This window comes from Mesocricetus auratus, unplaced genomic scaffold (genome assembly GCF_017639785.1).
Source record: "Mesocricetus auratus isolate SY011 unplaced genomic scaffold, BCM_Maur_2.0 Super-Scaffold_100024, whole genome shotgun sequence".
Taxonomy (NCBI): Eukaryota; Metazoa; Chordata; class Mammalia; order Rodentia; family Cricetidae; genus Mesocricetus; species Mesocricetus auratus.
Genome location: NW_024429205.1, coordinates 29,076,031 through 29,213,946, shown reverse-complemented (window position 1 = coordinate 29,213,946; position 137,916 = coordinate 29,076,031). Strand labels below are relative to the sequence as shown.

The following is a 137,916-nucleotide window of genomic DNA, read 5'->3' as shown; positions in this document are numbered from 1 at the left end:
CATTCCAACTGTAAAATAGTAATGGAAATCCAATGGCCATTTCAGGGTTGTTTCTTCTTCGCACCCGATGCTCACTCAGGGCACAGGGACTCAGGGCACAGGGACAAGGCAATCATCTTTTACTTAAATTCTTCTGGGTGTGTGTCAGTGTATATGTTTGTTGTGTGTGTGTGTGTGTGTGTGTGTGTGTGTAGGTCAGAGGTTCGGAGGTGTTTATGCTATCTGCATATATGATACAAGGTCTTTCCTGAGCTGGGAACACCCTGACTGCTTAGATTGACTAGCTAGCAAGTGCCAGGGCCCCACCTGTCTCTCACCCTCAGGACTAGGATGGCAGATGCCTGTCTCTCACCCTCAGGACTAGGATGGCAGGTGCCTGTCTCTCACCCTCAGGACTAGGATGGCAGGTGCCTGTCTCTCACCCTCAGGACTAGGATGGCAGGTGCCTGTCTCTCACCCTCAGGACTAGGATGGCAGGTGCCTGTCTCTCACCCTCAGGACTAGGATGGCAGGTGCCTGTCTCTCACCCTCAGGACTAGGATGGCAGGTGCCTGTCTCTCACCCTCAGGACTAGGATGGCAGGTGCCTGTCTCTCACCCTCAGGACTAGGATGGCAGATGCCTGCACCCAGCTTTGAGTGGGCTCTGGGCATCTCTTAGGCTTATGGGACAAGCACTTTACTGACTGAAGCGGCTCTTCAGCCCTAACTCAGCATCTTTTACTTTTCAGGTATTTATTTTTATTTTTCAGTCATGTGTACATCTGCGTGGGGAGTATGTGAGCTGTCTTTGGAGTTCAGAAGAGGGCACTGGATCCCCTGGAGCTAGAGTTACAGGCTGTTGTGAATGGAACCATGAGGGTGCTGGGAACCAGCATGTGGTCCTAATAACGGAGCCCTCTCTCTAGTCCCCGTCATTTTCTTGATTATTGATTGATAGTTATAAGGTCTCCCTACAGACCTTTCTGATAATACAGACTTGGTGTTTCCCATGGTTACATAAGTTATGACAGAGGCCTCTCAGACATCCTGGCTCTTTCACATACCATTGGGTCCTAGGGAATTTTAAATTTCCTTGTCAAAAACGAAACAAAACAAAAAGCAAAGCTTATTTCCAGAATAGTCCAACAGAGCTGTAATGATAAAGAAACTGACTAAAATTCCTACGAATTTTCAAGTTTTTATTTTTAAAAAACATAAGGCTAGAATAGCCCCTAAAGATCTCAGACAACAAGAATAATAAAGAACAAAGCCCAGTGTGTGTGTTTGGAGAGAAGACTTGGCGGGTATCTTATGCTGAAGGCCTGTGAATTCAAACACCCACTTCCTGGCTTCACTGGATAGTGGGACATAGATGATGCCAGCCACAGTGGAAAGATATAAAAACATCTCTGGAATAACAGAAATCCTAGCAGCCATGTGGGGCCAGTCAGTCTTTCTCTCTAGTGTCAACTTTCTGGGAGTGGCCAACACCCAAAGGCCTGCTTTCTCCTACTTGGCTCGACAGAGTGTTACTGAAGTTTGGGAGCAAAAGTTGCAGCCTAGGAAGCCTGGACGGACTAGGCTTGGCTTCGGATTCCAATGTGCTACGTGAAAGGATAAGGAATGTTGAGAGTCAGAGAAAAGAGATGTAATCAATGTGGCCATGTTGAGAATAATGGATAAAGGGGCCCAGTGACCCCAAGTTGCTTTAAAGTACTAACGAAATCGCTGAGGTTTTTATAGGAAAAAGGGAAACAGGAGGGGCTGGGGGTACGTTCAGTAGACAGGTGGGAACGGTGGTCTGGCTGACTGTTATCTCTCTCCTAGTTCTGTAAGGACTTTGGCTATCACTTGAAGGGAACAGTTTAACCCCCAAAAAGTGATTCCACCTGCTCCAGGACACAGCCTCACCGTCATGGGTGACATCATGTTTGGAGGTGTTCCATTCTGCCGTTTGACAGGATCCTTTGTCATGAAGATGGTAATTGGTCCCTTCTGTAATTCCTGGGATTCAAGGTAACTTCAGGGGAGGTGACTCAAGGAGAAATTTTTTTTTGTTCTGTTTCTTTTTTTTTTTCCATTTTAAATTTAGATAAGAAACAAGGTTGCTACACGAGTCAGTTCCAGGTCCCTCTCCCTTTCCCTCCCCTCTCAAGGAGAAATTTTTAAAAGTGAAGCTGGAGAGGAACAAAGTAGAAGTGGTCAGGCCAATGGCCACACCCTCTTTCAATTGGTCACATTAACCCCTGAAGTCCCAGGACTCCTATGTGGGATGCACAGACATGAGTCAGAAAAGCAATGATTCACATAAGGTTAAAATACGTGTATTTACTGATTTCACAGAGTTCAAGAAATGCTCTTAGTTTTCTGTTTGCTCTCTGACTCCCGCTGAGGTATTTGCGGCCTGCCTAAATCACACCTCAAGTTTTCCTGTCTGGCCTGTTCTCTCCCCTTTCACCCGCAATCACTTGCTGTCTCCATCAAATGCTAAGGTAGCTGTGCCGTTTCTTCATGCTTCAGCTCTCCAAAAAACTCAAAAGATACGGCCTCCACTGCAGCCCGCATCTCAGGAGAGAAGAATACTGCATGGGCATCTCGTTCTTCTGGCCTGGGTGGTCCAGCATACTTACTGCAATCTCAGATGGAGCGAGGCCCTTATCCCTGATGGTACCATCTAATCAGTGGGCATCACTGAAGAGCACAGGGCCAATTCAATATCACCACTCTCCTATATCACTTTTTCTTCATATTCTCTTTCCCCTGAGTCAAGCTGGGGAGACAAGGGATGTGACAGTTTAACCCCTGAAGTCAAGCACAGAGGAAATGAGACCAGGCCAGGATGGAAACAACGGCAGCAGAAGGTAAGGGTTAGCGACGCTCTGATGGTCCTTCCCAGCATTCATCATCCCATCTGCTCCTCTCAACAGCCCGAGGAGAAAGTCAGCAGACATCATGCCCACCCATTGTATGGATTAGAAAGCAACCGCCAGTCTGCAGTGGGTACCGTGTGGGCCCTCAGACTGGCTGCGGAAGCAAGCACACGGTTGCTGGGAATCGCTCAAAACTCAGCTGTCTTTTGTTCCTCCTTCCGAGATCATCCTGTTGTGTCACATACAAGTCCTGTAATTCATCATTGCCCGGAAAATAAGATCTTAGCGCCACCCCAAACCCACCACTCCTTTATACATAGATAGATAGATAGATAGATAGATAGATAGATAGATAGATAGATAGATGACAGATAGGTAGGTAGGTAGATAGTATTTCAGTTCTGATTGCTGGTGGAAGCTTAGCATCCCTGGCTCTGCACGAGTCTTGTGGCTGACCTTTCAGAGTCCCTGGAACACAGAGCTAATGGATTCAACAAATAAGGCATAAAATAAACAGAAGGAGAAAGAAGGAGCAAGCCCCACATAGGCAGACATACTCCCCTTCCTCTTGATTTCTTTAAAATGCCTATGGCGGAGCATCTCAGCCAATCCAAGAGAAGAGAGTGAGAGATTCCCACTTTGACCTTGGGGTAGACATCTTTTCTCCTCTTTCTCTGTGCTAAAGTACAGACATATCAGTCGTGATGGAAACGTGGGTTTTACTCTGCATTGCTTGACAGCTGCATTCTCTTTGGTGCAATCCCTATTAAACTTGTCTCTCCATATCAATAATAAGGAGCATCTTTCATAGCTACAAATGATCCCACTTGATTGAGATCTCTAATTTATTGCTCTTATGGCTGAATATTTATGTGCTAAAGTAGCTGCTTTTCTTACTTCCATGCAAAGGATCTGACAAAGTTGATGGGAGATGTCCTTCTGCATGCTGTGAATATACGTTTCTCTTATAGGCTGATGAATAAAATGGACAGACAGTATGTAGCCAGGCAGGAGGTATAGTTGGGGCTATCAGACTAGGAAAAGGCTGGAATGAGGAAGGCAGAGAATGGGTCTTGAGTGAGACACCATGTGGCTACTGGGAAGGTAGAACATCGGGGCATTAACCAGTAAGCTAAGACTATGTAGAGACACATAGATTAATAGAAACAGGTTAATAACTAAGAGAGAGGTAGCCAGTAAGAAGCCTTAGCCATTGGTCAAACAGTTTATAATTGATATAAGTCTCTATGTGTTTATTTGGGACTGAAGGGTGATGGGACTGGGCTAGACAGAAACTTATGTACACACAAAGTCACCTTAAGGAAGGAGGGGTTTATTTGTCCACCATGGCAGGGAAGTCCTGGTGCTAGGGGTGTGGGGCAGCCAGTCAATCACATCGTGACCACAGTTAGGATGCAGAGATGAACGTGGCTGCTCAGCTCACTTTCTTCTTTTTATTCAGTCTGAGGCCTCTGCCCGTCAATGGTGCATCCCTCCTTCAGGGTAGGTCCTCCCACTTCCATTAAACCTTTCTGAGAAAACCATATGTACATACCTCCAAGTGTGTTTCCATGGTGACTCTAAATTCGGTCAGGCTGACAGCAAAGATTAGCCATCCTGGGTACTTTACAGCTATTGATTATCAATAAATACTTTATTGAATATATTGTTTATATATCTTACACATGGTCAGTTCTCTGTAGGGTAAGGTCCTAGATAAGTCTACTGCATCAAATATACCACCTTCCAGAAAAGAGAAAACCACTTCGTTTCCATCTCGAGTTTCCCCCATTATAGCTGTCTCATTTTAAATGCATGATGCATTTAAATGGAGGCATTTACTCTTACCACACATATCTACAGTCTTCCTTAATGCTTACAACAATTCTTTTAAACCTTTTCATTTTGAATTAATTCTACTATAATTCTTGCCTCTTTTCACATGCTTAGTTGATTTCAAAATTTAACAAAAGAAAATTAGACACGATAGAGAACATTGTAGCTGCATGTGGGATTGAGATGAAGTGTTGATTTTATTGAAGTGAAAATCACTTACAGATGTCCCAGGGCAGCGTTCTGAGCATGCAGCATCAGCTCTCTCCGAGACCCCAAGAAAGTGAGACCTGCCTTTCCCCAGGTCTTTATCCCACACCTTGTAAGCACCTGTGACCACGCCCACTTGGGTATTTACCCCATAATTGTTATTCTAAGTATTTCTCTTGCCGGATTAAAGGTCTGGACTTCTTACCCCTATGCGGCTACATGGTGACTCCTGTGTTTTTCCTACCCAGAGTCCTCCTGGACTCCTAATCCCACCTATCTTGCTTCCCTATTGGCCAACAGTGCTTTATTGACATATACACAGGACTTCCCCATCACTATACCACACAAACACACACATATACCATACACAGATACACAGATACACACACCTCACATACTACACACACACACACACCACACCACACAAACACAAACACTACACCACACAAACACACACGTCTCACACACACACATACCACTTTTTCTCTGACTTCACCATGGTAGAGTCTACAGTGGATAACACTAATTGGTACCTCTCTTGAATCGCATTTTTCCCATGATACATGAGTTTCTAGTTAGTAATTGCCCCTTAAAGTCAATGCCAAAGCTGACAAAGAAAGTCCACTGAGAGTTTAGGGGTGGAGGGAGAGGAGGTTCAGGAGCAGAGCGCAGCTTCTGCTGAGCTCTTGTGAAGACCCATTGGCGAAAGGCAGTACAATGCCCAGGATCACCTGTGGAAGAGATCTCATGGTAATGGAAAGCTGGACTGCGAGGACGGGCTAATCTCCCCTCTGTAGTGACCCACTCTCAGGGAGCGAACAAGACTCCCTCCAGAATGACATTATCCTCTCGGGGGCAATACCCCAGGGATCTCAGTAACTCCCACAGACTTCTCCCTCCCTCTTAACAATTCCAGTACTTTTTAATTCTGCCACATAGAGGCCCAGGCTACCAACACAAACCTGTGGGAAACATGCTTGTGACATATCCAAACCCACAGATATAAACTAACCCAGAAAGGAGATGAGAAGGCAGCAATGGGTGTCCAGTAGTAACAGGGTGACACGACAGTCAGCACTGGGGTGGATGTGGGACACCTCCTTAGGAAGGAAGGACAGGAAATACGTGGCAAAGGTGGCGGTGGGGAGACCATGGAGGAATGTTCTAGACAAGCAAGGCCAGTTGGTGTGAGAAAGCCCTGTGATGTTTAAGGTGCTATGAGGGGACACAAGCTAGCTGGGGACCAGTTGCAGCGACGGCTGACCAGAGTCCGGGAGATGTGGGCCCAAATAAGAGGGCTATATTTTCTTAAAAACCCAGCAGAGACTCATCGCAAAGTTCCAAGCAACATGGTTGAAATTTCATTTTTAAAAGACTTGTCGTGGAAATTAAATCATATGAGATTATAAACAACTAGCTGGAGAATGGTCTCGTTTTTTATATGAAATCATACAGGACTCCAATAATAATGATGTAATGGTAAAAAGAATCAATCCCAAAGGAGCATACAACAGAGTGCTATAATCCCGCTCTCAAAACAATGGTAAATTACTTGTCAAGATCTCCGAGTGTTATAGTCTCATTGTGAAATCCCCTTTTTAAAATCTATTCGTTTCTGCTAAAGGTCTTTCTTTCTCTTTCTCTCTCTCTTTCTTTCTTTCTGTTTCCTGAGAAAAGAAAAATCGGATTTGTGCTTCTGAGAGAAAAAAAAGTTTGGCATGGGTTCTAAACAAACACAGTAAAACCATATTCTTTAATCTTCTTAGATTCATAAATGAGCTGTTTTGTGTTACTTAAGGAACGGCTTATTTTCTCAATTTTAAGTGAGTTTCTGAAACGTATCACATGCCACAGAGGGCATGTGGAAATTAGAAACTGTTATTGCTTTCACAGGGTCAACACACCAGCCTGTTTTTCCTTCACAATTTGCTGCTAATAAATGGTCAGAACCTAAGATAGTCTTTCCCCACCATGAATGAACATATAATTCCATCAGAGCCAAGACACTGCCTGACTTAATGCTGTGCCTGGTCCACAGTGTAATACATGATGGATGTGATAGGTTAGGAAATCTCTTGTGTTTCTGAAATTGTTCTCTCTGTACACTTGGATGTCCCTGTTGAATAAAAAAAGAAATATAAAGGAAGACAGGAGTGCTCCTAGGTATGGGGGGAGGAGAGGGTTTATTGTAGATAAAAGGGAGAGCATAATTAGAGGCGGGGACATCTGGGAGAGTCCAGAGTGACTTTGACCCTGAGCTGAGCCAGGACGAGGAGGGAGGGGAGGAGAAAGGGAAAGAGAGAGGGGAGAAGAGTTGCCTGGGCCAAGAAACTGGCCAAGAGAGCAGCACAGCCACAATGGCTGCTGCAGGGGGCCTAGAGGAGCTGGGGGAAAGGAATCAGAGTTCAGGGTGGGGGCCGGGTTTGCCAGCCAGGTGGACCCTCTAGTGGACAGAACTGAGGGATGCTGGAAGAACCTGGCTGCCAGCACTGGCTTTCATGTTAATGGGCACCTCAGTTAGCCATTTGCCCCAGTTTGAGACCCGACACCTGTAACCTCACTGGTCTGGAGCTGCTTTCAGCCGACACACATTGCCTAGCTATATTGAAAGGGAGCTATCCTCCAAGAAGTTGTTTCTTGGAGGGAACCACTGGTGGCAGAGCTTTTGCATGCAAGCAGGCTGAACCCACTTGTTCTGTGTGTTCTCGTGTTTGACTCATTCCCCGGCAGACACGAATTTTCAAGGCTAAGTTTTCCAGCACTCAGAGCCTTAATGAGGTGTTTGGTGTTTCTGTGACTTTCTGAGGTAAAGGTTCCCTCCTCCTCTTTATCTAAGTTCAAGGTGTCTATGGGAGATTAGGAGCTACCTATCTCTTAGGTAGTGACACCACAGGTTTGGTGTCACTTCTTCTGTGTCACCTAGATACACCTTGGCAGTGTTCCATTACTTGTGAAATTCTGCAAAGCTAATTTCCCCAGCCCTGCTAAGACTGACATTTATCTAATGCAGGTGAAGGGACACTTACTCACAGATTGTCAGAGTTGTGGAAATTGCTGTGGAGAATTCTAAGATCAGATAATTAGAAACCTTCCAGGCATGGGGGTGGGGGCAGGAGCTCCCCTCATCCCCTAAAATACTCCTCGGGACAAGTTTCCCTTTCCTGTGGGAAAGGAAAGCTATGCCCCCGCCCTCACGCCCTCATGTGTCGCTGACTCGTTCTCACGTGTGTCGCTGACTCTCCCAACCTTGTTCTGGTGTTTGCATCTGTCTGCTCTGGTCCCTCCACAAGGCGGAGTCCCCGCACTCAGGCCACACTCTCTGCGGGTCTTGGCGGTCTCCAGCTTCCCACTGCCATTATCCTCCACACTCGCCCCCTTACCCCCTAAAGCCAGCTTTGGTACATTCATTAACATTTTTGAAATGCCTTGAGACAAACAACCAAGACCGTACTCCAGAGCTGAGCCTTTCTCTTCCTTTAAGCTTGAATTGCCGTTGGCCGTGGAGGAAAGGGCAGTGCAGAGTTGCTTCTCCCTGAGACCTGAGGTGTCACACCCCCACACAACACGGCACCGTGTGCTCCCCCCCCACCCCACCCCCTCCGCACTGGTGGCAGTGGGCTTTTCGGACTTCGTACCTTCAAAGGTTATTGAACCCCTGTCCTCACTAGGCTCTCTTCCTTCTCACTCCTGACAGCCCTGCTCATCTCAGAAGCAAGACAGCACACACTTCGAATTCTCAGCTTAGTTACAGGCTTCCCCCTCCCAGTAAGTGACTCCAAGCCCCCTCTGTGCCTTGTGAGCCCGGGAGAAGGGAAACGCACAGTCCTCAGTTTTCTTGGCCACAGCATATGGACAACCACATAGGCTCTTGCTAAGTACCATTTATTGGTAAGAAAGTTCATGTTTCTTTAAGAAATGAAAAGGTCTTCCAAGGCCAGACTCTAATTGTCTCAATACCTCCTGGGGGGGGGGGGGGGGGTGACACGTTTACCAAGGTGATCAGTTTAATCCTTCCCTGAAGAAATGGTCAAAGTTAGCTATTGTGTCCTAACCGTTCCTGAGTGCTAGCATGCAGGAGCATCCTTGGAGAATGGAGCTGGCGTTCTGACCCTGTGTGGTGCACTTCTGTGCCAGCCCTGTGAATAAAGGAAGACAGAGGAGGCCACACAGAAAACTAGGCCTGAGGAGATGTACTGGAATCACGTGAGACAGAATGAGATTGGAGGCAGTCCTGGCGTTGAGATAGTTCTGCATGGAGGCGAGGGCAAGGGCAAGAGTTCCCCAGAAGAGGTTATCGAGTGGAAATACAGCCTCAGGCAGGTGTGGCGCCTGTGACAGTATTGTTGTGGGTGCAGAGGAAGTGACATAACCGGAAGTGTGAGGTGGGCTCAGAACACTGTTACTCAATCGGAGTACTATAGTCTTCCTTGCATCATGTCATTAGAGAAAATACTGTAAACTGAGAATCTTAAAGGAATTGCATGGATAGTGAAAGTCCTGGGAAATACTAGTAATAATACTGGTCACGATAATTTGATTACTACTTGCGAAACTGCAAATGACAGTATTGTAGGTGAGGACCAGCTCACCCATTTTGCAGATGAGCTCACGGAAGTGCAGAGAAGTCCCTTGTCTCAAATCCGAAGTCTGCCAGAGGCAAAGCCCTGTTGGGGTCCTGCACCTGACTGCTTAAGGTGACCGCCACTGAAGTATGTCTGCCTGCAACACCATGCCCTGTATCTCAGAGACCAGACGGGGAAGCTGTGGTTGGGGGTGTGACGTCCTCGCAGGGTGAGTTCAGGGATGCTGGGGCTGTACAGCCAACATTCTTTGCAGACCTTCTCGGTAAAAACAAAGCCAATTGTGAGTGATGGGGTACGTGACAGATGCATGAGACTGTGTTTAAAGCCTCTCCGATCAGGATCTGGCTAAGAGGCGCAGGGGCGGGGCTCTGTTGTGCCTCAGCTGTCGTCTGTCTGGCCGCACGCTAGCTAAACTTCACTCCGGGGCTTAACAGCAGTATGGTTCCAATCAGACATTTCTTGCCGGAGTAGAACAAATCACTTAGGTGATATGATGAAAAAAATAAATAAAAGGAGCAGTCTGAATGCTTGGAAAGCTTGGGAGGATTTAAATTATCTGCTGTCACTTCAGAGCGGCTCCCCCGTCCTCCACACCACCACCTGCAAATCGCCTGTGGGAGGGAGCTGCGGAGCCTTGCGTGCAAGCTCTGTCATAACCCAAGGCTTAACATAAACTTCAGGCTCTCGGGTCATTGGGAAAGAACAGGTATATCCGGTTAGGTCTTTTGTGCTTGTCTGCACGCAAATTAAAAAGCGCAAGCGCGTGCAAAGCTGAACTCCTTGGAGCCCCTGGTTCCGGAGAAGGGAGGATGCTTTGGAATGGAATTCACTCCCCTTTTGTTTTTCCATGGAGTGGAGGCTATAGAGCTTGTTTACAGGACATTTTTGCACCTCTGAGAGGCTGAGGTCAGAAGCGATGGGATGTGAAAGTGGGCCTTGTGCCAGCTAGCCCTGTCGGACAGCAGGGCTGCGGAGGACCAGGCTCAGAGCCTCGAAGGGGCACGGTTTTCATGGGGGAGGAGGCGGAGGTACCAAACTTCGGCTGGTGGCAACAGTGCCAAGTTAGCTTGGTCCTTACTGGTACACACAGATGGAAGTGGGTTGGGAAGGGAGCATGAGGACTCATGAACCTCGGGGAACCATGCCCTGAAGGCTGTGGTTGCCTCAGCTTCCCACTTGCCTGTCCCCGCTTAGTCTTGCTGTGTTTCTGGACCGTTCATCTCTGAGCCCTGCAGGTCGCCTACCTTAGCAGCAGGGTCCACTCTGTGCTCACGTTCCCTCCGTGGGAAGCTGTAACCCTGCTCGAGCTGCGGTAGCAGCCTTTTTTCTCAACAGAGACATGCACCTTTGCTCTTCCAATGGTGGCATTTCCACCGTCAGCAGTTTTCCCACTTAGCAAGGTCGAGCATCAGGAGAGTTCTTGGAACCTGATAGGTCTGAGGCCAAGTTCCAAGTCAACCACAATAGAGACTTGTGATTTTGATGGATAACTTCACATTTTCCTGCCTTGCTTTGTTTCTCCATAAAAGGGGGATTAGGATAATAACTATCTCCAGGAGTTCATTGGGAGGGATTAATAATAAAAGATTTATATCAAGTGCTTGGCTCACGGCCTGCCTCAAAGTGCTCAATTGGTGGTAGTGCTTAATATATTATTAGTAGTACATTGTTATTGTCAGCCTTGGTATTATTGGCATAAGTGCCTTCCAAGATACCACGGCAATTTTAGGCTTTGGCTAGATGCTTCCTGGCCCCAATCTGAGAGCACCCCTTCTTCTCCTGAGCTAAGCTTTCCCAGCCCACCTGCCCTCAGAACAACTTGAATTTGGGGATTAGATCTCTGTCTTCTTCCTAATCCTTCCTGGGCTTTGAGTCCATCATCCAGATGGGTGGTTGCCATGGGAAGGTGATATCTTCCTGGCCAGACCCCTGCTGGGATGACTCTGCAGGAGTCCAGTGGGGTTAAAATGCAAGTTAAGGTGCTGCCTGAGGGTACCCACACATGTCTTAGGGTCTTGTCTCAGAACACTAGTAGTTGGAGCATCACTCCTTTTGAAAACCACCACTGTTCCTGACAACTTTCTGTGTCACAGGAAAATCACACTCTTTGAGATGGTGGCCCCCAAAGTGTGGCCCAGGAACCCCAGTGTCTCTGAGGTCCTTTTGAGTGGCCCATTGGGTTGAAACTATGACCCTATGTTTTGCCTTTCTTACTCTTACCCCCAAGCTCCCCAGGGATCTCTATGATATTTGACATCACAACAGATTGGATACAGAAACACAAGAACCCAGATGTTTTCTGTTAAATTGGAATTAAAGAGATTTGTAGAAACACAAAGCAATGTCCTTCTGACTAAATATTTTGGTTTTGGAAAATATAATTATTTCCTTAAAAGATTTGTATTGCCATGTACTGTCTTTATTGTTTTTAATGAACTAATAAGTATTTTTAATTTTTTCAGCCTTCATTTCTAAAAGTCTAAATATTGATAGATATTACTCAAGATAAACAATAGTTCCTTGGGATCTATAGTAATTTTTCAGAGCATGAAAAATGTTAGAGAAATATTGAGCTAAGCTTTTGGCACTGTGGCCCATGAAGTCATGGTTTTGCTCATCTCCTCCTGAATAAAGCTGTCATCTCTAGGGACTGGAAGGGTGTGAATTTTATGATGATTTCAATATAATGGGTTTGAGTGTAGCAGATCTAGTTAGGAAGTCTTCATTTTAGTTCCATGCCAACTCTCTCATCTTCTAGCCACTGTTTTAAAGGAAGCTTTGTAATACTCACCCAAGATTTGTCTGGAAATTGAAGACATTAAGTTGTACCAGCAAAAGACTAAGGATACCCCACACTGGGAAAGGTCAGGGAGAGCTTGGCTCACATCTGTCACTGGAACAAAGAAGATTGTCTGTTGGGATGTTAGGCTCCTGTAGGGAGTCACCTCACCTGGACATGGAGGGCACCTGTATGGCCCAGGTCCTTAATAGACCCATCATAGTACGAAAGAAGCCTGTACATGGTTCAAGGCTGGTAGAGAGAGGCTTGTTAAGTCTTGGTGATGGACAGCAAGATGACTGCTTGCTTCCTGGTATGGTAATGGTGGCCTTTGGAGCCTGAAGACTTGAGTTCAAATGACATCCCCTGCTATGGTATGGCTGTGGATTGTTGTTGGGTCCCAGCCCCCAAGGATTTCTGTGCAATGCTTGTCAGCTGATAACCACAGGTACAGTCCTGGCTTACAGTCCCGGCCTTGCCCACCTGACATCAATATGTAGCACGAGGAAAATACAAGGTCTTACACCTGGGGTTTTTCCACTGTGCTGTAAGCCTGTATATACGCCTGCTCCCTCATTACAGAGAGAAAGAGAAAGCTCTTAGCACCTGCAATAAAGACATACATACATACACACACACCCCCACACACCCACCCACCCACCCACCCACCCCCCCCCCCACACACACATTCTCTGGCAATAAAGGCGGCAGATTCGTTCTCTTAGCACAAATGGTTGGATGTCTTGTCTTTCATTTCCCGATACCTCGGATTTGCTTGTGGCATGGGCGCCACAGACTGTCCCTTGAAAGTCACTCTCTCAAGACGTGGTTCCCAGGGTGGTGGTGAGGTAGAATCTTTAAGGGGTGGGACTTGGGGAAAGATAATTAGGTCATGATAACTCCAGTTTCACAGACAGATTAATGTCACCCCAAAGCAGTGAGCCAAGTCTCAGGAGAATGGATTTGTAGATCAAAGTTGCCCCAGCCAGCCAGCCTTCTACATGCAGCTAATCCCTTCTCTTCTTCTCTACCATGCTGTGGTGAAGTCAGGGCATCTTTGCCAGGGTGCTTCACCATGCTATTGGAATTCTCCAGAACTGTGTCAAACAAACCTTTTTACTTTGTAAGTTTGCCCACTTCCGTATATTTTGTGACAGCAACACAGAGTGGACTGATAGCCACCTTCACTTGCAATTCATATGACTCACGACAAAGAACCCCTTTATGCATGAAACAGGCTAACATGTCAATCTCTTGGGGGTGGTTAGGAGAAATATGAAGCGATATTTAAACACAGAATACAATGCCCATCACTTGGAGGCGGAGTGGGGGACTAGTCCCTTTCCTTTCTCCGTCTCCAACTACTTTTGTTGTCTGGGGGATGCTAAGAGAATAAATAGATGGACACAAGCTATACACCCCAACTTATGATTATGACACCGGAGAAGCAACTTCATCCTTGGGCAGAGGGGTCTGTATGTAGAACTCATAATGTTGGTGTGTGTATTCCTTATTAAATGGCATTCCTTGCTAAATGGTGTCTGGCTGAAGGAAACCCAGGCAATTACCCATGTATCCCGGCAGTAAAAAGAGTACAGAAATAGGTGCCCTGACAGTGTAGAGTCCCTTACATATCCTTGTGGAAGCTCGTACCCCAGAGACTCCACTGGAATGTGGCTGGTCCTCAGAGGAATCCAGGCGCAGGAACATCCTTGCTGCACAAGCATCCTGAAATAGGAGAGTGAGAAGCTAAATGCAGCAGCCATCCCCACGCAAGACACAGTGCCAGGCTGTCAAGTCTTGGATGCTAACAAACCCATCCCTCTTCTTGAATTTAAATTCCTAAAACATATGACCCACCAGGGATAGACTCAACAAAAGGAGAAAAAAAATTGGAGGTTAGTTGGTGCCAAAGTACAGACTGTTGCATATAATTTTTCCAGTTTGGACTGGGAAGACTTCTGGACACTTTCCTCCCTGGAATCTAGGAGGGAGAGCCAAAGGCTGCCATGTCCAGCCTTCTGCTATAGGCGCCTGTGGCAGGATCGTGGTATGACTGTCTATGGGTCACGTATCCCACATCTGAAGCCATGTGCATTTCTTCCCAGGCCTGGAAGAGAAGAAAGCAGATGTGATGCTGTAACGATAAACGGCACAGTTACTGAAAGTAAAACTAAGTATTTATTGTAGAAATTACTCACAAGATACCAAACAAGTAACCCAGATGAGCCCAGTAGTTTTCTGCTGCCGAACTGGAAGCAGAAATCTGGAAAAGAGACCAAGACTTCCTGTGTGCTGTCTTTTAGGCCTTCCCCCATAACGCTCCCTAGCCATGCCCAAAAGTGGGCCTGGCTAGTGACGTAGTTCACCGCCTACGTACGTATAAGTCTTTACGTCTGTCCGTATAAGTCTTTAGTCATGCCTAAAGTGGGTGTGGTTAGCGGTGTGGTAAACCGCTCTTTTATTACCTCTAGTAAGTCGCATGGTTAATGGCGGCATACAGGCTTCCTCCTACACAGATGAATCTTCTAGAGGGTAACACACGACAGCTCTCTTGAGGGTAACACACGACAGCTCTCTTGGTGTCCATCCCCAAGAGGGTCCCACAGCACACCCCGGAGTTCTCACCTGGCCAGGCTGGGATCATCTTTGCTGAGTACTATCCCGGAGCCTCGTCACCTCTAGGCTGCAAAGCACATCCGTAAACACCGCAGAGAGCCTGGACAAGAGCCTTAGAAGGAGGGAGCCCAGCACATCCCCTCCAGGAGCCTGTGGGAGAACACAGGGTTTGCACGTCAGCGTTCCCACATAGGCAAGCCTGGGTGAGGTAAAATGGGGTGAGGAGGAAGTACGGCAGAGCCACCAGCTGGAGTCGGAGGAAATCACAGGTTGGCCACTGCTGTCCAGCCTGTCTGCCAAGAGTAGAAGGCTGGGTGAGAGCAGATTAAAGGTGGCAGCAAATGGCCTCCCACGGAAGAACAGCGATCGCGGATGCTGTCTGAGCGGCCACCGTGGGACAGGCGCCAGTCTAGAATGTGCGTGCTCATTCATTAATCCTCACCCCGCTCTGGGAACTAGCTCATGCTGTCATCGCCATTCTACTGACGTCCCACCTGCGCCTGGAGAAATGACTTACAGCAGGGAAGGCACTCAGCTCTACACCAAAGAGCCGCATTCAGACCCTGGCTGTCTGGCTGGCATTCTGTGTATTGCCTAAGAAAGATACGCAGAAGCTCAGGACTGCGACTAGGGGCTGGCAGGAGCTGGCAGGTGGGTGATGGGTTGCTGTCTTGCAACTGTCATGCAGTGCTGAGAGACTAGGCACTTATTTCTGCGACAGAGACCCAAGCACTCCTTCAAGACCATGATTTGCAGATCAAAAATGAAGACTTAGTAAGAGTAGGCCTAATACTGATACCACTACCACCACTGGTTGATTTTTATTGAGAGTTCATTTTGTCATCAACTATATACATGATTTTCTCCTTTACTCCTCATGACCACGTATCATGGTTGGGATATTATGGCTTGTTTTTGTTTTTTTAAACTGAGGAAACTCAGGCTCAGGAGTGTTTAACAGACCTATTTGTATAATTAAGAGAACCCATCCTTGACCCATGAGTGCCAAGCTCTCGATGAGTAGTGTGTTGAATGCATGGCTTTTAGTGTCCTTTAAAGGGTCTGATGAGCTTGGAAGGCATGTGGGCCTGAGCTTGGAGGGGGGCATGGAAATGACTGTAATCATTTTTCAGAGCACATCTGGGTGTGAGGTGCTGCTGCTTTCTTCCCCAGATTCTGTGAAGCCCCCCCCCCCCCACTGGAATGCTGAGATTTGCAGAGATTTGGAATTCCCCTTCTAATGTTCCACTGTCTTTAACCTGGGAGTTCCCCCATTTGTCAGGAAGAAAAGATGCTCTGAACACAGTACACATATTGTTTAAAATAAAGACTAGTTTGCGGGAAAAAAAAACAATGGAATCTTGAAATTTGCAGGCAAATGGATGGCACTAGAAGAAATCATCCTGAGTGAGGTAACCCAGTCACAAAAAGATAAGCATGGTATGTACTCACTCATATATGGATTTTAGACATGGATCAGGGGAGTGCCAGCATACAATCCCACTGCCAGAGAGTCTGGGAAACAGAACCTTCATCCAGCGACTGATGAAAGCAGAGGCAGATACCCACAGACAAACACTGAACTGAACTCCTGGAATCCAGTGTCAGAAAGAGAGAACTGATGGGCAAAGGAGTTAAGAGTGGGCTGGTTTAACCCACAGAAACAGTTGACCTGAACAAGGGGGAACTCTTGGGCTCCAGATTGATGGCTGTGTGGAAAGCATGGGACTGACCTGAATGTGGGTGTCAGTGAGGAGGCCTAGGTAATCTATGGGGCCTTGGGTAGTATTTATCCCTGGCGTACAAATAGACTTTGAGTGCCCATCCCACAATGAGGGAGGCTCTCTCAGCCTGGATTCTTGGGGGGAGGGCCAGGGCCTGCCCTGGATGAAATGACAGTCACTGGAGATCCACCATGGAGTGCCTCACCTTCCCTGGGGATCGGAGTGTAGATTGGGTGGGGGACTGGGGGACCTGGTGGGGAGGGTGGGGGAGGAGAGGAGGGAAAGGGAGCTGGGATTGACATGTGAAACAAGCTTGTTTCTAACTTAAATTAAAAAAAATATAAAATAAAGACTAGTTTGAAAGGCAGATGATATTTTTAACTTTGTGTTCTGCATTTGCAAAACTAAGATAACAGTGTTCTATAGGAGGAACAGTGAGTGCTCTGGGCACGTCCTGCCTGGTACAAAAATCAAGGTTCCGTGGGGATGCAAACTAGCAAGACCTTTCAAGTGGCAATGGGGTGAATTATCCTACATGTCTTGGTAAGCTTCAACACTTGCAAATCCCCACAGAAGCAGAAGGAAAAGCGAAGTCACTGAATCAATCATATTAGAGTCAAGAATGTCACAAAAGACCACCTAAGCCATTACTTATGCCTAAATAAGCTATGTCAGAGGCATTCTCCAGCGCAGTCCAAAGGCAGCAGATCTGCATCTTCCTTTGAGGCCAACATCGTTCTGCTGGAAGAGGCCACCAAACAGTAATATTAGATTAAGATCTCATCATATCAAATACATGCACAGAAGCAGAAGGTCCAGGGTTTCAACATCTGGGGCCTGGGAAGGAGTGGAGTGGTGCATCTTTCCAATTTTCCTGTGTGTCATCCATTGGTTGACTCTTGCAGTGACAACCTGTTTATGTACTGTGCGTGAGTATTTAAAGAATGTGTTTCTGGGGCTGTAGCGATGGCTCACAACCAACTGTATGTCTAGTTCTGGGTGGCCCAATGCCCTCCTCTGACACACATGCATATACGTGTAAATAAAAAACTTGAAGTGCATATCTCATCAAACGGACAATAATAAAATGTGCATAATATTATGATCATAGAATAATGTAAGTGTAGAGCTCAGTGCAAACCATAGCCCAGGGATCATTGTCTTGAGGAAATCAGGAAGAGGGCCACAGTCAACCTGGCCACAGACAGGCTCCTTCATATGCTTTTAGTGTCCTGATCTAGTCTCTGTTATTCAGGGTTGACAAAAGCATAAACATGGTTCTTCTCAACACAGTAACAGGCTTCCTTCTAGATACCTGTCTAACCAACTGTGGCTCCATGCACCCTCTCAGCCCTCATCAGGAAGGCCTCGTTTTGCAGTAGCTAATTGTTAATACAGTCCCTCATAACCGGTAATTTGCAGAGAATAAGTGTCTGGAAGTGTTCAGCCCTAAAAGCCTGTATCACACCGCCTCCCTCCCACGCACAGGGAACACCAGAGAAGAGGGGATAGGGCAATCGTAAAATCGGAGCTCTGGAGAGGCTGCTGTAAAACAACATCTTCTGGATATAACAGGGGCTGTTGTACTTATGAAATTCAGCAGCTGTGGTTGCCTGTACAAGACCTACACAAGATAAAGCCAATTAACCTTCCAACACGGATGTGGGTGGGGATTCTTTTGAACTTTTATTGATTCTTTGTGGATTTGGCATCATGCATTCTGATCCTGTCTATCTCCCTGTCCCCTTGAATTTGTCCTCTGCCCTTGCAACTCCCCCCACCAAACAAAACCAGTGTCTCTGTGGTCTGGACAAGACAACAGACCTGGGATATGTTCAGTTGCATATATATGCTTCGACAGGGATGTTGAAAACTTATGTTGTCCAGTAGGCACAGGCACTGGACTCAGTGCATGAAGCCAGGTTGTTCAAATGGTGACTAAGGGATTGGGGCATTGCTTAAGTGACGGGAGAATGGCTCAGAGGCAGCCTGATGGCCATCCTCAGGCATGCCACTTGAAAGGTGTGTTCGTTCAGATGGATGTCAAAGGGGAGCCCAAGGTTTATTATACCATAGCCAAGTCTATTCTGGAGCTTTCCGCTAGTGAAAGAGCCTCCTAGAATCCAGAACTTTCTAACCAAAGGAATCCAGCAAAATAAAAGGTCACAGCTTCTTTAATAGCAGAAGGGGTAAATTCCATTGAGGTCAAGGCAAAAAAATGCTAACATATAATTATCCAGCTCCTATGTTCCCTTTGGGATTTTGTAGGGAAAACAGCCACTTAGGTTATTTAACTACCAATTATTCTTTCCAAACCTTGGCATGAGTACAGCTTTTTTTTCCAGACCTGAATTTTTATCTCATTGTGGAAAAAGAAGAAAACTTGGGAGAAAAAGACAGATAATACCAAAAATGAAGAGGTCAAAGGAACAAAACTAAACGCCTGGTCCTGAAGCCTGGATCTGCTATTAGCCTTCCCAGAGCCCAAGTGCACAGTCTATCTTTTTTATGGGAATTTTGTCAGAACACACATTTTCTTAGTAACCTAGTAAGCATTTAATTTTAGAAAAGGAAAATGAAAAACAATATCCTCCGTTTGTCTAGAGAGTTCCATCGAGGTTAAAGGATCAAGGAGAGAATGGCTTTATCACCCTGCTCTGCTGTTAGACAGGCACATTTCAGAGCTGGGTCAGGCTGTGCAGAACCCCAAGGACAGATGCAAAGGCTAGGGAGATCCACCTTGCCTGGGTCACTCCATGAGCTGGTGCACTTTTGCCCTGTGTAAACTTCAGCTGTAAAGGCATTTTAAACTCCCACTCTAAACCATTCTCTAGCTTACCTGCTCTTTTTGAAAGTTAGCTGCCAGGAAGTAGAAAGAAAGAAAAGTTCAAGTTTGAGATTTCACAGGGTGAATCCTCCCCTGCCCACTTTCTGTGTTGTTGACTGGGAGGAGATTCACAGGTTGGCTGAGAAATTTTGATGGCTATCCCAAAGCCCCAACACGGATGATTGGTTAATAGGGAGCAGAACTCAATTTGGGATGGATCAGGAATACATATCAGCCCTTTGGATCTATCATCTATCCATCTATCTATCTATCTATCTATCTATCTATCTATCTATCTATCTATATTTACGCTGAAGTTTTAATTGAGGACTAAGTCTACGCCTTCAGTGACATTTGTACTAAAAAAGCCCAGAAGAGCCTGAGGCCAGCCACATAGGTTTGTCTTCTTTGATAAGAGCCTATCTCCCTGACAGCATCCATCCAACTGGTTTCTCTACTTTTTGAGGCATGTCCTAGAACAGGAGCTGTGCCCAAAGACAACATTCGCTGTGGCAGGCACACACGCACAGGATGATTTAAAAGCTACACAGCATTTGTTTAACAGGAGGTCTGAGCCTTGCTTTAGAGTTTAAAAAAGCAGTTGACTTTGTCGGAAGGCAGCTCCCACCTTCTCTGATTCTGGCAGAGATGGTACAAGATGGGTTCAGAATGTGCACGGGATGGTTGCCCGTTCTCACGTCCTAAATCCATGTGGTGGGAGACTAGCGCTGGTGGCGTCCCAGACCACCAGCCGGAGTCCCACTAAAGCTGAACCCTAAAAGGTTGCCACAGACCTCCTTGGAAGAGCTCATTGTGGTCTGCATATGTGTTGCCACTTGAATTTCTCAGTGTAGTCATGTAGTGGGAGCTTCTGGATACTGGGAGCAAAGAGCATACTGTATCATGTGTGTGTGGGCTCTCCTGGATGCATGGTGCTCTAATGGGCCGTGGTCTGGCTGCCCCCTCCCTTCTCCCTCTTCTCAGGGGTTGGCATAATGCTCTTGGAGGGCTGTCCTGCTTCTTGAACTGTGATCCCAAGTAAGCCTATTTTCCTCGGTAAATGGGCCAGTCTCAAGTATTTTGTTACAACATGAGAAAAACAAACTAAGACAGACATAGTGGGCCAGTGCAGCTCGGGGAAACTAATGCTTGTTATTAAACTAATGCGCTTGCCCGTCAGGCCAACTTTATCTCTGATCTGAGTACCCTATCATGGTGTATATACAATCTCATCCAGAAAGCAAAACAAAAGTTACTGAAAACACTCAGTAAAAGGCATTTTCTTAGCAGGCCAGGCATTTTATTGAAAGACGTTAGACTCTTTTTCAGACACCTTTGTAAGTTTCTTCATAATGTAATCAATTATTCCAACAACCACTGAGAGGTACCTTCCACGGGCTTCCCTGATATATGGCCAATACAAGTGTGGTGAGCGTACTGTTTCTCTGTGAATCTTACAACCCTTGGTCATGAACCAAAAGCATCAGATCCTTCCAGGGGATTAAAAACGTACCACCTGCATTATGAGCGTGCCTATGTGTTCCGGCACGGGTGGGAGGGAGGCCGGGGGTCACTTGTGTAAGTTGCTTCTCTCCTTGTGCCTTCTGGGTGCCAGGTATCTAGTTCAGGTGACCAGGTCGTTAACAAGTGCATTGGCTGTTGAGCCTCTGGCTAGCTCTTAGCGGTTAAGAAAGACAGCTTTGGGCCTCTTAAGCGTGCTTTTACTCCATATAAACCTGTATGAGGGATTTGGAGCAGGACTTTGTGAGTTCAAATCCTGTCTCCACCTCTAGAGAACCGTGTGACTTGTTTAAGTCCCGTAATCTCTCTGAATCTGTTGTTCTTGTTTATTTTTGTTTGCTTGTTTTTTTTGTCAACGAGACAATTTAGCACGGTATTGGGAGTAGGTAGTCAGGAGAGCACACCAATGGCCTGGAGCTACAATTCTTACTTCATTAGCGAGACGTGTTCTGCCTCTTCCACAGCTCGCCCTTTCCAGAGCCTGGCAGAAACCTTGTTCTCACAGGTGTTTTGAAAGCGCGACTCTGTGCCTTAACCTGGCGGAACAGGAGCAGCTGCTTCCAGGGCCTTGGGAGACACCCGGTGGCATTCCTTCTGAAGGAAGCGCCCCATGGCCAGCAGCCCCGTGTTTGGGAACCAGGCTGTGTGAGCAGGGGTGGGCGAGCCGGCTGCGATCGAGCATCCTTCGGGCAGGCCCTGCGGGCGCAGCTGTGCGTGCGTCGCCGAGGGTGGTGGCGGCAGGCACCCCGCCCTTGGCCGCCGCCTCGGCGTGTCAGGTGGCGTGAGAAGCGCGGGAGGGGCGGCCGCGAGCAGCGCCCAGGGAGATGACTGGAGCCGACTTCCCAGAAGCGGCGCACGCAAGGCACAGCTCCGCACGCAAGGGGGAGGCGACAGCAGAAACTTTTCAACCCGATCGTTCGCAGGCCTGCAGAGCCGCCGCCTCCTCCTCCCACTCGCCGCCGCCCCCGCCTCGCGCTCCGGGGCTGCCGCAGCTTGGATCACAGCCTGGGTGTGAGCAGAGCGTCCAGCAGGTGGCGTGTCCGTCCCTCGAAGCCTCCAGGCCTGCGGAGCTTTGCGTGCCTAAGGATGGTGCCTAGCGCAGCAGCCTTCAGGGTTTCCTGATCTCGCCAGCAGAGGTGCAAAGAGATCTGAGCACACACAGGGCCATGGCTGGAGGGCCAAATGGTTTGCAAAAACCTTGAGACAAATGTAAACACTACACAAACAGTCGCAACCCACGCTACTCGGTCCCTAAAACTACGTTTCCTTTTCTGGCTCAGTGCCTAAGGATCATGCACAAGACACCCAGCTCGAGTCACCTTCAGGAGGAGGGCGTGCTCTTGGGTGCTCTTTGCTCAAGCGCGCAGAAGCGTGGGAAATTGTGTCTCTAACTTGCTACAGGGGAAAGCGTGGGGTCTTGACCGGGGAATGGTTGATGACAAGCTGTTATCGCCGAAGGAAAACTTTACCAGGCGGCTCCCAGCAAAACTGCCAGCTTCTGTTCCAGGAAGGTCCGAGCGCTCACTTCCCATTGGACCACCCTGGGTCACCCTTGGCGCCAGACCGGAGTCCAAGCCCCAGACTTTCGCAGCGCGCCCCGCCCCTCGCGCCCCACCCCCTCAAGGTCCCGTTTCCTCCAGTGTCTACTCAGTCCTTAAAAACCCCGGGCAGAGGGATGGCGCGTGTCGCCTCTGGGGTGCGTGGCGGACACCTCTGCCACACCAGCTTGAAAGCCGCCGGCGGCCTGAGATTTGACTCCACTTTATCAACTCCCAACCCCCGCGCATCTCAACTGCGACTCCAGCTCCGTGACGAAGCCACGACTTTGCGGAGCCCCAAGCGCAGTGGAGCTCTGCAAACTGAGACCCTCCCCACCCCCGGTCCTCCATCCTGATCTAAGCTTAGGTTCTGACTGAGCCAAGAGTGGGCGCTAAAGCAGCGGACGTCAGGTGTCTAGGGAGGGCCTCCAGGTCCCTGGGGACTCCTAGGTTGAAGTCTTGTTCTGGGCAGAGGCCCCCGGGCTTCTCCCAGAGCCGGTTGCTCCACACCGCTGGAAAAGCACACTTCATCGCAGGTCAGTCTCTCTGCGGAGCCGCCTTCTCAGCCCAGTTCTCAGGTCAGGGGTGGGGTGTTAGGTACTTGGATAGAAGCCGGCCTCTGCTTCTGCCACCTGTATTGTGTCAGGATTCTGGGAACCGTTAAGCAGCTGGGGATTCTGAAACTGGCATGTTTCTGCTGGAGGCTGGGCTGGGTATGGAAGGGATGTCTTAAGCATCTTGTCCAGAATGCCATCCTTGACCCGAGCTATGCACCGCCTTCCCTCTGTTCAGCAGGGCTCTGTAGCCCCATGCTGGGGCTGGGTCGCGGGGACCCACTCTCTTTTATTTCTCCTCTGCACACCTGAGTGTTACGTTTTGCCTTTGTGTCCCCAGCATGGCCACTAGCCTTAGCGCAGACAGCGCGCAGCAGCCGAACACGCTGTCTACCCAGCAGACAACACTTCTGCTACTCCTCTCTGTCCTGGCAGCCGTGCACTTGGGACAGTGGCTGCTGCGACTGTGGCGGCGGAAACCATGGTCCTCGCCCCCGGGTCCTTTCCCATGGCCACTGATCGGCAACGCGGCATCTGTGGGCCCGGCCTCGCACCTGTACTTCGCTCGCCTTGCAAGGCGCTATGGCGACGTTTTCCAGATCCGTCTGGGCAGCTGTCCCGTGGTGGTGCTGAATGGCGAGAGTGCCATCCACGAAGCCCTGGTGCAGCAGGGAAACATCTTCGCGGACCGGCCGCCCTTCGCCTCTTTCAGCGTGGTGTCTGGTGGCAGCAGCCTGGCGTTTGGCCACTACTCTGGGCGCTGGAAGGCGCAGCGACGCGCGGCCTACGGTACGATGCGTGCCTTCTCCACGCGTCACCCTCGCAGCCGCCGCCTCCTTGAGGGCCACGCGCTGTGCGAGGCGCGAGAGTTGGTGGCGGAGCTGGTGCGACGCTGCTCGGGTGGCGCCGTTTTGGATCCTACACAGCCGATCATCGTGGCCGTGGCCAATGTCATGAGCGCCGTGTGCTTCGGCTGCCGGTACAACCACGACGATGCCGAGTTCTTGGAGCTGCTCAGCCATAACGAAGAGTTTGGGCGCACGGTGAGCGCGGGCAGCCTGGTGGACGTGCTGCCCTGGCTGCAACTCTTCCCTAACCCGGTGCGCACCACCTTCCGCGAGTTCGAGCAGGTCAACCGCAGCTTCACCAACTTTGTCCTGGACAAGTTCTTCAGGCACCGTGAAAGCCTGATGCCCGGGGCTGCTCCCCGCGACATGATGGACGCCTTCATCCTCTCCGCCGAAAAGAAGGAGGCCGAAGGCCCTAGCGAGGGTACCTTCGGGCTGGATTTGGTGCCCGGTACGATTATGGACATCTTCGGAGCCAGCCAGGACACCCTCTCCACCGCGCTGCTCTGGCTGCTCATCCTCTTTACCAGGTAAAGCCTCCAGGAGGGATGAATGGGTCGGTCCTTGCGTTTTCTCCTTTGGAAAAGGGCGTGTGGCTGAAAAGGTCACTAGCTGGGCTCCTGGATTGAGGTTTCGCCCTGCCCCCACCCCACCATTCCTTAAAACTGAGATCTCAGGGCAGATAAGCCGGGACAAACTGGGCGGGTCAAGATGCGCTCCCCCACCTAGCCTTGCCAGCATCTCTGGAATTGTCTCTGACCCTCCCCCCTCCTCTTGTGACTGGGAACAAATTCATGAAGATCCCTCCCCGCAAAAACAAGATTTTTTTTTCCCATGAGGACTGATCAGCCTTGATCCATGGTGTCTCAATAAAAGCAGAATTGGACCAGTTCTAAGGTTAAAGGAGGCGCAGTTAAAAGTTAACTAAACGGTGCACAGCTAGCACCCTGGAAGCTGCCCAGCCTGGGTCTTAACACCCAGTGGCAGGGCAGGGCTTGGTTACCAGGCAAAGGAAGCCAGCAGAGGCAGGTCCTCAGAGGACAACCTGAGAATATGGTTTACCCGGAGGCAAAGAAAGCCGGAGCAGGCACTTCTGTGCCATCAGCTTCTAGAGGAGTGTAAGGTGTGTCCAGGAGGCGCCCGGGCCATCCTAATCCCTGGGTTAGGGTGCAGACCTCCAAGGCAGCCGCCCTCCTGCCGCTGTCAGGTAGTCTAAGCAATTGAACCCTCTATTGGAATTTGACGCTGGATCATTTATTGTTTACGTGAAATTCTGATTTAGCCTGTATTGTATCTGGAAACCCTACTCTGATTCTTAGCACATAAGAGATACTGAATGTGCACACCCCTCCGAATTTGGCAGGCAGAGCCCACTTCCTATTGGGATTCACACAATTTGTATTTCTTTAGATGTTGTGATCTACGTTCACTTTTTTTTTTACTTTCACATATTTTTAGTATATTGAAAATAACTTTTCAATATTAACGTCAAATCGTGGAAACATATACTGGAAATATTGGGATGCAGGGGCAGGGAAGGCAGATAGAGAGTGGAGGGAATTGAACCCAAGATCAGGAAGAAGGCCTTCTTGGAGAGGGCTCACAGGTCTTTCATGTACCAAGATGAGCGCGTACCCTTTGAGAAAACAAAACAAACCAAACAAACAAACAAAAGCCCACTAACTATTGAGCTGGGTAAGAAGCTTCCCATGTGTTCCAAAGAAATAAAATAATTTTTAAAAGATGACATTACTTTTTTCTTTTTCGTGCAGAGGCAATATAATTAGAGTGGGCAAATTACAATGCCTGTTTAATAGTATAAATTTTACTAAGGTAGCTGGCCCCCACTCCTACAAAATGTCTGCTTCACACTAGAGGGCAAACTAGTGACTGTTGCAGGGAGGGTTTGCTTCATGCTGTCCAAAATGCTTACCATTTGGCCCTTCGTGGCAAATGCTGGGAAGTTCTGTTATGTCACCATTTAAATGCTTCTTTTCAGTGGCTGCAATTACCCTCCTCCACACCCACCCTTTTAGAGCCTTCTGCTTAAACTTCCTTGACAGTTAGCATTGATTTTAGTTTGTTATTTTTCTTTTAAAAAGGTTTTTTAAATTTTTATGCTTTTTTACGTGTATGGAGGTTTTGCCCAAGTGTATGCCTGGCTCCTGCAGAGGTCCCTGGGACTGGAGTTATAAACTTCAGTCGGTTGTCACATGGGTGCTGGAATTGATCTCAAAAACTCTGCAACAACAGCTGGTGCCTTTAACCACAGAGGCATCTCTCTGGTCTAGATTTTAGTCATTTTGATGGCTGCATACTATCTTGTCCTGATATTGCACATATATCAAAGCAGTTTTGAGCTTTAGTGTTAATTGGTTGGTTTTGATTGCATTTTAAGTTTTAAGTATTGTTATGATTATATATCATTATACCTGTTACACTATTTTCTGAAAATAGGCTTCTCTGGGTAAATAATTGGGGTTAAAAATGAGGGACCAAGGGATTGCTGTCTTTTATAGAGTTTGCTGCCCACTAAGATTTTTGTCTTCCCAAAGAACTATCCCAGTTTCTATCAGCAACAGTGCCAAAATAAAATGTGTGCCCATCTGACAGACCAGGGCTCTGCTCTTTAAACTTACTTACTTATACTATTTATAAAATAGGGACACAAAGTAAAATGTGTGCCCATCTGACAGGCTCTGCTCTTTAAACTTATCACCCATGGATATGAGGGAAGGAAAATAACTTGCTTTCAGAGCAGTGTTTTAACTTTTGTGGGCCTGGGGTCCTTTTGCCTTTGTAGACTTCTTTATAAACACATTGAAAAATTATTTTATGACTACGCTGGTATAAAATGAATCTTGAAAACGTGTTATGAGAACTTCTGCTTAGAAGTCCACTTGTTTAGGTCTGAAGGCCTTACAAGATAGACAGATATTTTCCTGGGTGTCTAAAATGTATTGTGGGCCTAGGCACTGTGCCCAGTACATAAGTAAGTTTGACCACTATCGTGCATTTTTAGACTATTAAAAAACTTAAGAGCATTATTTTCTCACAGTGGGAAACAAAGCCTGGACCATAAGAGGCTTATTATAGAAAAACAAAATTGTTATTGTTTAACTGTAATATTGAGTGAAATTAGTAACCTGATTTGGTTTTTCGAAAATTGTAATTCAGTCACAGACCTAGATAGTTTGTGGAATTAAAGTAGAATTGTAGTGTGCTGTCAGTTGAAGGATGAACTAATTTCTCTCTTTCCCCTCTCTCCCCCCTCTCTACCTCCCCCCTCTCTCCCCTCCCCTTTCATACTGAAATCCAAACAGATACCCGGATGTGCAGGCTCGGGTGCAGGCTGAGCTGGACCAGGTTGTGGGGAGGGACCGTCTACCCTGCATGGGTGACCAGCCCAACCTGCCGTATGTCATGGCTTTTGTGTATGAATCCATGCGCTTCTCCAGCTTTTTGCCTGTCACCATTCCTCACGCCACCACTGCCAACACCTTTGTGTTAGGCTACTACATCCCCAAGAACACGGTGGTTTTTGTTAACCAATGGTCTGTGAACCATGACCCACTGAAGTGGCCTAACCCAGAGGAATTTGATCCAGCCCGATTCCTGGACAAAGACGGCTTCATCAACAAGGAACTAGCCAGCAGTGTGATGATTTTTTCGGTGGGCAAACGGCGGTGCATCGGCGAAGAGCTGTCTAAGATGCTGCTGTTCCTCTTCTTCTCCATCCTCGCTCACCAGTGCCATTTCAAGGCTAACCAAAACGAGCCCTCAAGCATGAGTTTCAGTTATGGCCTGACCATTAAGCCCAAGTCGTTTAAAATGCATGTCTCTCTCAGAGAGTCCATGGAGCTCCTTGATAGTGCTGTTCAGAAGCTGCAAACCGAGGAGGCTGGCCAGTGAGAAGCCAGAGGCAGCTAGGATGTTAGAGGGACGCCCGCCTCACTAACGGGAGGAAAACACGGGGCTTTTGTTCGTTTTTCTGCCTCACGTTTGCCATCGCTTCTCTGAGTGGGCAGAAATCAGGTGGCCTGAAGATGAGGCATGTTTACCAATTCACGGCTCCTCACAGGCGCGCGCTGCCGTTACTGGAAGTATGTCTGAATCACAGTAAAAAGGCCCAAGGAATTTGGATCCTGCCAGCAAAAACTTCCTAAGGGAACTTTTTTTTTTCAGTTAAAGGCGTGCACCACCACTGCCCGGCTCAATTAAACATATGCACATATATCAGTAAATGTGTACAACTATCTAACAAAGTATTTCAGTACTTCTACCTTTGTGAGTAGATTTGAGATGGACTTATGTGCAGAAATTTACCCCTTCAGAAACTACACTAAGCAAAGGTTTAGGATATACTCAAGATTCAAAGACAAGTGATTTCATCGAGAAAAAAATTTGTAAAGACCAGAAATTCTCCACCAAGAAACAACCTCCTTTGGAAATTACTTAAACCCTTTGTAGTAGCCCTCCTGGGTGAGGCTTTCTTCGGAGATGCACCTCCACTCTGCCTGAGTCAGTTGCTCAAAAAGAAATTAATAGTTAATTTATTAACTGCAGTAAGTTTCAGAGATTACTTAATTTAAAGGTAAATTGTTTAGATGACATTTTTTTGTTTGTTTTACAAGTTAAAGCTGCACGTTATTTGACTGCTAAAGTAAACTATTCCAGTGATGAGGAGAAAAAAGATTTGCCAGTCCCACTTCAGCTTTCAAATATGGGATTATAATAAACTGGTTTCAGTAATAAGTCTCATAAACACACACACACACACAAAACAACTCACGTCACCAAATACTATTCAATGCATATAAATTTGTTACATGAGTATTCACAAACATCATATGAATGTTAAACATCTGATCAGAAAAACATTTGGATCATATATTTCTTATATCATACTGTAAGCCAACAAGTGTACTCAGTTGAAATTTGCCCAAATCCAGGGAATGAGCTTGACTAAATCAATTAGTTTTGACATCAGGGAACCAAGTAACAGAAAGATTTTTTTTCTCATTCAAGGTTCAGACAAGGGACAAATCTAAATCAGCAGACTATGTTCTTATGCGGCAGGGTTAGAACACTGACACTCCTGGAATCGACCCCATTAATGTGTTAAGATTCCATACTGTTGGCATGCTTCGATTTTAAATGAACTTAAAGTCTATCTTGATTATTTCCTTTCAGTTGATGCTAGAGGAAATATGGTCATCTTCCCTTCAAAGGTGAGACACCCACCCTTTGTTTGAAAAAAGGCCATGAATTTCCTAGATGTTCTTTGTATTAGGCCAAACGATAGGAAACTCATTACAGCTGGGTAGTTTCTCTTTAAATGTCATTATTATTGTTGTTACTATTATTGTTTCTTAAGTTCAGTATTTAAAGTCTGTGATTTTTTTCTTCTTCTTTCTTTTCTTTCTTTGTTTGTCCTGGGAGGCTGTGTAATGACTGCATTGTGAGATGCTGGAGAGAGCTCTTATTAGGATGCACACTAAGAGCTTTGCTCTTTTTGGTAGCTAGGAAAGAAGAAATGTATGTATTTGGATTTTGTAAACAAGCCGAAAACCCTTCAAGAAAGGCTGGAAGAGGGCCGGTGGGGGTTTCCCGTTTCTGTTTTCATTGCAATTAGATGTAACAGAAGAAGCCGGCAGCACTCAGCTTACTGTTTGCTCTGTTTCTTTGGGCTTTTGGAATTTTCATATCAAAATTACAAAGGATGGAGTGTGTGATGGTCTGTATGTGGAGGTGGCCAGAAGCTGCAAAACAAAGAATGAGTATGAAGAAAGAAGTCTAAATGGTTCCATTCACTCCCAATTAACTTATTGGACTATAAAGTTTGAAGCATGAATGTTTAGGAAAAAAATGTTTGGAATAGCAGCCCTGAAATTTTAAGGGTATCTTAAGAATCGCCCTAACTCCCCCCAATACACACACATCTATTTTGTGGTTGGAAATTGAATTATAAAAATTTAAACTTTATTTTAAAATCTTCACACCAGAACCCCTTGGAATGTGAAACACGGGTGGTATCAGTATTTTAAAGGCCTTAATTTCAACTACAGAAATTAACTCTAAATTTTTCAAGTTTTTTTTTAGACATCTTGAAAATTTGTGCCCCAGTAGGACCGGGACAGTGACATGCACTCGCTCGTGGACTCCTTACTCTGAGACATTGTAATAGTGAGAGTCGGCATGTAACAATCTCCCTTCATTAACTTAACAAAACCCAGATGCTTGTTTTGTGAATGGAGGCACCATTTCATCTGATGCTTTCAGAGGCTGGGAACGAAGCAGTGTGTGTGTGTGGTGTGTGTATGTGTGTGTGGTATTTGTATGTGTGTGGTATGTGTATGTGGTGTGTGTGTGGTGTATGTGTGTGTGTGGTGTGTGTGTTTATATGTGTGTGGTGTGTGTATGAGTGAGATGTGTGTGTGGTATGTGGTGTGTGTGATGTGTGTGTGTTGTGTGTGTGTTGTGTGTGTTATGTATGTGTGTGTTGTGTGTGTTTATATGTGTGTGTGTTGTGTGTGTTATGTATGTGTGTGTTGTGTGTGTTATGTATGTGTGTGTTGTGTGTGTTATGTATGTGTGTGTTGTGTGTGGTATGTACGTGTGTGTTGTGTATGTGTGCTGTGTATGTGTATGTTGTATGTGGTATGTATGTGTGTGGTGTGTGGTATGTATGTGTGTGTTGTGTGTGGTATGTATGTGTGTGTGGTATGTACGTGTGTGTTGTGTGTGGTATGTTCGTGTGTGTTGTGTATGTGTGCTGTGTATGTGTATGTTGTATGTGGTATGTATGTGTGTGTTGTGTGTGTGTTGTGTGTGGTATGTATGTGTGTGTTGTGTGTGGTATGTATGTGTGTGTTGTGTATGGTATGTATGTGTGTGTTGTGTGTGGTATGTATGTGTGTGTTGTGTGTGGTATGTATGTGTGTGTTGTGTGTGGTATGTATGTGTGTGTTGTGTGTGGTATGTATGTGTGTGGTAGGTGGGTGTGTGCGCATGCATGCGTGCCCTTTGCTTGATATACTTAGAACCTAGTGAAAGGAAGTAGGTTGCAAACCAGAAACGAGTAATAAATAGCAAATTTGGAGGCTATCGTGGTAGATTACTGGCTTAACCAGAAAGCCTGATTTTATTTCTGCCACAGAGGGACTTCATTTGCTGATCTCGTAAGTCAGAGTGTCCACTTCAGCTCAGAACAGAAAAAGTAAGCTTTATTAAATGCTTCATTTGTATAATAAAGCTTGGACTGTGTCAGAACATTCCTTTTTTTTCTTTCAAAACAAAAAAAAAGATGCCTCAGGTGTGTTTTGTGGATTAATCAACAGAGTTCATGCCCCAGAACTTAGCCTTTACCTGTGAAATGTTACCACACTCTTAGTGTCATCACGCCAGAGCTGTATTAGATCAAATAGACACATTGCCATGTGGGTTAATTAGCATGTTTTCAGCTGTGACATGATTATGTGACAAAGAGTATATGTTACCTGATGACTATAACCCAAGGATAACTTCCCATTTACCCTCTTCTTGTGTTTTTGTACTTTATCATATATGTTCTTAGTATGTATATAGCTGATCCAGCGCACAGTCATAACCAAGACAGATCCTATGCACACAGCATTAACTAATGTATAGCCATTGCATTTTGATGTACTAAAATTTAAAAAGCTTTATTGGATATTATGTAATATGAAACACCATTACCTAAATAATAAAATTCACTTTCATAATTCTATGACGTTTCTTTTTATGTTACAGAAAGTCTGCTTGGTCATTTATTTCTACTGTTCCTGGTGGCCTTGCACTGAGGAGTGTGGTCCTTCGGCCTACATGTGTTAACTCAGCTTCCACCCTGCTGTGCGGTGCACTCGCCCCTTCTGCTTGGGTCTGCATGGGTGCATTGCTCCCTACTGTGAAAAGCAAATGCATCACACACATTTCATCCCATGCTTCAGTCTGTTTGCTCTTTTATTTTTTCCCAATTTATTTTTTTATTCAATACTTTTCAACATTCAGTTTTCTCGAGCAAACCCATGGTCTTTATACTATTGAATTTATAAAGACCAACAAAGAATTAAATTTTACTGGTGATCATCCAAGAAAAATAAGAATTAACCTGTAATTTTGAAAGATTGGATTGAGGTCTTAACATGTTGAACCAATATTTCTGCTTCATCTGAAAAATGTGGGATTCATTTTACCCCTCAGCAACGTGCTGACCTGCCCTTGGAATGTCCATCCATCTGTTTTTTAAGATTTGTGCCCCTTGATTAGTAAGAGTAGCTGATGTCCAATAAAACAGAATGGGTGAAAACATTCTGCAGTTCACTATGTAGAAATATTTTTCTGCACACCTGTTGATTTGGTAAGTTACATGGTGTCACAGGAACTGCAGACTATGCTGGCCTCAAACTCACAGAGATCTACCTGTGTCTGCCCCATGAGTGCTGGGATTAAAAGCATGTAACATGACTTCCCATCTGCTAAATTTGCTTTTTTAAAAAGCAAACAAAACTGGTAGTAGGAAGAGCTAGAGACTATGTGAAGCTCCTGGAATTCTTATACAGTGTGGTATGACCCAACTATGAGATGTTTATCCTATATAGGGGAAATAAGTGCATACAGAAACTATACCTAAATGTTCCCAGTGGTTCTATTCAGAAATTACCCAAACTGGAATGGCTTTTTTCCCCCAAAGGTGATTAGCTAAAATAAATGTGGTACAGTCACATAATAGACTATGACTCAGCAACAAATGACTGCACATAAACCCAACAATGTGGACACTTGTCAAAGGAGTTATGTTGGTCAAAAAATAAAAAAAGCCTCCAAAGGTTATACACTGTATGATTCCAACAGTTTAGTGGTGGAGATGGTTGGAGTTAGTTCTGTAGCAAAGGTTATACACTGCATGATTCCAACAGTTTAGTGGTGGAAATGGTTGGAGTTAGTTCTGTAGCAGACCTTTTGTTTCAGACCACCAACCGGTCCCCAATCATATGTGGAGACTTGCTCTTAGTTACGAACGCTCTTATTTTAGTCTGTTGTCTCCATCTATGTTTGCCTCAGGGATTTTTACTTTCTTTCTGCATATTTGGCTCTCACCGCTTCTCCGTTTGTCTGGTGGCTGCCTGGTTTCTGGTCCCAGGCGTGCTCCTCTCCTCCTCCTTCATTCTCTCCTCTCTCTCAAGCCTCGATTTCTCCTCCCACTCATTCTCTCTGCCTGCCAGCCTTGCCTGGCCTTCTCTTGCCTAGTTATTGGCTGCTTAGCTCTTTATTAGACCAGTCAGGTGCCGTAGGCAGTCAAGGTGAAACGACGGAACACTTCTTTACATAATTAAACAAAGTCAGCATAAACAAATGTAGGTAAAATAATATTCCACAGGCTGGAGAGATGGCTCATTGGCTAAGATGACTGCTGTTCCAGAAGGCTCTGGTTCAATTCCCAGCACCCACATGGCAGCCATCTGGCACCCTCCCGCAGACAGACATACATGCAGGAAAAATACCAATGCAAGTGAAATAAAAGTAAATAAATTACTAAAAATAATATTCCACAACATAGTTCTTGACTACAGATAGTTCCATAGATTTGAGAAGTAAAATTATTACAAAACAATTAAAAGTTTAGCAAGTTTTAAAGGGCAGTTGGTGTAAGTGAGCGTCTGTGGACTGAGGTAGGTTGTCGGAGCTCATGGCAACTATTGCTGCTTAAGCAACAAGGTGCACGCTCTGAGGGGAGGGCGAGCCCAGGCTTGTGAGGAAGGAAGGGCTAAGGCCCGAGCTTGCACTATTGCTGTTTGGAGTGGAGAGCGATGCCAGATTCTTCAAGTTCAACAGGAAATGGACCAGCAGCCTTTGGAGTAGAACCATCCACAAGTCAGAGAAAATTTATTTTCATGCCTTTGGGTGTTAAGTGTGTATCAACCAGGCAATGTTGTAGGCTCTGGGATACAACAATGAACCCCAGGCCCTGAGCTCATGGAGCCAATATTCTTAGTGGGATGGATGGGTAGGTGGAGGGAAGCTTTTCAGTTAATTGTGTTATAAAAGCAGTGGTGTGTGTGTGGTTTGTGCTTGTGTGTATGTGTATGTACATGTGTGTTGTGTGTGTGTAGTGTGTGTATATGTGTATGAGTGTGAGTCTGTGTGTGGTTTATGCTTGTATGTGCATGTGTGAGATGTGTATAGTGTGTGTATATATGTGTGTGTGAATGGTGTGTATAGTGAGTGTGTATAGTGTGTGTAAGTGTATATATGTATGGTGTGTGTATAGTGAATGTCGATAGTGTGTGAATGAATGTGTATATGTATGGTATGTGAATAGTGAATATGTATAATGTGTCTTTGTGAATGTGTATATGTATGACGTGTATAGTGTGTGTGTGAGAGTGTGTATATGTATGGTGTGTGTATAGTTAAGTGTGTATAGTGTGTTTGTGTGTGTATGTGTGATGTGTATAGTGTCTATAGTGTGTGTATGTATGGTATGTGTGCATGGTGCATAGTGAGTGTGTGTGTGTGTGTGTCTGTGTGAGTGTGTTGGGAGATTGTTTACAACGAATAGTCAAGGGAAGCAACACCAAGAGGTAAGCGTTGAAGATGTAGCTTCTGCCTAAGTGCTCTCCATGAAGGAGGTTCAGAAAGGGAGTTATCAGACAACATATCAATTACCCACAGCACCAACAAAAAGTCTGACTACACCCATTAAGCTGATTTCATAGTCACTTAAAATCTGGGCAATTTGAAATAAAACAGTCTGAGCACACCCTATGGCAGATGTTGTGGGCAAGTTCTTAATCTGTCTTGGCTTCTACTTTTGCCAAATGGCATTGGTGTGGTCCAGACCATTCCCTGACTTCAGCTCACTGACTCATTCTAGCAATGAAGAACCAGACAGCAGGTTTTCGGAAGTAACATACTTTTCCACAATGCCTTTAAAAATACAAATTACAGTGGATTCTACTGGGGCATGCCTGTAACCCTAGCACTCAGAGCAGGAAGGAATTCAAGGCCATTCTCCCACTCATAGTCACCAAATCACAGTAGAGTTGCTGAAAATGGGTGGCCTGGAGTGGGACTGGGGGATCATACACCCCTGTTGGTGAGCAGCCTGGGGGGGGCTTCTCTTCCTGGGGGGGCTTCTTTTCCTGGGGGGCTTCTCTTCCTGGGGGGGGCTTCTCTTCCTGGAAGTTGCTTCCTTGTTTCATCCACACAGTCCCTTGGGATGGCAGGCGTCAGGTTACATCTAACTTGGAGAGGCCTCAGGGAAATCTGTGCTGATGAAGTGTGGGACACTCTGCACTCCCTTTCTGGCGCCATCTGCTCTGTTCTCCTGACTCACTGCTATCCCCGTGCCGTCAGGCTAACAGGCCACCTTTGTTCTCTTACCGTCTTCTCAGACATCATCATTTTAACGTAAGGCTCTGTTTCCCCAGTGTCCACAGACCCACGGCAAATCCAGCTGCTCTAAGCTTAGCCTTGACACTAGACGCAGAGGTGGGAGAAAGGGGTTGGTACTTCACTGTATTTTGCAATGTGGCTTCCAGGAAGCAGTTGCTACAGAAACAAGGTGAGCCCATTTGTCCCCTCTTCCATGCTCTTTCAAATCCCCAACCTTGCTCTATCGTTTCTCTGTTGGCAATACCGGCATGTATCTCAAGACATCGAAAAGTGAGCACAATTTAGCTTTTGCTTTACTGTCTGTCTCTAGGTCTATCCCACTTCTCAGAATGTAGATCTGGGTATCTGGTGCCCTGCTAGAACAGAGCTCGGGGACACAGATGACGCCACCAGAGTCTGCAGGATCCTTCCTCCAATCCTTCCCCTGACAGTCTGAGAACTGCCATCCTAGGAGTAATGTCTCCAATATGGCTTCTTCTTTCAGGGCTAAGCGTGAAGCCTTGACCTAAGGACATGTGGGAGGATGGGGAGCAGTTGAGTGAGGCTTCTCCCACCCCGCCTGGGATCTCCCACCCCGGGTTTTTCCTCCCCTTCCCCTATTCCATAGGCTTGACTCATCTTGACCTGGCCATCACCTACAGAGAAGCCAGCACCCCATTTGGAAATAACATCAAGTCCAAAGAGCAAAGCATGGGAGACACATAGCTATGCTTAAGTTGAATTTTCAAGAGCTAAAATCTCTCAAACACTGCCATCACAAGTTGGACATTTTTCTGAGTTGTTCCTCTGATATGGTGGCTCCACTGGCTAACAGCCATTTTAAATGACATCAGAGGCCAACAAACTGTGACCCATGAACCACATCTGATCTACCACCTGTGTTTATACAGCTTGTGAGCTATGAGTAGTTCTACATTCTTAAATGGCTGAAAGAAATCAAGGGACGAATAATATTTCATGACACAAGGACATGTTATGAAATCCGAATTCTTATATCTGTGAATAAAGCTGGCTGGAGCACAGCCATGTTAATTTGTTCTTTTACTGCTCATGGCTGCTTTCATGGTATGATGGCAGGGTTCAGAAGCTGTGACAGATACCACATGGCTTGCAATGCCTAAAATATTTACTAACTGGCCTTTTACAGAAAAAGCTTGTTAACCCTGGTCTACACGATCAACTTCCCAAGGCACTGACTAATAGGGATAGCAGCCTCTTCATGCTTGGAAGCACTTTTTGGCTGGTAAAGCACTCCCACGTGAGTGTTTCTGCCTGTGTCTTGGCTGGCCTTGGACTGTGCTAGCCTCTTGACAAGCTGATGCTGCCTCACAGAGACAGATGAACCTGAAAAGCCAAGATCCCCAAAGGAGGCACAAGGCAACAGAAACATGTCAATCATGTTTTTCACAAAGGCAATATTCCAGACTCTTTGAAAATGTTGACACTGTATCATAAACCGAGGAACTCAGCAACCAGAAGGAAGAATTTAGACCCACGTGTTATGAAAACAGCATTAAAGCAAGTGGAAGGAAGCTTGTGGCTTGGAATCTTGAAGGTTTTTTCCTTCTTCTTGATTCTCTCTTATTCTTAGGACTAAATTCTTACTTTATTCTACTTTTAACTAAGGAATAATTTTATACATATTATGACTTACAAGGTGATGTCTTGGCTCATTATTTATTGGCTAGGGGTCACCTCTGTAACTACCCATCCATCATCTTCAAACCCTTTTCATTTCTTTATGGTGAGTACATCCAAAGTCCTCTTTGCTATTCTAAAAATAGTTGCTATTGCTTGTAGAAACGGAGACTAGAGTAGCAATAACCAGCAGCTGGGGAGAGTGGCAGAGAGGGGGTGATGGACGAGATCAGTCAGTAGGCGAAATGCTGAAGCAAGGAGACAGAATTCCTGGTGTTCTATGAGCTCCATGATTTTATAGCTTCTGTGTTTGGCTATAGCTCCAAAAGTCTTGCATGTAATCTAAAATACTTGAGGGTACCTATCAAAGATGTTTAAACTTTTACTCACAAGGGATATTCTGAACTGTGTTTTGGAGAATTCTCATATGTGCTTACAGTCGTCAAATACAATATAATTTTATATACAGTCAGGGCATCCAGTCCATTATTTATTCAATATCTAATTCATGTTTTTAAATGTTGTTAGGCACTATTATAAAGTGTTATGAAACTGAACATTACAAAGACAAACATACACACTGACTCAGCTCTGCCTTCTCTATTTGAAGAAACACATTTAAACATCCCCAACCCACTTTGATGAATGTTTAAGAAGAGATATGTGTTAAGAGCTTTGGGAACAATGACCAAGATACATCAAGAGCTTGCGGGGGAAGAGGATGGTTAGGAAAGGCTCCAACAAGGAGGTATTGTGGTGTCATCGAGCTGAGCTGAAGAAGACACACCCTCAGCAGTTGACCAGAGGGATGTAATGTTGGGTGTGGAGGAAGGCAGGAAGGTCGTGGACAGCTTCCTGGGCACCCAGTGGCATAACTAGAATCCCTGTGTGACTGCAGCGCTGCTACCTTCCAGTGCTCAGGGAAGAGCTGCAAGGCGAGTGACTAGGCTGTCACGGTCTGGTGTGGTGGTGGATTCATGTGGTCATCTGTGTGCAATGTGTTGGAATGAGGGAGTGTGGCAGGTATTGTTAAGTATTTATTCAACACAATCCATTCTTCCTATTTGCTAACAGTCTTGGGTACAGGCCATATGGATTCTGTGTAGTCTCGGCCATCCTGAAACATGCTTGTAGACCAGGCTGGCCTCTAACTCAGAGATCCGCCTGCCCTTGCCTCCTGAGTGCTGGGATTAAAGGTCACCATGGCCTGGCTTCTGTGTGGACTTTTTAAGGCTCTTCATAAATGTTCGAGTCCTAAGATTAACTGTCACATTCTACATGATTTGCTTTCTCAGGAACATGAAAAGAAAAAAATTAAAAGGGGCTGTATGTAGGGGTCTACAGAAGGGATTCACGATTAAGATATATTTAGGAATATGCATATACTGATCCTAAGAGAGAGAGGAAAGGATGGAGGAAATGCTTGTATGAGGAAAAGTTCCTGGGAAGGAGGAAGTCAAGATGTATGCTATTTAGGGACACAGTACCAAATTTCATGAGGCTCATGTGATGTGGGTTAAGAACTTGCTTTGGATCTTATGTTCAGATCCCATCTTGTGTGAACTTGTTGTTAACCTGTAATGATTTTAAGTGAGTGTTTACTACTAGGGACAATGAACTTTATAAAGCCTCTGGTTCCCAGGGCAGGGTAAGTATTCAAGCAAGTAGTGCATGCCAAAAACCTTAGTGCAGAAATCACAGCGGGGAAGCACAGAACAAAACACTAGCTACCACAGCTAGAGTAATAATTATTACCAGGAACTTTAGGTCTAGATGATGAGGAAGCAAAATCACAAGATTTCTAACTACAGTTTGCCAATGGAGATTTGAAACTTCTACATGGAAGAGAAATATTTGAATCATATTACCAAGAATTAACCCATCTCTTCCATAGCCTTCAGACTGCACTCCCAGACTCTCAGAAGGTCTTTAGAGGCTCATGGGAAACCTGGGGATCACTCTGGATCATAACTGGGCCCCAAGGAGTCCACCTGCCCTTCCTCTTTCTCCCTTCACAGCAGGCTGTCCTTGAACTCCTTGTAGTGTTCCTGCCTTAACCTCTCAAGTGCTAGCTAGGATTACATTCATGAGCCACTGAAATCGACACTTGGCTCAACTCCAGGTATTTTTCTTCTATGGGGATTTAAAAAAGCATATGTAGAGAAAATAACTAAAATATGTAAATGCACTGGTATCTCCCAAGCCAACATGGTGTTTATTATGTACCTTCTCTTCTTTTTCTTTCCCAAGTAAATTTAGATTTTAAGGTCATCCCCCTTAAAATCCATTAACAAGCAAAGTTACATAAACTTAACATTTATCAAACTGAATGCCACTGACAATTGTAATTTACTATCTGAAAGAATGAAACTGAACATTTACATCCTAACAATTAATAGAATGAATCAGAGCTCTATAATGGAACATTCTGCCATCTTCTTCTATACAAATGCCTTTGTTTCACCTTCTAAAGCAAGCAACTCCGTACATCTACTATAATAAGACCTAGGTTTTGCTTGTTACTTCTATATATAACAGTCTTTAATGGAAAACTAGGTAACATTTAAGAAAAGATTAGTAACATAAGCAGAGAGACAGAAATATGTAGAAAGCAATGAGCATGTGTAACAAACATGGTTAATATGTATCCAACTATGACAATTGTCATCTTAAACATGAAAATGCAGGTGCTCTGTAGTATCAACTAGAAAATGTAGCTCTGATCACCCTAGAACTCACTATGTTGACCAGGTTAGCCTTGAACTCACAGAGATCTGCCTGCCTCATGTCTCCCAAGTGCTGGGAGTAAAGGTGTGTTCCACCACACCCCACCCTATGTCAATGTTAACTATAGTTTAAAAACAAAGATAGTTTAAAAATAAAGGGATAGAGGCAGGTGTATCGTGCTAATGCAGGTTAAAAGAACTCTGCAATAGACATATTAATTTAAGAAGCACCAACAAGAATAGTAACCATATAAAGATAGGCATAGTTGTGAAAGGGTCAAATATCCAGGAATACATGTGTGAATCTAACAACAGTGTCAAAGACATCAAGGAGACTTTCATAGTCCTTTAAATGGTACTTTTAAGGCTGAGAAGATTGTTTAGTGGGTAAGAGTGCTTACTATGTAAGTGTGAGGACCTGAGTTCAAATCTCTAGTACCCATATAAAACTGGACATGGTAGCACTCGACTATAACCCCAACATATCACCACGGTGTTCTCTGGTCTCTTTAAGTGCGTATCTATATGTGCACTCCTATTACTCTCTCTCTCTCTCTCTCTTTCCATACTCAATAAAAGTATTCTTAAAATATTGCTTTCATAGTACCTTTTTCATACTACGTCTAAGTACATTTTGTAAACATACTTTAATAGTTGTATTGTTTAATAGTAGATAAAGCTATTAGAAACTCATGCTAAAACAACAACATTAGCAATGATTTGGATCTAACTGATATCTGTGGACTACTCCGTCTAACAGAGCACAGTATACTTTTTTTTAGGTCACACGGTACATTCATGAAGAGAGATTTAACTCCAAGTTATAAAAATTATTTTAAAAATTACAAAAGGAAGCCATACAATATAGTCTTAGTCTATAGGAAATCAAGTGGAAGATAGCTTAAAAAAACAAACAAAAAACAAAACTCTAAACTGGGTGATGGTGCTACACACCTTTAATCCCAGCACTTGGGAGGCAGAGGCAGGTAGATCTCTGTGAGTTCAAGACCAGCCTGCGTTGGTGGCGCATGCCTTTAATCCCAGCACTCGGGAGGCAGAGGCATGCGGATCTCTGTAAGTTCGAGACCAGCCTGGACTACCAAGGGAGTTCCAGGACAGCCTCCAAAGCCACAGAGAAACTGTCTCGAAAAACAAAAAACAAACAAGCAAACAAAAAAACAAAACAAAACAACAAAAAAAGACCAGCCTGGTCTATAGAACGAGTTCTAGGCCAGGCTCAAAAGCTACACAGAGAAAACCTGTCTCAAAAACCAAAACTAAAACAAAACTCTAAAGGAGACACATCAAATGATGTTTTTAAATAGTTTGAACCAAATGAAATAGAACACCTTAAAAAGTCTGTAGGATGCAGTAAAAAGGGTTACAGAGAAGGCTGGAGAGATGCTCAGTTGTCAAGAGCACTTGATGCTCTTGCAGGGGGACCTGGTGTGGGTTTCTAGCATCTATACTTGGCTTGCTTACAGCTATCTGTAATTCCCATTCCAGGGGAGCCTCTGTGGGCACCAGATAAGCATATGGATACATGAAGGCAAACACACATAAAATAAACAAAGCTGAAGAAAAGGAATCAGAAATTTACAAGTTTTGATGCATCCGTTAGAAAATAAAGACCCCAAATCAGTAACTAGGTTCTACCTAGGGCTTTACAGACAGGAACTACAGGAAACGTAAATACATACGGGGAAAGGAAGCAACAGAAATTACAGCAGAATCAATGACGTTTCTGTTTTATAAATAAAGACAATTTCAAATGACTTAATTCTTAAAGGACAATCCTAAAACAAGAGATTATCATTTCAGGGCAATAATCGGGATTAAAATGACATCTACAAAGAGGACCATAGCCTTAGGCTTTTAAGTGTTGCTCAGAATTATCTGTCATTTGTCAAACTCAAATTTGAGCACATTTCCAAAAGATTTTTTTAACCCGGTGCCTGCTCTGCGGCAAGTTTTATTCTAGATGCTTTAGATGCGAGATTGAAGATACGTGGTTTCCATTTGGCTCTAGACTACCTCTGAAGATAAAAGAACACAATCTGGTCCTGAATGCTGAGTTACTTGCTAAAGGTGCAGCCAACTCTATGGGTTGGGATGCAGACAGAAGTAACCAGCCTTGAATCATGTAGAACACATTTCAGAATTTCCCAGGAAAGATTTCACTCTGCAAGGGGTATCAAGATTCCCCTTGGCCCTCTCCTTGGAGCACCAAGATAACAGAAACAGTAACAGTCATCTTATTCAATTATTGGGAAAATCCCCAGACACCCAAGGGAAGCAAAGTCAGAGTGTTGTGCACAGACAGTCACAATTAGCAGAGTCCTCCTTGGACTGGATCCCCTTGCATCTTGGTAATGCTGGGTTGGCCCCCTCCAAGGACCCTATGGCTGAGGCAGAGGCCAGTGAGTGGAAAGTCCCTGTCCAGGCTTCAGATTTCTGTGGGCTAAAATGGAGGCTTCCAATGGCTAAATGGGCAAAGAATGGAAGCTCGAGAGGGAGAAATGAGGAGATCTAAGTGTTGTTGAAAAGGGGAAGGCAGGTGCTGGTTAGGGTCTGTGAGTTCGGAGAGGCAATGTCAAATCCACAGGTTCTGCCAGGCAAACAGACCCTGCAGAGAACTGCACTCTTATCTCAACAGTTTTCTCTAACCACCTCATTCCAAGCTATCTGCTTGTGACTCCTGGCTCTGGCGGTCCCCCAGCCTTGGCAGTTCCCGTGGGACTTACCTGATCTCAGTTTGTTTTCAATCATCTGGACCAGGAATCATGGCCTGAGTGTGTAAAGCACTCTGCGGGGGGGGGGGGGAGGGCGGGTGGAGTTCTTTCCTTGAGTTACTTCCAAGTTCCCCACAGCCGATGAGAAGTGATAGTCACTCTAGGATTTCTGAACGGTTCTGAGGCTCTGTTACGGATACTATGTGGGGCACATTCCAGGGCAGTGGTGTGTGAGTGAGGCTTGCATGGAGCCCTGTGTGTTATCAAGCACTACCAAAACACTGGGCAGAGAGCCAATTTGCTAAGTGTTTCCAAAGGCATGCATTAGGCAAGCAGGAACTAGGGAGACAGTCAATGCGTTTTGCTAAGTTCTTGTATGTGAGTCGCTTTAGCAGGGAATCAGGGGTGTGAGGTAGAAAGCCAGAGGGGGGTATAGGGAGCCAGAAGAATGTCTGTCCCTCAGGGAGGGAGGCTGGGATGATGTCACCCATTTCGAGGTGCCAGTTATTATTATTATTTTGTTGTTTTCAGACAGGATTTCTCTGTGGCTTTGGAGCCTGTCCTGGAACTCCCTCTGTAGACCAGGCTGGCCTCGAACTCACAGGGATCTGCCTGTCTCTGGTGTCAATTATTTCATGCACATTTACTTACCCTTTCAACAAAATCGTTCATGGTACAGATTTGTGCCCCTACTTTTCAGAGAGCTTAAGAGCCACTCACCCAAGTTCATCTGGGTATCACACGCAAGGTCTGGGTTCAAAAGTCAGGTTCCAGCATGGCGTGGCCCTTTCTCCTTTGTACCACACGGCCGTTCCCTAGAAGCCCATAATTCTTGGGGATTGATGGACTTCAGTGACAAAGCAGATAGTTCCTGTGTCCTATGTTCTTGACCTACCTCCGACCCTTGTAGACACACAGCATCCTCTAGGCAACCTTGATTACCCTTGGACCAGTCAGTACAGTCACATCTTGGCCAGGCTGCCGTCTAATGAGACTTTAGCAGACAGCTTAGTTTGCCAGCTCAGTGCTACCCCTGGTTCTGCTTCTCCGTAGCAGGAATCTAAGTGTTTGTGTCCTGTGGTGTCACCAGGCCTGGGGAGCTTTGATGTGAGTGCTACATCCAGGAACCTTGGCACTGCTGCCTGTCCTAGCTTAGCTCTGTGCCTGTCAATACGAATGCAAATGCAGCAGGAGGCTAGCAGCCAAAGCAGCTTCCTTCCCCAGCACTTGGACAGGGTACCAAGAAGGTGCCATCAGTGAGTCTGTGACGCCCAGCCTTCAGTTCTTTGACAAGCGTAAGGGTCTATCTAGTCCCTGCCACTCCTATGGAAGTAGAAGGTGTCGAGAGTGAAGTGAGTGCCTGTCACAAACAAGGCTCCATTCAAAGAGAACGATTATTATTTGGGCACCTACCGGGGTTTGAAAAGCTTACTTCTGTTTCTCACATGTTTTCATGTGAACCCAGAGGCCCAAGTCTTGTTTGAGGCCATGCCAAACCATGCCTGTGCGCCCCTGGGTGGTGTGACTGCAGGGATGCTGGGCTTCTCTCTGATGATCCCATAGGTACTTCTGCGATGAGTTCTTCGCCCCCCTCTGGTATAGGCATTCCTGTGTCTTCCAGCGGAGCCATACCTGGACAGTTTCTGTGAGTGTGTTGAGCTCGGTTGAGCTCTTCATCCCCACCCCACGCCCTCGTCTCTCCTAAGTCTCAGTTGGCATGTCTCTGCTGCTGTGTTCAGAGCTAACATACGCACCCATCACCTCTGCTGACCAGCTACTGTGCCATAAATGCTCTCGGCTTGTCACTGTTGCTGTGTTGTGACCCAGATGGGACTGCTTAGGATGCAGTGGGTAAGACACAGTTCCTGCTCTGCAGCGGACCTATGAACACCATGGTGGTAGCGGAGTGCGGATTACTCCTGACTCTTAATGAACAAGATCTGAGTCAGTTGCTCAAAAATCTTATAGCTTGCCTTAGCTCTCTTCTACCTCACCCCAGTCCCCCAAGATCTTATTTATTTTGAGCAAGTTTTTACATACCCCTTTTACCACGTGTTAAATTAGCATGAGCATTTGAACATATCCATGCAGACAGAGGCTTTCTTTATCCTAGCTCATCGATGTATCTATCCACTTACAGTGAGTCTTTGAGGACTGTAGCTTTACACATTTCATTTTCACTATCTAGTCTTGGTAGTTCGACACATTCCTTGACTTGACACTTTCAATGTTATCATAATTCTTCTTGTGTGTTTTCCACCTGAAACTTAAGGCAGAAACAGTCTTGGTTAGTTCTTGTTTTGAAATTGCAGGGCATGCATAATCTATAGAATGCTGTCTTCCTTGTCAAAGTATAGCATGCCTGTCTGTTTGTTCAAACCTTTGGAGTCCTTCAGTTTTTGCTATCCTGTTGTTTATTCTTAGATATATGATTTTGTTGAGGTTATGCTAACTGAAACATTGTATGCCAGGCCGTCTTCTTCTAACTGGCTGCCATCTGTTTATGATGGCTACTGTTTTATACATTATTAATGAACCCTGTTATAGTTGAACATAGTTTTGCAGTTGGTCCCTCAGGCTTCCCACACATAAGAATCAGAATGGTTTTACTGCACTCTATAGAACTTTGTCCTCTACTTCGTTAGTTGTTTTGCTCATTAGAACAAATGCCTCTAGGACACTATTGCATCATAACAGTAGTGACAGTGTCATCATGTTACAGATGGCTTCCGTGTTAAGTGCTTCTCAAGGTTTTTGTTCTTAAGCACGGTGAATTATATTAAGAAAATATGTTTATTCTTTCATGAAGAATTCTTAAAATCAAGTTATTTTATTCTATAAGATGTTTTCTCTTTTTTGCTTGTGTATAAATGTGCATATATGTGTGCATGTATGTATGTATGTATGTATGTATGTATGTATGTATATGCATGTGGAGTCCAGAGGTTAATGGTGGGGATCTTCCCTACATTCTCCATCAATTTTAAAACAGTACACATCTGATGCTTGCTGATTCTTCCAGACTAGCAGGGCAGAGAGCTCCAGGGATCCAGTTTTTTCTGTCTCTCCAGTGCAAGGATTACAGGTGTGCACCACCATGCCTGGCTTTTTATGTGGGGGCTGGCGATCCCCACACTAGCATAGCAAGCACTTAGCAACTTAGTTATCCTCCTACCCCTACTATGTTTTATTCTTGTGCGTATTTTCTCATGAACATCTGAGTACAGTATCAATACCCATAATTTATAAATAAACAAATCTAAGTGAATTAGGGAATGTTAATGTTTTAAGTTCAACATCAATAGATTTGAAATCTGGAGGGCCAGCAAGGTGAAAGCCCTTGCTGTACTGTCACCACTGTAAGGCAGAAGGACCGACAGACTTCTACCTTGATCCTAAATTCTCTGGCCAGTTTCAGGGCATGTTTGGGTGGGGATCTGCAAATGTTAGGCAGAGCATAATCTCCAGCATGCTGTGAAGTATAAGTTACATTTATAGTAGAAATGAAAGGGGACAAAGTATGGCTGAGAAACATCTCATGGAGAAATCGTCACTATCAGGGACAGTTGTTCTTAGGAGGTAGGACGCTTTGTGGGCCATTCCTATGACTTTATCTCATAAGGCCACAAAGTTCTCTTTTCAAAGCTCCCCTTAAACTTGCTGTCCTTTCCAGTGAATCACCTCCCATTTCCTCCCACGGGAGACACGTTATATTTTTGGCTAAGTTAGCAATGATATAAAATTTGAGAATCTTTTTTTTTGTCTATTGTTTTTAGCTGCTTTAATTTTGGGAAAAGCCAAAGCAAAGCAAAGGGAAATAGATTTGACCTCCAAGGATATTAATTCTAGGTGGGTTGAAATGGAATATATAGCTTTGATGTGACTTATTTCAGTGCTGTCCAAACCAGTGTTGGGAATCAGGCCCCTGGGCTAGTTTCCTACTGCGTGAACTAGGTATATGACTTCATCAAACCCAGTTTTCTCTCCCCTATCCCAGGGGCTGACAGTTTGCTCTGTTATTCAATGTAACAGGCTAATAACTCCCCTTTGCACCACCTCAATGCTGCTGTCGCTTGCTTGGCCTCTGACTTTCCAGTCCTCTGCGTCCCTGCCCTTTGTCCTTTCCTCTGACTTTCCAGTCCTCTGCGGTCCCTGCCCTTTGTCCTTTCCTCTGTGCCTGCTGCCTGCCCCTCTCCTGTCACAGCACAGGCAGGGACCGCAGCGCTTCTCTATCTTCGCTTTTAACACCTGGGCTTGTTTTATTTGGGTTTATTAATGTTAAATGAGCACATACTGACAAGAACTATGAAGGTAAATGACAATGTCCTTTGTTGTCACTTTAGTTGGGCTTGAAGAAGGCACAGAAAAGCATTCTGGCATTTTGAGGTGGGTGAGACCACAACTGATGACGTGGGTCAAAAGGTTTTATGGAGGACAGTTCATCACCGAGCCAGGCTTTGGTTTCCACAGGCAGTCTCTCTCTCTCTCTCTCTCTCTCTCTCTCTCTCTCTCTCTCTCTCTCTCTCTCTCTCTCTCTCTCTCTCTCTCTCTCTCTCTGCGTGTGTGTGTGTGTGTGAGTGTGTGTGTGTGTGTTTGTGTGTGTGTGAGTGTGTGGTGTGGGATTTATTCCCACAGGGAATAAGACCAAGCAGTTGGGCAGGAGTACCAGAAAGCTTCTGAGTAATGATCAATCCAGTCTGCCTGGCATGCAGACAGTGTGTCCACAGTGAGGCAACTCTGGAGTTGTGTTGGAAGGAGGTGGAGCAGACACATGGGGGGCATTTGGACTGGCCTTTAAGTGGTGGATAACATGGAAAAAAACATCAGTCTGTCACTTGTTTCTTTATCTTCCCAAGAAAAAAAGTTTCAGGACGAAGGCTTGGAGAGCCAAGGAGGATGGTTTGTCAATGGGGTTTCCTACATATCCTATAGGATTTGATATTTAAGATGGTCAATATGCAACTTCTGCATCAGTGGTAACAGATTATTCCTGGAGGTTTACACTGAGCTTCAGATCCTGATTTTGACTTCTGAAGACAAGATCTTGCTTCCCTGCTGAGGGTCCACCATGACTCAGGCTTCAAAGATTTCTGGGACCCACCATGACTGCAGGTGAGATGGGGGTGGGTTCTGGAAGCACAGAGGCTGGGTAGAGCTGGTCCCATTGTTGTGGCAGCCTGAGGTATTCAAGAGGCTGGAGATCCCAGGGATCACGTTAGGAAGAAAGGACACAGAGAAGTTTTACCACATCACTGTAAACATGAAGTGAGGCTGAGAGGAACTCTTCTATATCATGTGCAACAAAACACAAACGTTACTCCATAATGTTGGGGGAAGACCAATGACACAGGAAACTTTACTATCATATGATACATGAACAAGTATATGTCAAAATGTTAAATATGACAAAGCTATGCCATGCAGTTAATAATAATATTTTTCTGAATTTTAATGATAGTTATTGTATTTTCAGCTTTTGAAATTTTATAATTTGTTAACATGGTGACCATCAAAGCTAATTTTGTATTTGCATTTTTGTATTTTTCTATTAAAAATTCTACAAATTGTATCTGATTCAGATCTTCCTAAAGTCCAGATCAGTGTTTGGATGGTCTTTTAATATTAGTTCAATAAATCTTTTATTAATTATAATTGCAAGGAATCCTGAGCTCTCAGAACTAAAGGAAACAAGGGGATTAAAATACTCAAACAAGGAATGAAAGCAATTAATGGCTCGGCTGTAAAATTGCTATCTTTATGACGAGACCTTTAAAAAATTATGGCAGTCAACACTGCAAGCCAGATGCATTCTGTATAGAGGGCAGGGCCATCCTCCCTGGCTGGAAGGGACTGCCTAATTAGGCTCTGCTGGAGCCACACTTACTTGGCGTTAGTAACTTCTAATGCGGTGGTTTCCAGTAGATTCTTTTCCTGGCATTAAACTAGATTTTCAAACTTGTTGAAACTAGATTTTAAATTGGTTAAGATGAACCAATATGAAAAGCTCGAGGGGCTGGGGGTGTATGACTTAACTCCTCATAGGCAATTGATTTTATTGCCAAGAGCAAGGACACTGTTTAAAAAGAGTCTAACCCAAGTCCAACTTCCTAGGTTATTTAGCTGTTTTATTTCATAAAGCAGACACATGGGAAGTTACAGAAGCTTGTGTAACAATGCAGTGTGACACTTCTGAGTTTGCTGGGACTAGACAGGTGGCGAGTGACGAGTGTGTATGAGCAATGGCGCATCTTCCTGAAGCTCCCCTGTGTGGCTCTCCATGTGGAAAGAGCATCATGGGTAGCAATGGTTTTAGGATACTGGATAGAAGAGAAGAAGCCATTCCTTAGAGGTGGGCAATAAAATGAACCCTACAGTTGTCCAACTCACGACCGTGAGACTTTCCAGGCCACGGGTGGAGCCAAAGGAATTAAAAGATTTGCCAACATTATTATCCAACTTGATAAGGTTGATCTATAAAGAATATATTTTCTGCCAGCAATGGTGATATATTTACAGGCTCAGCCACTCAGAAGGCTGAAGTAGAAGGATTACTTAGCTAGAATTTGAGACTAGTCCGGACAGAACAGATATTTTCTCTCCCAAAAAGTAGTACATATTCTTTTTAAGCATACACTGATCATAAACCAAAATAGAGACTATTTGTACTACAGAATCTCAACAAGTTAAACAATTCAACACAGACAAAATAGGTTTTCTGATCACAGTGGACTTGAAACCAACAGCAGAGAGACCTTTGTAAAATCCCTAAATAGACAAAAAATTGAACAGATTTCTAACTAACTCATGTGTCATAGGAGAATTCAAAACAGAAATTAAAAACTATCTTCCATTGAATAAAGGCAAAAATACAGTACATCAAACTTGTGTGATATGAGACACTTGGAGAGCATTTGAAAGGCCTAGACATCTGTTATGATTATTTAAAAAGGAGTCTGAAAGGAGGACCACGCAAGGGTGGACATTGTTGTTCCCAGAGGTGTGAGTCATTAAGAGGAATCTCAGTGTCAGCCATGGGACTTTGCTGTAGTGACGCCCAGGCCCCAGTGGTCTCCCAAACGACAGAGGCTATTGCCACTGATTGCTCACCATAGCTAGGTACCAGCCTACTGCTGCAGGACATAGACATCGATCTTGAGCTTAGGGGGAAACATCCTCCCCCCTGGCTAGCTCTTATTGTGCTAGAAGGTGTTGCCATGGATCAAGTTCTGTAGAATCTTATGTAAACTTACATTACGGATCTCATTCTGTCTGACTTCTTTAGGCATAATTCATTTGAGATTCACCCATTTGGTAACATGTAGTAGTTGGTTCTTTTTCTGCTTCTGAACTGTATTTTATCACAGGACTCAACCTACAGTGACAGCAAGTAGATTGGTGGCTGTGTAGCTGCAGCAGGGAGCAGGGACAGAGGCAAGCAGGGACAGAGGCAAGCAGGGACAGAGGCACAGGGAAAGACTACAAAGGACATGGACAGGAGTTCGAAGCTATAGAAATGTTCTCGATTGTGCTGGAGATTCCATGGGTATACGTGTATGTCACAATTGTTAAATGATACAAGTCAAACATATGCAATTATTTGTAGGTCAATAATCTCTCAATAAGGCTGTTTTAAAAAATCATTGTTAATGATTTGGCTGCAGGAATCTAAAGCAAAATATATTCTAGGGATATCCAAGATCACAGAACATTAAGATAATAACTTTAATTGTCTCTAAAATAGTCTTGCTCATCACAATTAATAAGCTATTAAGTCTACCATGAGGCTCTTCCTACACACACAGATAAAATAGGGCATGTCATTCAATTAGGCTTCACTATCCTCTCCTCTTATCTAGGGGAGGGACTAAGGTGAGCATATGAGAGAGATTTAACATATTAGATTATAAAATAGGTTGTCAGAAATCTGTGATACAAAACTAGAAAACACATGCTAATATAAAACACATTTTCTTTACACTTTCTCCTTACTCTTGCTCTCCTTTCTTTTCTTTTCTTTTTTAGTGTCTTCTTGCTCCTTTCTGTCTTTTGTTCCCTCCACTTCCGCCCCTGCGTCCCCTCATTTACCAACAGGAGAACGCAGCGGCTCAGACCACAGCACCCATCCTTGCACATTCCGTTTCCAGTCTCCCAGTCACCCGTGAGGGAATGGCAGTTTGTATCTCTTGTTCCGGTTCCCATGACATAGACAAGGGTAATAATCAAATGCCCTTTCTTCATGGGGCTGGTGTGTAACAGCTATTCTCAACCTTTAGGGGTTTGCATATCAGATATTTACATTATGATTCAAAACAGAAACAACATTACAGTTCTGAAGTAGCAATGAAATAATTTTGTGTGTTTGGGGGTCACCGCATCATGAGGAACTGTATTAAAGGGTTGCAGCATGAAGTAGGCTGAGAGCCACTGGTGTCTAAAATGAGTTGATACAAGAAAAATGACTTGGGAGTAGTTATCAATTACCACACATGCTCCTGCTCTCAGGTGCCCATTCTATGCCAGGCACACTGGACTCCACTTAAACAGCCCGAGGCTCAAGGCGGATTTGAGAACACATAAGATTCCAAGATCTGGATCCCAGGCCCAGCTTGGCCAGTGCAATTCTCTGGCCCCAACTGTGTTCCTCTTAGATCAGAGTGCATGCTTTTTATTGTAAAAATGGGAAGTTTGGTGTAGAAAATGTATTTATGATCCCTTTCAGCTTTAACTAATGCATTTTCTAGTTTAAAAACATTACGAAGGAAAAAGCTTTGGAATAACATTTGGGCACAGCTGAAGTGACTTCAGTTTTCCTATTACAGCAAAGGCCATTTGTCCTGCAGGACAACACAGCTAAAAGGACATCAAAGCATTACAATATCAGGGGTAAACTGTTTACCTCTTTAGTGTTTTATGAGAAATTGTAACATGCAGTTTCGATTCCTATCTTCAGGAGACATTCAAAGTTCTGGATTTGAACTCCCTCTTCCTAGCACTGGACATGAAGTCTTAAAGCCATCTTTAAGGGGTAGGGGTCCCATTAGCCTGGCCTCAGTGATCTACCAGAAGTGATCCTCATCTCACGAATGCTGAACAGGTTCTGGCTTTTCCAAAGTCAGGCATTCTGAGTGGTGAGTGAAGTCACCACAGAGAATTAGCGTCCACACAGATGTGCTTGTGTGAGATTCCCTGGAGGGGAATGGAATAGTCTCGATGTAATGCAGTGGGTCATGCCTGGAAAATAGCTTTTACGAGGCAAAGAAATTTAATGCCGACATTTGAGTTGGTCCCATCACATGGTCTTGCATCACATGGCTTGGTGAGGACAGCAGTCAGACAAGATGTGAGTGCAGAATGTGTGTGTGTGTTGTGCGCATGTGTGGGGAGCACCCTGGGTTTAGTTTTAATATTTGGAAGTGACTATGGTGGAGTGAGGTGGGGACTGTCTTTGGCTAACACTCTTGGAGACACTGCCACATGGGCTGGAAATTGTCAATACTCTGGAGACTAAAGTAGGAGTGTCACACTGTTAGACCAAAGACTTATTCACAAACTACTACATTCATTACCTAACCAGTGGCTATTAACTTGACCATTGAAGACATATTGAAATCAAGGACCAAATAGGAATTTTGTTAAAATAAATGAATCTTAGGTCTTATGACCAGAGTCTCAAGTCTCTTTTGTCTGCCAGGACACTATTTCTCTTTCTCATATTCATCCTTCTGTCTGCAAGGACACTGTTTCTAACTCTTAGACTCCTTAGAGAAAAGTCTCTTAAACTGTTTTCTATTGGAGGGAGCTGTGGAGCTGTTTCCACAAAGCTTATGATGTGATGAACCTATGTTATTTATTGCTAGCTGGAACAGCCTGCCTCAACAGTACAACAATTAGTAGTACGATTTATTTTATTTAACTTTTTAGAGACTGCAGATTACTATCAATAGCACTGTAGCCTCTGCAAAGTCAATGAGGTAACCTGCATGTTTTCCTCCCCATCCAGTCAGTAGACCAGCTGTAGAGAAAGTGATTTGGTACCCCATGGCCACTATCTGAGAAGAAATAATCTCATTTAAATAGCTGGCATCTCTATGTGAGGAGTTGGGCGTGTGTGTGTGTGTGTGTGTGTGTGTGTATGTGTTTGCGTGCATGTGTGAATATCTGTGTGAATGTGTGCTTGTGCATGCATGAGTGTGTGTTGGGGAGAGCAACCAGGAAATTTAAGTTTTACTCTAATTTCTAGGATGGTTAAAGGATACCAGAGGATCTTTATTAATCACTGATGACTAAGTTTAACTTTTAAAAAATTGTATTGGTTTATTACCTAAAATTGGGAAATACAGAAATAAAACACAGATTCAGTGCCTGTGCCTGGGGACTTCCACTGTGGCTTCCATCCCGGAGGTGGCAAGAACCAAGGTACCCTGGCTTCCTGCTCCACCCACGGGACTAGGACTAGACTGGCTGCCTGTGCTTGGGGTCTACTGCTGTGTCTTCCATTCCAGCAGTGGGAGCCAATGCACCCTAGTCTCCTGCTCCACCCATGGGACCAGGTAAACCAGGGTCCATTTCAGGGCTGTCTGCCGGTGCTTGGGAACTGCTACTGTGGCTTCCATCCCACGAGACCAGGAAGTGGAGAGCTTCCAGAACATTGGACTTGTCTACACCCACCAGAAGGGAACCCCAGTCCCACACCCACCAGGAGAGGAAGAGGCACCTTCTGGAACACACTGCAAAAACGGATGGGAAGTAGACAATATAAAAACACAAGGAGCAAAAGAAAAATGATTATGACATTGCCAGAGTCCAGAGACCCTACATCACCAAGACTGGAACACCATAACACATATGAATCAAAAGAGAATGACATTAAAACAACTTCATGAAAATGATAGAGGCCCTCAAAGAGGATATGAAAAAAAATCCCTTAAAGAAATGGAAGAAAAAAACAATCCAAAAATGCGAGAAATGGAAGAAAAGACAAAGCAAAAATTGCAAGAAACAATTCAAACAGTGCAAGGGCTGAAATCTGAAATAGACACAATAAAAAAATAAACACAGTCTGAAGGAATGCTGGAAATAGAAAAGTTGGGAAAATGGTCGGGTACTACAGATACAAGTATAACCAACAGAATACAAGAGATGGAAGAGAGAATCTCAGGTGTTAAAGACACACTAGGAGAATTAGATTCATCTATCAAAGAAAACTTTAAGTCCAACAAATCCCTAACACAAAATATCCAGGAAATATGGGACACTGTGAAAAGACCAAACCTAAGAATAATAGGTATAGGAGAAGGTGAAGAAACTCACCTCAAAGGACCAGAAAACATATTCAACAAAACCATAGAAGAAAACTTTCCCAACCTAAAGAAAGACATGCCAAGGAAGGTGCAAGAAGCTTACAGAAAACCAAATAGAGTGGACCAAAAAAATATCCCCTTGACACATAATAATCAAGACCCCAAACATACAGAATAAAGAAAGAATATTAAGAGCAGCTAGGGAAAAAGGCCAAGTAACATATAAAGGCAAACCTATCAGAATTACACCTGATTTTTCCATGGAAATTATGAAAGCCAGAAGGTCCTGGATAGATATCCTACAAACACTAAGAGACCACGGATGCCAGCCAAGACTACTATACCCAGCAAAGCTTTCAATCAATATAGATGGAGAAAACAAGATATTCCATGACAAAACCAGATTTAAACAATACATATCCACTAACCCAGCCCTCCAGAAAATTCCAGAAAATTCTGGAAGGAAAACTCCAAGCCAAGGAAGTTAACTACAACCAGAAAAATATAGGCAATAGATAATTCCACTTTACTAACAGGCAAAAGAAAAAGTGGTGGAAATCCACATATAATTCCACCAACAACAACCATTCCAAAACAGAGGAGAATGAGCCATCAATGGTCATTAATTTCCCTCAATATTAATGGTCTTAACTTGCCCATAAAAAGACACAGGTTAATGGAATGGATTCGAAGACAGAATCCATCCTTTTGCTGCATACAAGAAACACACCTCAGCTTCAAAGACAGACGTTACTTCAGAGTTAAGGGTTGGGAAAAGTTTTTTCCAATCAGATGGACCCAAGAATCAAGCAGGAGTGGCAATCCTAATATCTAAAAATTAGACTTTAGACTAAAATCAATCAAAAGAGATGAAGGAGGTCACTTTATACTCATCACAGGAGAAATCCACCAAGATGAAGTCTCAATTCTGAACATCTATGCCCCCAATACAAAGTCATCCATGTTCGTAAAAGAAACATTACTAAAACTCAAAGCACATATAAAACCTCACACACTTATAGTGGGAGACTTCAACACCCCACTCTCACCACTAGACAGGACAACCAGACAGAAAATTAACAAAGAGACAAAGGAACTAACAGAAGTTATGACCCAATTGGGTTTAACAGACATCTATAGAACATTCCATCCAAACACAAAAGAATATACCTTCTTCTCAGCTCCACACGGAACCTTCTCAAAAATCGACCACATACTTGGCAACATAGCAAACCTCAACAGGCACAAAAAAATTGGAATAACTCCATGTATCTTATCAGACCACCATGCCTTAAAGTTAGAATTCAACAACAACACAAATCGCAGAAACCCTACAAACTCATTGAAATTGAATAATGCATAATTGCACCACTCCTGGGTCAAAGAAGAAATAAAAAATAAATTAAAGACTTCCTAGAATTCAATGAGAATGAAGACACAACATACCCAAACTTATGGGACACTTTGAAAGCAGTACTGAGAGGAAAGTTCATAGCACAAAGTGCTCACATGAAGAAACTGGAGAATAGTCACACTAGAGAATTAACAGTACAATTGAAAGCTCTAGAACAAAAGGAAGCAAACTCACCCCAGAGGAGCAGACGCCAGGAAATAATTGAGGGCTGAAATCAATAAATTAGAAACTAGGAAAACGATACAAAGAATTAATGTAACATTAGTGTAATGTTGATTTGAGAAAATCAACAAGATAGATAAACCTTTTCCAAACTTACCAAACGGCAGAGTGTGAACATGCAAATTAACAAAATCAGAAAGGAAAAGGGAGACATAACAATGGACAGTGAAGAAATCCAGAGAATCATCAGGTCATATTTTAAAAAGCTGTATTTCACAAAATTTGAAAATTACCAAAATTACCAAAGTTAAATCAAGAACAGATAAACAATTTAAATAGACCTATAACACCTAAAGAAATAGAAGCAGTCATCAAAATTCTCCCAACTAAAAAAAAGCCCAGAGCCAGATGGCTTCAGTGCAGAATTCTACAAGAAATTCAAAGAACAGGTTGTACCAATTCTCCTCAAAGTATTACATGCAATAGAAGCAGAAGGGTCTTTGCCAAACTCTTTTTATGAGGCTTCAATAACATTAATACCCAAGTCACACAAAGGCACAACTAAGAAAGAGGACTTCAGACCAATATCCCTCATGAACATTGATGCAAAAATACTCAATAAAATACTGGAAAATAGGATCTAAGAACACATCAGAAAACTTATTCACCATGATCAAATAGGCTTCATTCCAGAGATGCAGGGATGGTTCAACATACAAAAATCCATCAATGTAATCCACCATCAATGTAAACAAGCTGAGAAACAAAAATCACATGGTCATCTCACTAGATGTTGAAAAAGCCTTTGACAAAATCTAACACCCCTTCATGATAAAGGTCTTGGAGAGATCTGTGATAACAGGAACATACCTAAACATCATAAAATCTATGTACAGCAAACCAACAGCCAACATCAAACTGAATGAAGAGAAACTCAAGGCAGTTGCTCTAAAATCAGGAACAAGGCAAGGCTGTCTCCCCTCCCCATACCTCTTCAATATTGTACTCGAAGTTCTAACTAGAGCAATAAGACAACAAAAGGAGATCAAGGGGATACAAATTAGAAAGGAAAGGTCAAACTTTCACTATTTGCAGATGATAATAGTTTACATAAGTGACCCATAAAACTCTACTGGGGAACTCTTACAACTGATAAATACCTTCAGCAAAGTGGCAGGATACAAGATCAACTAAAGAAAATCAGTAGCCCTATTATGTACAGACGATAAAAGGGCTGAGAAAGAAATCAGAGAAACATCACCCTTTACAATTGCCACAAACAACATAAAATACCTTGGGGTAACACTAACCAAACAAGTGAAAGAACTGTATCACAAGAACTTTGAGTCTTTAAAGAAGATACCAGAAAATGGAAAGATCTCCCATGCTCTTGGATAGGTAGGATCAATGTAGTAAAAATGGCAATCCTGCCAAAAGCAATCTACAGACTCAACGCAATCCCCATCAAAATCCCAGCACAGTTCTTCACAGACGTTGAAAGAACAACTCTCAACTTTATATGGAAAAACAAAAAAACCCAGGATAGCCAAGACAACCCTGTTCAACAAAGCAACGACTGGAAGCATCACCATCCCTGACCTCAAGCTCTATTACAGAGCTATAGTCCTCAAAGCAGCTTGCTAGTGGCACAAAAATAGACAGGTGGACCAATGGAATTGAATTGAAAACCTGAGATTAATCCACAAACCTATGAACACCTGATTTTCGACAAAGAAGTTAAAATTATACAATGGAAAAATATAGCATCTTCAACAAATGGTGCTGGCATAACTGGAGGCTGACATGTAAAAGACTGCAGATAGATCCATGTCTATCACCATGCACAAAACTTAAGTACAAATGGATCAAAGACCTCAACATAAATCCAGGCACACTGAACCTGCTAGAAGAGAAAGTGGGAGGTATCCTTGAACAAATTGGTTCAGGAGACCACTTCCTGAACATAATACCAGTAGCACAAACACTGAGATCGACAATTAATAAATGGGACCTCCTGAAACTGAGAAGCTTCTGTAAGGCAAAGGACACAGTCAGCAAAACAAAAAAGGCACCCCACAGATTGGGAGAAGATATTCACTAACCCCACATCTGACAGAGAGCTGATCTCCAAAATTTACAAAGAACTCAAGAAGCAAGTCTCCAAAACACCAAAGGATCCAGTTAAAAAGTGGGGGACTGAACTAAATAGAGAATTCTCAGTAGAGAAGTCTAAAATGGCTGAGAGACACTTAAGAAAGTGTTCAATATCCTTAGCCATTAGGGAAATGTAAATCAAAACAACTCTGAGATATCATCTTACTCCTGTCAGAATGGCTAAAATCAAAAACACCAATGACAGTTTATGCTGGAGAGGATGTGGAAAAAGGGGAACACTCGTCCATTGCTGGTGGGAGTGCAAACTTGTACAGCCACTTTGGAAGTCAGTATGGAGATTCCTCAGGAAAATGGGACTCAGTCCACCACAAGACCTAGCAATTCCACTCTTAGGCATATACTCCAAAGATGCCCATTCACACAACAAGGATGTCTGTTCCACTAGGTTCATAGCAGCATATTTGTAATAGCTATATCCTGGAAGCAACCTAGATGCCCCACAACTTAAGAGTGGATAGAGAATATGTGGTACATTTACACAATGGAGTACTACTCAGCAGAAAAAAACCCAATGGAATCTTGAAATTTGCAGGCAAATGGATGGCACTAATAGAAACCTTCCTGAGTGAGGTAACCCAGTCACAAAAAGAGAAACATGGTATGTACTCCCTCGTATATGGATTTTAGACATGGATCAGGGGAGTGTCAGCCTACAATCCCAGTGCCAGTGAGTGAGTATGGGAAACAGGGAGGTTCCCAAGAGAGATGCATGATACCCCAGAGAAATGGAATGAGGCAAGATCTCCTGAGAAGATTGGGAACATGGGGGCAGGGGAGAGAGAGCCAGGAAAAAGAGAGGGGGATAAGAGGAGAGGAGAAGAAGGCATGGGGGAACAGAAAGGTTGAGTTGAAGTAAGAATGGAGGAGACCAGGATGAGAGATACCACAATAGTTGGAGTCATTATAGGTTCAAGGAGAGAGCTGACAATAGTGAGATCTCCAGAGATCTACAAGGATAACACCAACTGGCAAACTAAGCAATAGTGGAGAGACTACATTAATAGCCCCTCCTTGATGATAAGGTTGATAGCTACCTTATATGACATCCTAGAACCTTCATCCAGTGACTGATGGAAGCAGAGACAGATACCCACAGCTAAACACTGAATTGAACTCCTGGAGCCCAGTGACAGAGATGGAGGAGTGATGAGCAAAGGGGTCAAGACCGTGCTGGTGAAACCCACAAAGACAGCTGACTGGACAAGGGGGAGCTCTTGAACCCCAGACTGATGGCTGAGAGGCCAATAGGGGACTGATCGGGACTCCATGAATGTAGTGTCAGTGAGGAGGCATCAGAAATCTCTGGGGCCTTGGGTAGTAGATCAATGTTTACCATGGCGTACGAATGAACTTTGGGAGCCCATTCCAAATAGAGGGATGCTCTCTCAGCCTGGACACATGGGGAAGGGCTTAGGCCCTGCCCTGGATGAAATGACAGACTCTGGAGATTCCCCCAAGGAGGCCCTCACCCTTCCAGGGAATAATATGGGTATTGGGTGGGGGGCTAGGGAGCTGGTGGAGGGACAAGGGAGGAGGGGTGGGAGAGGGGGCTGGGATTGACATGTAAAGCATTCATGTTTCTAATTTAAATAAAAATATATTGAGGAAAAAACACAGATTAACAGAAATAAAACTAGCATTATTTTAGTTTATTTTTTACTAATACTTTTCTGTCATATTTTACATAGTTGACATCACATCTATGTACTTATTCACAAGATATTCTATGCATTTTCCTCTCTCTCTCTCTCTCTCTCTCTCTCTCTCTCTCTCTCTCTCTCACACACACACACACACACACACACACACAAAAGAAAGAGTCTTGCTTTTATATCCATGTCAGACCCATGATTTTTCCTTCTTTTCCCTATATCATATATATCATATCATATCATGTGTATTTTTTTGAGACAGGATCTTGCTTTTTAACCAGGCCCCTCATGACCCATGATCATACTACCTCCTTTTCGTGAGTGATGGGATTAATGAGTTTACCACCATGTCTAGCATGTAATTATTTTTAATATCAAAATAGTGAAACTACAGTATGCTTAACTATTCTCGTGTTATGTTGTTGGAAAAGCACATAACTCACCTTTGCTTTCTCGTTACAATTATTTCTATGATATGACATTACAGGATCATACTCAATATAGTTTTAGGCTTTAGATATATTTTGACACAAGGGTTGTAGCAAAAATAGACCCCCAACAGTACATAAACATATTTCATCTAATGGAAATATTGCTAATTTTGACCATTTCCTGCAAAAAGACAAAAACCTCAAAGTCTGATATCAAGCAGTATTTTATTGTAATTCTACTTAATTTTCAGATTTCCAGCTATGTTTCTTTTGTTCTTCCTTTTCTACCAACCGTGCCCAGTACTTACATTTTCATCCCTATGAATCGAATTATTTTATTTTATAAAGTATACTGAAACAATGATAGCACTCACTAGGGTGTATTTTATTAGACTGATTTAAGTATTTGTTACATGAATATTCTAAAGGCTGTAGTTTATTGACATGAAAAAATGAAGCATACATGATTAGGGATCATTACATACTAACATTAAATACTGTTTCCAAATAACATGGTTTGTTTTATGGTGCAGCTGCTGCAGAGGGTACAGTTATAACCTTCAAATCATAGGAGAATACATCATCTTTACATCAAGGGCAAAAGGACTATAAAAATACAATTCTGAAAAACTCTAGAGGACCATATTGGGATTGTCGAAGAATAAAGTCTTTTATTTACCTCTTCAAAGAACAGATTATTTTTTTCACCTCTTTATGTGCATCTCTGTCCTATAAAGAAAATACAAATGTACAATAAGATGTCACACATTTATCTTGATACTCCAAGTACTTTGATACTGAGTATTTTTGATGTGGCTATATTTCTTGAAAGGCTATTATAAATAGGCTGTAGATTTCTTAGGACTGCGCAGGATGCAAATCTATGAGAATGTAGTTACTATAAGGAGGTGTTTCTCCAGGAAATGCTCAGTGGGATGCAGCATGGAAAGGCGTCACATAGGCTGGCACAGTGGCTCTCCCAGTATGCTAACCTAGCACTGTCTCCCTTTTCTAAGCTGTGTGAAGAGGTAATTGCCCTAGCAGCAGGATTTGAAGTTACCTGGGATTATCCCCAGGAGAGCCATATAGACACAGATTTCATATACAAATATGTCACTATATGATGATTTATAAATGTTATACATTGCATTATTGACTTTATCAAGTAGCTTTACTGGAGATTACTCTCCTTTGAGTGACTAATGCCATCTGAAAATATTATAGCAATTTAAAACACAGTTTCTCCTTCAGATTAGTACCTCTGTCACTGTAAATCAAAGTATTATAATTTCTTTCCCATCTGAACCTTCTCAGTACACTCCAGGCCGCTGAAGTTGAATGTTGCTGCTAGGCAAGCAACAGTGTGGCTATTGATGAAGTCAGTATTTCATTCAGAAGTCATTGCATACTGCCTTAGACATAGGAATTCCTTTTATTTTCTGTTTTAAGAAATGCTTCTTAGGATCTGTGATTAGTCCCTTAAAGTGAAGAGATGCTCACATGAGTAATATAAATGCTGTAGTTTTGGATTCTTGGACTGCAAAGCTGTTTATACACAATAATTTGGGCTCTAGAGATCAAATGGCTGACAGTCTGGGTAGCAACTAGATGTGGGATAGGTTTAGAATGTCCTGCTAAGGGACAAAGTGGATAACTAATTCAAAGACGTTACAGGTTAGAAAGATGAAGGATGCTCACTGCAGGGAAGAAAGCTATCAGTAAAGCGCCTGCACTGAAACTTGTGCTGTGAGCTTGGCAGCGGTAGAGTAATTAGCAAAATCACTAACTGGGTCTATTTCAGACCGAAAAACCTCTAAGAGACAGGTGGTTATATCTACAAATCACTTTACCCTATTCTCTCAACAGAATGGAAACAATTCCTGACAGTACATATGCAACTTAGAAAAAGTTTAACAATACAGTGAAGGCTAGACAAGATAAGATGATTGAACCTTAGTACTGGCGAGGCCCTCGCACTCACTCTCACTGTCTAGACTTACCTCTTTGGTAATAATAGGCATCAATAATGCCAAGTTACAGAATTTCCAAGCATCTTGAGATTCGTCAAGGTCAATGTAACACTAGAAATGACAAACAAAGCTCATGTTAGAGGCAAACCACATTTACTGCGATCATTCACATGATCTCTAAGCAGTCCTCTTCCTTACCTTGGCCACGTACATGTAGTTGGACACCGAATAACCAGGTTGCAGTTCTTCAGTCTGAATTAAGAGAAAGCAGACAAGAGAATAGCAGGGCAACGTTATTACAAGAATGCTTATCATAGCGAAAAAGAACATAAAGCCAGTGGCCAGACTGCCACAAGAGTTTTGGCCATTTCATGTTTGAATACTTTGATTGGTTTAAGTATCTTTGGGTAGAAACACAGCTTTTAAAGACAGCTATTAGGGTGGTCTGATGCTTCCATTACGGTCCTCAAACTTGCACAACAACAAGATTAGTTCATATATAATCACTGCCTTTATTTTTATTGTGCCATCCTCTCTCACCTTTTCTTTTGAGAACAAAAACAGTTACAAACATTCTCTTTCCGGGGACAGTACCTATACATTCTACAGTCTATTTAGGAAATAAGAGTAGAATGCTATTAGCCCATGGTGAGCATCTTCTAATAGACTAAGGTTTGACGGCTTAGGAACACATGTCACATGACTTCAATAACACATAAAGTCTATCACATGCAGTGCTTTTAAAGGGAATATAGGATTCTTGAAACAGCTAGTCCTAGCACTAGACAGGGTGGGTTCCATTAATGTGCCCAACTCTCCTCTTTCTCTCACAATTCCAATCTCTGGGGCACAAGGATTCCTTTAGAGACAGGGTACTAGAGAACTGGTCTAAGGACCCAAAACATGTGAGCTCCCCACCTGACACCAGTCCCCAGCCTGGAGAGACACAGAGCCTAAGGGAAGAGATATACCTAAAGAACTTTAGAGGTCCAGTTATTTACAGACTTTAAAAAGCCAAGCATCTCCCTTCTAATTTTGTTCTCAGCTTCAATCTCATTCTCCAGGAGTACCACTATCAACTGTCCAACAGTCATCCTACAAGACTATTCGTTGATTACAGAAATAGAAGTAATTAGTTTTTGAAAAGTAAGACCTGGACCGGGGCTATTTGTCTATACTTGTTTCCCTTCCTGGGGCACAGACACATCTTAATGCTAGCATTCATAGGTCTGCTTCACTGTCCCTAAAAGCTGTATTCCAAATTATGAACATACTGTCATTAAATTCTTCCCATTAGACATTCAAATTTGTTCTCAGTTTTCACGGTCAAAGGACACACTTGCTCCTATATACTGTGTATATGTGGAACTATGTCTCTAGGCAAGACCAAGACTGATAGGTATACGATGTGAGGCCACAGCAGGGAAGAAAGAGTGCAGCTGCCAATCAGTCAGAGGAAAATGTCATTTCGGCCCTGGCTAGAGCTCTGCACAGGTTTTAGAGCCACCCACAGTACTGATGGACTCTGGCTGGCCAGGAACTTCTTTTTTCTCTTTTTCATTTGCATTGGTGTTTTGCCTGCCTGTAGGTCTGTATGAGTGTGTCAGATTTTGGGAGTTATAGACAGTTATGAGCTGCCAAATGGATGCTTGGTATTGAACCTGGATCTTCTGGAAGAACAGTCAATGCTCTTAACCATTGAGCCATCTCTCCAGTCCCACGTTTTTCTTTTCTAATCTCTTCCATTTCAATATTTCCATCTGGTAAGAGTAGTGAACCACTCCAAGAGGGACTCGGGATGATCATCTGACTGTACCCCCTTCTATTTTCAGTACTTGTCTTAACTCTGTGCAAACCCTATCTGAATGATATCCACTCATATGCTCTCTCCTGCACCCCTCCCTCAAATAACAGAATAATTGGAATATGTGCATAGACTTCATGAGTTGGGCACTTCTAATATGGAAACTGGAAATCAGATATGCTTCAAGTCGATACCTTGGGAACTGACAGGAAGGCGCTCCAAGACTAGAGATGTGGAGGCATTTCCAGTTATAGGTTTCTGACGTCAATCATCTAGTTTGTAACCATAGGATTGTATAGCTGGTCCCAGAGTAAGGTAAAGAGACAAACCAGCTGAATAGGGCATTAATTTAATGGATGGATGTAACACATGCTTAGATGTGTGTAATACTATATTTAAGTGTTCAAAGTTCTTATGAACAGAGTCATTACACATTTTAAAGTAAGAATAAGAGTACTGAATTGATCTGATGCCTGCAAAACCTTCTATAGATGTGTCTGCAACTTAGAAAGTGATTGCTAAGATAATTCTTCACGTCTCTTGGATAGCTACTTGCTCTAACTGAAACATTCTTTTCTGGAGAAGGGAGGGACACTATCAAGACTCAAGAAGCTAAGGAGACTCAGGAACCTTAGCCAGATTTCAGGAAATCCAGAGAGTTATGAGACTCACAAGGCCCTGCTTCATGGGAAACAGTTGCTGGGAAAGGAGACTGTTCTATGGGGCAGCCTGAAAGCCGGGCGAGAGCTCTGGGGAGGCTGCTTCTCCAGTCATCACCTACACTGGGGCGTACTTTTCAGCAGTGCAGGTGCCTTGAGTCACCTGTGTTTTTGTAAGTAACTCCATAAACTCTGGCTCACCCACCTGTGCTTGGGTAGAATCAATTAGCTGTCAGTGTCCTGTCTGGTCCCAGTGAAATTTGTTCCCATCTTCCCAGAAAAGTCACACAACAGAATTTTTAAAGTGTATACGGGTTCCCTTCAGGCTCATGAGGGATGTTGGGAGCAAGTTCAATAATTTGCTCTCAGATTTGGTAGTAAAGGTTGTTTTTACCTGCACCTTTATTTAGGCTACCAAATTTATTTTAAAAAGTAGTGTGCCAGCAGGGTGTGGCGGTGCATGCCTTTAATCCCAGCACTCGGGAGGCAGAGGCAGATGGATCTTTGAGTTCTAGGCCAGCTTGATTTATAGAGCGAGTTTCAGGACAGCCAGGGCTACACAGAGAAACCTTCTCTTGAAAAACCAAGCAACCAACCAACCAGCCAACAAAAAACAAAAATTATTGTGTCATTCCTAGGACCAAGAGCATCATTTTAGATCCATAAAGCTTATATTTGATGTATAACTTGAATCTTGAGAGAATTGAAGGCAATACTGTCGAGGCTATAATTTAAACTGGGGCTTCAATTAGAGTTCTGCACATGGAGAGAAGAAACATTTCCTTGACAACAGGACAGTTGATGCTGGTGCAGAGGAGGCAGCATGACACTGAATGACAGACACACCTTAAGGAAGTTTTGCAAAGCTTCATGAACTGTTGAAGATGGTATTTCCCCAAACAGAGTAGCAGCCATTTTTTTCTCAATCCAGCTGAGTTTTGAGACCTACACATACAAAGGAAAGCACTCTTAGGAAGTTACCACTTTTGAATGGACGATCTCTCTCCAGTTACATGTGTAAGCACATATGTAGCTATGTGCATATATGTCCCACATGTTGACAAACATACTCATAACTAATGTGTCACAGCATGTAGGAGACAGGACCTGCCTTTGCTCTATTCCTGCCTCCTTCAGCTAACAACCATCCTCCAGATTCAGCCATTTTCTCAGAGATGGATATGAGATCGCAATTCTTAGTCTAGGGAGTTTAGCTGGCAAAGAATACTTATTTAGTAATCAGGACACTGAGAGGCTATCAGCAGATGCTCCAGTAGATGGCCCTACACCCATGTTCATACCTATGAGTTAAAAAAAACATTTGAAGTTGGGAGGGCAGAGCGGTAGGGAGGGTAGGAGAGGAACTGGAGAGAAAGGGACAGGGTGGATTTGAACAAAACAACTATATGCATGTGTGTAATGCTCAGACAATAAAACTAGTAATCAAATTCAACTTCATAGTGCCATTTATTTGTCCAGCACCCCAAATACAAATATTGGGCATGCATTTCAGAAATGCCACCTATAGGCATCGATGAAGCTCTTGTCCTCTCAGTGGTTTCAAACATCGTTTCAATCCACTTTTAAATGTCTACTTAGTCATCTTCTGGCAAAAAGAAATGCATACATGTGGAGCTAGGAATGTAGTTCTGCATGCACAAGGCTGCGGGTTCAATTCCTGGTGCTGATAAAACTATGTTCATTTATACACAATTCTGTTCTTTGATTGGACTAATTTTTGTATTCTAAGTTTTATAAAAACTATATCACAGTATTTATTTCCTTTGTGATTTTTTTCACCTAACATAGCTTGATAAGACTGATGAGTATAACTGACGTTCAGTCATTTCAATATATTACTAAACATGGAATTTAATATGCTTATTATGAGCTTTACATATACATAATTTTTGTATTCTTGATTTGCTAATTATCCAAAAATGCAGGATGGGGGCCAGGAAGATGGCTTGCTGTGCACACATAAGAACCTGTGCCCAGTGGCTAGCGCAGTAAAAGGCATGGGGCAAGACACTTGACTGCAAGCCCGGCACTGAGGCAAGGGTAACACGGACACAGACAGGTCCCTGACCCGTGGTGGCCAGCCAGTCTAATAGAATTGGTGAACTTGATTCAGAAAGAGGTCTTGTCTCAAAAGACAAGGTGTCTAGTTACTGAGGAAAATATCTGATGCTAACCACTGGCACTGGTTCCACGCACACACACATGCACACACACGCACACACACGCGCGCGCGCACGCACACACACACATGCATACGCACACTCCTCTACACCCCCACATCTCATCTGGTAGCTGTAAAGTCTACCAGAATTTTGTCAATTTGCAAATATATGTATATTTGCATAATTTACTCAATTTTTTATAGTTTTGATGCTGGTATTAGAGGCATAATAATTTATGAATTCTTTCATGATTAAGATGGATTTTTATTTTTGCAGAGTTATTGTCTGTAGCTCTAGAAATAATTATACCTTAAAATAGATGAAATGCAGTAAGAAACACAAAGCCTAAAATCCATGTGGCACACAGCAGGTCTTCAGCGAAAGAGAGGAGGGGGGCCTCCCCAGGTCTTCAGTGAAAGAGAGAGAGAGATGACGTACTCCCTAGGCCTTCAGTGAGAGAGAGGGGAGGTCCTCTCCAGGTCTTCAGTGAGAGAGAGAGAGAGAGAGGGCATCTTCCCCGGCCCTCATCTGGCCTTAGTGGGAAGGTCCCTGCTTGTGTGCACTCTAATGTTCTTATTTACAGATTGTATCTTCCAGGCCTGCACCTGCTTCATGCACTTTCTTGGGATACTCTACATTTTGTAACTGTACTGTAAGTTAATAGTGTTATTTAGGTCTTAGGTTGACCAGTTGCCCTTATTTGAGCTGTTTCAATGTCTCATACTCCATCAAGTTAAGTTCCTTGAAGGAACCTGGCCTGTGTCATAACTGAAGATAACTTTTGGAACTGTAGATTAGTGGTGAATGTATAAGGTGGTCCTGGGTTTGAGCCCTAGCACTATAAAAAAGTATTCAATTTCTTTCCACAGAACCATGGGTGGTACACCTATATACCATATGTGTGTGGTAGCTGATCTCAACCTGAGAGAGCCCAAAATATGACTTCTGCAATCCCATGGAAAGATAAGAAAAAAATGTACACACACACACACACAAACACAAAACTACCTACCTCTAGATGTAATATAAAAATCTAAGCTTATAAATGATAAGATATATACATTACAATTTAAAATTAATATTCAATTTCAAAACATACACACCATCCATTAAAAACTAGTTTTACAACGATCTCTAGTGTGCAACTGGTAAGAACAGAAAAGCATGGGTAAGCCATTGAAAATGTAGAAATACCTACACCGTAGTCAAGAGCTCTAAGCAAAGGTATTAACTTACAGTATAACAATATCTTCCCTTGAGGTAATACAAAAAGGGTTCTTCAGGTAAGAGCTGGATGGCTATATCGAGATGCTCCTGGGGGGCAGAAATCACAGGAAAGTCATCTCCTACTTTCAGATACTGCTGGACAGACCAGTGCCGGAGCCCAGAGAGCTCAAGTGGTCTGACAAAACTGTCTCAGCAACTTCCCCGTTCATCACCACAAGCACAACTAAATCTCAATAATTCAAAGTTGAAATCCCTGCACCTGCAGTTAAAGCGGCACCTGTGCCTTAGGCAGACCATGCTCAATCCAAAGCCCAGAGTCACAGTGAAACAAGTCGAATGCCTTTCAGTCCCAGACTTCCCATTGAAGGCACCCTGATCCAGAAGCGAGTTCACCGGTACAAGATGGCATGGAGCACAACAGTGCTGGACAGGCGATGGACTGACTTCCCCAGCACTGTGAACATGAGTACTGAGAGCCGGGACACAGGGGAGAGCCAATTTCTTCCACTACAACTGCTGAGTCAGAGAGATGAACCACTGGGTCACAAAATTTAACAGCTAATAGTACATGGTTATGTAGGCAAGTTGCTTATTTTGTTCACGCATCATGGTGCCTTTAATCTTTAGATTAAACCCTGTATCCCTTACCCTTGCCTCTGAAGTCAGTATAGACTGTGGGCTGCCTAGTCCCAGTCATATGTTACGATGTCAGAGTTCATGACCAAAAAAAGCCAACATTCATCTACTGTGTGGATTCCTGTACCATCTTGGATAATATTTAGCCACCCAAATGGTTTGATTCTTTTTGTTACAGTATTAACTGTTTCATTTTTTGTTGTTTAAGCATCAGAATAAATCCTCAGAGTTGAACATGCTGAATAACCCCATGCCAGTTAGTAAAAACGAAACATTTTGAACACCAAGAAATACCTTGAATAGATGTCCACAGTTAATTTTGTTTTGCAATCCTTCAAACTCAGATACATAACCACACAAAACTGCATACCTGGAAAGAAAAAAAAATAAACAGTGTCTGCCACATAAAATTTAAACAAACGTCACTATCATATAACACATATATCTCTAAAGCACACATCAGTGTCTTACAGAAGCGATAATATAGGTATAAGGGCCCTATAAATAGACATTTGACATGAATATGAAGCCAGCTACTTCAGGCATAACTGGGCACAGGAATGCTGATTATGCCAAACACAATTGGGGAGAGCAAATGCGCCACAAATGTAATGTGAGTTAAAGAATGCCTGGTAAGTTGGAGGTTTTAGCCAGTGACCGAGGCCATCATCAATGTCAACATCAGATGATGGGCTCTCAGAAAAAGTCTAATCATATACCAAATTGGATAACAATTTGTTAACAGATTTGTACATTTTAAAAACACATTAAAACAAATCTTTAAAGACTAGTCCCTCTTTAAAACTTTCCTGACCTTAAAATGTCACTGAAAACAAGGCAATTATCATTATTAAAACAAAATAAAATTAAAGATAATCTTACAGTATGCTTTGAAGAAATTTTCCATTTCTCTTAATTCCTGCGTATTAGTACAAGAGTGTATCCTAGGAATTTTTTTCCTACTAGGAATACAAAATTTATAGAAACTTATTTATTTTAAAAGTCGAGGATACATTAGTTTTCACACCTGTTTCTGTCTGTGCAAGTCTTCAGAGGATTTCGGGATGCTGCTGATTACGTGACTGCTATTGCCTTGCACTGTTATAGTGATTGAGATCAGGAATGTGGTTTTGCATGCTATCTCAATCATTTCTCTGAATAAGCAAAACAATCTAAGTATAAAAATGAAGCGAGCAAAAATCTGGAACAGGAAGACCACCCTGGGAAACAAAGGATGACAGAAGTCAACCAAGCATGCCCAACCAAGCATGCCCAACCATGCACAGCTGTGATGCTGTTCTGTTCTCTTCACGGCCAATGGGATCCACTACAGTAGAGGCAGGAGGGAAAATCAATCCAGCCTATTAGACATGAGCTGGGAGTGCAGAGTAAAACCGATGACTATTCTTGAATTTTAAATGAGAATTTTGTTCCTCTGCACCCAGAGGCTGGATTTTCAGAGTGACTCTTTTGTGAATTTGGACCCTTTGAAGTCAGGTCCCTGGTTACTGCGGCTCCTTGCTCACTGTTCCAAGCCTTCAGTCAAGAGTGCTTTTGTTTCTCCATATAAAATATGCTCATGATATTCCAAAGCAAGTTGGTAGGATTTTTCGCTAGTGGTATGCTGAATCTCAGGGCCACAGTGGGAAATCAGACATCTTCACAATCCTGGGGCTGTGTACCCAAAGCCAGGAACTAGCTCTCAATATCCCTTATCAGAGATTCAGTTTTTCTCACATAGATCTTGTGTATATTTTGTACATTTAAGACAATCTAAGTGTTTAAATTTGGGGGCATGCTAATGCAAACAGCAATGTATTTAAAGTTTAAATAGCTTATTTCTAGTATATATGAAAGCAACTGGATTTTGTACATCAATTTTATAACCTACAACCTTGCTTTGAGGACTAAATTCCAATAGTAAACATTGTCACGTCTTCAGCAAACAGTTTTTCTTCTCAGTCTGTATCTGTTATGTCCTGTGTATTCGCTGGAACTCTTAGAGGAACGTAAAAATGCCACGGCGAGAGGGACATCTGACTTCCTCTTGTCTTCTATGCGCATGCAGCAGGAGAGCAACTCTCTGGCGAGGACTGATGCTGACCGCAGCTGGTCGGGGGACTGTTCTTTGTCAAGCTGAGGAAGTTCCTATCCACCCTTCTAGTTTCCTGAGAGGTTCCGTTTTTTTGTTTTACTTTCCAGGAACAAAAGTTGTCTGTCCAGTGTGTTTTTCTGCATCCACTAATGTCAGCACATGATGTCTCTTCTCCTTTGGTTTGTTAATGGACTAACTGTGTGGAACCAGCTTCTCAAAAGCCCAGGAGAGAATCCACATGGCTACCTTGGGGACTCAGTGTAGTAATACTTTTAAAAACTATTTCTGTACCTACACTCATGGGATATACTGGCCTGCAGTTTTCTTGTAATATTTTCATCTTGTTTAGAAGTACTATAGTGCTGGAATAAGGAGAGGGAATTCTGGAAGAGCTTGTAGAAAGATGGTGTGTTATTTTCCTTAAATATGTGATAGACTATGCCATTATCATTATTATTACTTCATTTTTCTGTTTGATATTTTTATTTAAATTAGAAACAATGTTATTTTACATATCAATCCCAGTTTCCTCTCCCTCCCACCCTTCCATGCCTCCCTCTAATACCCCCCCCCAGTTCCACTCCCTATCCACTCTCCAAGGAGGATGAGGCCTTTCATGGGGGATCATCAAAGTCTGTCACATCATTTGGGGCAGGGCCTAGGCCCTCAACCATGTATGTAGGCTGAGAGAATCCCTTATTTTTTCATTTTTCAAGACAGGCTTTGTATATATAGTCCTAGAACTCACTTACATAGACCAGGTTGGCCTTGAACTCACAGAGACAAGCTTTTCTCTGCCTCCTGAGTAATGGAATTAAAGATGTGTGTCACCATGCCTGGTTTCTGTCAATTATTTATTCTATGTCTATATGTTCTTTTGAAATGCTCTCTAAATTTCTGCTGTATTATTCCTATAGACTTCTAGCAGTGATTTCAAATCTTCTGGAATTCCATGGAACTACCTCTATTTTGGTTATTACAATTTTTCAACTTATTTGGACTCAAAATCTCAGGCTACTTTCTACTTAAGTATACTTTCCTTTTGGAATAACTATAAATTTACAAAAAATTTGCATATGGTACAGGCAGTTGGCATACCCCATACTTATTTTTCCCCATTGTTAGCATATTCTAATACTATAGTACATTTGTTGTAACTGTATTGATATTGATAAATGACTGTTACAATAAACCCACACTAACATACTATTATTAATTAAGCTTTATACTTCATTCAAATGTCTGTTTTTCCCTAGTGTTTTTCAGCATTTTGGATACTTTAATTCACATATTCTTAGGGATCTTTTCTATTAACATGGCAAAATCTTTTGAATTTTGTTGTCATCTTTCTTAAGTTCAGCACCTCCTAATTTTTTTCTATAATTTTATAAAATGTTGCCTATATTTTCTGAAAACTAAGCACTACTAATCTGCTCTGTACACAGTCTTTCCAAGTTACTGCGAGTGAAGAGAAAAGACAAAGAAATTCCATGAGTAATGAACATTAGAGGAATTGTTCTTTACCTTTCAAATAGTATGTTCCTAGAGACTTAGGGTATTTATAATCTGTCCTGAAATCTGTTTCTTTGAGTCTAAAAATATTATGTCTTCTCCTGTGTCATAAACAGCAAGGTTACTTGCTCAGTTTCTCCCAAACAGTCATCACTCCCTCTCTCCTAATCAACTTTAGCAATGTGTATGTTATTTTTGTAGTGTTCATTTTAAAATGCAATTTAATATTTTATTTCTCAAATTCTTAGTCTGATGGGAATCCTGAAGAAAGTTACTTTATACTATGGTGAATTACCTCCATCTAGAGGTTACTTAAAGTATTGTTGCTTTCACAAGACTTCTGATTTCATATGTACACACACACACACACCCAACCCACGTATTTGCATCGGTAGTGACTGTACTCTTAATGGGTGACAGCCATATTATTTCAACAACTCCTAAAATAACCCACTCATGTCTTGCAGTATTTGTGATTCAACACTAACACTTCACACATGGTAGGGGTCAGGAACAGCCTCCTGGGATAGAAGGATGACTGAAAACATCAGAATACAAGTCTTAAGTTCTGGTTTTTGCTTTTCTAGATAGTGTGGCTTTGGTTACTACTGGACTTAGAAAGGAGAAACAGATTTTCCTGTGACACATATGCTATAAGGTGTGTAACTATAACTCACAAATAGGAAGATATATTTATATCTACTGCAAATATACTTTGTTATTTTGATTCAGGGTATTCTAGGATGATATTAAAAAGACAACAGAATCTTATCGTTATAGCATAGAAGTTCTTTCTAAGCTGACCTATAACCCTAGCTATCCAATAAATATTTATTTTGCTGGATTTAGCCTTCAGACCACAGTTTGCCATTCTTGTTGACTGAATGAGAAAAGTTTTATTGATGTCTTAATGTTCCATGAAAGACTCCAGAAGAAGAAAGCCTTTTATCAACATTGTGAGAGAACTAGCTATGCAATCGGTTTATCTAAATGCTACTCATTATCTCACAATCAAAGTTAAAGGTTCTCTTTCATCCCTGCCTTAAGGTTTACTATTTGATCGAATGAATGATTTTCTATGGAGTAGATAGAACACATTTTAGGACTTAAGGTTAAACTGACATTCAAACTTATTAAATTTTCATCAACTGAATTGATTTCAACATTTTTAAGTTAAAAATTGATACTGAGTTAAATTTTTTATGTGAAACATAATTGGATCATTACTTTGTAGTGATTAAACAATCTGGGAAGTAAGTCCCATTTCACAAACAAGGTATTCAGTTTACAACAAAAATGAAAGAGAGGGTGAGGGGGACCGGGGAAGGCAGAGTGGGCACCTACAGAGGGTGATTTCAGCACAGTCCACCTTAGCAAGCCACAGCACAACGGGCTCTGGGAGAAGACTCAACACTGTTTCTGTATGAAAACTGAAAACTTACATCGATAAAGGTCCTCCTAGAGGGCAATGTACATATCTAATGTGAGTCTTCATGGGTCCAGAGGAATGTTGTGTTGTGGAATAATCTTTGTTTGTACACTGCGCAGATGTGTCGCTGATTGGTTTAATAATAATCTGAATGGCCAATAGCTGGGCAGGATTTTCTGGGGAGAGAGGACGCTGGGAAGATGGCAGAGATGTGGCAGGAGACAGAGAGCAAGCAGGATGGGCAATACAGAGACGAGGTAACAAAGCCACAAGGCAGAAGGGAAATGAACAGAAGTGGGTTAATTTAAGTTACAGGAGCTAATTAGAAACAAGCCTAAACTATAGGCCACGCGTTCATAATTAATAAGACTGTCATTGGGACGTTGACGGCTCCAGTGAAATCTAACTGCAGTGCTGTCTAGAGGGAAGAACAGACCAAGACAGAGAAGAGGAGGGGGCGAGGAAGTGAGAGGAAGGGTCTGGAAGGAGGAGCTGGGAAAAAGAGAAACTCGGAGTGAAGGGTCAAACAGGAGTGCTTTTTTCTGCACCCAGATCTGGCTAACCAGGCCCCAGCCACCCAGTTTCAAAGGAGATGAAGAGAGAAGAGAGTTTCTCAGCACAAACCCATTTCAGTGTCTCGAAGCACCGGGACATGCAAGTTTAAAAGCATTTATCTACGCTACGGAGATGAGAAGATCCAGACAAACTAACTAGAGACATGAAAGCCAGGACTCTCACACAATGTAAGGTGTGCTGGGAATCGAGCCACATGTCCTAGTTCCTAAAGTTCATTTCCCACTTGGGAGTATGTTTTTTAGAATTTGGGGTACACAAAAACTGGGGGGATTTTTGTTCAGGAAGTTAAAGCGAGAGCTTGTGAGTAGAGCGCCCCCTGCTGACGGCCGAATAAACAGCCGGTCTGCCTCTGGTTTGTCTGGTCAACAAATCCTTAGGGATAACAGAAACACAGAAAGAGGTAGCTGCTTTGAAACAGACTTTACCTAGATGATAACCCTAAAAAAAGAAAATAACCCCAGAGAGGGCATATTTGTGGAAAACTACCGAAGGAAGGGCCATAAGTTAAGTTTTCACTGTATAGTCTTAATGTCTGGGGAGACACGAGAAGAACAAAGCCAATGGCCGCAGCAGCTAAGGGTCTAAAAACGTAAAACGGCCACAAGTGAAAGGAAAGAGGATTGAACGCGATGCCCTTCTTTTAGTTTTCCTTTCCACTTTCAGTATACAAGGGCCACCCCCCTGAGCAGAAACAAAACAACCCCCCCAAACAAACCGAACCATGAAGCTTTAACTCTTTCGTTCCAAAGCTGCCCTCCCCCGTCTACACAACCCTGACATCGCTTTGTGCTGTCTGAGGCACGGACCTGATTGCCTCGATCTGGGGAATCTGTTCCCCATGACTTCCAGGTTAGAGTAAATGACTTCTAGGCTTTGATTCTTTGGAGCCTTTGCTCTACAGTTTGTTCAGACACATGACATAACTTTAGTACATGTTTTCAAAAAAAGTGGTATATTTAGTACACTTACAGTTCACCCTCAAAGGCACCGGGCTTGTTAGATAGAGTCTCATGATATACTCGCATTTAAAACATATCTAATGAGAAGTATGTGAGGATAAACAATAGTAACAGTTGCTGTGTTGTCACCATCGTTCTGAGTGGTGAGTGTGACTGGCCAGCTCAATGCAGCTCAATGCATATTCGTCAGAACGGTGATGTCAAGGCTACAGGGATCCCAGGCACTCACCACAGATGACAGTGTCCATTCGTGGGCGCCCTCATGATAGCTCTTTCTCCTAATGTTTTCCCTGGAAGACAAAGAGACCGAAGTTTCTGTCACTAAGGACTCTTAAAAAGGGTCCTAGGGTGGGAAGCATCTGTTGCACTTGCAACTTGTTAATAGGACATTCTCCACCTGGCGCAGTTTTCTCCGGGGGTCAGGCCTGATCATCTATGCTTTACTGGTTTCCGAGGATTTCGTCAGGAGCTCATATTTGAGACCCACTGGATTCACTGGCTTAGGCGAGGGCAAGAAAAGTTTCTTACTCATTAGTTAGAAGTAAAACACATTGTTTTCCCGTTATCAATTCAAACGGCAATTGCTGAGTGCTCATTAGCTGTCATACTGTGTGAACATCTGGGACTAAAACATCAAATTAGAGATGGTCGTTGTCTTCCAGGGCTCACAGCCTTCAGTATACAGCAAGTACACAAACAAGGGATTTGACTGAAAAGTAAGGGTGGAGAGGGCCCTAGAGGCTCTGCCTGCTCCTCCACAACAAGAATGGGTTCAGGGCATATATGATGCCCTTCAATTATTATACTCGCTATAGAATAGCTTTTCATCATGTGAGGACTGTCTTTCATAAAGGTCCTCTGATGACTGACGTTTTTTCTGTGCCTTTCTTCCCTGCCTCCATCCCTCTTTATATCTTGAAGACACTGCCCGGTAACTACAAAAGAACGTTCTACAAAAGTGGCTGAGATAAGCTTAAATAGGATCATCTAAAACAGTCTCTAATTTATTACTTGCTTGAGGTGCAGGTTATAGTTTATTCATTAAGGGGTCCATCTTGTGTAGGATCAAACTGAAATGGAAAAGGCTTAAAGTAAGGCATTTTAGTGGTAACTGGTTGCACAAACATCAAAGGGGCCAGTTATTTCTAAATTAAATACGAAACATGTTCCTTTTTCTTTCCCCCAGGGAGAAACAAACCAGTTTTCTGAGAGAGGGTATCATACCGTTGCCTAGGCTGGTATGAAACTCAATACATATTTGTGGCAATCCTCCTGCCTCAGACTCTCAAGTACTGGGATTACAGGTATGAGTTACCACATGTAGCTAAAAATGTGTCCTTTAATGTGAAAAACAAACTTAGCTGCATCTGGTGGCTGGTGCATACCTGCAATTCTAGCACTTGAAAGTCTGAGGCAGGAGGATTGTAACTTCCACTGTTTAGCAAGACTGTCTCAAAACAGAAACTTAGGTCTGAATCCATACTTCTAGTGGACCATTACACGCTTAAAACGGGTTGAACCCACCACTCTGAGGATAACGGAGGAAGCTAGGCTGCATCCAGGCTGGCTGCACAGTCTCCTCTTCACCCTCAAGAACAGACACTTCCTTACAGAACAGGCATTCATACCGATCGTTTAGGTATTATAGCAATGGCCCCTTAAGGATAGAATAATAGTTTACTTGGAATACAAGTAAACAGAAGATCACACTTTGAAAATGTATTGCATAATGGTATACTGAGTTTTATAAAAGAATTTTGGATGACATCACACACAAGCGATGATGAGAACCACTCAACACCTCTCCTCATACTGAACCCAACATTCCTCAAGAGCTGGAAGGAATCCTTGGCCTTAGCCCAGTGCACTTGATCATGACCTTACTAAGCATGTGTCCCTTATACACTGAGGTCTGATGGCTGCTCACTGGTGCTTTCCATACAGTGAGTTCTCAACTGTGGCACTGTCATACTCACATGTGTCCCTTCTTGCATACCTCTTCGTCCCTTCTCTTTACACTGCTCCCAGACAGTAACACTTGAATTAATTTCTTAAATGTACAAATGAAAGTGAGCCTTTTTGTTTTATTTCAATATCTGGATAGTTTCTTCCGTATGAGTGAAAATGGTGCTGTGATACTGCCAATTTTCTTCTTAAGAATAAACCTCATTTCAACCCTACTGGATTTACTCATGGATTTCCTTCATTCTGTTTTCCCATTTTACTGTCTCATACATTAACTCCTGTTCTAGCTTCATGCTGTTGCTGTGACAAATACCACGATCAAGCAACTTAGGGGAGGAAATGGTCTATTTCAGCTTGCAGATCATAGACCACCACTGAGGGAAGTGAGGGCAGGAACTTAGATCCAGGCTTGCCTGCATTCAACACAGCATTGCTTTTAACCAAGGAACTTACTCTCAGCCAAGAAAGCACAGAGGAATGCTGGCTTCATGCCCATGCTTACTAGCTTTCTTCTTAGGTCCAGGACTACGTGTGCAGGGAACAGTGGGCCGGGCCTTCCTGCAGCAATTATCAATCAAGACAACCCCCCACAGACACATGCACAAACAAATCTAGGAAGTCCCTCGACTGAGACTCCCTTCTCAGGCAACTCTAAGCTGTGTCAAGTTGACAGTTAAAGCTAACTACAACAACTCACTAGAGCTCTCATTCAATTTGAAAACAGACTAAAAATTGTACCTGTGGGAACTGGTAACCTTTACAAGAAAACTTCCCTAGCTCTAGCTATGGACTCTAGCTCCTTTTATTGATTCCTCCTTTTGGCAACACACTCTGAACACCTAGCACTCTTTTTACAATAACAGCCCATCTCTGTTGGTCTCTTTATACATGATTATGTGAACAGTACCACCGTTCCAACAAAGTCTGAGCCCCCTTAGTCTATTTTGAGACCTCATCTAGTTTGTACTCCTAGTCCCATCTGCCAACAGAATGTCCAAGCGCCGGAAGTGCTGGAAAGAAACACATTACTGCTGATGAATGTCTAGAAGGTTTTACATCAATATGCTTTATCCCCCTGCAGATGTGAATATAAATCCTTTTAGACTCTGGTTGGAATTTTCTTTTCTTTGAAATTAATCTCTTTTCTAGAACTCCACTGTGTATATCTCCTGCCAACTGGATTGCTACAGAAAACTGACCTCAGGTGAAGGATAAACACCAACAGGACAAGAGGGAAATCTCTCATCTTCCTCCAATGAGGGAGAAAGTACAGAGGTCACTTAGCAAGGCAATCTCCCAGAAGAAGAGAGACCACCAAAGATTCTGGTAAGACATCCTTCATGGAAGTAAAAATTCTGGACTAGAGCTGGAGGAGTTCTCACTCACTATTTCTTTCTCATGCTATCATAGAAAAGCCAGCAAAAGAGAAAGCTTTGGAACAAAAGGAGAGTAAAAACCAACCACCACATCAATTCTTCTAAAGCTCAGAGAGTTGGGAATGCTCACAAGAGAGCATTCTGACATCCAGTGGACCATAACCACAACAACCAATAGCAATGCTTTGACATTCTTATTGGTTTTTATTGTGATTGTTATTATTGTGGAAAATTTCAAATATATGCAAAATGTATCCATGGCAGTATAATGGATTACCGTGCACCTATTTTAATAATCATCAAATCAGGACTGACTTTGTTGATGCAGACACATTTTGGAAATTCCTGACATCTGAGGGGTTATTTCTGTGTTCTAGACCTGCGTGTCACAGGAAGTGAGTTTAACTGTGAGTGGCCACAACTGGCAACCTCAATCATCCTTGGCTTTTTTTTTTAACATGGAAAGGAAATTTATTGGGAAGGGAGAGGAGTGGGAGGAGAGATGAGAGGACAGAGAGGAACAGAGAGAGACACACAGAGAGAGACAGAGAAACCTGCCTCCTCAGAGAAATGGCAGAAGAGGCCTCCTTGGTCTATCATTGCTTGGCACAGGTGTTTTAGCTTCCTGTGACGTCATAAACTTTAAAAAGGGAAGTTGGAGTTTTTTCAGTTCCTGGCTCTAATATTATTAACTTAATTATTTTAAAGGAACATACATTTTAGTCCTGGAAGGTCATTTTGTTTTGAGACTGTACAGAATATATTGAAATGATTTTTTGTGAATTAAAACTACTAATGGTTTATTGTGGAAAATAATGCCACCCGAGAACAACCAGTCTTGACAAATTACTTACCAATATTAGCATAGTGTTTCTTTTCTTGTGTATTTGTAGATAGGTCATACATGTCTCCATAGGCACGGACAAGCCGCCACAGAAACTCTATTTCTTCACTAAACTGGAAAGATAGAATCGCACACTAGATTAATGCATTAATTTGTCCAGACTGACATAATTGCTTTCACTGGACCTTAAAAAAATTTAGGCAGGTAAAATGGTATTTATAGATGACTGAATTTATACATATGGTTATTTAACATTTTAAACCCAAATATTTATGGTTAAGAAATATGACCAAATATGATATTACTTTTGGATCATATTCAATTAATATTAAATGGTAACTAGCTCCAACTGTGAGGTGGACGGAACTGGCAGGTGTCAGAACCTACACAGTATCCCTGAACTAAGTCACACTCTCTTTCATTATCCTTTGTAAGTTGTCTAATGCCAGTATATTAAGTAGCTTACTGAGCACTGTAGATAGTATTTGTAAGCTGGAGTGCATACACTCAAAAGAGACATTACAATTTTTACCTAAATGTGGTGCCTGCACCACAAGCAAGTCCCAGGTATTGGGAAATGAAAGATAAGAGAATACATGTGCATGCCTTTATTGCAAGAGAATGTGTGTGTGTGTGTGTGTGTGTGTGTGTGTGTCTTTATTGCAAGTGCTAAGAGGTCTCGCTTGTAGAGAAAGAGCAGCCTTATATACAGGCATCCAGAACAGTGGAAAACCCCCAGGTGGAAGAGATAGTGTTTTCCTCATGCTAGATGTTGATGTCAGTGTGGCAAGGCCGGGACAGTAAGCCAGGATGAGAAAACAGGATGTACTTGGGCTGGAAAACAAGATGCACTTGTTGGCTGACCAGTGACTCACAGAGACCCCATGGAGGCTGGGACCCAACCCCTGACTGACCTAATTATAATTGTAGAGATATTAAAATTTTTAAAGCCTTTATTGACTGATAATTCTTGTCCATCTTTATATAGCACACACTGATCTTTTGTTATATTTGTATGTTATGTGTTAATCACTTAGGAGTCACAGGTTTTACACAGCGTGTTGGAGTTGCTAAACCCTCTAACCAAGGTTAGACTCTTGGGCAAAAAAAGAGATTTTATTTCTCTTTGAGCTATCATGAACCCTTAGATCCCTTCTGTCATTGGTGATGGTGACACAGATTAGCTCTTAAATTCAAGTCCAACATTAAACATTACAGAATGACTATTGATAGAAACAACTTTAAAATACTGATAGATATTATATTGATAGCAACATAGAAAACATCAATTACAATTTTTATTGTCTCCATAGAAAACATACTATATGTCTGGGCATAATGTATTATTCTTCATGTTATAAAACATGCATTACATATCAAAGTTAATAAAATCCAAGTAACTCTATATAAGTCCGTTCCTGTTTTTGTGACCTTAGGTAAATATAACTCATATTTAATTAAAAAATTACTCATTTTACAAAAAATTACAACAATGATTCCATTCTATGAACTGTGACACAATATTAAGAGTTCCAACATGAGCAGGGTAGCACTTAAAAAAAGAAAGCTGCATGAACATTTTACTATCCTGAAGCTCTTACCTTTTCCTTGTGGTCACAAAGTAGCTCAAAACTCTCCACTTTGTTAGACTCATTTATCCGTAAATGGTCTACCTTCTGAAGGAGGACATCCAACTTTAGTTCTTCTATGTGTGTGTTAAAAGCCTTAGCGACCGGGAAACTCTGCTCCTCTGTGTCAGTGTTAGCTGTAATATACCTAGGATGGCAGAAACAACCACCAACTCCCTTTAGACTTATGCACAATGACCTGAGCATCCTTTGAAAATGCAAGTTGTGTTATTCCACTCTGCTAGAAAATGTGGTGGCATGCACTGTTACACAGAGAAAAGGTCCAAGAGCTGACTATTTACTATGTCAACCCTAATAGTTCTCTGATTTAATTTCTAACCCGTCTCCCCAGTCACTCAGCTCTACACTGGCCCCTCAGCCTGTCATGCGGGCTCCCATATCAGGACTTTTCATACATGATCCTGCCTCCTACCTTTACCTGCTGTCCCCTCTGATGGAATGTTCTTTCCCTAGACAGCAACATAATCTCTGCTCTTAAGTCTCTGCACTGATGTAACTGTCTGGGTGTGGCTCAGGCAGATCATTCTATCTAACGCCATAGCCTGACTCTCTCTTTCTCTTCTTGATGTCTGATTGTTTTTCCACATAGCAATATTCTCTTTAATACGCTATAAAAAATAACCCTATTGCATATGTTCTTTTTTTTTCAGTATCAGTTCCTCAAGAATGCCTGCTTCTTAGTGGTAAGGTCAAATAACTGAAGAGCTAGGTACCCCAAATAGCATCACTTTGTGTGTTCACTGGGTGTTGCTGAATGGTGAATAGATTATATCAAGCTGAAGGAACTTAGCAGGCACTTAAAAATGTGTGCACGGTTAAGTATTCATGTATAGTTGAACATTATGTCCTAATTTTGTTTGTGGTGTATGTTTGTGTTCATGTACACATGCATGTACAGTGGGGTGCACATGAATGGTGTATGGAGGCCAGAAGTTGGCATCAGCTATCTCCCTTAGTCACTCTCCATCTTGCTTCTTGAGACACTGGCTGGCCAGAGACCTGCCTGTCTCCATTCCCTCAGTGCTGGGGTTCCGATGGGTGTGGCTGCGCCTAGCGTTTACATGGGTGCTGGGGATCCAAACTCAGGTCCTCATGCTTGTGTGGCAAGCACTTTTCTGAATGAGCCATTTTTTAAAAGCTCCCATTGCTCTAACTTTAGTTCCAGTTTTCAAAAATGAATACCAGCCAAGAAACAGTCCCACCAGAATGGCCTTTGGAGTATTTTCTTGATTGATGAAAGGAAGGCCCAGCTCCCTGTGGGTGATGGTGGCACCCTTGAGCGGGTGGCCCTGTATGGTATAAGAAAGCAGGCTGAGAAAACCATGGGGAGCAGGCCAGTGAGCAGCACTTACCGGCCTCTTCACAGCTCCTGCCTCCAGGTTCCTGCTCTGCCTGAGTTCCTGTCCTGACTTCCTTTGATGGTGAATTGTGACATGGGAATGTAAGCAAAATAAACTCTTTCCTCCCCAAGCGGCTTATGGCATGGTGTTTTATCACAAAAGAAAAACCCTAACTAAGATAGAAATTTGTACCAAAGAGGGACAGACCTGTACATGTGTTTGGGGGGGAGACTATGGAAGGACTTTGGGCTGGGGATTGAAAGATGATGAAAGAAGAAATGAGACTTTGGGATCATGGTACCTACGAATAAGAAGCAATAGGCAGAGGAATACAACAGAACACTTAAGTCTCCAAAAACACTCCTAGAAAAGTTAAGGTACATCAGAACAGCTGTGTACATGGGAGGGAGTGGAAAACTGTAAGCACATATGCACACACATCTGTAAGAAGTGCATGCTCCAAAACAGACTCCAACAGCACCTGAAGCCTGACACCCAGCTTCCTCACTGAGGGCCTTTACATGGACCCAGATCTGGAAGTCCTTTCAATTTTCAACAAAAGCCACAAACACACAAGAAAATGAAGAAAGTTGGTTCATTCAAGGAAAGAGAATGCACCTTCAGGCATGGGTGCTAAGGGAGGCACACTTTAGAGTTTCTATAGAGCCAGGGTTTTTAAAATAATGGCCTTAAATTTGCTTTAAAGGCCAAGGAAAGACTAAAAAAGATAAAAAAGAGGAAAATCACATATGAACAAAATGTGAGTGTCAACAAAGAAACACAAATTATGAAAAAGAACCAACCAAATTATGGGGATAAAATTGTTAAATGAACTGAAATTCACTGAAAGAGAGTAACAGAAAATTTTAACATGGAAAGCAAATAAACAAACTTAAAGGTGTACCACTTGAAAATATTGTGAAGAATAAAAGGAATAATGAATGGAAATGGATGCAATGTAAAGGGCTTGGGAGACACCATTGTGTTGACCAAATATACAGTATGAGGGTTCATGGAGGTAAGAAGAGGGGGAGTGAGTTTACATGAAACAAATAATTGTCAAAACTTCAAATCTGAGGAAGGACAAGGACACATGAAGTTCAGCTGATGCCATGGAGAACAAACACGAGGAGGCCCACCCAAGCGTCTCGTACATGGGCTGCTGAAAGACAAAACCAGAGCATCTGGGAAAAAGAAACTCGGCATAGGTCAAGGATCGTCACCTTTAGCAAACTTCTCGGCAGAAGCCTTGTTGACCACATGGCACTAGGATACATACACTGTAATGCCATGAGAAAGGAAGGAGTAACAAAATAATTCTAAAATATAAACACTTACAGGAAAATTTAAAATTTATTACCTGCCCTACCCAGAAATGCTAAAAGTAGTCTTCCAGACTGTCCATATACAATATCCTGAAGCCAAATAAAAACGTGAATTTCTCAGGCTAATTAGTCTTTATCACAAAAACTTGGGAGTCAGATATTGGGGTAAGAACCCGAATGATCAGAGAAGTGGCAGAAAAACAACCAGTGACCTCTTTTCTTTCTGTTCCTCAATCCCAAAAGGACCAAGACCCTCTTCTAAGCCCCTCCCTCTATCTGTCCTTAGTCCTTCAAAACCTCTATGGTTAATTTTGATCAGCTAGTAGCTAGCTCTGCCCTCTAATTCAAAGCAACTTTTCGTGGAAGTCTTGGGAGCATAAGAATGCATTCAAAATATCACACAAAAATTTCCCCTTTTGTCTAAATAAGCAGGCAAGGCTTTATGACACATAAAAACTATATACAATACAAACAATTACCAGATAAAAATTAAATTTACAATATCTAATCCATTTGTATTTGGCATATCTGGAGAAAATAATCTATTACCTATCCTATCTTGGTGAGTCCAAAGTTTTGTACCCAAATAACTTTCTATCCTAACTTGTATTATCAAGCCATAACTAATTTTTTTAGACCTCCAACATTTTCTTAGATAAACAATTTAGCTTTTATTTCTCTCAACCTTACATACTTTACACCTCTTTTGTGGGTTTCTTTTCTGAATCTGGTAATGAGGAAAACTGTAACTATAATGATCTAATCTTCAACTCCATCACAGACCCAAGAAGGATATATTACCTGAGTAAACAGAGTAAATAACTCCCAAAACTATCAAAATGACAGAAACAGCTGGCTGCCTGGACAGTCACCCATGGTTCCTCTGCGATTTTGGGGCATCCATCTTTGGCCTACAGGTCTAGAATATCTGACAGATTTTTCTGTGAAGCAGGAACTTTGAAGGACTATCCCACCTTGTTAGGCAGTCACTTTCTTCTGTGTCCTGCTTGTCCAATTTGGACAGCATACTGTCAGCAGTCAAGTCAATGTCAGTTTCTTGCCCAGTGGCTAACTTTTGCCACAGAAAGCAAACTCCATATGGAAGTTCGTCAATGCCCATCATCTTCTCTGAAGTAGATTGGGGTTACCAAAAACAGACATGTCTCATTGTCATTAAAAAGCCTTATATTATTAAAACATCTTAAATGCCATATTCTGTAGATCTCTGAAGTGTTCGAAGATCACTTTTCTATCTAAAATAAATCTATGTTTGACTACAAGTTTGATTGTTATAGGTGACTAACTACTAACCTGCATTTCTTTATTATCCTAAGTAGTTTGTAATAGGAACTTTTGAGGACTAGAAATTTACATACATTGTTAGATGAGCTGCATAGGTACAATACCTTACAAGAGTAGAAATGTATGTACAGTATGTTTTAACAAAAATAACCTTACATTTGTACCAATATACAAAAATACCTTAAACAAGAATAGAAACATATACACAGCATAACAAAAATAGCCTTTAAATTCATATCAATATACAAAAATTCATAGGAAAATATTTAAGACTAGTAGTTGATATTTTAGTTTAAAAGTACATTCAATAATCTACCTTTTATCCAATCATTTCTATATGCCCCATTTTTCCTTTCAGAATGAGATTCCTGAATCTAGTCTTTGTTCAACTTCTTTTTCCTGACCATTAACAATAACAACTTGTATCCAACTTCCTAAATGATGACAAATATTCATAACCCACTGAATGATCGAAACCATTCACCCTCCCTCTTGGGAATATGGACATCATGTTCTCTAGACTGCTTCTAGTTGTCTGGGATGGGTGGTGATGGCATCTCTAGGGGACTGTGAGATAATGGTCAAGTCCTGGGAGAGCTAGCTGTCATTTGTTGCCAATCTCTGTGTGATGGGAAAAAAAGTAGGGCTAATCTGAAGTTCTGGTTGGAGTAGTCCGTGAGGCTGGAATCTTAGCTATTCACCTCGAAATTGTCCTGAGCAGTTTGTAGCCCAAAGCTGATCTTTGGGAGGTGTTTGTTAGCTTAGTGGTTACCACAATCAGGTGGAATTATTGTTATGGGGCCCATCATCCTTTTGGAGACTTCAAGGTCTCTGTTAGGAATGGTCATGGTTCACTGTAGAAAACTTAAATATTTTAAATGTCATATGCAGCAGATCTCAGAGTACACAAACTTAATTTCTAGTTATCTGATTCAGACCCAAGTCTGAAATCATGTACATGAAGCTAGAGGAAGCCTATTTCTAGAATTAGTACTCTATATGACTTTCACAACAGAAAGTTTAAATGTGTATATATTTATATATCTTATAAATTTTGAGATAATATTTATACCTTACGAAAAAATTTAAAGAGTAAAAACAAAACCAAAGAATCATGAGATAGTGGCAATAGAATAGTCCCTTAATTTTAATTTTTGTTTTTCTTTTGTCCCATACCAGGTGGCTCTTCTGACATGAGACAGAGATTTTGTATTTCCCTTTAACAAGCATGCTTGGATTTAGAGAAGGAGACAGCCATGCTCCAATTCCAAAGACAGCTATAATTTTTAATTGAACTGGGACTACAAATAATACTATTTGCATTATATGTCTGTGGAGAACAGCAGAAAAAACATTTGAGAAAATTTATGAAATTTTATCCTGTTGGAAATGTTTTACATCTTTTTCTTGGGACATTTTCTCTGGATGACTCATCCTTTTTCTTCAGATGTCTCATTGTCCAGGGATCTTCAGATTCCTCAGATGTGTTCATTCTCCTGGAAAGACAAAAACAAAACCCTGCCCCAGCCCTAACTTTGGGGAGTTGCCTGTTTTTTTGGCAAGTTATATTTGATCAAATGAAAGGCATTTGCTAGTCGTATATGTTAGTTTAGATTGAATGGCCACACTGTTTGATAAACTATTACCTCTTCTAATCAAGAAGTCTCTCCTGTTCGAATCTAATCTTTATAAATTTTGATGGTATTCATAGCTTTTATTCTTCTGTGGAAACAAAACCAAAACCTCTTCCCCAACGTAACACATATCTAGGTTTCCATTCTAAGGTCAACACATCTTTAACGTGCACAGGCTGATTTAATACAGCAGTTCTTCCTACTATCCCTTTCTCATTAGCATTTAAAAAATTTGAAATTAGCAGGCAGAGGTGGCTCATATCTTCAATCCCATCATTTAGGAGGCAGAGGCAGGCAGATCTCTGTGAGTTCAAGGCCACCCTGGTCTACAGAGTGAGTTTCAGGACAGGTTCCAAAGCTACACAGAGAAACCTTGTCTTGAAAAACAACAACAAAATAGTTAATAAAGCACTGTGCAATCTAACTCTGGGGGGGTCTTTATTACCCCTTTCTGTTTATTAAGCATATCTTTTAAAGGGTGATTAGATCTATCTCTAACTGCTTGCTCTGTAGGATTCTATGGTATACTTGTAATATGCTTTATGTTGTAGTAAGCAAAAACTGTTTCATTTTACTAGCAACATATGTTGGAGCATTGTTAGTCTTAATTTGTACATGTATCCCCAAGATGACCATAACTTCTAATAAATGTGCAATAAATGTGTAATCGGCCCTTTTCAGAACTCAAAATAGATGACCTCTGAAAACCTGAATATTTATCTATGGTATGGTATACATATTTTAATTTTCCAAACTCTGCAAAATGAAACATATTCATTTGTAAAATTTCATTTCTTTGAGTACCCTTTGGGTTACTTTCTGCACGTAGTGGAGTTTGGTTATACAAACAAGTAGGACATTTCCTTTGCTTGTTGCCAAGTGATAGAAAAATCTTTCTTCAAGCCCTTGCTATTAACATTGTGTTTCTTATGAAATTCTGAGGCTTCTAGCGCATTTCCTACCAATAGCTGATCAGTTTCATCATTACCTTGTGCTGGAAGGTCTGGTAGATCTGTATGGGATATAATATGTGTTATATACAAGGGATGGTTTCTATTTCTGATTATTTCTTGTAATTGAATGAATAACCAAGTTAATTCTGAATCATCTGGAATAAGCAATGGTTTCACTATGTAAAACAACTCTTTGCATACTGAGAGTCAGTAACTATATTAAGAAGTTTTGAAAAATCTAATAGTACCAGGAGAATAGCATATAATTCTGACTTTTGAACAGAACTGTATGAGCTGGAGCTGCTTTATTTAAATTTTCTGAGTTGTAATCTGCCTTTCCTGATTTATTTGCATCAGTGTAGAATGCAGAGGCTTCAGAAATTGGTATTCCCCATACAGTGTGAGGAAGGATACAATTAGTTCTCTTTATAAACTGAAGTCATTTGTTTTTGTGATATTTGTTGATAAGCTCTCCCCCAAAATTACTGCAAGCTCTTTGCTAATGCTCATTTTCTGCCCATAAAGGGGAAATTTCAACATTAGTAAATAGTACCACAATTTCTGCTGGGTCTATTTCTGCTAATTGATAAAGTCTTGATTTTCCTTTCAGAATCAATTGAGAATTATTTTCTACATAGGTCTTTAATATTTTACTCTATTTGTGTGATAAAAATGTCCACTCTAAGGTACTATCTTCTCTCTGCACAAGGAGAATGTGTAGAAGGTATATATATAACAGGGTCACAGCCACGCTCTGGATTCCATGTACATCCTGTAATATTCTACAACAGGCTGGGGGTGTAGCTTAGTTGGCGAAGTGCTTGCTCACCTCTCAGGGGCCCTGGGTTCAACCCCCTGTCCCAATTAACTGGGGGTGAAGACAGGGGTAATCTAGCTGACAAGACCCTGTCTCAAAACAACAACAAACACATTTAAAAATGTTACCTTCTCCAGTAAAGACAAGTACATGGATAATACTAAACTGATTGTTATCATAATTCTGTTTTGAAACTCTACCTTTTCTTTAGGATTTCAAAAGGAAAGTGTTAATGCTCACATAATAAAGATGTAAATTGTGACATCATAATAAAACAGGGAAGCCAACAAGGAATAGAATGTTTGTATGTTATTGAAACAGAGCAGTTTAAAATCAATTGCTACACCCCTTTTTTTAAAATTGGAAACCACAAAAGAACCATCCACAGAATCTGTTTAAAAGAAAATAAGAACTTATTATGAAACATACAATTTTAACAGGGAAGAAAGAATTAATTGAAGGAACGGGGGACAAAACCCCTATAATGAGAAAATAATAACACCAATAAGTTCTTATTAGTAGTTATTGTATCATATGTAAATGGATTAATTTCTCAATGAAAAATATATATTAGCAAAACAGATTAACATATCAGGATCCAACTATGGGATCCTTGCAAACAGTTTTATTCTAAGGACAAACTCAGGCTGAAGGTCAAAGATGGAAAAGATGTTCCATGTGTATGGTGACTAAAATAGGTTAAAGTAACGCACCAGTAACACACAGTATACACTTGAAGTCAAAATCCGTGACATACAGCAAAGAACATGGGACTGGGTTCCTAGACTCTGCATTTTAATTAGCTGTGGTTTTATGTGATGGTCTCCATCTCTCAGAAGAAGTTTCCTTAAGGAGGTCTGAGAGGCCTACCCTTATCTGTGGTTTTAAAGTGATGGTTGTAGGTTCTTCTCCAAGATCCATGACTTCACTAGCCCGGGTAGTTGTAGTGATTTCTTATATAAGACATGGTTTTCCTCTTGTTGGATAGCACTAAGTCTATTTAGAGATCTGTTGGTTGTAATCAAGTTGTGAGTGCCATTACTGCCCATCTATAAAACAACTCTTGCACATAAGACTCAGGGAAAATTGAGGAAGAGAGGTGAGAAGATTATAAGAGCCAGAGGACCAGGGCATTTGCTACACCCATAAAGTCTCACCAACATGACTGTCTAAACACGAGCTAACCAAGGACAACAACAACGGACACACCAAAGTAGACGGGGAAGAGCACAAGGCTTCAACTCAGCACAGACTTACAGGTAACTACAGATGCTGAGAGTGGACAAACAGTCTTGCCCAGGGGTTATCTCAACTCAGCACAGACTTACAGGTAACTACAGATGCCGAGAGTGGACAATAGTCTTACTCAGGGATTATCTAATACCAAATGGTCAGTCCTAAAAGCATACATGCAAGTAACATTATATAGAATGAGCAGGTTATATTAAGGACTATATATATACATATACATACACATATATGTATATAATGCTAATCAATGAATGAATGGGCCATAGATTTGAAGGAGAGCAAGAGGAGGGATATGTAGGAGGGTATGGAGGGAAGAAAGGGAAAGGGGAAGTGATGTAATCACATTATAATAAATAATTTAAAAAGATAAAGAACAATATATAGCAAAATGGCCAATTTATTAAGACTAATAACAGGGCTGGAGAGATGGCTCAGAGGTTAAGAGCACTGGCAGCTCTACCAGAGGTTCTGAGTGCAGTTCCCAGTGGCTCACAACCATCTGTAATGAGATCTGATGCCCTCTTCTGGCCTGCAGACAGACATGCAGGCAGAATACTATACATAATAAATGAATACATCTTAAAAAATAAATAATGATATTTATATACCAGACATTAGAGCTTCTGAAAATATGAAACACATGAAGCAATATTTGACAGAATTGAAGGGAAAAGTAACAGAAGAGTAGTAAAATACTCTAGTGTCCTATGTTTTCTTCTTGTAGCACTAGGTATCAAACCTATGTTAGATATGCAAATGATCTACCATCAAGCTACACCCCCAGTCTTCATGTCCCATTTTAGTATTGAGTGGAACAAGAATATCAGGCAGAAGACTGGTTGGAAAATGACGCATCTATTACTACAGACTATGAGTCCAATGATTCCTCTAGACAATAGCAGAATATACATTTTTCTCAAGATAAAGAACACCCTTCAATATAGATCATATGTTAAACCATGAAATAAGTCTTAATGAATTTAAAGCATATTTGAAACACATGAACTGTCTTTTCTGCCTCTTGGGGTTCCTACAAGTGCACACACACCTGGGACAGACTCTCTTTTCTGATCACAACAGAATGAAGCTAGAATCCAACAGGAAACAGGAAGAGGACTGGAAGGTCCATGTGTATTCAGACACTAAACAATGTGCTCTGTGTGTGTATGTGTGGGTGGGGCAGTTGTATTCACGTGTGTGCACATGCATGTGAGCTCAAAAGACAAACTTGGGTGTCATTCCTCAGAACCATCCACTTTGGGATATTTTAGTTTATTAATTAAATATAATTATTACGTATGTATAAGATGTGTTTGGCACCTACACGGCAGCATTGTGTGGAAGGTGGAGGGAAGACTTCATGGAGTTCTTTCACATTTACAATCTCAGGGTTGTTAAGCTTGTATGGCAAGCACTTTTACCACTGAGTCATCTCACTGGCAGCACTTGTTTCTTGAGAGAGGGCCTCTCACTGGGAACTAGGCTTTCACTGATTAGGCAAGGCTCATGGTTAACAAGCTCCCAGGCATCCGCCTGTCTCTGCTTTGCCAGTGTCTGGATGACAAGTGTGGGCTACCACAAACAGCTTTTTACATGGCTGCTGGCTGGGTTCTCATGTTTGTGTGGCAAGCATTTTACTTCCTGAGCCAATAGGCCAAAAATGAAACCATAAGGACAATTACAAAATGTGAGCCGAATGCAAATGAAAACATAATAAATTCTATGAATACAGCAGTGATAAGAGGAAAATTTATAACTATAAATTCCTACATCGATAAAAAAGTCTCAAAACAAGAGTCTCAATTTACTCATTGGGAAATCAGTTCACAACACAAGACAAATGATGGTGAGTAGAGTGGAAATAACAACAGAACTAGAAAAATGGTAGAAGCCACCAGCAGAACAAAGGGTCTGCTCTTTAGAAAGACCAGAAAACTGCTAAGTGTTGAAGTAGACTGACTGAAAACAGAAGGGAGGCTCAACCCAAGCGGAAGACGAGACGCTACTTCTGGTTTTATAGCAGTAGGCTTATAAGAGGAAGTGATGTGAACAAATTAAATAACCTAGGCGAAATGAGAAAATTTCTCAAAATACACACGTGCCAGAATGAACAAGGTATAGAAAATCTTAATGTTGAAAATGAGCAAAGAATTTGTGACTTAGTAATCAAAAGCTCCCAACAAGTGTAAAGTCTAGGACCAGATGGCTTCCTTGTATGCTATCAAAGGTTATGTTTTGTTTGAGAGAGGGTCTCACTGTGCATATCTGGTTGGCCTGAAACTTACCACATAGACCAGGCTGGCCTCAAACCACAGAGATTCACCAGACTCTACCTTTTGAGTTCTAGGATTAAGAGCATATGTCACCAGGCCCAGTACCACACATTTAAAGTAGAGTTGGCAGCAACATTCTTATGTCCCTCCATTGCCCCAAAAATTGAAAAGGGAAAAGAAATTAAATGTACTCTATGAGGTCAGCATCATTGTTCAGATAGGACACCAGACAAAGAGACTATCAGAAAAGAAAATGATAGGCCAGTATCATTGATGAATGTTTAGGCAAAAATTTCTCAAATACAAGCAGACAGGATTTACAGGACTGAACAACACAACATGAAAGACTATGGCCCACAACAGAGTAGGATTTACTCTTGGATGCAAGGGTAACCTAACATGTGAAAATAAACCAGACCAACATAATATACTATAGCAATAAAAAAGGCAAAGAAAATTTCAAGAAAAAGCCCTTGGCAAAATTTAGCATTATTTCATTATTAAAAATGGAAGAAAATTGCCTCAATGTACCAAAGAGTATATATGAAAAGCACAAGGGTAACATGCCAGTGATGAAAGATGGAGAACTCCTTTAGACATGGAGTGGGACACAGCTGCCTGCGTTCAATAGTTTGATTCAACATATCACTCAGAGATTAACCAGAGCAATTAGGAAAAATGAAGAAATAAACAGTAGCCATATGGAAAAGGAAGAAAAAAGTTATCTTCTTCTCACAGCTAATCTGATTTATATGTAGGGAAAGAAGAAAACCCAAATGTTACACGCATGCACATACATACACGCACAAACATGTGCCATGTATATGTATACACGCAAGCAATAGCACATGCACATACATGCACAAATGTGCAGATGCAGGCACACACATGCACACAAAAATGGAGGCGTGTGCACACTAATAGACACATTAAGCTGAAGATTCAACAAGCAAAAATCAGTTGTCCAATGCATTGGTAATGAGCTATAAAAGGTAAACAGTAAAAACAGGTTCCATTTTTAACAGCATATTAAAGAATAAAAGACTAGTTTAATGATTTGTGTCCTGAGAGTTTTGACCTGATCTATTTCTGACCTGGACTGGTTCACTCCTCCTTAGATAACCTGGTTTCTCCCACTCCCAGGAAGTCATCACATTGATGTGGATCTTAGTGTGGACAACTGGTCACCATGAAGCACTATGATCCCAAACTTCTAGACTCAAGTGATCCTCCTACTTCAGCCTCCCAAGTAGCTGGAACTGTAGGCATAAACCATACTTATAAGGCATTGCTCAAAGGGGATAAAGAAGATAGAAAAGAAATTCATACATTTATAGATTTATTAAGATGCTAATACTATTCAAAATAGTCTAAGGATTAATAATCATGTAGAATATAGAAATATATCCTGAAACTCATTTAAAATAACAAGGGACAACCGATAGCTAAAGCAATCTTGAAAAAGAGGAACAATGTTGAGGATCTTACATTTCTCAATTTCAAATTTACCACAGCAGAATGAAAGCAGTGTGGCATGAGAGAAAGCAGGCAAATGCACCAAGCAAACAGCACAGAACCGAGAGAGTAAACCCACACTGACGTGTGTGCTTGCATGCCAAGACCATCTTATTTTAATTTTTTGTAAAACCTCTTGGTTATAATGAACTCAGAAATAAAAAAAATCACATAGGTTAAGCGCTTGCCTTAGTTCAACTCAGTGTACTCCTTCCTATACAGAGGGACAGCCGCTCTGAAGCCGCGGCTCTGCTGACTGCTTTGAACTGTACTGTCAACCATATTTGTGTTCACTTATTCACCACAAAAAAGAAAAAATACTATGACAGAGTTGAAACTACAAAGTAATTATATTTACATTTTATATCCCCTTGAGTGATTCATTTGTCCTTTTTTCACCTGCATTCTGTCCTTCCTCATCATCCAATTTACACTATTTTAAAGAGTCATCAACATCCCTAGTTATCCAGGAAATGCGAATTAAACCTACTTTGAGATGCCACCTCATTCCAGTCAAGATGGCTATCATCAAAAAATCTGACTGAAGTTTGGAGAGGATGTAGTGAAAGAGAATCTTTTATTCACCACTGGTGGGAGCACAAATTCATATGGCCATTATGGAAATCAGTTTGGAGTTTCCTCAAATTAAACACAAAACTACTATGTAACTCAGCCGTTGTTCTACTCCTAGGCATATACCAAGACCATGTGAGGAAGAAGAGTATCTTTAACAAGTAGTGCTGGGAAAACTGCATCTCTATATGTAAAAGGGTCAATTTGGATAACATCATGTCCTCTGGTGCTAGAGAGATGCCCAGCAGGTAAGAGCACTTGCTGTCAATCATGAGGTTCAAAGTTCTGATGTTAGTACCCATGTAGCAAGCTAGGATTCATGCACACAGAAATAAATAATAAATACATAAATAAATAAATAAATAAATAAATGAATAAATACATCTTTAAAAATCATATGCTTGCATTCTTAATTAGCATTGTAGTCAGTAATTAACTCCAAAACATACCAAAGACCTCACTACAAAACTAAACCAGTCCTTAGAAGAAAACATAAGATAATGGCCTGATGTTAGTGAATTAATATATTCTTAACTACAGTATCCAATCAATGCATAGACAATGAAAGAAAAAATTAAAACAGATCAATAGGTCAGAACTACACCAAGATATAAAGCTTCTTTGTATCAAAGAATACAGTCAGCAAAGCAAAAATTCAACACGGACATATGGAGGAAATATTCCAACTCATATATCTGATAAGGAGTTAATATCCCCAGTACATAAAGAACTCCTAAAGAGCAACAACAACAAAATGGACTATCCGATTAAAAAAAGGGGGGGGGGTTTGGATAGATTATCTCCAAAGAGAATCACACCAAAAGATGATCAAGGCTCAAATGAACTATCACTTCCCACCCATTAAAACAAAACAAATGTTGACAAATTAAGGAAATACAGGAATTGTGTGCCTTCCTTGTATGGAATGTAAAATTAGTGCAGATATTGCAGAAAGCATTAAGGTAGTTCCTTAAAGAATTAAAGATCAGATTATAATATGATCCAGAAATTTCAGTATAGACTCAAAGACTAAAATAAGATCTTACCATGTGCTCTGGCCCTATGACAGAGAAATCATTCTGGAACTGAGCTGGAAGCTTCCTCTGCCCTGGCTAGCCCTCAGATTGCTGGAAAGTGCTATGCAGGTGCTGGGAGAGAATTCACATTAGTAAAGTTCACTCTGCTACCCATCTATGAACCCTTCAGTGCAATAACAACTACTGGCCAGGCAAGATACACACACAAGTGCCATAATGGCAAGTCTGTTAGGAGAGTAACCAACACCCTTTCTGATTGGATTTGAAGCCTGCTGCACAGGAGGTAATTCATATCTGGTGCTATAAACCCAGCCAAAAGCCTATAGCTGGGAAGGTCACAGTCCCTTGTGAGGAGGCTACTGCTGTTGCTTTGCTAACTGGGCATGACATGACTGTCAAACTGCCCTCTGTGTTTATGACAGTAGATTAGTGTTGTCAGCTTCAATCAGAAACGCTTCTTCTTGTAGTGGCTAGCAGTAACTTCAGAGACCCACAACTGTTCAAGTGTTTCCAGTAACTAACTGCTGAATGCTCAGCTATAAATGGGGCATCCTATTACCCTACCCCCTCTCCCTGCTGTCCATGCTCACACAAAACTCTGGACATATCACAAAAGAGCTGGGAAGAATGTAAGCTGACAGAAGTGGTGTACGGTGTGGAATGCTGGCTACCAGGCATTGCATGGCTGTTGTACTCTTGAACTTACAGATGCAGCACAAGGCCTGCACAACAGGCCTGCTTAAGTCCTGCCACGGAACAGAGAAATTCCCGAGGCCCTTTCCATCTCTGAGAATTTATACATTGTTAATGTCTGATGGGGAAATGCTTTCTTCAATTGTATAACCACTGGTAAGGTGTCCATGCTACTTTAAACAAACCTTCCTCATTTTCCTACAGCAATAGCCATAATGAAATTAATTGAGTCATAAGACAGAGATGAAATACAAGTGGGGGGGGCTAGTTGAGAAAAAGGGGACCAGAGGAAGTAAAAGGGAAACAAGAAGGTAAGAATAAATAGGATCAAAATACATTGTGTACATGTATGAAAATGTCTGAAACCCATTATTGTATATAATTGATAAGTGCTAATAAGATATTAAAAAGCACCCTCTCAAAGAGCATTTGCACCCATGTTCATAGTAGAATTACCACAGTGCAAACACAGGAGAAACCCAAATTATCTGTTGACAGATGAAAGCATAGGTGAAATGTAATACATAAAATGGGGTGTTATTCAGCCTTTCAAAAACACAACAGGATATTTTGGTATATATACTACATAAACCTTTGATGACATAATGATAAGTGAAATAAGCCAGTTGGAAAACACAAAGACTAACAATTTAACTTCTATGAGCCACTTAATTAGTCAAACTCATAGAAAACAGAAGGCTAGTGGACAGAGTATGGGAGGAAAAGGAACTAGAGAGCTTTCATTTAATGGGTGCAGAACTTCAGCTTTACAAGATGAAAAGAGCGGTGGTGTTAGTCCTATAACACTGTGGATATATTTAATACCTCTGAACAACACAGCTCAAAATGGCTTCAATGATATATGAACTTCACACTCACTGCAAGTAATACATTTAAAATCAAAAATAAGTTTTTAATATGTTAAGATAAATAGAAACCCTTGCATGTAAAAGTAACATTTCAACCTAATAATGGGGGTTGGGGTCTTATTTTACTATGGTAAATAACTGAAAATAACACAAACCCTTTTATGAACAAAGTCTAATTATATTCAAAAATGTTTTTATATTATCTCTCTACTCATTACTTTTTTGAGAGTACTTATATAACTTTTGCCATCTGAAAAAGAATTAAAAATAGTTTTGAGGGACACACACACACATGCACACACACACACACTTTTGAATCTCTGATTCCATAGCTCCCTGAGTTCCCTGATCTGTGCAACACAAATACTGAATTAAGTTATTAGTCAAAATTTATGGGCTATGGGCTGGTGAGACGGCTTAACAGATACAGGCACTTACCACCACCTGATGATACGCGTTTGATATCTGGGACTTAGATGGTAAAGAGAATGACCTCCTAAAGGCTGTCATCTGGCCTCCATGCATACACCATGGCATGTATACCCACCCCCTCCAAATAAATCAATGTAATTAAAAATCTGGGTTCTAAATAAGCTACTTCTTCCCATTATATTATTACTATTTACCTTATTTACTTCTTATGTTAATGAAAAGCTTGTCAGTGTGGTATGTGAGAAACATGATGGGTAAAAGCTGATATGAATGAAAATGTATGAGTCAATCACCATAACTACTATTATATAAGGACCACCATCTCCAGTGATTAGGATGAGAGGGAGCACTGCTAAGGACATATTACATTCAGGTAAGTTACACATGAGAGCTTAGTGTCACTTTGAGACTATGGTATATAATAGTCACTTAGAAAGTTAGGGTTAGCCAATCTCTGAAGTGCAATCTGACAGAAGCCTGAAATTATCTTGGCTTCCACATTCTAAAAATGTCTATAATCTTCCAAAACCACATACTACTACACTTAGACTACAACACAGAAAGCTCTTTCCCCCACTGAAGTGCAGCTGTGAGAACAGATTCCTAAGAGAAATGAGGACTGGTTTCTAGTGACGTTGGAGACTGATTTCTGGGGGAAATTTCTGATTTGAGCTGCCCTTCTCAGAGAAAGGAAAATCTGGGTGACCTTATTCCAGTCATTTCAATAGGTGAAGACGTATCTTCCTCTGGAGGTGAAGCAGCAAAGGGGCCTGAGGTAACTTCAACAATTATGCTATTGACATCCATGGCAGAAGTTACACTCTGAGACCGGAGTTGTTCGATGGTACTGAGTCTCTGAGACCTGTGATGAAGGGCATCTTCCGAATCCTTAAGTAGTTGGCCATGCTCTCGGCCATCAGCAACTGCTATATTTGCTTGACTGGAGGAAGAAAGAACAGTTGGAAGAGAAAAGCGGGATGCCTTTAGGCTTGGGTAAGATGTTCTCTCAACAGTCCAATGACCTGGAGAAACGGCTTTTGTTTCCAAATTTGGAAAGCATTTACTGCCACGTTCGGAATCAGAGAAGCTTATACGTTTTTGAGCATCAGTACTAGTTGACTTTTTAGGAAAGCTTTGAATGTTCTTTTCAGGAGACAGGTTCACACTACCTTGTGGAGGATCACATAGAATGCTACTCCTGTAACAGGAAACTACACTTAACTTGCGGGATGAAAGATACCGTGGAGAGCTAACGGCAGTAAAGTAACCTGAAGATCTTGTGGCATTGGAAGCTATGTCTTCCTGAGAATCAAAGTTAACTCTACTCGGCTGTCTCCATCTCCTTTGAAGTCTTGTCAGTAAGGTGTGTGCTCCTCCAGAGCGAAATAAGTGATTAGATGTACTCGAGGAACAAGAGGATTTTCTACTTATCTTACATGTTGAAGAAGGACGGCATGTTATGAAACCCAGAGCTACTTTTGGTTGTAAAATACAAGAGGATCCATGATGCTTGTGCTGTGGAGTAACTAGATCTTCAGGATAATTTTGTTGGGAGCTCGGGTCCTTTTTCCAGCAGCTAGAGTGAAAAAAAGGCCACATGAGGAAGAAAAGGCAAACAGGTAGCTGAATGCAGATCTATCAAGCTTCCTGAAGAATAATTTCTACCATACCAACGGGGAACAACAACTAATTAGATACACTAAAAAGAATGAGTAGATAGGTAGTTCCCTACAAGAGATTGCCCCTCTGTTAAAGCTTAGGGGTAGGGAGAGTGAAGGACTTGGGGAAGTAGGCAGAAGGAAAGAAAAATGAAGGTTAACATAAAATGGCATCATGCATAAGTCCCCAGAGAGTTAGAGCTTCTCTATCTCCTATTAAAGTACCATATTTAAGGGAATTAGCTAAAATAAACCCATATCCCATTGACTAGTTTCATTTTAACATATCTGTCATGGAAGAAGCAAAAATCTTTCCAGGGTTTGAGGATGCCTCAGCTAAACACATAGGTCTCCAGTTGCTGTGGGAACCCAGCAGCAGCACTACCCAAGGTTTCTGGATACTTTCAATGTTCTTCAGCACACAAAACATGAAACACATGAAGTGTTTTTTTGTTTTATTTTTCTTTGTCTTTAAGGCATACCTTAAGCATTTTCCCATACTGAATTTAATCCAAAGCAAGTCTTTTCCCTTCTAGGCCATCATTCATAAGACGTAAAATGCCCTGTGTAGGTGGAACAGGTCAGAAAACTGAATACTTAAACTGCATATGGGACTACCATGGCAACAACACAGTCTGTGATGGCAGGGGACTCTAGAACCTAATGACAGAGGTGTCAGAGGACTGAATACTGAGGTTCCCCAATGGCAAGGACACAGAAGGTGATGGCAGGAGACGCTGGAACATAATGACACTAATTCAGAATAAGACTGCCTTGTGGCTTCCTTTCTGAAGAGCTGAAGTTTCTATGACTATGGAATGTGTATTCCGATGTCATTACATTCAAGGAGTCAGCTGACAAATCAGGAGGTAAAAATGTAGTTGAGGGAAGGCGATAACATACAATTTCTGCACAGTTCTTTCCTTGGGACAGCCTCTCACCAGCAATCCTATACATCCTTGGTCTCCCAGTCGTTCCTTCTTTCACTTGAATATTCTTTGTCCAACGTCTTTACATCCAGTGAAGTGATAAGGTGACTCCTAAACATTTGTACTGATGATACACAAAACGGGAAACAGACGTTTAAAAAGTAGCAAATGTCTATCCACAATGGCAGGGGAGCATCCCACTCTGATGTCTGGTCCACAGGCACAGACGAAGGAGATCTGCTATGTTTCCTGTCCGTTGAACAACTTATACCCATTAACAGTAAGTTTAGCAGAGTTACAAGAAAAGAGCTCTTTCCTCATCTCAGTTTAGAGAATTGTCTCTAAAGCGTGTGGCTATTCTCCACAAACACTATTATTTGCTGCACAATGTCCTGCTATACTCTAACACCACCTTTAGTCACTGTTCCCTACTTAAGACTCTGCTCCAGCGAACCCTTCAACAGATTCCTTACAAGAGACCTACAGTTCTCAGTTTCCAACACATCACTGTCAGTCCTGTGATGTGATTATATTCTACATGCAGTCAAATTTGTTAACCTCTTCCAGAAGACATGGAATTCTCAGGTCAGCAACAAGAGACATTATACTCATGACACAGCAAGCATCTTGGGGCTGGCCTTTCTTGGCCCACTGCCCAAGGACATTACAGAGGGCTCCAAGACGCCTGCTTGTATTTGCCACAGATTATGCTACAGGAAGGAAACATAGCTCAAGTCATCCACCATCTTTAACCTACTTGCCACCTGGTTTAGTAAAGACTTTTTTTGAGTCACAACCATAATCATGTTGTCTGCAGTTACTTTCGCGCTCCAGTAGCAGAGCTTGGGGGATGAGCAGACCCTTTATGTCTTCAATTCCTAAAATCTTTGCAGAAAAAAAAATCCCACCCCTATTTTATATGGTTAATCCTTTCCTTCATGGTGCTTGGGATCCAACCCAGGGCCTTGCAATGGCTAGGCAGGTGCTTCACTAATGCTAAGCTGCACCCCCAGGGCCCTTCCCTTCTAACCAACAAAAAATGCTATTTTACCAAATTCACTGTGGATTAGACAGGGAGCAAAGCACCTGCCTGCATCACCTCAACTAACGCTAAAAACAAGACACATATACATTATTAACCACATTTTAGTTAAAGCCATTTCACTTGTTATGGTTCTGGGGACTGAACACAGGTTGTCAGGCTTGTGTGGCAAAGGCTCTTACCTCTGAGCCATCTCACTAGCCTCAGCTATATTTTGAGAAAAGAATTCAGGTTTGGGGAACTGATGCCATCTCTGTGGTCAAAGCTGAACCAGGATGCATACTTGTGTTGGGATGACGAAAGCTCGGGGTCATTGCTGCTCTGGAAACCTCAGTCTTCCTCAGCTTCTCTGCCCTCTGCCTTGTTCTGGGCTGGGGTTGTTTGCTTTTATTCTCCACGCTCAAACATACTTGTTTGACCAGTTTCCAGTGTCCTTTACAGGCTCATTTGCTGCCACCACTCCAGTAGTACTGGCTCCAGAAGGCTACGTACACTACCCTCTCCTCTCTGCCCACACTACAGTTACTTGAGCAACAACACCTATTCCTACAGAATCTGGCCTCTGAAAGCATCCCAGTGGGATGTCAACAGTGGAATACCATCTCAGTTCTGTGGCAGTCTCCTTTCACAGCTGCAGGTGAGTAAGCGCTCCCACGGACAGTGGCTTCAGCCCCTCAGCATGTCCTTGTCCTTGTCCTTGAAAGGTTTTGTGTGGTTCTTCACATTTGGGGCTCCGGTTAAAATGACTCAGAGTGTTCCTTTAACATCCTGCTTCATCTTAAAGAAAAGTGGCTGCACTGCCAGACTTTTGTCCTTGCCTGTGCCCCCAAGAGTTCAGACAGTGCCTGGTACAGTCAGTGAATAAGAGGGACTCCAGCTATATTCTCATTCTTTCTTTCTAGCCCCTCCCCTTCCCTCGCTCTCCCGTCCCCCTCATGAAAGTGAAGATCTATTTGCAAACATATTATGAGAATATGTTCAACTTTACTAATGTTCAGGGAAATAGAAATCTGAAAATTATTAAACATTTCATCTTCATAAATTTTTTCTAAAATTTTGAAGTCTGACACTATACAAGTATTAATATGGAACAATAAGCATTCTTATACAGCCAGGTTTACGAACCAGGAGTACTTTAAAGACTTATTAATATTCATGTAAGACTTACTAACATGCACTAAAGACCTATTAATATACATATAAGCAATACATGCAGTCTCTAGGTCAGCACTTCAAACACGTGTTTTATAGAACGCCTTCCACATATGCCTAAGGAATTATGAGGGCATTCCCAAAGCATTGTTTATAGGAGCAAACAAGTGGTGATCTAAAAATTCACTAATAACACATACTTATATCCTGCTGTGGGATATTTTAATCGTACCCTGAAACTCCTGAAACTTCCAATAAAGTTTGTTTCCCTTGAATCAGAGGGTGGAGCTAGCTACTAGCTGATCAGACTTAGCCATAGAGGTTTTGGAGGACCCCAGGACACATAGAGAGACACAGGAAGTAGTAGGGGGGCTTAGAAAGATTTGTGGGCCTTTTGGGAACAAGGAAGGAGAAAGACGGGCCACTGGTTGCTTCTCCAGTTTCTCTGATCATATTTTTACTCTGATAATAGAATAATATAAGTAATTGCTTCAATATTCCATCAGTGGGATGCATTACCACATATTTACATGTATCAGCATGGCAAAGCCTCAAAACAGAAAAAAAGTACTAAAGCAAAAACATCTACAAAAACAATGCATCACATAATGCCATTTTTGTAAAACTTAGGAACAAAGCACCACTTCTACATACATGCAGAAGAAACCCTGACACTGTCAAGGGTTGCATGCACATTAAGGTAACGGCTGTCTCCTAAAGAAAAGATTTCAATTGCAATGTTGAATTTTGAATAGATCTAGAAAAAAATCATTTTGTAACTTTGAGGGCTACAAGATCACTATAATCAATGTCTGAGTCTTTGGAACCCTAGACCTGGATTTCAACAGAGGGAATTAAGTGTAAGACTAGAAATGACAAAAACAACAGCAAACCAACAACCCCCCGGGGCAAGGCCTGTGTTTCCGCTCACAGAGTTGAATGGTCTCCCAGGAGACCCCACAAGTGGGGACCCCAGCTGCCTCACTCTCTCCATCTCTGCTACCGGAGTTAGCACCATCTCACGGGCAAATGCTTTGGACTTGACTGGTTTCTCCCGGGGCCTCTGCAATGCTTGTGGTGGCTACAGAGTGAGTGGCGGGAAGCTGGTTGAGATCAAGCAAGTTCCAAAGGAGAGAGAAGGCCGAGGGAGATGGTTTGCTTACAGATATTTATCTACAAAAACATGACTCATCTTTTTGTATCTCATTCAAAAAATAATTTAAATGTTTGCTTAAAAAATTTTTAAAGTAGTGTTAAATAGGAAAGTTTTCTTCCTGTTTATTCGGTTTAGTGGCATTTTCTATAGCCTAGTCTGTCAGTAGGACTGTATTGTACCTACCCTTGTATGTTACTGTTAACAAAAACACCCATGACCAAGCAGGAGGAGGTACCATGTCTTAAAGCTTGGATACTTCCATATTGGTTATGTCATTCATAGTTTTCACAAATCTTCCTTGAACCCACATTCACTAAATACTTATCCCAATATTTGGAGTTTAATTAAATCTTGTAATTATTTTCTTTTTATTTGTCTTAAACTGAACAAGGGCTGCTTCTCTTTCTAGAATTTTAGACTTTCCTGAGCAAGTAGGCTTAAATTCACCGAGACAGGGTTTTAAGAATACAGGCCACTCACTTAGCCTGTACTTCTACAGGCTTCCGGGTCCCCTCCCCGTCTCTGGCTCCAATGTGTCCTGTCTGTGAAGGGACTGCGCAAACCTCACCCGACATTCCTGATGAAAGATGTCCATGCAAGCAGCATAACCACAGGCTGGTCTTCTGTACCTCTTGGTGATGCCCCATAATATGGTAGATTTCTGATCACGATTGGATTACTTAGCTGCTCTTACCCATTCTCATGGAAATTCCCATGTCTCTCTTCCAATTCACACTTTCCAGTGTACCTCAGATGCTTTCTAAACACCCCACTTTCTCATATTAAGACTAGTCTAGGACATTTTGTTACTGCTCAGAAATACCAAGTTCTTAGACCTGATCATTTCCTCTGGCATTGGTGGCTGTTCCCTACCAAAAGAACTTCATAGTCAAAAAAGATGCTTGGCAATTCTGGACCCAGCACTGATGTCTAAGACTTGACTATTATGTTTGTCTTCAGATGCCGCCTTCCAATTCCACAGAAAGTGTGCAGCCCTCTCACTCAGCTAAGACATTCTACTGGTACCCACTCTATGAAAGCACAGAGGTAAAGTGTCATGAAGACAAGGTCTCCCCGGCCCCCAATCAAGGATGCCAGGAGCTATCACATTCAGTACAGATCCTTAAAAAACAAACAGACAGAAACCTGGCTATTTTGTTCTTCAAAAACACTACCCATGGCCAATGCTTTAAATTCATAGATTATTGGTTTCCCAGCTATGGGAACACTTGCTCTTAGTGCTAGGATTAAGGATATTAATGCATATAGGGATGAAACAGAATCACTTATGTATCCTCTAAGTTTTCTAGACCTGCAATAAAATTCAGTAGCCATTAGTTCCAAGTGGTACATTTAATTACATGAAATAAAATTATAATTAAATGAGTTAAAATTATAAGTTCCTTTCCTCAGCTGTACCAGTCCACATTTTGAGTTCTTAAGAGTCACATATGACTAGTGGTACTCTGCTGGGCAGCACTGATACAGTCAGCTTCTAGCATCCCAGGGAGTTCTACTGAACCACATTGGCCTAGGGAGTTTGTATAGAAAAGCCACACAGTAATAACATTATAAAATAGCTTATCCATCCTGGCAAATAATGATTGTCTTTCCTCACTCTTACATGATGACACTTACTACTGGTTATTTTTAATAACCACATTAGAAAACAAACTATCTATTCTGGAAAATAATGATGATCTTCCTTAACTCTAACAGGATGATGTCGTTTTCTTTCTTTCTATCTATCTATCTATCTATCTATCTATCTATCTATCTATCTATCTATCTACCTATCTATCCATCCATCCAGCCCTTAAGCCAATGTGATCTAAGCTATCTAAAATATCAATAATATTTAACATTTTAAATTATAATCTAAAGCAAAACAATCATAGCTTTTCATTTCCATTCTGAGCAGAGCATACAAGTGAGCAGCCACCCACATAACAGCAATAACATGAAAAGTAATCAGTTGGATGCGAAACATCAAGGACACTTACCCTCCTTCACTTTCTGCTTCCTCTGAACTATTACTTGTCGCTGCACTTTGAGTTGTTGTCAGCCTTTTTTTCCTAGTTCTGTGTTGAGGACTGATCTTATGCACTGTTACCTTTCCTCCAAGTTCATCTTGTAGATATTCCTCCAGCTTTGGAATCATTTCTCTCAGAAATTTGATTTCCTCCTTAAGTTCTTCCATGTTGGTCAGTAATTCATTTAACTTTTCCAGGATCTGAAGTTGCCTTCTTTGAAAGACCACTGATGCTCCTTGTTCATTATATGTTTCACCTTGCAAAGTTAGTGAGTCGAATTTCTTACCCAGGGAAAGAAATTTAGGCAAATTCATTGTTGTCCTTGATTTACAGACCTTGTGGTACCATAAGGCCAGCAAGCTGATTCCAGCAGTTCCCACCATGACACCAAGGATCAACTCTTTGTTTGTGGAAGCAGGCATTTCTTGGCTTTTAATTTCTAAAATTAAAAAAGGAAAAAATGTAAATGAACAATGTTTCTCTGTCCAGGATAAAAATACTGATGCTTTTTCAATCAATAAAAGACAAGCCTTTGTCATCAAAAACTCTTACAAAGCATAAGCTACACTATACTATGAGCAAGTGACTCTTTAACTCAAGAGAATCATTTGTTTAAGGTGATGACTCATGTCTAGTGTAAAATACCGACTTTAATTCTGAATTTACACTTTCTTCAATCAATCTGAAGTTTACCCCTTAATTATACTTCAAAGGGTAAGTAGAAGCAAAAGTATCATCAGCTTGAGGGAAGTATTTAAGAGTTCAAGTTGTCCAGCTGGGCGGTGGTGGTGCACGCCTTTAATCCCAGCGCTTGGTAGGCAGAGGCAGAGGGATCTCTGAGAGTGAGACTTCCCTGGACAGCCAAGGCTACACAGAGAAACCCTGTCTCAAAACACACACACACACACACACACACACACACACACACACACACACATATATATGAGAGAGAGAGAGAGAGAGAGAGAGAGAGAGAGAGAGAGAGAGAGAGAGAGAGAGAGTGAGAGATCATTTTCTCTGCAATTAACATGCTGGATTTCTTGGTCCTGGCTCATCATTAAAGGGAGAGGAGGCTCTTTTTAGCATCTTGCTGACATTGGGACTTAATGTTGCAGTGATTAATGATGGTTCAGGGCTTGCAGATATAAAATATAAACAGCAGCTTTAATAAGTTTATAACTCACCTCATCTCATTTCATTCAACATAGAAAGACAACAAGACGTGTTGGTTTCATCTTTCTTCTGAGCCAGAATTTCTTTGCTTCTTACATCTCCACTTATATCTGAGATATTAACGCTTTTTATTTTGTATTTTCACTTTTTAAAAATAACTTTTAAAAGCCACTTCTTTGACTCTACTTTTTCCTCACCTTTCATTCACTATTTTTTTTTGAAGGCACAAAATATAGCCTACCTCATCCATATCAACTCAGCTACTCTTGTGACATGTACCAAAATTTATCTTTACCAAATTTCATCTTTCCTAATACCAATGCTTATCTAAAGTCAGAAAATGACTGAATGAAAACATTGGTATAAACCCCCCCCTTTGAGATAGTGAAACAGAAATAAGTAGATTGATACTGCAATAGTTTTTGTAACTGCACATACTGAAACTTCAAAAATATACTTACAAGTTCCCAAACTTGATTTTACCTCCATTTTCTCTCGCAGACATCTATTTGTGTTAAAGTTTGCTAACAACTTGGGAGAAATAGTTGTAAGCTATCCATGTTAGGATAGATTACTAAAGCACTGCTAACTATAACCCTGACCAAACAGAAAGAAAGAAATCCTGTAGGAACTCCTGGATTCCAGCTGGAAGTAACTTCTGGACAATGGGAAAAGAAAAAAAAATAAGAAAGAAAGAAAGAAAATCAAACAACTAGGCAGTTTCACTGAACGGAATGAATAACTCTTGGGTTCATAGAAGCTAAAATATCTAGACTTTATGTGCCAGAGTATAGAGGATAAGGGAAGTACATGCAGAAAACAGACAGTTAAACTCCAGGGAATCACAACTTCCGGGAAGCTCTAGATTAAATTGGTCCTAAAGACTACATGGAAGTGATTGATTAACGTTCCAGTTGCAAGAAGGCTTGCAGACCACGTGCGGCTTTCAGCAGAGGCCACAGGGGCCATGTGTGGGTGGGAAGGTGAGAGGGACCGTAGAGTTAAAGCTGTTTAGGCTCCCTCCAAAATAGATTAAAAATAAAGTACTTTTCATTTTTAATAAAGTATTAAATTGATTCATAAGTGATTTAACTGGCATGAAGATAAAAGTCTCTAATCCTGTAAATAGACAGAAAAAAAATGCAGAATTCAACAACATACAACTAGACTGTCCAACACATAGCAGCAAATTTGCAGACATGAACAGAAGCAGGAGAATGTCAGAGGTGGTGTAATTGGCAAACAGAGGTCTTAGAACAATTATTTACAATATTAGTAATTTATTATAAATTAATAAGATTGCCATGTTGTAAGTGTACAAATACATTTACGGTAAAGATACACACAACAAGGAGAGAGAGAAAAAAAGCTTTAAGTCAGACTATTTGGAATTTCCAGGAATGAAAAATACAAAATCTCTGAAAAAAAAAGTTCCATGAAATGAAACTGACAGTGAAAAAGACACCCTGAAACAACAAAAATCAGTACGCTTGAAGACAGAGCAATGAAGACATCCCTAAATGAGGCCCAAAGAGGAGAAGCAGAGAAGCAGCCAGTGGGCGTCCTGAACAGTCTAAGACTGACAACCATAGGAGGGAAATAGGTGAACAAATGGTGGGGGATGCCCTTCTGGGTATGTTTGTCTTATTGGTTGATGAATAAAACACTGTGGCCAACAGAGCAGAGAGATAGGCCAGACTAGGAGGTGAGGAGGATTCTGGGAAACGTAGGCGGAGTCAGTCAACATGTGAGATCAGGAAGAGAGGACATGAGTCAGGTGTTCTCCGATAACCAAAGACCACATGGAAATACATAGATTAATAGTAATGGGCTAGTGACTAGGACAGAGCTAGCCAATAAGAAGCCCTAGCCACTGGCCAACAATTTCATAATTAATGTAAGTCTGTGTGTGTTTATCTGGGGCTGAGAAAGGCGGCTGGGACTTGCCGAGACAAGAACCTCTCATAACTTAATCAAGCAGAATAAGAAAAAAAACCAAGGTATACTATTATTATTCCAATAAAAATCAGAGGGGAAGCTGGGAGGTGGTGGCACAAGCCTTTAATCCAAGCATTCTCTGTGAGTTTGAGGCCAGCCTGGTCTAAAGAGTGAGTTCCAGGACAGCCAGTGTTACACAGAGAAACCCTGTCTGGAAAAACCAAAAGAAAAAGAATAAGAAGAAAAAATCAGAGGGGAAGACAGCCAGAAGAAGGGAGGAGTGGAAAGGGGAGAAGGAGAAGGGTTACCATTGCTTGTGTCCTCAGGAGCCATTGAAACAAGAAAATGATGAAATGACATCTCTAAAATGCTTAGGTGAGGACACCCCTACCAACCGAAATTTCAATAGTCAGTTAAATGTCTTTCAACACACAGGTAGAAAGAGGTGGGGCTTTTGTTTTGTTGTTGTTTTTTAAAGTCGGAGACTATTATCTCCAGGTGACAAGTGCTAAAAGAAACACTAAGCTAGTTCTTCAAGCATAAACAAGACAGACGCAGTTTATGTGCACAGAGGACGTCACATATCAGCAGTGGCAAATGTGGGCAAACATAAAAGTTTTCTCATCCTAATATTTACTTATAAAATAGTTTCTATTAAAGTCAAAGTGACAACAACGCATCGTAGGTTTGTAACAGACTGAGGAAGTAAGAAGCAGGACAATAGTCCTTAGTATGGGAAAGTCCAAAGTCTGGGACAGAAAACCAAAAAGATAGAGAAACCTGTGTGTGTGTGTGTGTATGTGTGTGTGTGTGTGTGTTGTGAGGGGGATAAAAACAATACTAAAGACATTCACTTAGTCCAAAGGAAGGCATACTGGCCTAAGAGATGGGTAGAAAAAAATGAGAAAGAATGCCAGTTAGAGAAATGTTGGCAAAAGGTCAAGAATAACTTTATTTTCCAATATGAAAGATCCAGTTAAAAAGTGAAGTTGGTGAAGTAGTAGAAAATTGTACAACTACAAACAAGAAGGCAAAGGAGATGGTCTCTAGTGCATTAGCACAAGGTTGATCTTTCATGGGAACACAAACCACTCATTATAGTAACAAAAGACAGATTGCATTAGCAGAAATTCAGGTTAAACAGGTAGATGTAGGAGTTTATGAAAGTTCTCTTTAATTGCTTCTTGTCCAAAGCAGCCAGGCATGAAAGCCAGGGCAAAAATACTAGAGACATCAATCCTGAGTTAGGTTGTATACCTGAAATCTTGTATCCTATAACTAGAACCCTATTATTCTACATACCATAGCAAGGTACTATTGTTACCTGTATACTACATGGCCAATTAGACATAATGCTTTAACAGATCTATGGGAAATGGCCTATGGAAGGGGGAGGGGATCAGCAGGAGTCTATTTCCAAGAAGCTGCTTAAAAGAATGTTTCTTTTTACATTCCTAGTATTGTTTGTTCTGTTTTTCACTGATTAAGAAAAAAATCCTAGGGCTGGGGGGCAGTTCAATAGTACAGCTCTTAGCATACATGAGGTCCAGTATCAGATCCCCAACAACACTCATTCTCTGTCCCTCCCCGCACCCCGCCCACACACACTAAGCACGTTCCTGTGCCCGTCTTACAGTCCAGCACAAGGAATTCTCCTATGCTGACTTAGTTCTTCAGCAAGGCCCTGCCAGGCCAGCCTTGAACTTTACATTATGAAATACATGCATCTGAAAGCCTTTTCATTTAACAAGTAAATAAACAGAAGTGAAAGTCTGAGAAGAGAAAGACGTTATCCCCACAACAGAGCCAGGTTTAAAAACACGAGAAACAGTCAAACTTTTACCTTTCTTTAGGTACTACTCGGGTTCCAAATTATCTCTTCAGGTTCCAAATTATCTCTTTGAAGGAGTTCAAAACAATAACGCCATTATTATTTTTCAGACAAACTGCTGTCATTTACCCAGAGGGTTTTCTGATTATAGAAGTGAGAAAGGTTACTACCACTGTTTCCTAAATCCTAGGGACATCTAGCTGCATGCAGAATCAGAAAGCATCAAGCAAGGACAAGCAGGAGAACGCTGACGGAAGCAGAGATGCTAAGAGGTGAAATAAGACATCAAAACTATGAAAGACTAGAATCGATAGAGCCAACGTTTGTTTAAAGATCTCCCCATTAGAAACATATAGGTCAGTGTTTGGGTTTACTATAAAATGTGCTTCTATGTCAATAATTCGAAAAGCAACACTGAACAAAAAACAGTGAGGTACAGCAAGAAATAAATCAGTGTGTGTTTTTGTGCCATTCTGAAAAACGACACCGCCGAAAGAGAGAAATAGCAAAGCTGTAAGACTCTGTGCTTGCCTATAGTATAATTTAAAAGTATAAAATTATATTGTTTTTATACTTTTGCTTATAGTAGTATATTCTTGTACTGAGCATGGATAAAACAATTAAAATTTACTGAGCAAAACTTACAACTCGTTTTGATGCAAAATCTGCATTTCAGATGCAGAACTATCATCATCATTACAAACTCCCAGTTGTAAAATCACCTATAATGGAAAATGATAGTATTATTTGTATAAATTACCCAAAATTAACGACACGTGATTAATAACTGCTAGCTGAGTGTTAGTGAAACAATGAAATTTTGACTTCCAAGAAAACCAGGATGTGAAACGCTTTTGAAAGAAAAACGTCACGTTTATGTTCTAATTTTCACCTCTGGATATTAAAATCATGTTCTCAACATAACTAGAATGTTCCGAGAGAAGCCCTAAGTACCATCCATAAGCAATTCATGGGCTGATGCTTGCGACTGGGGGAAGGATGTAAAATGCTGTAACCCACAAAACAGAGAAAGGAAAAAAACTCCACCAAGAGGGTCAAGAAACATTACAGGTCACAGAGGGAACCTTCTGAGCCCTCGTAGGTTTAACCGGGTTGTGTAGAGCGATGCAGAAAACCCAGAACTTCCCAGTTGAGTTCTGACACTCAGATTTCCTCAGGTTTTCGAGCCTTTCCTTGTCTGTGATTTGCATTGGGGGCCCCTTAGACTTGTTTGCAAGGGTTAGTGGTGCGGTTAGTCTGGTTTCCGTGTCTGCATGAAACCAGCGGAGAATCCCAATTATTTTAGCGCAAACAGGACGGGGCTGGCGCGGGGCTGAGGCGGGAGCCGGGGCGCGGTGCCCGCTCCGGAGGTCGCCTGGCCCAGGCGCCGCCCTCCGTCACACCCGCTCGGCGGACGCCGCGCGGAGACACCCGCGGCCGCCGGCCACGGCCCGGAAGTGGAGCCTCCGCCGGAAGTGCGCCGCCCTCTTCCACACGCTTCCCCGGTGCCGGCCGGCGGGCCCGTGCTGCCCGGCGCCCCCTCCCCGGCCGCGTACGTACGCACCTGCTTCGCTCCGTGGCCGGGGACGCCGGGACACGCGCGGGTGGGCTAGCGAGGACTGCAGAGCAGACCGCGGGGCCCAAGGTCGGGCGCCGCGGTCTTGGCGTCTGACCCCGAGAGCGGAGGCGCCAGGGGAGGAGCCGCTAGCGGCCCGGGGCTCCCGCCTCCTCCCGCCGGCGCCTCTCAGCCTCGGGCTCCCCGCCGGGAACCTGAGCCCCGCGGAGCGTCCCGCAGGCCGCCCCGCCCCCCGCGCCACCGCCACCCACCGCCGGCTTCCACGGCCCGGCGCCCGTGGCTCGTCCCTCGTAGGCACAGCTTTGTCCAGCAGCCGCAGGCGGCACGCCAGGCGCCCAGGCCTAGTTTTTCTCCCTTCAGCGCGCAGTGCTTTTTGGTGATCGAAAAGACCCAGCCTCTAAGTGTCTCCGCTGTTTGGAGTTGCACTTAGTTCGAAGCCAGGCTTCTCGGATGGCTGGCGTTGAAGGTTTTGCCCGGCTCCACAAAACCTGCGGTTCGTGTGATGATAACTGTGTCAAACTTGCAAAAGCAGCTCTCAAGTCCCTCACTTGGGACATGACTGGCTTAATCATTCGCTTGTTGAGGACATTCTTTTTCGAGACAGGGTTTCTCTGTATTGTTTTGGAGGCTGTCCTGGAACTCGCTCTGTAGACCTGGCTGGTCTTGAACTCACAGAGATCCACTTGCCTCTGCCTCCCGAGTGCTGGGATCAGAGGCGTGGGCCACCAAAGCCCGGCTAGGACCTTCTTAATTTAAAAATGGATGTACTTCTGCTCAACAAAGAATCAAGGCTGATTGTACACACCCGCACACTTTAAAAAGTAGAGAACCGATTAATACTTTACCCTTCATACCCAAAGTAGTTAAGAAGTACTTTTGCCCCACTGATTTGTAAAGATACTACAGTCTAATGCTAATTGCTTTATTTAACCATACTGTGATAAGATGTACACCTGTCTTGCAGGGTGTTGTTTCTTTTTTGAGAAGATGTGGGTACAAGAGAAACTTTACTCTCAACAACGCAAACTTTCCCAGAAGCCCATTGAGTTCATGGCTGCATCCTGGCCCACAGCTCAAAGCAGGCTTTGTGAAATCGAAGGCTGTGGGTGGAGAGGCCTACCAAGTCAGCCAGAAGAGGATGGCGGGTGGGGGATCCTTGCATTCTGAGTGGGATAGTGTAGCTAGCTAGACTGGTCTTCCCGCTTGCAATGCCTTCCATTTATTTATCCTTTAAAGCAATTAAAATTAGCTAAGATGTAGAAACTTATAGGTAATAGCTGCTAATCTGACAGATAAATATCAAAACGAGAATGTCTTTGCTAGACACGGTTAGGGATAACATTAAAGAGAAGTAACTTTCTCCACAACTCCTAGGACTGTTTGAGTTTTTAAAAGCGCCTGAAGAAAAGCCAGCAAACACTCCTATGTCATAGTTGCTGTCATTCATCACAGTCAACACAGCAATTCCGACCATTCGGCTCCAGTGTTTTCCTTTTCTTCCTGATGTGTCTTCACCTACTCTGCTGGTTTTCCCACACTGCCCCCACCAGTCATTGCCCTAATAGACAGACCTGCACCCCATCATCCCTCCACAAGCTGCACCCCATCATCTCTCCACAAGCTGCACCCCATCATCTCTCCACAAGCTGCACCCCATCATCTCTCCACAAGCTGCGTCTTTTCATGATGGAGCACCCCGTTCCTTGCCACTGTGTAAAGCAAAGGCATGAACTTTAAGTCTCTTCCCCGGAGAATTTATCCAGTACACTCTCCTTGTCCCTAAGGATTCATTCATGCGTTAAAACTTCTGTGAAGGATGAAGAGCCTGCTGTCTCTCAGCATATCTCTGGTTCTAGTACATAATTACTGCTTGTCAGTGGCCATTGTGTTCCAATGCTGTGCACATCCTCCAGACAAGGACATTTACCTGCTTCCCCGACCTGGCACAGCATGTTTTGTTTTTCTTGAAAACATGTTGGGAACACTTCTTTGAAAGCAATGTATAAACTTGGGAGAAAAACATTTACAAAGTTTCCAGTTCTTCATATAGTAGTAATTTGTCAGTGGTTTGTATTTTTGTTTCTTAGGTTTTATCTTAGTAGTTTTATTTTATGAAAATACTGAAAGAGTTTTAACCCTGTAACTGGCATCAGCATATCATATGGTTAACTGTTCTATGGTTCCTTGATCAATTAGTTCCAATTCCTTATTCACCTGGTGACATTACCCAGTGAATAGACCTTTGAGGTAAATGAACGGTTTGACTAGAAGATAATTAAGTGTCCTGTCTCTATTTCCTTGACCTGATCCACTTTTCATTTAGTTAGGAATTTGATAGGACTTTTACTGTAAAATTCAAGGATTGGTAACAGTCAGCTGTTACAACTCACACCCATGAATTTTCCCTTTCACAATAAAACACTTTGCAGTCTGAGCTTCACTCTAAACAGTGCTGAACTGTGACTATAAAAAGCACAATTATAAGTCCCCAACTCCTATTTTTAAACAACAATCCTGCCTTCATTTCTAGACTGGTTTGAAGGGAACATTTCACTGCAAGGGAAAATATCTGTTGAATCTTATGCCCAGTTTTCTGGCTTCATTCTTCTAAAGATTTAATTGCTTTTTGTTTTATGTTTATGGGTGTTCTGCCTGCATGTGTGTCTGTATATACTGTGTGCATTGCCTACAGAGGCTAGCAGAGGGGGTTGGGTCCCCTGGAACTGGAGTTACAGGTGGTTGTGAGCTGCCATGTGGGTGCTGGGAACAAATCCTGGGTTGCTGCGGAAGAGCAGCAGGTGTTCTTCACCTGGGAGGCATTGCTCAGGCTCCTCTGGTCTAACCCTTTCAATGTGCTGCCTTATCCCATCCTAAGACTCTAGCCAGGTAAAGCACACACTGCTGAAATCTCCCATAGGGGAAGAAGTATATCCAAGCCGCACAGTGAGCTCCGGCAAGCCCTGCTGGGACAGGCTGGCTGCCTTCTGTCAGACACTGGCCTCACCCTCCCTCAGCCGGTCCCCACAGATCTCTCATGACAGTCTGTGTCTGTCACCCTCTTCAGCTATTGAGCGCTCAGCCTTCACTGCCCTTGTTGGAAGTGGAGCTTAACTCTTAGCTCTGAACACTTCCCTTGTGAAGGGGAACCGTCCAGGCTTAGCGCTGCAAGCCACAGGATGTAAACCTGCTCTGTTTGCAATGTTTAGATTTGATTAGGAATGAGACTTGGAGGAAAAAAAGGAAAAACAGTAATGTGTCCAATTAAATAGTTATTTAAAAAATTTTAGGGCATCTCTACGACATCAGAAAATTACAAAAGAAAAATTCCTGAAACAATAACAGTGGTTAAATTGGAACTCCAGGGCAAAAGCTCTTTAAATATGTGCACAGTTACAGTTCTTAAATATTTTCAGAAGACTAATTAATTATGCAAGAAATTATTGCTTACTTAAATACATCAAAACAGTTGCCCACTATTCCTATACTGAAAAAATACAAAACATTACTTAGCAATTGAAAACTGAGTCAATTTATTGAAAATGTAACTGCCTTATTAAGACATTGAATTCTTATTAGAAACTTTTTGATTTTCACATGGAAAAAATGCTTTCATTCAATTAAAGAAAAAAGAAGGTGTTCTCAGAAAGTCATGAACAGTACCTGACTGGATTTATGCTAACCTTACCTGAGTTTCTCTAGGTTACTCCGCGAGGTTTCTTCACAAATTGAAGAGTTTTCGAGTCATATCCTTACATGGATTCGGGGCACTCTAAAGGGGAATTAAACGGATCTAAGAAGAGAAGCTCAGCCCCACTCTGCTCTTTCAGGCTGAGATAATGTTGAAGGATGTCCTTGGTAAGCCAAGGTCAGTTTCATCATTTGGCTGGAATCAAGTAAAGTTGAATATTCATCAGAAAAGAAAAGTGTTAAGACTACAAGTGAATGAAAATGTCTACTTGTAATGAATAGAACAAAAGACTCCTGTTTATTAAGCCTTGACTAGCAAAGAGGTTGTTCAATATTCTGCTGCAAAACAGTTGGGCCTCAGTTTATGCAAAGAAAGGTGATTTACCCTTCAGGAGCAGATGCCCCTCAAGAAACTGTTTAGGAGATAGGGGAAAAACAAAACACCTTGTTACATAAATCTATTGGTAAAACAGATCAGTAAGGTCAAAATAGAGACTTGTTAATTAAGCCAACCATTGTTCAAGCATTCTTTTTTAACAATGTGCGGCGTAGCAGACAAGAGAACAAGAAAGGCTAAATATTTGGGAATGCGAAGGACAATGCGGGTCATGGATATGGATTACGAGAAAGGATTTAAAGCTAACTGTCAAGTCTAACTCTGTCATGGAGCTTCTCTTGGTGGTGGTGGGTAAGTACATAAAACCGTGATAGTGAAACAGCAAAAGACAGTATGCGCCTTTAATCCCAGCACTCGGGAGGCAGAGGCAGGCGGATCTCTGTGAGTTCGAGGCCAGGCTGGACCGACAGCCTCCAAAACAATACAGAGAAACCCTGTCTCGTAAAAACCAAAAAAAAAAAAAAAAAAAAAAAAAGCCAGTGTGAAGCTTGACAGCTTCAGGATGACTGTCCCAACTCTAGAAGTTCACCGAGATGTATAGACTTTTGGTTTGGTTAATTTAATCAGTGTATCTTTTTAAAATAAGAAAGTTTTAAAAACTTTATAAAATGTTATTTCATTCATTGTAATTAACATGCATATTTGGACCCACATCCAGAGATGTGAATCTAGAAAATGATGAAAAATGAAATCTACAGGTGCAACAATTTCAGAAGGAAGTCTGTCTCATGAAGTAAATCACAATCCATATGTATTCCAGCCCAATACAATTGTAATTTGTTTAGAACAGGAGATATAAATTATGAAAATTATGTCACAAATAATGGTTAGTTTCCTAAACAAACCCATAAAATCCTATAATATAATATAATCTGTGACAACATCCAGAATGGTTTTTGCTGAATTCTAACTGAGGACTGATGTCAAGGTATCACTTACGTGTGTGTAATGGCCTTGGCTGGTCCCATTTACAATAAGTTAGTGGTGGCAGCTTCTGGTAACTGTCCTGTGCCCAAGGAAAAGAGAACACAGTTTATCAGTGGCATCTACTTACCAGCTAGTGCAGACAGAAGTCTTCCTTGTGCCAGCCACAGGCTCTGTCATGTTTCCAGCAGGAAACGCCATTGAGCCAGAGAGTGTTTTGACTTTCTCTCACATAACAAAACAGCCCCCAATCGTCCTTAAAATGAAAAGAAAGACAATTCAATAGTAATGATACCATTTCCCTTGTAAACCTCTCATTTCCCCCACTGAAGTAGCCAGGACGAATCTTTCTGCTACACACAGTGAGTAGTCATCCAGTCACTCCTAGAGCAGGAAGTAAAATTCAACAAGGCTCTTATTTAATAATGGCATATGGTCAATAAACTAGCTTGGATAATCTGGATAATTACATTTAGAAATACAGCAAGGCTTTACTAAGCAACTAACAAAGATTTCTACTACATTTAATTTTGAGAACCTGATTTAGACATAAGATACTTTATTATTTTCCCTTTGCTAAATATTTACAATTATAAAATATAACCATTTTTCTTCCAGAAACTCATACCATGCTACAATGGCTTAGGTTGTTGTCTCAAAGGCATTGTACTTCTAAATGAAAACCAATTTTCATTTGATTCAAATACATTGACATACTTTGCTACCACAAGTTACCAGCATTTCCACTTGTCTTGCTTCCCCTCTTGAGCAATAACTTTGTTTAACATTCTTAACTATTAAAACTTGAAAATTTTTCTCTCTCAGCCGATACTCACTGAGCCCCCCCCTCCCTCAGCAGACACGACTAAAGCTGCCCTCAACCTTGCAGGACAAAGGCCTCGTTTCCCAAGCAAGTGCCTTTGATCTTTAGAGCACAGTTTCTCAGTATCAGTGCTACTGACGTTTTTGAACCAGAGAGTTGCCTTAGGAGAGTCATATGCTTTAGAGTGGTTCTCAGCACTCCTGACCTCAGCACACCAATAGCACATAGATCTATGGGTTAATGTGTAACTTCAAAGAGTCGGATTCTGTAATTAACAGCAAATAGCACCAGCGTGCATGCATTCTCAAAATTCAGTGGTGCTCAGATAAGGTTACACAATGCCCTGGCTTGGAGAGTATATGCTACAAGTTGTTTGTTTTTGGTCCTTTGAGATAGGGTTTCTTGTGTAACAGCCCTAAATATCCTGGAACTTTCTTTGTAGACCAGGCTGGCCTCGAACTCACAGAGAACCACCTGCCTCTGCATCCTGAGTGCTGGGGTTAAAGGCGTGTGTTACCACCGCCAGGCTAGAAGTTCTTAATTTTAAAAGTTTTGGATAATTTTTCTTATGAGTATATTGTACAATATATCAAACTCATTTTTCTATTTCAATTCTTGACACGTAATAGTAATACATCTTGAATCAATGAACCAATAGATAGGTAAGTAGGAATATCTATGTATCTAAATTGTTCACTTTTCAACTAAAATACTTGGGCAGGATCCTTATATCTGACCACACACACACATACACACAATTGTCTAATGGCAGGTAAGATAACTTTCAGAGGACAAAGTCCTCCTGATTATGAAACATGGACTTGTAGAAAAGCTGAAAAAGTAAAAATCAACTTCTACAACTAAACAGAAGCTTTGGACTTTACAGTGGAAGCCAAAATTGTGTCTAAAGCTAGTCCTGTTTATCAAACTAGCTTTCCTCATCAGGATTTGCTATCTAGTGTTTGAAAATCTTTCTAAAGTTAGGTATACTGTATTTTAAAAGTGTTTTAGTGTTTAGCTTCTGCTTTGCAGGCCTACTAAATCTTTTAGATAGTATTTATAATTAAGATGGCAAACTGAAAAATGGGGTACTTCAGAGCATATAATGCAGCTGAGTTGGTTGTTGATTACCCAAACCCACTGGCCACTGTGTCTTTGGGTTCTTAGTTCTGATGCAAAGCTCAGGAATTTTCAGTTCAATGTTTATGTTGCATGAACCACCCTTTAGGAAGCCTTGCATGTCTCTAAGTGATGGTCACGGATGCATTTCTAAGGTAAAACAGACCAGACATCATCTATAGAAATCACTGTGGGCCTGTTCATGCACTTTTAGTATTTTATGGAAAGTTGAGTTAAAAGACAATATTGAAATTGATATATTGACAAAGGAAGAAAATCTTATTTTGGAATTTTGCCTATAAAAATGCTCCCTGGTTTGAAGGTTCTCCCCACAATGAAATCCTCATGGTAAAGTGTTAAACACTGGGACCAGGTGAGAAACTTAAGAGGTATTATGGATTAATCCATCCATGGTGTTTATTTAATTTCTGATATTCAAGGTGGCAAGCTCAGTCAGTGAGAGAACTGAGGAACATAATGTTAATTTTTGATGAACAAATGAGTGGTTCATTTTCAGTTTCTCCCTTGTGCATTATTTATTTAACCTAGAAGATGAAACTTAAAAATATTAAAAAATAGGAATGTTTCCCCTCATTAATAAATGATTGACTATAAAGATGCCACATTGGTCTGGAAATGTCCTTTACTTTTGACCTTAACTACTGCTAAAGTACTTTGACTATCTTCCAGTATTGATTTAAGTTGCTTCCAAATTAGGTTCAGTCCAGTTCTCTTCTTGGAGACACAGTTTGTTTATATCTTTGCTGTAAGGTTCTGTAGTGTGTTTATTAAGTTCACACACTTGAAGGGATCTGGGAAAGTCACTTATTCCAAACATTTAAAAATGCCAGTGTCATTTGACCCTGCAAAGGCTCTCTCTTGCTGGGAACAAGTTTGGAGGTTCAAAACACTTGCACAAGTAGGAATTTACTTAAGGCAGTGTCTCAGTTTCTCACAGTTAGCCTCTCTGAGAGTAAGAGTTTCTTGGAGCATACTTTGAGACTAGAAGAATGATAAAATTTGACAGTGTTTGAATCTATTTCATAATGAGCGTAAGTTATTCATTGTATGACTTGCTAGGAATATATTCTGCTCAAAGGAAATGTACCTATTTGCTTCTTGTTTATCCAGAATACCAGAAAATGAATGCTCTCCTGAGGTCACCAGGTAGAGCACTGAATAAGTCACGTGGGGGAGTAATTATGGTAGAAAGACAAAATGTAGAGACGCTACTTACCCGGCCCACCTGTGCATTCACGGTTTCTAAGGACACAGGATACCAAAGGAGTCTTTTATTTGTACTAGGCAAAGTCATGGTGAATACGGATCAGAATGAGTGGCAGTACACAGAAAGGAAGGCACTGAGCAGACAAAGGGAAAGCATGGGGCTCGTGAACTCCCCAAAAGAATGGAGATGCCAAATGAGAGCATTCTTGCTTCTCCTGGGATTGATGATAAACCCCTTAGCTGAAAACAAGTACTGAGTAACCTCTACCCTGAATTCAAGAAACAAGTCTCAATTGTGCATGTGGAGAGCCAGCACTCCACTCTCTACCTGGGTTCTGGGTTTCCTTCAGGAATAAATTACCTCTGGAAGACTGCATGGTTGGTAAAGAGGCTAGGGGCTTCATGCACTTCTTATACCTAAGGGTCCTAAGAAGGGGCAGCACCTCACCACAAGAATCACCGGAATGCTCAACAGCCTGGGACATGGCTTCATCTTCAGTTGGAGGGCAGCTTGAGTGAGGGACCATTGTTAGGCTCCAAATGCCATTAAGTCTAGGAAGTGTCCTGGCTCCCCAGCAATAGCAAAATCAAGTAGAGAGAGCAATATTCCCAAGAAATATTAAAGATGTTGCCTAGCTCAACAGTAGACGTGATGGAAGGCTGAAGGCATTCTGAGCACCATTACAGTGAAGCAGAAAAGACATGTGCGTCATAAAAACTGTGGTATTTTGTCTTTAGCAGGATATACTTGAGTATGAAGCTCCCCAAGGAAGCCATTTTGGATTGTTCCCATGTAGGCAGGCTCACTTGTACACTTCACCTGAGCATACCTAGGCTGTAATGGTTCTACAAACTGGATCAGCTGCAATGACTAAGAGAAAGAGGACCCTTAATGACAACTTTCACCACAAGCTGCTCCAGAGGAGGGAACATCACAACCAATCAGAAGGTGCACACATGAGGAAGCCTTGTTTGGACCCTCTTATGTGTTCTGATGGCAGAAAGCAAGGAGACATGTGGGTTAAGAGAATATGATTGAAGGAGAGGGCAAGTCCAGTCTGCTGTAGGTTGCAGGAGAGCTACTAAGTGAAGGCTAAAGTGTTGACGGCTGCATTTCCACACAAAGTGCTGGGGACCAGGGACCCAGTCTGCAGGAGAAGGGAATTCAGTAGAGCGTAATTGATAGACATCTAGGGAAATAAATGTATTTAGTATGCATATGCAGATAAATAGGTACCAGAAGAGCCTACTTCTGTTAGCCACAGTGCAAGATGGGAATCTTTAGGGCCAAACTCCTGTGTTGAAACATCTTCAAGTGTTTTTCATCTTTAACTAAACTTATTTTTCAAGCTGAGTATGCTTACATTCTTGTCCCTCACTTCAATATTTTAAACATGTGCCTCGTGATGTTGAGATAAGCAAGTCACAAGATGTAGCTATCCTTTTTTTTTTTTTTTAATTTTAGTCTTAACTAGGCATGCTTGGGAATGGCCATCTCTTGTATGAGTATGAATAGGATCCCTGAACAAAACCCCCATGCTCCCTCTGCTCAATTCCTGTAATCTCCTTTTGTGGTGCAGGCAATAAACCAATCTGTGGTGATATCTTGTTTGTACAAATGTGGTATGTCTGAAGATCAGAGAGATGAAGGAGCAAGCCACAGCCACACCTTACCTCACCAACTTCCCTACTGAAAAGAGAGCGAGTTCTTGTTTTCTCACGCCTATATTCCCCTCTCTGCCCAGCCATCTCACTTCCTGTCTGTCTGTTAGCTAGTGGCTAGCGCTACCGTCTGATCTTCAGACAAGCTTTATTTGTACAAACAGGACACCGCCACACCAGTCTCTGCATTTCATGCTGCAGCTGTGCTTGTTTGGTTTCGCGCTTGCTAACATGAACCCACTATGCTCAGTTTCTCTGCTGAGCTACTCAGAACTCATCGCATGAGTTGACTCTTCCTCGTCTTGATTTGGGCCTGATAAAACTCTAATATCTTGGATCTCATCCTATAGGAGGGATGAACGGACTTTCAGTCAAGCTTAATATAGCCCAGGATCAATCATTCACTTTAATGATCCTCAGATACTCTGATGCTATAGCTAAAGGAAAGATGAGAGGCAGTATTGCTCAGTAGACATTCTCTGATAAGTATTATGTGAATCAAATATTCCCTGGAGAAATTGGCAAATTAAATGACCTTATCTTTAACAGTGTAGTAGCCTTAGTGAGCAAGCTTCACTTCTAATGGATTTTTAATCCATTAGAGTAGGGTTGCTTGCATTTCTAGTGATGTCAATCATTCCTGAAAATTGAAGACAACCTTATTTGAGAATTCTAATTAAAGTAATTTCATTAACAATTCAACATTGAAATATTTAGAAGCACAGAGCTTTATTGAGAATGTCCTTTCTAGACCATTTCACTCTTCAGAAGTAAAATATGATTTATGATACACATTTTTGTATATTTCCCATGAATATACAGGCATGCTTGTGTGTTATATGTACCATTCAAAACATGTATTATAATTAATGCATCACAGGTATAATTTCATTTCTGCCTTCTTTCTGATAACTCACAAGTTACTTTGCTGTGAGATATCTTACTAGTCTCTGAACTAATAGATATCTAGGTTATCTTCAATGTTTTCTATTAAATATTATTCAGTGCAAGTGTGTTATGAAGTAGTGTGATGATAAATATTGTCTGCCCCAAGGGTCTGAAATCATCTAGGAAACAGACAAGTCCCTGGGCACACACTTGAGGACTATTGATATCTAGTGAACCTCTGGGCATGTTAATGAAGGCTAATCTTGGTTAGGTTCATTTAGGTGGAGAGACACCCTAAAGAAGAGAGGTGCCATGCCCTGCACTTGGGCCTGCCCTGGACTGTATAAAAGTGGGGTGCTCGCTGATCATGACATTTCACTGTTCTCTGCTTCTTGGCTGCACGGGTGATGTGACCAGTTGTCTCCTCAAGTTCTTTCCACCATGACTTCCCTGCTGTAATGGACCACACCCTTGAACTGAGAGCTACAATAAACCTTTATCCCTTAAAAAAAAAAACACAGCCACCAGAAAAATGAAATCAGCCCCCAGCTGGAGACAGGTTTGAGCAGTAGGCATTAATATTTTTATGAACTGGTTCCATGTTCACAGCTAACCCATTGCTTTCCATAAACACCTTAAAGAACAGTCAGTTTAAACAAGGATACTGTGCGGCCCCAAATGGCAAAGATCTACTGCCCTTGCTAAGTGAGTGAACACCAATTATTTACCAGGCACGCCATTGTCCTAGCTGTAGTATACCCTACCTTAGATAAAGATTTATTGAGATAAACAATTGTAGAATTTTGGCCTCTTTCTGAGAGTGTGCATTGCAGAGCATAGTCCCCAAACTGTCCCACTACAAATCAAATCCTGTGTTGTGTTCATTCCAGTGTCTCTTTCCGGTAATGTATTTAAAGCTGGAATTCCTGGGTCAAAGGGGTAAATGCACAAAATGGATAGGTACTGCCTAATTGTCCTCCATATACTGTACAATTGAAAACTGCTCACTAACAGTTTTTCTTTCAGTTGTTAGCCTTTGGTGATGGCTGTGAAATTCTTCCTGTGTTGTATTGATTATAATGACCCAGCCTCACCCTCTTTCTTTCTTTTCACTTGCTTGTTTGGTTTTCTTTTTTAAAGACAATGCCACTGTGTAGCTCAGAATGACCTCGAATCCTCCTCAGCCTCCCAAGTGCAAGGCACTCTAAAAAAAGTGGTTTCCATAAATAATCTCTTTAAAGTCTCACAAAATCTGGTTAGTTTCCCCAACTACCCTGTAATGTAAATCCTGTCACTTATATTTTAATTCATTAGAGGAACTGGGGACCGAACGCAGGGTCGCGCATGCCATGCAAGCACTCTGCAAACTGACGTATGTCCCCTAGCCTGCCATTTCCATCTTAGAGATTAAACAGTAAGATACAGTTTGCTTGATCAAGTGGCAAGAAAGTGCTCGAGGTGTCATCCCAGCAGTCAGGCTCCAGAGCCCCTGCTTACAGACACTGCATCGTGGTGTCTCATTACAATTAGCTGGCAATGTTCAAGGCCCACAAAAAAAGATAAAAACCCTATTCACTGGCATAAAAGAAGGCTAAACTAAATGAAAAGTCGTACTGTGTTCTTGCACACAAAGATTCACTGTTTTAAAGATGCTCTGTCTGGATAAACTAATTCACAAAATTTCTACCCAAACCAGATCATTTTCAGACTTGATTTTAATATTTAAATAGAAGAATAAATGTGCAAATGTAATCAGGAAGACTATGGATAATAGTAAAATGAATTAGCTCTCTTGATTATTGAATTTTACTATAAAATAATACAACAGCATACAAGCAGTATGGGGAAATACAATAATGGAAGAGACCTGGGTACACACGGCATCTAGTAACAAGGAGAAATAGAGAATTAGTAAGGTCTACGGCCATACCACCCTGAACGCGCCCGATCTCATCTGATCTCGGAAGCTAAGCAGGGTCGGGCCTGGTTAGTACTTGGATGGGAGAGAATTAGTAAGGAGGTAGTGATGGCACAATTGATTAACTTTATTAGAAAAACTATTGCCAGAAGCCTTCTTACAGTCTCTAAGAATTCCAAATGAATAAAAAAATTAACCATAGAAAGCTATATTATCCATTTAGGAAAAAAAACACCACTTCATTATGTCTGACTTCCCTCACCTGACATAAAAAATTCAAGGTTCATTTTTCTCACAGCACATATCAGGGTATCAATGCAACATTTTTATTACCAAGTGATATTCTATGCTGTAGATACACTAGGTTTTATTTATTCACCTATTAGTCAATGGACATTTGGGTTGTCTCTACTTTTTGAGTCACGAGTAAAGCTACTACAAATTTCATATTTCTGTGACTGGGCAAATTTTTGTGAAGGTTTTATTGTTTTTAAACATTATTTAAAGGAAAACTGCACTAAGGTCCAAGTTATATACCTAGAAATACAGTCATTAAAGTTAAAAGACAATAATTTTATTCCGTTTACAGAGTGGGGCTGGCAAGATGGCTCAGTGAGTTTTAAAGGCACGTGTTGCCACATCTTGTGATGATTCCTGGGTTCCACATATCTGAAGGAGAGAACCAGTTCCCACCAGTTGTCCTCTGACCTCCAGATGCAGGAGGTGGCGCATGTGTGCCCCCTCCCCATAAAAATACATTTAATACCAATCAAACAAATTAATAGAGTTGTGTAACTCTCAAGACAACTCTTCAAAGGGGAACTCTCCTTCATTGTTCCTAGGGAGGTAAGCTACTCATTGCAGGGAAACTATGGAGCTAGAAATGTAACTACCATCTGATCTAGCAATCTCCCTACTCTGCATAGTCAAAGGCAAGGTCTACAGAAGGCACTATTCCATGTTTACTGCAGCACTCCCCAATAGCCAGGGTATGGATCAACACTGGTGTACATGGATGGGTGAGGAGGCAAGGAGAAATGTGATGTATGTATCCAATACAATGCTACTCAGCCAGAAAAAGAACAAAATTCTGATGTCAGTGCAAACAGATGAACCTAGGCTCCTTATTATAGTAGGTGAAATATGTCAGGCACAGCAAGGCAAGCACTGCATGTTCTCACTTAAAACGTTGATCTCATAGAAGCCAAGTAGAACACTGGTTACCAGAGGCTAGCGGAGGGGAAGGCAAGGATGGAGAGAGGATACTTGAACGGATACAGGGGATATGGGGGTACAGTTGGCTAGGAGCGGCAACTTCTAATGTTTTGTGGCATAGTACTTAAATAGATTAGTAGACTTTCAGAAATTACTAACACAAAGAAATGGCAGATCTTTGAAATGATTGTTATGGGTTGAATTTAAAATTGTTCCCCCAAGCCTGTGTTTGAACACTTACTTGTTCGTGGGCTGGTAGCGATTAGGAAGCTGTGGATGGAGCCTTTAAGTGGCGGGATATAGCTGGCAGGAGGAGGGGCCCGAATTGAGGATTCAGCCAGCTCCTGGTCCTCCCTTGCTTTCTCTGCCTGCTGGCCCACGCCATGTGACCACCATATGCTTCACCATCATGGCCTCTGCCTGCCTCCCCTGCCATGAAGGACTGAGATCTCTCAGAAACAAGGAGCTAGAGAAATCTTTTCTTCCAGAGCTACACTGATTAGTTTTATGTTAATTTGACACAAGCTAGAGTCATCAGAGAGATGACCCAACTGAGAAAACGCCTCTGTAAGAGTTGGATGTAAGACCTTTTCTTAGTGACCAGCGGGGGGGGGGTTCAGCCCCTTGTGGGTGGTGCCATCCCTAGGCTGGTGGTCCTGTGTTTTATAAAGAAAAGCAGGCTGAGCAAGCCACGAGTCGTCAACACCCTCCATGGCCTCTGCATCAGCTCCTGCCTCCAGGTTCCTGCCCTGTGTGAGCTCCTGTTCACACTGCTTTTGATATAGAACAAAATAAGTCCTTTCCTCTCCAAGTTGCTTTTGATTATGGTGTTTCATCACAGCAATAGCAATCCTAACTAAGACAGCCACAGTGACTCAAAAGTAACTCCCACAATGATGGGTACACAAATTACCCTTGTGAGGTCATCACACACGGTGTGAAAATGTCACACAGTACCCCACTAAACATACACTGTGTTAACTGAAAGGTGATAGAATTTGCAACAAGCATTCTTTTCTATGCATATTTTAAAGATTAAACAGAGCTTTCTTTCTCCATCGAAAAACCCAAGTCTTTCTTAATATTTTTCCTCTCTGAGACAGGGTATGATTCAGAAAAGAAAGGATGTAGGGAGAAGTGAAGCTAGGGTCTACAGAATTCACGGGATGCTTTTCTGGAATTAAGGTGTAAAATATCTTGCCCTGATCATTTGGGACATTCTCTTTTACTTACTTTACACATTATAGTTATCTCAGCTGCCTGACTATGAGTTTATCTGCTAGGTATTAGAAGATTAACTATATATTATAAGCTTAGTGAGTTGAGAAGAGAAAAAGAAAATATAGTAGGTAGGAGAATTTAAGTGGAACTCAAATAAATCTCTCAATGTTTTATGTTTAATTGGTGTGACAGTATAATCATGTCTTCTAGGGATGGCAAGGAAATCCCTGTCTGCAGAACATTCCAGACAAATCACACATTGCATTGTTAGGAACCCTGACCCCAATACCTGTGTCTGCTCTTTCCTGCCCAAGAGCTAGAACTCAACTCTGTTCAAATTATTCTTGTTCCAAAAACTAGACTACATTTTTTCTTTAACTGTATGTAGGTCTTCCGAAGAAGGGATCATCCTTCTAAATCACAAAATAGAATATTGATTTTCTTTTTTAAACAACATTAAGTTTTGAACCTTATGAAGATTATTAAATAAATGTATCAGTTGTATAGAAGAGAAAGATGAGCTCACTTGATTCATTGAGATTATTAAAAATCCACTTTATAAAAGTACTACCAAACCTTCTCCCAACTTACCAAGTAAAGTTCAGTGAGGTGAAGCTGGGAGTCCCCTGGAATCTCTTGCCTGTATCTTTGCCCTGTTAGCACCCGGAGACGGGCCTCTATGACAAGTTTGGCCAGGCCCCTCTCACCTCCCTCGTTTCTCCCCTGTCCCTGGGCTTCCTCCGGGGCTCTGCCTTCACTATGCCCGTGTCTCTTCCTTTGGATCCCGTGTGAGGGGAGCCCTTAAGAACAGGCGCTTGGGGGCTGGAGAGATGGCTCGGTGGTTAAGAGCACTGGCTGCTCTTCTAGGGGTTCAATTTCCAGCACCCACCTGGCAGCTTTCAGCTCTGTTATTCCAGTTCTAGAGGGTTCAATGGCCTCACACAGACTATATACAGGCAAAACTCCAGTTCACATTAAATAAATAAGTAAATCTTTGGGGAAAAGAAAAGAACATGCCTTTGTCTCCTCAGCGCTGTGTTCTCCGCACTTTCCACTGAATATTGTGCATGGCACTTATGGGACAGTTAACTGTTAAATAAATCAATGAAGGAAAACAAAATCCCTTGTGGTAGAATTTGCATTTTTATATCTCTGACTATGGTTGAAACTTCCATAAACCTTAGGTGTGTGTGTTTTTTTTAACCCAGTGATAATTTTGCCCCTTGCCCCCAGGGTCATTTCACAATATTTAGTTGCCACAACAGAGGAGGACCACTAATATCAGTAAGCAGAGGTCAGGCGTGCTGCTGAACAAGTTCCAATGTCTAGGGTTATCTGGCCTACAGTTGTCGGCAGTGCTGATACTGAGACACAGTATCAGCAGTTTAAAAGGAGAAGAGACCATAGCTGCTGAAACGCACCTGACTATCTATGCTGTCTCACGTTTGGAGTCCCATGTTATGGGCTGACTGACCTTCAAAGGCTCATAGGCTGCATGCCGGCTGCTCAGCTGGTGGCATCTCTGTCTGGAGGTAGTGGAAATTTTAGTAGGTGTGGTTTAGCGGGAGGAAGTGGTTTTTCCAGGGCATGCTATCTTGGGATCCTCTCTCCCTGTGTTACTTCTAGTCCACCATCGAGCGAAGAAGCTTCTAGCACACACCTCTTCAATCCTGATTCTCTACATTACCCTATACCCACAATCCGCAAAGCCAAGGACTGAACAAACCCGTGAAATCATGAGTCTGACAAATCTTTCCCTCCTTTGGTTTTGTCAGGTGTTTTTTTTCACACGGATGAGAAAAGATTTTTAAAAAATTCTTCTGAATACCATTCATGACAATACTTTCCTGATTTCCTTATGAAGATTTTTATAGAAACATGTTCCATAATATAATTTCTGGGACCTTCAGTGAGCAGGGGATAAAGAGGGATTCAGAGGATTTAAACAAGTTTGTGGCAAGTCTAATGACTGATGGTCGTTTACCATCCAGGTAAATAGGTATCCACCCAGAACCTATCATGCGCCTACCACAGTACCTCAGAACTCTGAGGGAGGCTGTGATGTCTTCTGGGAGACACTGGTCAGTGGAAATAGACTTCATACTGAGGAGACCCAGCAAGAGAGTGTTTGTTAAAAGGTAGAAGTGCTATGTTTATAAAAACATATAAACCTCTTGAGAATTGCCAAAAATGCTTGCAACATCCTAATTTTAAGGGAATCTATGTGATGTATTAGCAGCCAGTGTTGAGGAACGTCAAATGAAAACTGATAGTAATGATTTAGTTGATCTTGATGAATTTTGGGTTATATGTTGATTATTATTTTGAGTTGATAGACCTGGTTCACCACAAACTGGACTCACATGTTTGCTCGTGTCTTAAAATCCAGGTAATTTTCTGCCTTCCCAGCCTATGGGGTTTATAGTTGCCCAAGTTTAGTGGCTACCGTCTTTCTTCTTCTACTGAAAGCTTCTCTGTAACAGGCGTCGTCACTGGTGGAAGTGGCATGTTCATCTTTCTTTTTCCACTGGAAGCTTCTGTGTAACAGGAGTCTTCACAGGTGGAAGTGGCATGTTAATCAGCAGCAGCTGTGAGTCTTTGGACAGAGGATAGTGACATCATCACCATAGTCTTGGTCCACCTACACTCATCTCTCTGATCCTCATCATCTCTGTTGAAAAATTTAGATGAGACATGAAGAATACTATACGGAAGATAACTTGTTGTAAAGTAAAGGAGATCTTATTGTTTAGATGTAAAATGTCCCACCATGCCTCCAATAGGTTCTTGTGTTTAAACACCCGGGCCCCTGCTTGCCATGCTGTTGGGAAGTTGTTGAAGCTTTAGGAGGTCAGGCCTAGCTGGAGGAAAGAGAGGCAGACCTTGATGCTTACACTGTTTCTCTTTGCTTTTCCGTCTCTGTGCTTCTGGTCCCCTGGGATGCACGTAAGCAGCTGCCACATTCTCTCACTGCTGTGCTCCGGAGCCACCTGCCGACATGCCTTTCCTGATACTATGGACTGTATTTCATAATGTCTGGAACGAGGTGGCTCGGTGATACCTACCATAAGATGGCATGTGTTTGTTTTTGCCAGAAATGGATTTCTGCCATACAATAATCTTACAAGGTTTAGGGGTTCATGGAGCCCAGTTTAAGTAGTTACCCAGTAATAGCCCTAAACAGCACGTCTTCATGAGCCAGCAACAGGACGCAGTCCCTGTAACCCTGCTGTTCCAGTTATTTGCTCTACAGGCTTCTGACTAGAAAGCTGGGAGCTCAACTTCAAGGCCTCCTCTTCCATTAATATCTAACTAGCTGCATAGCTGCCCCTCCTCCCCCACTTAAGAGTTGAGACCCCAGCTTGAGTCAGGAAAGTGGGGTTTCAGATCATGGAAAGAAGGCCTCTTACACCCCGTGCGAGTATCAGTAAAGACCTGCATTTAAACCACCGACCATGAGTCACTTGTATCGACTCTGCCTTTCTTCACCAGGGTGTGGCCCATGCCACTGGACTGGAGCCAGCAAAGGAGAAGATTTTAGATTCCTAGGGATTAATAACAGCACAGAGGACTGATCATTAGTTTTATAAGTTCTTTGCTACAGAACATCTGTACACATTTTGTTCAATCGGTCTTGGCTTAGGTGGCAGAAATCATGTAATTTCTTACTGGTTTTTCTATAGATGGGGAGGTGAAAGGAGTTTTCTGATTGGAGTCTCCTACCTTGTTCTTGTTCACACCCTTAGGATAAGGCCCTGGTAGTTTCCTTTGGTCTATAAGTTGGAGAAGGAGGATGAGATGGAAACTAAAGGTAGCATAGCTGAACCAGGAGATCTGGTTGCCCATTTGGCTGTTGTGTCTGCGCTCCGATTTCCTTATGTGTTCTTATTTGATGGCACCTATAATGAACTACTGCCGTTTTGGCTGGCAAGTGTTTTGTTTTCAATAAGACCAGAACCTTTGATGGAACTATTAACATTAAGGCAATGTCGCTCTCACCAGATTGTGCCAGTGCGTCCAATACCAGGATGACATACTTAGAGGTGGTATGTATTGCCCTGGCTAAGTTTCAAAGCATGAGTTAAGACTATTAACTCAACCAGCTGTTACGAGGTTCTGGGAGGCAGAGATTAGGTCTTCAGTATGTTTTTAAGGAAAGCAGCAGCTTAGCTGCCATTTTCCCCATAGGAATGGCCAGCAGTGAGCAAAATACATTTGAATTATCAAAGAAAACTTGTCTTGAAAGTCTTCTTTACTATAATGAAATTGATTAATAACACAGAGGTGAATGTGAATGGACTCCCCCAGAGTGTCCTCTGACCTAGGGTTACTATTCCTTTGGAGCGGGAAAGCAAGTACCTGTGTTGAGGGTAGATTGTCAATATAAAGGTAGTTCAGTGTTATTAAGTAACACGACTTGACAATGTACAAGACAGACATCTCTAAGTCAGTGGGACCCTTTGGCTTCTAATGGGTTATTTGGTGTGAAGAACAAACGAGCCGAGGAGAACCCAGTATCAGCTCATGAGGTTCTTCCATAAGAGACCTGTAACCCTTGTTGCACTAATGTATCCCAGCCATTCTTGGTCCACCAGGGCGGATCAAAACAGGCTAATAATGCGCTTGACCCAAAGCCTGAGGATTCCAGGGCTACACCCTGACGTTTGGTAACATTCAATTTAGAAGGCCTGTCAGGTACGGTGGCTCTGAAGTTGGAGCCTGGAGTCAAGAGGCTTTTATTTATCAAAGACTGTCTGTTGTTTTTGTTCCCAGAAAAGGGAAATTTGGTCATTACAAACAGAGACTTAGCCATCTGGGAATTTAAAATCAACATTAACCTTTTGGTTCCAAAAGAGCTGTTTTATAGTGCTAGGTGTGGGAAGGGTCTGCAGAACTTGAACTTGATCAACCAAAGAGCTGTATGCCTGGAAGATGAATTCTAATTAAAATGCCTTTGGGTTAACAATTTGTGGGCATAGAGATTGTTTATTCACTATTAGATGGGGAATTTAAAGTCTGCTATGGGTGATTTGGAGCTTCTTTTAACAAAGGAGATCATCTACACAGTGTAAAATTATTGCATTTTCTAAAGTTAAGTTATTTAGATCCCTAACTAAGGCCTGTCTGTAAATATGAGTGTGTCCCTAATTCCTGGGGGAAGAAGAGTTCAGTCTTTATGCACAAGCCTACTCAAAGGTAAATAAATTGAGATTCAGAAGCTACTGGGACACAAAAAATGTCATCTGCTGATCTTAAGATCCAGGACCTTGAATCACTGAGTGTTAGATGGAATAGATCTGAGACTGTGTCAGGGTTAGAGATCACTGGGTGATGAGACCAGCATCTTCAGTTACAGCATGGAAGTCTTGTACCAACTGATGGTCTCTCTTAGACTTTTTGACAGTGAGCACAGGGTGGTTGGTAAAGAGCTAAAGCCTACAACAGAAGTGGTTTCTTATTAGAGGTTGAAGTCCTGACCAAGCCTCAGGATGAAGAAGATATTATTTAAAATTAGGAGAAGTGTGGGGATATTTTAATTGGATGGTAGCTGGGGAGCTTGTGATTGTCCAGTTGGCATGTCGGTAACCTGTACCTGGGGCTTAACAGGGAGGTTCATAAGCACTGAGTCACTGTCTAATCCTCCTGGAGGGGTACCCATTACCATTGTGGTGGGACTGTTTAGAAGATGGTAAGTAAGCTAGGTCCTGGTTTTGTTAATAGGTCGCTGCCTAATAAATGGAGTAGACGTTGAGGCATGACTGGGAAATGGATGAAAAGAGAGCAATCTGACAGCCAACACAAAGGCAGAGTGAAACATTTGGTCATGGGGGTCTCGCCGATACTGTAAGTGCACGTTGAGAACATAGCTGGAGGCCCCACCATTAAGAAAAAAACACTTTATAATCCTACCTGCAATTTCAGACGTATCTGAGGCTCTGTCCCATTGATGGTGGTGGTTGAGTTGGAGGCCAATGGAGCCATGGACTTCTTCATCCCGGAGACAATGTCTTGGACTGCAGTCTAGTGGTCCTTTGACTGCTGGAGCCAAGAGCCCTCCTCTGTCCTGTTTTACCACATGCAGAGAGGGGACACTCAGGAAAATGTTGATGTTTGGGAAATCTCTCTTCTGTGATCTGTCCACCATTATCTGCCCAGTTTACTTTCTCCAGAACTAGCACTCTCTAGTGAGAGTCTTGGGCCATCCCGTAAGGCTATTGAAGATGCTTGCCCTCATTTTATTTTCTCTCTTCCTGGTAAGTATGGCCTCTGTTTGGTCTCTCTTCCTTCTCTAAAGCCTGATTGTGGAAGACATAGTCTTCTACATGCAATAGGTCATCAGTAGGAGGAGTCTTGGGTCCCAGTGACAATGTCTGTAATTTCTCTGTGGTGTCAGGGCAGGGTGAGTGAGAAATGTGTTGCAGAGAAGGACTTTTTCTCTCAAGGGAGGAGGGGACAGTTAGTTATGCTTTGGAATAGGCTCCTTGAGGAACTGTGGAATGGCAATCTGGTTTTTCTTAGGCGTCTGATCTATAATTGTCATCAGTATGGCACAATTCACTGCTTCTACTTTACTGCTTTTAAACTTCCTCAGGCATAAGTCACATGTGGTATTGTATATTATAATTCCCTATCATGGAATATATTGGTACTGTTTAGGTCCTATTGGGAAGTTTAGAATTTCCAGCATATAGTTCATCTATGTATTGGCTAGGTCTGAGTCACCCTCTTCCTCGTGTCTGCCTCATAATAGCAGTGACATCCCTCCAAACTGCTAATAATTCTGTGAGAGGTGTCAGAAAGTTCTCCGTGTTTCTCAGGACCATTAGAGAAACTGCTTCATCTGCTGATTTTCTTGCACAATGGCTTCTGGGCTCGGTAGCTCCAAGTGCCATGAAAGGATTCCGAATATGGAGATGCTGGACCTAATCTATCTATCCATAGGTGGTGATGCCAAAGACGTTATTTCTTCCAACTTACTGGGAGGGGCTAGGAGAAGGTGCTATCTCTTAACTGAGGAGCTCTGTCCTCCTTTCTGAGGACTACTGTTCCTTGGTCTAGTTTCTGGGCCTTCTCTTAAAGCAAAGAAAGTTTGAACATAAGATGCTACTATTTGCCCAGTCATTTACAAATAAGTCTAATTGTAAAACAGTATCATAACAGACACTTCCTTTTCCAGACCAACTCTCCTATCCTGGTACTTGCACTGAGATAACATGATTTTTACAGAAAAATCAAATGAACCTCTCTATTTCTAAAGTTAGGGGGTAATATTTGTCCCCAGTATAAAGAATGCGCCATGGGAGAAATCAGTAAGAGCTGAAGGGGGAGTTATCCACATAGAAGAGGAGGAAGACGAGGAGCCTGAGGGGAGACTGTCAGCCTGCCATTGAATGACTCCCCGTTCACTCTCCAGGTTAGGTGTCAAGAGTGGCATGTTTCACCTTTGCTGCTGAGTCAAGGTCTCCGTGTATTCTTTCAGTTTTCCACGGCACAGGAGTGGTTGCCTCTTTTTGGTATTGCTAATGATTCTTTGCTACAAGGAGGTGGAGAGATTGAACGGACTCTCAGGGGGGTACCCAGAAGAAAGAGCTGCATTCGGATCTTATTGTATTCAGACGTATTGAAGGTTAGCTGTCATGAGGGGATCTCCAAGTTCAAAGGAGCTCATCTATTAGGGTCTGGTATCACTTCCTCAGTCCTATGTAGAAAATGAACTTATCTCACTATATGATGATAATGAATCAAATTATGAGTCAGAGGTAAATAAGAAATATAAATTATGTAGCTGAAGGAAAAACACCTGGGCAAAATGGCTAAGGTAAATAACAGCATGTAGCCTTCCAACTATGTCTTATACTGGTAATCAAAATGATGAAGAAGTCACCAAAATAATGTATATTTGAAAAAGACTACATAAGCATAGTTACCTCTTCCTGAGAACTGTTAGCACAGAGACAGCAGGTAGCAGAGTATAAGCTGGACAAGAACAGGTGACCCAAAACATTTAGGCTCAAAACTAGGAAAGTGGGGGTGACATCACAGGCTGGTCTGGTGATGTTTCAAGGGAACTTGTGACCATAGAGGAACAGGGAATACTATGCTCTTAACACAAAAAGCAGAGTCTTTGTCTTCTCATGATAAAGATGAAGGAGATCCCATACAACCAGTTAGAAACACCAGAGATGTCACCAGGATCCCAGAGAGACCATTGCCTGAGTCTACATCCCCCGTAGCTGTATACTGTATCCTATTATCTCCAGGCCTGAGTCTACATCCCCCATAGCTGTATACTGTATCCTATAATCTCCAGGCCTGAGTCTACATCCCCCATAGCTGTATACTGTATCCTATAATCTCCAGGCCTGAGTCTACATCCCCCATAGCTGTATACTGTATCCTATAATCTCCAGGCCTGAGTCTACATCCCCCGTAGCTGTATACTGTATCCTATAATCTCCAGGCCTGAGTCTATTTCCCCCGTAGCTGTATACTGTATGCTATTATCTCCAGGCCTGAGTCTACATCCCCCGTAGCTGTATACTATATTCTGTTATCTCTAGAGATGACAACTTCACCTTGGCGTCTTTGTCCACTTGGGGTGATTTAAACAGGTCTGTTGGAAAGGACTCTTATAGGACAATCTCAGGGATGCATATCATAAAAAGATTTCTCATTGTTCCTCATCAGAAAGTCTTCTGATCTGCAATAATCTTATGAGGGGTAGGGCTCAATGGAGTCCAGTTTAGATAGCTATCCATTAACAGCCTTTCAGGCAGTCTGGGACGCCGCATCTCCTTCCAGAGGCAGAAATAATGACTCAGGCTGGTCTTCTGAGTAATTAAAATCTTGTGGTTCCAGTCCTTTGTTCTACAGGCTGCTGACTATGACGGGGGAATCTAGTTTCCAGGTTCCCTAAGCCCCCTTCTCTATCATTCTCTTTGTTGGCCTTTTTTTTCCTGTTACTTATTTTACTCAAGCAACAGGGGTAGGGACATGGGTCCAGTTGTCATGGAGGTGAAGATCCTCAGAAAATGCCATAAAGCTTATGCTTATAACTCTCATGTCAGAAGTAGAACATCTAGCCATCTGCAGCACAGGGAAAGCTGGGGAACCAGGCAGGCATCAGGCTTCCTGACCTCAAGGGTAGCAAACGAAAGAGAGGTTGGAGATGGTTTAGGTTAATTAGCCAGCAATGTCTGCCACACTGACCAAGCAGGAGTTGGCACGTGCAAACAAGAACCAGATGTGGATCTGCAAAATAAACAACAGCAAATCTGAAGTACACAAAGAATGTGCTACTACTGTGTAATTCTGTACCTGAACTTCCAAGCCATATTCTAACACATTAATAGCAACTGCATCAAGAAATCTCTTGCACTGAAGAATTTTAAGGCAATATTACAGTCCAGTTATTTCAACCTAATTTCTAGTTTCAATCTATTATCCAATTTTTATGTACTGACTACCTTGATAGGAGCTGACAACTGCTGGCAAATTCATGTAAGATGTTTTTGTTTTGTGCCCTTTGAAATAGAAATCCTCGTGCATTTTGTGGTCTGTGTTAAAGCCTGTGGCTTGAAAAGCCTTTTATCCAGGTTAGAGAAGCGTTCTGGTGGAAAGGCCAGTGGCGGGAAGAGTAACCAAGCGAGAGAGGACTTCCGAGACTCAGAGTCCCCAGAGCTAGTCTGTGAAGGGCGCTCTCCACAAAGCTGGACGAAAAGAAATGGGGACATCTTTGGAAAAAGGAAGTTTAATTTTAAAATCTACAAAATCAATGCATTGAAAACTGAATATGTGTTATGCCTCATACACATGTTGGAGTTCTTTAAATTTTTAAAAACTTAGTTGTGTGTGTGTGTATGTGTGTGTGTATACATGTGAATACCGTGGGGTGTATGTTGGGCGAGAGGACAGCTTGTGGGGGTCAGTTCTCTCCTTCCAACATTCCTGGGACTCGCATCATGTTGTCAAGTTTGATGCTCAGTGCCCTTAACCACTAAGCCATCTCGTCAGCCCTCACGTGCTGACGCTCTAATCCACAGTGTGATGACATTGGGAAGTAGGATCTTTGACAAGTGTGGTGATTAATTCGTCGAGTTAACAGGATTTAGAATCTTAAATCCCTGAGCACATCTGTGAGGGATTATCTAGCCAAGGCTGTCTGAGTTAGGAAGACCCACACTTAATGTGGGCTGAGATCCGGAACTGAATAAAAAGGAGAAAGCGGCATACACCGCTGCCTCCTGACTGATGTGTTGTGACCAGCTCCTGCCACCATGACTTCCCCCACCGCGATGGACATGAACCAAAAGAAATCCTTCTTTCCCGTCTTGCTTTTATCAACCATGTGATACAGTGGTGAGACAAGCCATTCCCACAGCAGGTAATTAGATCAGGAGGTGAGTTCCCAGACGGTCATCACAGTCCCTCGCGCACCCTCACGCACGTGGTGCCTGCCAGTCTTGACAGTGCGTTCCTTCCTGCTCAGAAGCGTCGCTTCACTGAGCTCACAGTGTCCTTGCTCCCCTTACGAACGTGCTAGCCTTTATTTCAGTTCTTTGATTAAGAGACCAAGAACCCAGGAACACCAAGCCTAGACCCTGGACCTATAACAAAATGACTTCACTCTCTAGAAGCAGGCAATTAGGGGAAGGCAGATAGATGAAGCAAGTTAGGAAAGCTTGTGTCCATGGCTTCCTGTGGTGCCCTCCCAGAAGGAGGGGCTGAAGCTATCTTCAGTGGTTAACTTGGTTGACTTTTGTCCTTGCAGGAGGACAATGGGAGGGAAGCGGGACAACTTTTAGTTGTAAAGCAGTGCCCTGCCCCTAGCCAGAGGGAGTACACACAGTTCTCCAGTCTCCTAATTACCATCAGCTCCAATAGTCCTTACTTGAAAGAGGCTTATATTGGGAGGCCTATTTAGGCCTCTACAACACTAAGGACCATGTCTTGATTTTGTCAAAGCTAGGTTACTATATTTATTTGATACTTAGAGACATATCAAAACATCCTTCAACAAGACAAAATACTGCCTGTAGTGCATGGTGACCCTTTATAACAGTGTCCAACCGTTAATATATACAGACATCCTTTCTGTCTTTATTAATTTTTAAGTGGTGGTACACTGAGTCTTCACAGCCAAACAACGGCGCACACATGCTAAACGGCCACTGGGAATCGCTCAGGGGTTTGCCCGTTTGTAGCCCTCTCTCGTGGGTCAACAGTCAAACCTCCGTCTCTTTCCCCTTTCCCCGTTTCTCCTGCCCTGGGCGTGAGCTGGGAGCACGCTTTCTGTGACTCAGGGCTCTTTGTAGTTTTCCTGCCCTGTCCCTCACTTCTGTTCCTGTCTGTAAGCTTACATTCTGGCTTCAGCTGCTCATGTCTGTGGCCATCTCGGTGGCTTCACTTTCAAGGTCTACACATTTATCCTTTTTTGTCCTCACACACACTTTCAACCCTTCTGCAACCCACGCTCTTCTACTCCATCTGCAGAAGTTTGGGAAAACTTCGGCTCTTTCCCTACCTGGATTGGGCATTCGAGATTTTCTGAGACAGACTGACCTGGTTCATGGAAATTATGGTGATGTAATTAAGCATAAATAGCAAGAAACTTCCCGGCCAGGGCTCTTGAAAAATCTCAAACTGAATTTTACAAAGTTACATGGAAGTTGTGTTTACTGTATTGCTTCTAACAGTATGAAGGCTATTTAATCTCTCCTTAGATAAGGACACCACATCAAAGATAAGATAATGTTGCCATGGGAAATGATGATTTTGTTTTCAGTACTTTTCTCTCAGGCTAGTTCCACTAGCCTTGAGAGTTTAACATTCAGGGCCAAGCCTGTGTTAATCTGGGGGTAGCATGGAAAGCCCTGGTTTTTAAATACAACGGTGCTATATACCGTTTACCTCCA

The 137,916-nt window shown here is 42.2% G+C and overlaps 2 protein-coding genes and 1 long non-coding RNA gene across 7 annotated transcripts; 2 read left to right on the top strand and 1 right to left on the bottom strand.

The window, feature by feature from the left end:
• Positions 1-22,578: 22,578 nt before the first annotated feature.
• On the top strand, positions 22,579-30,294 carry LOC101839568 (cytochrome P450 1B1). The gene is made up of 3 exons (XM_005073610.4): positions 22,579-23,020; positions 23,379-24,416; positions 27,210-30,294. The coding sequence occupies exons 2-3, from the start codon at positions 23,380-23,382 to the stop codon at positions 27,796-27,798; spliced, it is 1,626 nt and encodes a 541-aa protein (XP_005073667.1). The 5' UTR covers positions 22,579-23,020; position 23,379; the 3' UTR covers positions 27,799-30,294.
• Positions 30,295-44,378: 14,084 nt separating this feature from the next.
• On the bottom strand, positions 44,379-104,824 carry Rmdn2 (regulator of microtubule dynamics 2). 4 transcript variants are annotated; one of them, XM_040730802.1, is made up of 13 exons: positions 104,373-104,824; positions 97,139-98,008; positions 80,371-80,545; positions 78,780-78,882; positions 74,814-74,874; positions 68,308-68,383; positions 67,387-67,464; positions 64,814-64,912; positions 61,703-61,756; positions 61,535-61,615; positions 60,214-60,263; positions 49,651-49,772; positions 44,585-44,666 (listed from the first exon to the last, which is right to left on the bottom strand). In XM_040730802.1, the coding sequence occupies exons 1-12, from the start codon at positions 104,822-104,824 to the stop codon at positions 49,679-49,681; spliced, it is 2,193 nt and encodes a 730-aa protein (XP_040586736.1). In that variant the 3' UTR covers positions 44,585-44,666; positions 49,651-49,678. The 4 variants fall into 4 exon arrangements, with proteins under 4 accessions (XP_040586737.1, XP_040586736.1, XP_040586738.1 ...); XM_040730804.1 differs by lacking the exon at positions 104,373-104,824 and adding an exon at positions 98,573-98,778; XM_040730803.1 differs by lacking the exon at positions 49,651-49,772 and having other exon boundaries at positions 44,379-44,666.
• On the top strand, positions 98,872-104,860 carry LOC121133794. Of its 2 annotated transcripts, XR_005870781.1 has the most exons (5): positions 98,872-98,959; positions 100,503-100,698; positions 102,869-103,022; positions 103,330-103,416; positions 104,736-104,860. It is a non-coding gene; the product is annotated as an uncharacterized LOC121133794 (long non-coding RNA). The 2 variants fall into 2 exon arrangements; XR_005870782.1 differs by lacking the exon at positions 102,869-103,022.
• Positions 104,861-137,916: the final 33,056 nt, after the last annotated feature.

Bases quoted from the DNA above. Each gene is read 5' to 3' on its own strand.
- Rmdn2 (XM_040730802.1), bottom strand. From the start codon at position 104,824: ATGCCTGCTTCCACAAACAAAGAGTTGATCCTTGGTGTCATGGTGGGA. The intron at 78,883-80,370 runs GTAAGAGCTTCA...CTATCTTTCCAG, and splicing joins TTTGTGACCACAAGGAAAAG to TTTAGTGAAGAAATAGAGTT. The intron at 61,616-61,702 runs GTAAGGAAGAGG...TGTCATTTCTAG, and splicing joins ACTACATGTACGTGGCCAAG to TGTTACATTGACCTTGACGA.
- LOC101839568 (XM_005073610.4), top strand. From the start codon at position 23,380: ATGGCCACTAGCCTTAGCGCAGACAGCGCGCAGCAGCCGAACACGCTG. The intron at 24,417-27,209 runs GTAAAGCCTCCA...AAATCCAAACAG, and splicing joins CTGCTCATCCTCTTTACCAG to ATACCCGGATGTGCAGGCTC.